At 43.7% G+C, this 111,514-nt stretch overlaps 7 protein-coding genes and 1 pseudogene across 15 annotated transcripts; 3 read left to right on the top strand and 5 right to left on the bottom strand.

The window, feature by feature from the left end:
* Positions 7,092-10,335, top strand: LOC8064032 (transcription factor bHLH130). 4 transcript variants are annotated; one of them, XM_021465192.1, is made up of 6 exons: positions 7,092-7,592; positions 7,703-8,239; positions 8,445-8,989; positions 9,146-9,211; positions 9,378-9,446; positions 9,838-10,313. In XM_021465192.1, exons 2-6 carry the CDS (start codon positions 7,735-7,737, stop codon positions 9,901-9,903), a joined length of 1,251 nt encoding a protein of 416 aa, XP_021320867.1. In that variant the 5' UTR covers positions 7,092-7,592; positions 7,703-7,734; the 3' UTR covers positions 9,904-10,313. The 4 variants fall into 4 exon arrangements, with proteins under 4 accessions (XP_021320867.1, XP_002445905.2, XP_021320866.1 ...); XM_021465191.1 differs by having other exon boundaries at positions 7,093-7,453; positions 7,706-8,239; XM_021465190.1 differs by having other exon boundaries at positions 7,093-7,453.
* Positions 17,465-20,781, bottom strand: LOC8064031 (IRK-interacting protein). Its single transcript, XM_002444732.2, has 2 exons — positions 20,283-20,781; positions 17,465-19,290 (listed from the first exon to the last, which is right to left on the bottom strand). The coding sequence occupies exons 1-2, from the start codon at positions 20,583-20,585 to the stop codon at positions 17,764-17,766; spliced, it is 1,830 nt and encodes a 609-aa protein (XP_002444777.1). The 5' UTR covers positions 20,586-20,781; the 3' UTR covers positions 17,465-17,763.
* On the bottom strand, positions 30,268-34,867 carry LOC8055179 (lysine-specific demethylase JMJ30). Of its 2 annotated transcripts, XM_021465763.1 has the most exons (7): positions 34,321-34,867; positions 33,220-33,429; positions 32,225-32,353; positions 31,989-32,135; positions 31,304-31,396; positions 30,669-30,788; positions 30,268-30,600 (listed from the first exon to the last, which is right to left on the bottom strand). In XM_021465763.1, the coding sequence occupies exons 1-7, from the start codon at positions 34,744-34,746 to the stop codon at positions 30,409-30,411; spliced, it is 1,317 nt and encodes a 438-aa protein (XP_021321438.1). In that variant the 5' UTR covers positions 34,747-34,867; the 3' UTR covers positions 30,268-30,408. The 2 variants fall into 2 exon arrangements, with proteins under 2 accessions (XP_021321438.1, XP_021321439.1); XM_021465764.1 differs by lacking the exon at positions 30,669-30,788.
* LOC8064030 (ETHYLENE INSENSITIVE 3-like 3 protein) lies at positions 40,033-43,650 on the top strand. Of its 5 annotated transcripts, none has more exons than XM_021464585.1 (3): positions 40,033-40,210; positions 40,839-42,789; positions 42,936-43,650. In XM_021464585.1, the coding sequence occupies exon 2, from the start codon at positions 40,928-40,930 to the stop codon at positions 42,782-42,784; it is 1,857 nt and encodes a 618-aa protein (XP_021320260.1). In that variant the 5' UTR covers positions 40,033-40,210; positions 40,839-40,927; the 3' UTR covers positions 42,785-42,789; positions 42,936-43,650. The 5 variants fall into 5 exon arrangements, with proteins under 5 accessions (XP_021320260.1, XP_021320257.1, XP_002445904.1 ...); XM_021464582.1 differs by having other exon boundaries at positions 40,809-42,789; XM_002445859.2 differs by having other exon boundaries at positions 40,806-42,789.
* LOC8064028 lies at positions 43,891-54,823 on the bottom strand (annotated as a pseudogene).
* LOC8055178 (ABC transporter C family member 10) lies at positions 58,767-69,078 on the bottom strand. Its single transcript, XM_002444727.2, has 13 exons — positions 68,653-69,078; positions 66,475-66,542; positions 64,291-66,323; positions 63,699-64,019; positions 63,533-63,619; positions 62,772-63,368; positions 62,333-62,497; positions 61,919-62,213; positions 61,214-61,428; positions 60,813-61,118; positions 60,386-60,449; positions 59,646-59,885; positions 58,767-59,418 (listed from the first exon to the last, which is right to left on the bottom strand). Exons 2-13 carry the CDS (start codon positions 66,488-66,490, stop codon positions 59,309-59,311), a joined length of 4,449 nt encoding a protein of 1,482 aa, XP_002444772.2. The 5' UTR covers positions 66,491-66,542; positions 68,653-69,078; the 3' UTR covers positions 58,767-59,308.
* On the top strand, positions 91,013-108,581 carry LOC8055177 (probable lipoxygenase 8, chloroplastic). Its single transcript, XM_002445858.2, has 5 exons — positions 91,013-91,643; positions 104,666-105,006; positions 106,074-106,641; positions 106,789-106,874; positions 106,977-108,581. Exons 1-5 carry the CDS (start codon positions 91,484-91,486, stop codon positions 108,417-108,419), a joined length of 2,598 nt encoding a protein of 865 aa, XP_002445903.2. The 5' UTR covers positions 91,013-91,483; the 3' UTR covers positions 108,420-108,581.
* Positions 94,564-96,408, bottom strand: LOC110437189. The gene is made up of 3 exons (XM_021465536.1): positions 95,473-96,408; positions 95,181-95,393; positions 94,564-95,030 (listed from the first exon to the last, which is right to left on the bottom strand). Exons 1-3 carry the CDS (start codon positions 95,812-95,814, stop codon positions 94,959-94,961), a joined length of 627 nt encoding a protein of 208 aa, XP_021321211.1. The 5' UTR covers positions 95,815-96,408; the 3' UTR covers positions 94,564-94,958.

The raw sequence follows: 111,514 nt of genomic DNA, 5'->3' as shown, positions 1-111,514 counted from the left end.
CGGTAAAAAGAGTAGATTGGTGTCCTTTGGGACATCGTACTCTAAAGCTAAAGCCTCTGCTGTTGGTAATGCCTCTGTTGTCATTGAGACAAGTGCAGGCCATCCCACCTCATCTGCAAGAGCAACCATCAATGTTGCAGGCGGCCGTGCGACTGCAGAGATTAAATCTACTTCAACTGCACGAGGAGGACAGAAAAAATCAGGATAGTATCCTAGATTATCTAAGATCATGTAGTGACTTTCAGTTTGTAATGGCTGTTGTTTAAGTATGAGACCTATTTTACTATCTGGTACTTTGAACATGAGACATGTAGTGACTTTGGGAAAAGGTAATGGCTTTTATTTGATCGTGATATATTTATTTTGTCATATGCTAATTTGTAATGGTTGTAACCATGCGTGAGTGAAGGCCTGCAGCCTAGGGGGCCTATTTTTAACGTGTTTCTGCCGACGTTAGATGTTTTGACGAGATGTTTTGACAGTCTTCTGCCGACGTTTGCTAGAAGGATGTAACTGAACCCAAATTGGATAGTTGGAGGACTAAACTGGCCCAAACAAAAGTACAGGGACGAACTTGACCCTTTGCCAAGCGTTGAGGGACGATTTTGGCTATTTCGCCATTCTAAAACGAGAAATACATACGGTACAGGCAAACAGCCAGAGCCAGTTGTAATGAAGACATGTTGCGTTGAGTTCATCAGGTCTTGTCTGTCGCCGGAGCCGATTCGGGCCAAGAGGACGGAGAGCAGCCCCTAACGCTTTGGTTGGATTGGATCCCATCCATTCCAAAAAAAAACAAGAAATGGGCGGCACCTGCGGCTGTCCTCCACATCTGATGCATCTCACATCTCAGGTACTCAGGTTTGTCTGGTGGTGTTGGGAGATGCATGCGAAGTACTCCTACTCTGTAACCGTGCGTGCCCGGACGTCGTCGGACGTGTGAGTACGTCTGGACGCCAGTCTGTCTCGAAGCCCTTTGCCCCCCCGCGTATTGTAGGGATTATAGAGCGGAAAATGTGTCCTCGGCTCATCATCGCGCCCCTGTCCATCGATCCCCAACACAACCCAACCCATTCCTCCACCGCATCTTGTTTAAAAGAGTATGAAACACTTCAACTGCAATGTTAGAAAAATATATAAAACAACTATGAAGTGCAACATCGGATTATAAAAATACTACAACAGCACAAAAACATGCACTACAACGTCAAAAAATATACACCGCAACATCAAAGAAAATATGTGTATTGCAACATCAAAAAATATGTACTACAATATCGAAAAAAAATGTACTACAACATAAAATTATGTGTTGCAACATTGAAAAATTGCAACTGGAACATTTTAAGAAGTAGTACTGCAACATTGCAAAAACATATATTACATCAACCCAAAAATCATATTGCAACATTTGAAAACATACGTTGCAATATCACATCAACCCTATTGCAACATGGGACAAACAATAAAAAAAAGTCGTACAAAAACACATAGCGCCTGGTCCATAACCTATGAGCTCATCAGAAGGGAGGAGGGAATAGGAGCCCAGAGCTCGCTGGACCCCTAGGCAATGCTGCATCCCTCAGATCCCGAGAAAGAGAAGGAGGAGGCTCAGATACAGAAAAGGAGGATAAATGCTTAGATCCGGAGGACGAGAAGGAGGAAAGCTCAATCCAACGAAGGACTGACCTACCTCGTCGGAGGCGCCGCAGAGGTCATCGTCTCCGGTGCAAGACTGGGGGGAGGAATGGAGGGATGGGGCACAGGCGACAAGACAGGAGCGAGTTGTTGCCTGGGTGTGGCGTCCGTCCTAGGTGTAAAAGTAGCTGCGGAGGCACGCGCGATGGTGCAGCAGCGAGTAGGCGCGGCGGAGAGCGAGGGCAAAGTGGGCGCGGGGGAGCAGGAGGGTCATGGGCGTGGAGGAGATCGAGTTCAGGCGGAGTGGGCAGTGGTGCGAGGGTGGGCGGAGGGGGAGGGGGTAGTTACAAGATCGGAATAAGATGCATGCGGCGGATATCATTACCATTGTTTTTTTTTTTGGGTTTGATCGAGATGCGATCACAGTCCATTAGTGTAGAAATGGAGAAGTAAATCGTCTGACGTTGTTTTTTTCAGTTATTTCATTTGTATTTTTTAATGAATGAATAGTGTTTTTTCCTCCCACAACCAAATCAGTGGCGACGGTCCGGTCACGGAAGGCCCGTGCGTTGCCGATGGATGTGAGCCTGATGCGAAGCAAAGGCGCGTGGCGTGGCTCTATGTGTACGCCTGCTTTGCTTTGCTTGGTCCCCCGTGACCTACACCTACTACTACTACCACCGGTATGGCAGGCAGGCAGGCAGGCGTGGATTGGACTCGAGGCCGCGCGCGAGGGCGACCGGTCGCGTTGGGGACCGCCGCGCCCTGGCCCCTGGCCGGGCCTGGTGCGCGTTCGCGTGCAGCTGGGTGCCGTGTCCGTGTGGGTGTGGCGCGCGGGCGTGACGGGACGTGCGTGCGTGGGCACGCAGACGCAGCGGCCGGACCCTGGCGGGACCGTGGATGGAAATGGAATGAAGAATCCGCGGCACGGAAGGGGGACTCGGCTCGGCCGGATTCCTCGACCGACATGGCAATAAGTGGCTCGGTTTGGGCTTTCCAGTTTTTTGGGGAAAAAAAAACCTAAAATAAAAGGCATGGCAAAAGCGTACCAAGCCTGGCTCCGGTCCCATCACTCGTGTTATCGTCGTCAACAGTGACAACGTTAGTTTGCAAGCATTAAACAACCACTTGGGTCGCGGTTGTTATTAGCCATAGTCCGTCAACCCTCTGAGCTGCACCTGCACGCACACGGCCGGACGACTTGGTTTATTTAGTTTATATTTATATCTACATATTTACAACAACACACGAGCACGCGTCGTCTCTCCTCGCGCTGGCATTTTAAAACCCCGTACCAACCCTGCAATCCGGGAGGAGCCAGCTGCATGATGTGTCCTGCATGCATGCACACCGATGCCGCGCGCCATTGACCAGCCACTTGCACCACCGCATCCTATATACTACTACTACTACTACAAGGAGCCCTAGCTACACACGTACTATTATGCTAAGCTAGCAGTACTAATCATTTGCACAAGGCTTAGTTATATAGTTTGTTACACTTTTTTTGTTCACGATCAGACTAACTTAACTCCTTAGCTAGGGTTCGTTATTTTAAGCCGGGATATCGGTTGGAAAAGTGGCCCCTATACGGTGGCCGGTTGATTGGCGCCACGCCCAAAGCGGACTGTGGACGTCGTCGTCGTCGGCACGGCCGTTACGCCCTGTCGTCGACGCCCTAATCGACCGACGTCACTGCTTCTCAGCTCCCGTCTTCCCCTCGGGCGGTTATTGGTTTCGTGCGCGCCCGACGACGACGCGACGTCGCGGCGCGGCCGATGACGCACGCCCGCCGGTGACGCGACGCAACACGACGACACCCCCGAGACCACCGCCGGCGTGCACGCGGGGGGCGGGTGGCTGCTGGTCATAGTCTAGCTCTACCTTGCGCCGCGCGCTCGCGCTTGGCGAGGCAGGCACGCACGCCGGCCGCCGCGGCTTCGATCGGTCCCGTTACGTCGACGGGTCCTCGCCGGGGAATGAAGGCGGGGCACTGGTCGGCACGTACGGTGGCGGCACGCCGACCTGCCGCTCCGGCGACGACGGAGGCATGACGCCATGCATGCATCGCACGACGGCGTACGTACTACAGAGTTGTCCAAGTCCAACTGCGCCGCACCAGAGGTGAGGAAAAGAAAATTGCTAGCAGAGCGAGACTTTTCGTTGCTTTGTTCCTCTCCCCTTTTTTATAATGGAAAAAAGGTCGAGACTTTTCGATGCGCACTGTGATCCATTGATGATCAGCTCGGTCGGCACGACCTGGGAACGGAGAAGCGACAACCCAGGCCTTGTCCACGCATCACATCAAATATTATAGCATATGCATCAAGTATTAAATATAGAAGAAAACAAAAACTAATTGCACAGTTTGTCTGTAATTTACGAGACGAATTTTTTAAATCTAGTTAGTTTATGATTGAACAATATTTATCACAAACAAACGAAAATACTACAATACTAAAAATCAAAAAAATTTTAGAAACTAAACAAGGCCCCCATCCATCATCCAATTAAAAAAGAGCGTGGAGTGGAGCCAAACTGACACACTCGGGCCTTTCTAGTTTCAAGATCCAAAATATTTTATAATTATCTGTCACATCGAATCTTGTGATATAAAATATTAAATTTAAGAAAATAACTAATTATATGATCTATTTATAATTTACAAGATAAATCTTTTAAATTTAATTAGTCTATATTTAAATAATAATTATTAAATACAAACAAAAGTTTTATATACTAAAATCCAAAAAGGTTTTTATGTAAAGAAGGCCTCGCTCGCAGGCAAGGCACGCAGAGAGAAAAAGGCGAGAGAGACGCGTCATGCGTGCACAGCCTCTCGTTTCCGGCCCTGCACTGCACTGCACCAACAGGAAAGCAGACCCGGCGGCGGCAGCAGCAGCAACAATTCCGCAAAGGCATCGGCGGATCGACGGATGGATGGATCACTGGCGGCAGTGAGGCCTCTGGCTGGTTCTGGTCGCTCAGCATCAGCAAGGGCGAATCCCATCCGTGCCCCCCACCACACCACCCGACCTAGCGATGTCAACGGGGAATTCCCCGTCGGAGGTTACTGCCCCAAACCTGTCCCCGCGGGGGCAAATTCTCCCCCATCCCCGTCCCCGTGAAGGGTCACGGGGAGAACTTCTGCCCCATCCCCGTCCCCGCTCGGGGATTAAATCCCCGCGGGGATCCCCGTCTCCGCGTCAATTATATAAACAACAACAAATCACTTACATAAACAGCGGCAAATATCCAATAATTCACATGCAAATATCAGCCATTTGTCCATAATTGACTACTGCATAGTTCATAACAACACAGAAACAATTACATTGTTCATACATTCACCACAAGTGATTCATCAACTAGAAATAGCAACTAAGAATCCAAACATCGAGCATATGTTTATTATTATCGGGTCTCCACGGGGAACGGGGACGGGGGAGGCACACCAGACCCGCCCCCGCGAAACCCGACGGGGACAGATTTTGCCCCATTTAGCTCCCCGTGGGGAGAGATTTTGCCCCAAACCCATCACCAAATAGGGGAATTCCCCGCGGGGAATCGGGAATCGGTTCCCCATTGACATTTTGAACCCGACCCGACCCGTATCCATCCCTTTTCCCCTTTACCCCCCGCTTCCGGATAGCGAGCGTCAAGCATTGTGCACGAGAAAAAGAAAAAAAAAAACCTTTGCTTGCTGCCGAAAACAGACTGCCGCCGCGTTGCTTAAAATGGGTCACGGGCACGCAACTTGCTTGGTCCTCCCATAATGTCGTCCTATTATCCTCACTGCTCACTGCTCACAGCCAGCCAACAAACATACTACTCAGGTGACAAATGTGGTGGGGAGGAGGGAGGGGGATGGCGGGGCCCACGAGATTAGGCTTGCTTTGAAGCCATACACTGATGACACTTCTTTTTCTTGTTGCAAAGTCATTCCCGCTAAAAAGGCCTTCTTAGCCAAGCTTCCCACAACCCCCTTTTTATTTCCTTTTTGCTTTTATTTTTTTAAAATTTTTTTTTTGCTTCGTAGGAGTGGTATGCCTTTTCTTCAGCCAAGGGCTTGTTGGTGGAACCGTTCTTTTATGATTTTTCTTTAATGTGTGTGTGTGTGCTATATTTAACTATAAATGGATTAGAAAACAGCATAGGCTCCATAGACACCGTGCCATATCATTCACCTTGTAGACTCTTTGCAAGGGGAAAAAAAACTACTTTGAATGGTTCCATGGTATCTCTTTTTTCCCTATATTTACCTCTAGCTAAGTACTCCGCTACTAGGATTGTAAAATAGAGCCTATTGTCAACCATCACCCACCGTTCATGTTGAAGCCTGCCTACCGCTAGGATAAACCAAAATGTAAGGTTTATTTATCCTTTTTCTTTGGAGTGTACTAGTTAACCCATTGGTCACGTGATTAAGTGCGACACTCGCATTTATATCTTTTATCATATTTATTACTCAATTAGTTCAAAGAGAATGTAAATAGCATTTCTGAAGATTTAGTCATTCTATCGGCACTCCGATTTTTGAACATGTTTATTAGGTATAGAAGTGTACTTCATGAATAATCTCATTATATTTATTACTCATCAGCAATAACTAGTGTTTTGCTTTTTCTGTCTCTAAACAAATCAATTCTTAGATTTGTCTTAGATTGAAATTTTTTTTTATGTTCTGTCAAATTTATGAAAAAATAGATATATTTACGATCACGCTATGCAAATATAGTTTATGGTATATCCGATGAATTTTAGTCTTTTTTTATAAATTTGTTCAAACTAAAAAGATGGATTTAATATAATTTTAGGAACTGATTTATTTGGTAACAAAACAGTACATATTTTTAGTTATACTTACTTAAGATTAATTCACTCTTTGGAAAACACGTTTTACTTGAAGACAGTGGCGGACAGGATGCGCATGTTTTTTTCTTTTTGGCAACAGACAGGATGCACACGTTATATGCGCCCCCGTAGCGAGGCCTTGTTTAGTTCACCTAAAAACAAAAAGCCTTTCAAGGTTTTTGTCATATCAAATCTTACGGCATATGTATGAAGTATTAAATATAGATAAAAACAAAAACTGATTATATAATTTGTTTGTAAATCACGAGATGAATTTTTTAAGTTTAATTATTCTATAATTAAATAATATTTGTCAAATAAAAACGAAATTGCTACAGTAACAAAATTCAAAAAAAATTAAATCTAAACAAGATCCGAAAACGGATAGTAATTTATTTGTTTCCTTCCTTTTTTTAACAAAAGACAGGACAGTAACACAGTAATTTCCACAAGCCCAATCATTTCCCAACCAATGGCTGACATGTGACACGGGACCGGCGTATAAACGCCGTGGAGCTATCTCAACGCAGTGTAGACCTTTTTTTTATTTACGGCGAGGACCGAGAGGGGCAAATCCGTCAGCTCGGGTTGGCCCCGTGCGCGCGGGCGGCCACATCGCATCGCATCGCATCGCCTCCCCTCCCCCACCTCTTCCGGTTAACGAGCAGTCGAGCAGAGCAGATCACCCAGAGCGAGCTGCGCGCAGATTGGAGACGAGGGGCGCGCTATTTATCGAGCGCAGCACCCACGGGAGCCACGCCGGCCGCCCTCTACCTCGTCCCCGTCCCCGTGCCGCCGTCGCTCCCCAGCCCCCACGCCGCCGCTCCCTCCTCGTCTCCGCCTGCCTCGATCGCCTCGTCTCGTACTAGGGAGGGTGGATCGGCGCGGACCACTACCTGCGGTGCCTCCTCGAATCCCCGCCGACAGCTTCCGCGGTGGATCCCCTCTGAGCTCAAATTAGGTATGTTCATGCCGTCTCCATGACCGACTACTGAGGAGCTTCTTTTTTTCTTGTGCGAATTTTTCTAGCTGATGAAGACGAGCAACAACAAGTGATGCTTGCTTCAAAAAAAAAAGACAGACACTACTGCCTCCATGTTGTTCGTTTCTAACAATTTTAATCTCTTCTTGGATGAACAGAGCAGGTGGCCTGAAATTAGTAATCCTTATCCTTCTTCTATTTTTCTTTTTATTTTGTTCTCGTGTGCAGCAGGATCTGAGCAGAAACCGCCGGGCGAGCTGATGTACGGCTCGCCGGTGTCCAAGGACCTGAACCTCCCGGTACAGCCGCCGATGACCTCGTCCGGGCTGCTACGCTACAGATCGGCGCCCAGCACGGTGCTCGGCGACCTCTGCGAGGACCTGCTCCCTCCGGCTCCGGGCGCCGGCCCCCCGCGCGATGGCGCCGACAACGTCATCTCCAGGTTCCTGGCCGACCACCACCACCACATCCGGGACGACAAGCCGTCGCCGCCGCCGCCGCCGGCGGCGGCGCCTGCCCACTTCCCGAGTGCGGCCGACATGGCCTCCCAGCAGCACCAGCATCAGCAAATGATGTTCCACTCCCAGTCCCAGCAGCAGCATATGGTGGACGCTAATAAGCCCGGCGGGCTCTACCGCACCGTCAGCTCGGGCATGGAAGACGCCGCCGGGACCGGCGCCGGCGTCGGCGTGGGCGCGGCCAGCAACCTGATTCGGCAGAGCAGCTCCCCCGCGGGGTTCCTGGATCATTTCAGCATGGACAACGGTTGGTTGGTCTCTCTCTCTCGCTCGCTCTCCTTAATCCGGCCTCCATTTGGAACTCCCTCGGTTGCCATTCCCTGCTTGCATCGCGGCAGGGGCAGCAATTATTGCAGTTCTTGCTTGGGGAGTTTCGCTTCCCCCGAAACATTTCTATTTCCGGAAGTAACTGACACGGAGGGCCACCACCCCTCCGATTCTTCTTCATCCAGGGTACGGCGCGATGCTGAGGGCGAGCATGGGCATGGGCTTCCGGGACGGCAGCGGCGGCGTTGGCGGGGCAGGTGGCGCGGCGACGGACTCCCTCGCGGGCGGCGGCGGCGGTGGCGGTAGCGGTAGCGGCAGGCTCAAGGGGCAGCTGAGCTTCTCGTCGCGGCAGGGGTCGCTGATGTCTCAGATCTCGGAGATGGACAGCGAGGAGATCGGAGGGAGCAGCCCCGAGGCTGCTGCGGGCGGCAGGGGCGGGTACATCCCGGGGTATCCGATGAGCTCCGCCGGGTGGGACGACTCGTCGTCGGCGCTCATGTCCGACAGCCTGTCCGGGATGAAACGCCCGCGGGACTCGTCGGAGCCTGGCGGCCAGCAGCAGCAGCAGCAGCAGAACGGTGGTGGAGGGCTGGCGCACCAGTTCAGCCTGCCCAAGACGTCGTCGGAGATGGCGGCCATCGAGAAGTTCCTCCAGTTCCAGGACGCCGTGCCCTGCAAGATCCGCGCCAAGCGCGGGTGCGCCACGCACCCGCGCAGCATCGCCGAGCGGGTGAGCCAGCTGCTGCACCCAATCCCAATCCCAATCCCAATCCCAACCTCGTACTACTACTAGTAGTATTTTCTTAAGAAATCATCTAGCCTGCGGTTGAGCGCGATTCGCTGATGCCTTGCCCTCCATCCATGTTTTGACCGACCGGCCATTCAGGTGAGGAGGACAAAGATCAGCGAGCGAATCAGGAAGCTGCAGGAGCTCGTGCCCAACATGGACAAGGTACTAGCTGCTACTGCCTCCCCTGCCCTGCCCCCGCTATGCTTTGCTCTGCACCCACCAGGCGATAGAACAGTGTTCTTCTCTTTGCAAATTCTGCCTGCCGGCTGCCGCCATGCGAGGACCACTCCAGGCTACTGACCTTTTTCTCGCTTCCCGTTCCTTGCAGCAAACCAACACCTCCGACATGCTGGACTTGGCCGTCGACTACATCAAGGATCTCCAGAAGCAGGTCAAGGTACGAGCAAGCGAGCCAACTAACCAACAACTCTGATTTCCTCCTCCAAAACCCAAATCCAAATCTCCTCCACAACTTTACCGGCCGGCAGACCTGTCGGCTGTCGCCGTAGCTAGGCAGCCTTGGTCTAGCTAGTTGCAAGGTCAGCCAGTGACGTCCAAATCACGGAGGCTGATCGATCTGATCTCTTTTCCCGGTGGCCGACGGCGAGGGTCACCTACGATTACAACCATCTGTCGTTGACTTTTCACCTAGCACGACTACTAGTACTTTTCACCTACAATTACAACCATCTTATCCGGAACACACGCTGCCTGCAAACACAGCGTGGAACGAGCTTTTACTGCCATCTGTATGTTAATCCGTAATCTGATCGATGCATGAATTGCAGGCGTTGAACGAGAGCCGCGCCAGCTGCACCTGCCCGGCGAGCAAGCACCAGCAGTTCTCCGGCTGAAGCACTTGCCGGCGGTTCGATCTCCGGCTGGGTACTACTACGTACACACACCACACCGTCCAGCAAAAGACCACAAGACCTGGAGACACGGAGGAACAGGAACACCATCGTCGTCTGGGACGGTTGTGTTAACCGTAGCTGCTTCCCTGTCTCCGTTCGCTGCGCTTGCGTGGTCTGGTCGAGTAGAGGCAGCTCAAGTTTGCTGAAGAGGAGCATGTACAGTGCCGGAGGCTGGACTGGAGCAGTGGCATCATCAAGTATTCAGGCGACTTGGAGGAGGGAGTGAGACATGGGAGGAGGAAGAAACAATTGTATAGTACTGCTTCGTTTTTTTGCTTTGCTGTAACACTTTTGCTACATATATTTGTACCATCCCTGCATGCCCATGTCCATTGTTACATTTATTATTACATAGGAAAACTTTACGACTACTGTGCTTTTGTGTTTTTACCAGCAGCAGTGGCCGTAAGACGATTAAGGCCCTGTTTGGATCCCTCCAATTTTTAAGAATCTAGTTTTACAAAATTGGGTGGGATTCAGGCTAGTTGTCTAGTTTCTTCTGTCAGTTTTGTCAAATTTTTGCCAGTTTTTTATGATCCTGTGAGCAATAAATGAAGTCAGATTCTGAAAAACTAGAGGATTCAACCCCCCCCCCACCCCCACTAGTTTTTGCTAAGAATCTAGATTTGAGAAACTAAAGGGAAAAGTTGGTTTTTATGAATCTAAAACTCATCAAAATGGGCCCTAATTCAACTCAGCGGAGTTGTGCTACATCCCCTAAAAGTCCATATAGGTAATCTCATATTATTACTGGTGTGGCTGCTGCTTCTCTCCCAACGGATTACTAATATATTTAGGCGTTTCATCTCAAAATCAAAGGTATTAAAGCCCTTGATTTTGACATGAAACAACGAAGGCACTATAGTGTTGACATGAAACGAACATGCTCTAAAATGGATAGTGGAGGGGTGGATCACCTATATTTGAAGGAGAGGCGGTGGATTTTACTAACAATTTAAAGGTATTGCAGATGGTATGAATCATCTGTTTGAACAACGTATTGCATAATTAATAGTATTGAGAATGAGATAAGTAATGTGTTGAAGCTGCTCGAAGGTCATTATCCTACTTTTGAAGGTTGATGAAAAAAAAACCTAGAGCACCTAATAAAAGATTCTCAAATCTCCCCTCAAACCCTTATTATTGGCGCTTACTTTTCAATTTCAACCATTTCTCTTCCTGCACCCATTCAGAACTGTGCGCGCCCTGAGCAGTCGCGCCATTGGGCATGCCAACATGGCTCACGTGAGGGGAGGGTAATGGCAATGGAGGAGGAGGAGGAGATGGAGGGTGTTGTTGGGAATGCAAGATGGTAGAGGAAAAAGAAAAATAAATAATATGTCTGACAAATTTGTCAATGAAAACAGGGACTTTAATTTATAGGTTGATGCTAAGAAAAAGGTTTGAGTTAAAAGTAAAAACCGAAACCATTTTAACACACCGTCATCCGCACCAACCACCTCACCCGCGAATTATAAATACTGCATTGCATTGGCTTTGCTCCTTGGTTCACGGCCACGCTAGCTGTGAATCTGATGGACGGACCATGCATACTTGAACGCATACATACATGACACATGCAGGATTGGTGAGAGACTTTCTATACATACCATCACGACCAAAGTTTGTTTCCGTTTTATATATCAATCAAAAAAAAAGCAGTTCGTTTTCGTCTCAAATTAAGAAAAACAAAGCAGTTTGTTTTCGTCCTCGCTCTACGAGCTTTGATGTGCTCACAGGTCGCCAATTCTCGTGTCACGTTGCATCGGTTGTCAAACGCACGGGAAGAGAACGAGCTCAGATAATCGAAAAATTAGTCTCGGTTTCTCCTAAAAAAAATAGTCTCGGTGCAGAGACCGGCGTGACAGAGAACGCAGGCGATGGTTCTTTCGGCGGGAGTGCCTAATTTTGCTACTGTACCCAACTTTCCATCGTAAGCGGTTTCGTGTGTCATCTTTTTCAAAACTGGACGACCGATGGATAGAGTAGTCGAGTTCATCGACTTTTTGCTCGCGTCGTCGATACTTCGTCGCTCTTGTCGATTTTTTTTCAGAAGTTTTTACCGTATTTTTATTAGACGGGGACTTGTCTCCAGCCGATCGAAGCAAGCTTAAAGTCAACACAAGCCATGTGCAAACAGGTCAAAACAGCCGATCGTAAGCTCAAAATGCCGTCGGTCGTCTCTCCGCTCCTGCTGTACAACTGTACAAGCACTAACAGTCTAGCACCAGCATGGAAGAAGTGAATATGACACGACCACATGAAGAAGTACCTATAAATACTGGCCAATCTCAATCTAATTTTCATTAGAGTTTTATGAACATTTAAAATATGTATATTAATGAAGTGAGAGATGATAAGAATTTTATAAGAGCAAAGAGAGTTTTATCCCTATAAAACTCTTCTGTTTTCAAAATCTAATGTGTTGGAAATTGGGGCACGCTGATCTAAGATAAGAGATCAGAGATCAGTTGATGAAGCCGGCAAACATAATCCACACGGCATGATGATTAGCCAGTCCAAAAGACAAGGACAAAGCCATGAAATTATGGTCCGGGGGAAAGTTGGAGGAGGACAGTCATGGCCTCGTTGTTTGTTTGTTTGTTTGTTTTCTTCATCCGGCGACGCGGAGGCGATCGAGTTCATTCCAAGGCATGCACCCAGCAGCAGAAGAAAGTTCTTCGTTGAACGGTGCAGCTATATATGATCCCGTATTTTCCCGTGCGTGACGTGAACGGTCACTGTCCACCTCCAGCCATGGCACTCTCCTGTTGTGCTGTCAATGTCATGTGGAAGCAGCGGAGGGCGAGGCAGCGTGGGAACTCCGAGCATTTGGGGGTTGGCCGACGACGGCCTCTCGTTGTCTCTCTGCTGATCCTTTTCTGGCATTCAGTTTTTGCTGCTGACGACGGGGCAGTGTGGGGTGGGGACTGGGGAGACGAGACGAGACCGCGAGAGGGACACCCGGGCCGGGCGTCGTCAATTCGCGACAGCGGCCGCCGGCCTTGTCCGCCCCGCTCGTGCCTCCATCGCACCGCACGCGCCGTCGTCGCCACGTCGGCTCTCACGGGAGACCTGTCACCGCTCCCCCGTTTCGTTTTCGCAATTTTTTTAAACCTAGTTACACTTTATGATTAGACAATATTTATCAAATAAAAATAAAAATACCACGGTGTCAAAATTCAAAAAAAAAATTTAAATCTAAACAAGACCTTATTTCTAGCATATGCATATACGGACCCCTTGGGATTTGTAGATTTGGTTGGAGGATGAGATGAGATCCGCCTTTACCGAGTAGTACACTTTCTTGACGCACACGCGAGTACCAGCCAGGATGGAGATCGTGCGCGTGCCGCTGCCGCGTGGTCCCCAGCGCTCTCTCCAAACGGACGGAGCGGGCCTTGGAGGCTGTCGTGTGGGCTTGCGCTGTCGCGGCGCGCGGCCACAGAGCGCCCGCGTCCGCCGTGTTCTCTCTCCTTTTGCATTCGTGTCGGCTCCCAGCGGCAGCGCTAGGACGGCTCCGGCGTCCGCCGGTCCGCGCGACGCGTCCCCACCGGCCAGTGTCACAGTGTGAGTGGAGAGTTTCCTAAACTATCGTGTCATATAAAATAAAATGAAACTGGGATGAAACACTCACTCTCAATGGAGAGTTTTATTTCATAGTTTCATAGACAGTTAATTACAAGACTCATGCAGAGTTGGTAATCGTAATAAGAGAATTTCATCTAGATGAAACTCATTTTTCTCTCTCTTAAATACACTGTCATGTCATCAAAACAATCTATGTGGCAATCTATTTAATGCAAATGAAACTCACATAAAACTCCCATTAAGACTGACTTTAGGGACAAGTAGGAGAGAACATCAATGAGTTACTATTAGGTCACTCTCAATGCATAGTTTCATGGTACAGTTATCAAAACTAAAAACTAGGTAACCGAGCCATATGAGTTTCATGGGACGAAACTCCTCTTTCATCTGATGAAACTCCTTCATTTAATGACCCTGCTAAGACAATAATTTTGCTTATGTGGCACCCCATTTAACGTGCATGACACTCCCATGAAACATGTATTGAGACTCGCCTTAGTATCTATTTTAGGAGAAGCTAATAAACCTTAATGAGCTAATAAATCTTAATGAGCCTTGTCTATCTAATAACCGAGTGTTGGATACTCGATTTTTTTTTATAATATAAAAAAAAGAGAGAACCGAGGAGGGACCAGCGAGGTCGTCGTCGTCGTTGTCAACGCATGCAGCTAGCGAGCGAGATGGTGTGCATGGCACTATGCCAGACCAGCCGAGGACTGGACGAGGACAGACAGCCAGCCGTCTGGGTGCTCGGTCGACACGGAGCAAAAGCGATCGAGGGCGGCGAGCAAAAGCGCCGGCGCGGCGCGCGCGGGTGGTGGTACACCGTACCGTGCATGTCAGGGACGAGATGGGGATCCGCCGGATCCCATCATCCATCTGCCGGCGATGGGACGCGAGAAGCTAGTAGTATTGGGCACGCACATGAATGCATGGCCCGCGGCACTGCGAAGCGCACCATGAGCCACATGCATGTGGCTTTGCTGCGGGCGGCGCACCACCCAGAAGGCCAGAACCAACGTGGTGCTGGTGCTGCTGGTGCAGCAGGGCGGGGGCGGGGCGCGCACTCCATCGCTGCAGCCTGCATAGTTTTGCTCGTGCCTATGCAGTACAGTACGTTCTCGCGGGGCTGTGTGAAAAAGCAGTGCACTATCAATTTGGAGATTTAGGCCTTGTTTATATTTAATTTTTTTAAAATCCAAATACTGTAGAACTGCCAATTTATTTTTAATAATTATCATTCGATTATAGACTAATCGAATTTGTCAAAAGATTCGCGAGAAGATGGATGGACAAGAACATGATGTGAGCCAGAGATACGTACTCTGTAGTACCTTTATCTGTTCGTGTTGCCATCCCAGTTTCGTGAAGGTTCCGGTGCAACGCATCCAGACGGCATGGCATGGCACGACAAAGTCAGAGGCTGCGTACGTATACTACAGGCCACCCTAGCTCGGCGGTCGACGGCGGCGGCGCTGCTGGTTCGAAAGAGTTAAAAGGTTTTCTTTACTTCCACCTCAAATTCCAAAACTTTTTAAAATTCTTCGTCACATCGAATCTTTAGACACATACATGGAGTATTAAATATAGACAAAAATAAAAACTAATCGTTCGTTTAGATCAAAATTTACGAGACGAATCTTTATTCTAGTTAGTTTATGATTGAACAATAACTAGTACAAATAAACAAAAATACTACGGTATGACGAAAATTTTCACTTGAGAAATTAAACACGGCCTAAAGCCAAGGCATCCCCCGGCGGATACCGCAGTTTGTGGTGTCAACTCTAGCTGCTCGTCGGCCGACGTCAACGCCGCCCGGGCGACCTTGGCCTTGTTTAGTTCAACCTAAAAATTAAAAAGTTTCGAATATTTCGGTACATGTATGAATCATTAAATATAGATAAAAATAAAAACTAATTGTATAGTTTACCTGTAAATCGGGAGATGAATCTTTTTAATTATAGTTAGTCCATAATTAGACAATATTTACCACAAACAAACGAACGTACTAACGAAATCCAAAATCTTTTCGCATCAAGTTTACACAGAGACCGGCTCGGTCTGGCCGCTATCTGCTCTTCCGTACGTGCGTTGAAAACCGTGGAGGAGGAGGTGAACATTTCCGTTTTCAGACGGGCGGCAGGTCGGCGGCCGGGGTCGCGCAGCCGTCGTCGTCGTCGTCATCTACGCATGGTACGGTGCAGACTGCCGAGAGAAAAGAGACGCGTGCATGCATGGTGGTGGTTTGTTCTCTGTCCAAAGAAACGCACCATCAGCCACACAGTGCGCTTGAGCTTGAGATTGCCGCAACTTTTCCTCCTGCACTGATCCGCATCGCACCCGATCCAGATCCAGATCCAACGACGTCGTCGTGGTGCGTGGCAGCTCGTGCCGCCGTGAAACTTGTCCGCCGGGCGGCGGCCGGCGGGCCACCGCACCGCTCACCGCTCAGCGCAAGCACAGGCCTGTACGGCAAAGTGCGGCCGTAACAGGCTGCAGAGCGCGAGGGATGTGTGGCGTACACTATGGACGCACGCGCAGGTACGGAGCCGATGTGGCCATGCAGTGCATGGCTAACGGGGTGTCTGGCTCTACGTTTTTCAGCTCCTCTTCAGTCAAACGGTTTCAGTTCTACGCACTCATTCGAAGAGAAAGGATAGAGTTGTGAGAGCACCTAAAGAAGTACTCTACAAACTCCAGTTTTTTGTGGAGCTGCTCTATGATGTAGTTTGTGAAGCAGAGTTTGTAGAGCAGTCACAACACCCCTAAAACTCCAACGGCCGCAATGTGACGGGGTGACTGAAGATTGGTCTAGCAATTTATTAACAAACTGTGTAATTAGTTTTTAGTTTTATCTATATTTAATGCTCTATGTATTTGTCTTAAGATTCTATGTAACGAAAAATCTTTAAAAATTTTAGGTTTTTTGAGTGAACTAAATAAGAATGAAAAAAAATGAAAAAGTGAAAAGCGCATGCATGCGTGCATGATGCATGCCAATGTAGTGGAGTTGCCAATGAGTTCGCCTTTGGTTCCATCGTCCACTCCAGTCCACTGTCCACTCCACTCCACTCCACTCCAGGCAACACATCGCAATGAGTTCGGTGTGGCCTGTGGGAGATCGCTGCCTGGGCCAGGGTCAAACAGCGCAGGCCGGCCGCCGGGCGAAGCGAAGGGGTTGCTGCTGCGCTGCTGCTGGGCTTCGTGAAAGACTGACAGTATGGGCTGCGGGATCCTGGGCCTTGCTGCTACGGGAGGCCTCCGCAGTAGGAGGAGAGCCTGTGGGCCGGACGTTTTCGCTAACTGTGGGCTACCTTAGTCATTGAACCCCATTTGGGCCTTCTAAAAAACATTGGAACGCCAGATTTTTTTTTTGTATTTCTGAATTTTTCTTCCTCTGAAATTAAATGAAATTACAGCGTTTTAAATGCGCGTTACACCTGTATGTCACCTTGCACTGCCCAGATGCTTCTTTATCTGAAGAGGAAACCCGTTGCCACCATGGCTCCCTCGCGCTCTCGCTATGCTCAGTCTACTTTGGAGCTGAATTTGTAACACAATAATTTTCAGCGGAGAACGGAGAATTGAGGCTGAGCCGTTCGGTTTTGCTTTTAACCTCTTCTGTCAGTGTCAGCTAGTCTCTGCTTTCGCTCTGTTTGTTCCACATACAGACCAGATGTCTTGGTGTTCATCTCGATTACTCGCTGTTCACATTAGGCTTGCTTCTGGTCGTCATCTCAAAAGAGGAGCATCACCGTACAGAAATTCTTCTAATGTTTGTTGAGATAATGAAAACACTGTTGCGTGTTTCCCGCATTTTGGCTGAAGTTGAAATAACAGACAGCTCTGTACATCTTTGAATTGGTTGATACAGGGTAATACTATCCATTTATCTAAAAATGCCAAATGGAGAAAACTGTTAAGCAAAATCCCCCTTTTTCACCTTCGAAAAGTTGGGAGGAATCTGTTAAATTAAAAATCTTGAATACATCTTTCTTACAGACCATGGCTCTCTTACGGCGCAAGTATGTTACAAATATACTGACTGACAGGCACGTCAACGGTCAAAATGACATTCTGGCATCCCAGTATATAGCACTTTGCAACCTATAGCAGAACAAATACTACTGCATCACACTAACAATCAGTCAAAAGTACACTAGAAGCACCTCCAATCAGCAACAGATATACATATATGCTCCGGATCTAGCTGTTGTACCTGCAGAGCACCCTGCATTTGAGCAGCCTGTCCTGGACATAGAACCCAGGCAGCACCATGAGTTTCACCTGCGACGACGACGGCAGCGGATGGTTCTGCGACCGCTGCTTGTCGAACAGCACATCCTCCATGTACGTCTGATCGAACGCCCTGTTCTCCTCAACCCGCAGGATCGTCAGCGGCGGGCTGAAGGAGAAGGCCAGCAGGTGGAGCAGCCAGATGCACTTGGATGCCACAAAGAAGCACTGCAGCAGCTGCTCAGCCCATGGCCACGACCAGTTAAGGGTGGACACGATGCAGCTCATCTTCTGGTCGCAGAAGCGGCTGAAATCCTCGCAGTGGTACTTGGTGCCCTTCTTCAGGACCTCGTTCCAGCTCAGGTTGCGCAGCGCGACGAACGACGCGAAGCTCTCCTGCCGGTCCTGCTTAGGGTCGAGGCACTTGGGCGACCCGTTCTTCTGGAACGTGCAGTTCTCGAAGTCTTGGTACATTGCTTGGTTCATCAGAGCTTCGAGGTGGTACAGCACTAGTTTCGGGTGCTTGTCACTGAGCGTGATTTGATATGGCTGTAGGAGTAAATTTAGTTTATCTGATAGTCCGTTGTCAGCATCTTCAACTTGCTGTATCAATACCTTGCAGAACTGTTTTATGGAAAGACGGGCCTCGGATACTATCTGCAAAAACCCTTCCACCATAACCTCATGACTGACGGGCAAGGAATTGTCTCTGCTCCCGCTAACTGACCTAGTCGATCTCTTTGAGTGACATTGCATGTTCTTTGCGCTCGTCGCTTGCTTTAGAGCCTTCTTTAATTCCGAACAGTATGCTTCCAGGCTCACTAGCTTGGTAGTCAGTTCTCCTAGTGATAGTTTCATCTCAGATACTTCTTGCAGGGCAGCGTCCCTGTGCTCATTGGCCTCAACAACCTCTTTCTTCAGGGACTCCAGTGAGAACACACCCCAGTCCTTCAGAAGCTGTGACATGTTCTCACATTCGATGGTGTTCGGCGACATGTCTGATTTCGGTTTCCTCTTTGACTTTGGTAAGAGCCAGGAGAGAATATGTGGCCCTTTGTGCCTTGTCCGGGAGAAGGCAGCAGGGTGGTAGTTTGACAGGGGCGCGGTGCTATTGAGGTTCTTCAAGGACTTGGCATCAGCTTCAGTGTCCCGACTGATAGTTGCAGGCTTGCAGGTATTACACGTTGTGACGGCCTTAAATTCAGTTAAGTCTGTCAACCTGCTGGCTGACCTAATCAAACTGTCAGCAGAGAGGGTGGGTTGAAGGAGTAACAGATGGTTTCTGCATGCCTTTCTGTTCCGCAGGTGCTCATTTGATGAAGAAAAATGTAGCTCGCTGTTTGACGAAGAGAAGGTGTTGTGATTGTCGAAATCCGAGAATGCCACCTCGTCTTCTAGGCCATCATGGTCCAAACCGATGCCACTCCAGTTCTCGGATAGACTCCTGTTATCTTGCCGAATGTAGTTCATTCCACCCAAGGGCTCTTCATCATAAGTCTGGGAATTCATCAAAGCAAGCAGCAAAGTTTATGCTACAGTTACAGTACGAAATGGAATCGAAAGTACAGCAGCATGAAGCAAAACAAGCACTATCCATAGAAAAATGTTGTACCAGCAAGCAACACATTAACGCAACCATTTAGTGTTTCATAATTTCAGTGTAGACATGATACTACTATACTGATCAATTGACTCTTCATGTTCGCGAGTGTCAGTACTCTACTTTATGCTGGCATCCCCAGCCAGTTCTGGGCCCTTGTGGCCATAATCTCTTGTAATGCACTTTATTGAAAGCAGGGTTCCACCTATATCTTTTTTAAAAAAAATCAATTGATTATGTACATCGATTTGGAGTCCATGAGACCCTGAATTTTTATATATTGAGGTAATGATGTTCCACCATGCAGCAAAACAACCTTTTCAGACAACCTGACAGCTTAAATAAAGTTCAGTCCAATGCTGAGGAAATGGCTCATTATATTCCGCCAAAGCGTATGAGTAGAATGCTTTTAGATGTTGACAGAAAACAAATGAAGTAGCAAAAATCATTCCTCGACAGCTGTACGGACAAAAATGAGAAAAGATTTATCTTCACGAATCCTTTTTTCTGTATCTTAGTTGGGAGTCACTGAAAACATCTAGACAGCAGATCCACCAGGATGCTTCTGTGAAATGAAATGCAATCAAGTAACCGCTTTACTGTTCTCGGCTTCTAGCATGACTCCAACCAAACTCCATCGATTGAACTGTAATTTACGCCTAGAAATCCAAGTTAACCTCTTAAAAGAACATTGTCGCAACAAGAAGAACAATCTAATAGCCACAAATTTTGCGAAAACATCAGCATGGGAAGGCAGGGCATGCGAATCCAGCAGCAAAGGAGGCACCTTCCAGGTTTTCACACACAAACACACCCCTGGAACCAAATAAACAAACAACAAACGTGGCTGCAACTGCAACAAGTTTGAGAGGCTCGGCGGTCCGCTTACCGGGGCAAACACGGGGTAGTCCTCGGCGGCGGCGGGCAGGAGGACCGGCCTGGTGAGCGCCGGCGACGCGGCCGGCGGCAGGCGGATGACGGCGGGGCTGCGGCTGGCACTGGCGTAGGTGCCAGCATTGGAGGCGCCGCCGCCGCCGCCTTGGAGGAGCGCGGCGTGGAGCGCGCGCAGCTCGGCGGCCTTGGCGACAGCGGCCTGGATGTCCAGGCGCGAGGTCGGGAGCGCCGGCGGGAGGTAGGCGGCGGAGGAGGAGGAGGCGGAGGCGGAGGCGGTGGCGGTGGCGTCCGCAGCCATGGCGCCGGCGCGGGTCAAAGGCCGCGCCTTTGGCTGGTGGCTTGGGCTGCGCTGCAGTTACTGCGGCTGGCCGGAGGCGTGGAGTGGAGGCGTGGGCGGGGGAGTTCTCGTCATTGGGGCCTGGGGGGTGGGGGCTGGAAATTAAAGCAGTGGAGTCTGAGACACTGGATGCCGTGCCGCAGGCTGAGGGGGGAAGAAAGGAATAATGGCGTGTTCCTCCTGGTTGGTTGCCTGTTTTGTTTTAAACCTTGTGTTTTATAATTATAATTGCAGAGAGACTTGTAGGAAATGAAATCTTATGCTCGCTCACCGTCTGCAGGTTGCGAGGGGAGGGGATGATCGTATCAGCGACCTTATTCTACCGGCTATCGGTTAGATAGCGAGAGGATCAGCTCATTCGGTTGGTCAGTTGCAAGTCAAACGGCAAGTGCGTTGTCGTCAAAAAAGAAAAAAAAAAAACGTCAAGTGCGTGCATATCCTGGCAATCTAGGCGCCGGTTAGATTTGCTTGGCTAGCGGGGCTCCATTCATTCGTACTTATTTGCCGATTCTATTTGTCATCTAATAATATTTTTCTTTCAAAAAAATAGTAAATAATATTTTTAGTAATAGCTTTATAGACAAGCACAAACGGGCTCAGTGATCCGGCAGCATGTATGTATACTTCTACACCATCAAATGGATAAACTCGAGCATTCTTCTCTCTTTTATAGATTGTGTGTAGTACTAACGTAGTATCGCATTTCTCTGCTTTTGTTTTATCCGTGTGATTCGGGCTGCTAATGATAATGAAGAAGGCCACAGGCCAGCAGCGGATTTGAAGATCTGTAGCTTTGTACGTATAGGATGGAGCACATGGTATCAATGGAAGAGTGCATCTTAAGGCAGGCATCATCAAAACCCCTTCCAGTCTGTCAATGGCACGCTATTATTCTTTTAGAGCAAATATAAGAAGCTGATGTAAAGGGGTAATAGAAAATGTTACATCAGATTTGTGCTAACATAGACTCTACAAGAGAGCAAGGAAGCCGCACACATGTCAAACATCTAATGTCAAGCTCCAACAAATTTTGCGAGGGAATAAGATGGACCAGGCAAGTGGGCTTTAGATAAGCTAGAGATGATATGATAATGGTATATACCCCCTCTGTTTGTGAATAAATCAATTTCTGTAGTCGGTTTAAATCAAATCATTTTTATGTTTGACCGAACTTATAGAGAAGAGTATTAATAGTAGTTATAATATCTAAATATGTATATTATGGTGTATCTAAGTACACTAATTTGGTGTCATAATTGTTGGCACTCTTTTTATATAAATTTGGTCGAGGTTAAATGTACTTAATTGAAAAGAATGAACTATATATAGATATTGTTTTAATCAGGAGTTTAGGACACAGAGAGTACATGCAACCATCATCAATTTTCTTTTATAATTAACTAGTAGTATTTGTTATTAAAAAGGGTTCCACGTACGAACGAATGCGCGCGGCATCAAAGGATTGTCCTGTTGCTGCACCAGTTATTACTGGTGCGTGCGCCCCCACCACCGTACCTCCGGTTGATCGATCTCCTTCAGTACCCGTGTGTTTGGTTGGGGTTGGGTGGGTTGGGTTGGATCCAACTCAGTTTTTGAGGACGGAGCCAATCTAAAAGAGTGTTTGGTTGCACTTCGATTTTGGGACAGACCCAACCCATTTCAGTGTTTGGTTGAAGGATTAGGGACGGAGCGGCTCCGTTCAGTGTTTGGTTGAAGGAATTCAGTGTTTGGTGAACATCAACCCGGCTGGAGCGGCTCCGTCCGCCAGATTTTGACGGACGAGTCCAACCCGCATCTGAGAAGAATATTCCACTCTGGAGCCAACCCAACCCTCCCATCCTCCAACCAAACAGCCACGGAAACGTGTTCGCTCCGACCCGGCTCACCCCGCTCTCCAACCAAACACGCGGTACGTTACGTGATGCAGTCCCCATGGCCATGCCCGTTCGGCGGTGTGGCGAACGCGCCCAATGCACTGCAGCGTCGTGTACGTGCAGGGCCAAGCTATATGATATGATTGGGTCGCTGAAGGAAAACACTGCACGTACGCCCCCACTGTCTCGTTCTCGTCGTCTGTCATCGACACCGCCAGCACCCAACCGTGGCAATTGCAGAAGCTAGCTGTGTGGCTGTATATATGTAGGGTCGTCGTCGGTGGCCCGGCTTTGGAAGAAGGCAATCCAACAATCCACGTTAGTTACGATCCAGCTGATGATGGAAGCGTCTTGCATATATACTAGTTGCATCGCATGCCACGAATAATGAAGAAGCTATTAAGGCCTTGTTTAGTTCCCAAAAAATTTTACAAAATTTTTCAGATTCCCTGTCACATCGAATCTTTAGACACATGCATGAAGTATTAAATATAGACAAAAATAAAAACTAATTGTACAGTTTGGTCGAAATTGACGAAACGAATCTTTTGAGCCTAGTTAGTCCATGATTGTACAATATTTGTCAAATACAAACGAAAAAGCTACAGTGTCGATTTTGTAAAATATTTTGGAACTAAACAAGGCCTAAGCTGAGCTTATCCTAATCCAATCATGTACGGCATGTGTGTGGAATAGTAGTAGAACCAGAAAGGCAGGCAGCAACTTGGATCTCTTCTCTCCAGCGACGACGTTTGTGTTGTGCGGGGGGGGGGCCGGGCACGTACTGTAGCCTTTTTGTGCCTGGCTACTGTTTGTTCACAAGGCATTTGTACGTATAATATGAAACCGATCGACATGTACCTTCGTTGTCTTGTTGTTCTCGTGTACTTGTACTTCCCAGTATAAAACTAGTGCAACTAAGGCCTTGTTTAGTTCGCAAAATTTTAGTTTTTTTTGCTACTGTAGTACTTTCGTTTTTATTTGACAAACATTGCCTAATCACGGATTAACTAGACTCAAAAGATTCATCTCACAAATTTCAGATAAACTGTGTAATTAGTTTTTATTTTTATCTTTATTTAATGTTCCATGTATGCGACCAAAGATTCGATGCGACGGGAATCTTGGAAATTTTTACGTATACGTCTCGTGGCGTACACGTACGTCGCATCTGGCGGCGCCGTCCTGTCCTGTTACGTGCTGTGCTGGGTGTGTCTCTGACTACTGTGTGCACGACGTACTGATGGTATGGTGTATAAATACTGTTAGCTCCAGTGCACGGCCAGAGCACAGGTCCGAACCCGCAAGATGGTTCTTCTTTTTTTTCCCTCTCCTATGAAAACAAGCTCTTCATAGAGCCTGTTTAGATTCGCAATGAAAATTTTTTGGATGTCACATCGAATGTGTTGCAAGAATGTCGGGAGGGGTTTTTAGAAACTAATAAAAAAACAAATTACATAGCTCGCCAGAAAACTGCAAGACAAATTTATTAAGCATAATTAATCTGTCATTAGCATATGTAGGTTACTGTAGCACTTAAGGCTAATCATGGAGTAACTAGGCTTAAAAGATTCGTCTCGCGATTCTCAGCTAAACTGTGTAATTAGTTTATTTTTTTATCTACATTTAATGTTCCATGCATGTGTCCAAAGATTCGATGGGATGGATGAAAATTTTTTGGGAGGGGAACTAAACAGGGCCTATGTACTCTCCGTACTCAATACTATCACTACTACCCCCAACGTGGCAGGGGATGTCTGCCTGCCTGAATGCCTGATGATGCCGCCAGTAGCACGCCTGGCTAGCTAGGGGATTGTACTGTGTACCTGTCAGCACAATGTACCGAGAACAGCTTTGCTTGCGTTATCACTGTGAGACGACAAGCAGGGTCATCTCATCTCATCTCATCTGATGATATTCTGAGAGCTGCTAGGCGTGTGTGAGCGTGTGTTGCTTTTGTCGGAGCTAGCTCGTGGCTGGATGGCTGGTGGTGGGCATTTTGAGCGAGAAAGGTACTGCAGCGGCCATGCATGTTGGACTGACGCGGAACCACACCACTCCGTACCATGCTGCCATGCATGTTGCTTCGGGCGCATGCACAACGATAGCACATGCTTTGTTGTGCTGTGCCTGCATGCTGGTCTTTCTTCGGTTTCTGTCTCTCGCTCGCCTCGGAGGACTCGTTTAGGCCTTGTGATAAAAAAACTTTTTGATTTCAATACCGTAACACTTTCATTTTTATTTGATAAATATTATTCAATCATTGAGTAACTAGGCTTAAAAAAATTGTCTCGTGATTTACATATAAACTGTGCAATTAGTTATCTTTTTTTATCTATATTTAATGTTTCATACATGTGCTACAAGATTCGATATGATGAGAAATCTTGTAAAGTTTTAGGTTTTTGGGTTCATCTAAACAAGGCCTTAGTCTGTGAAAAGAACATTAGACATGTGTCAGAAGCATGTCGGGAGGATACTAATCATAAAAATAAATTATATAGCTCGCTTGAAATTTACAAGATGAAATTATTAAGCCTAAATAATTCGTTATTAGCATATCTAAGTTACTGATTTACAACTAAACTGTATAATTAGTTTTATTCTAGATTTGATGTTCCGTATATGTGTGTCTGAAGATTTGACGGGATAGCTAAGAATTTATGGGCGTTATTTCATTTCGATGATAAGGCAGATATGGAAAAGTATTATTTATTATTTTGTTGTGAGATAAAAAAAAATTTATTATAAGTCAAGCGAACAGGTGACACAGTCCTGGTAGGTGTAGCGAACGCGCGCGCACTGCTGCCGTGGTACTAAACTAGCGCAAGTATATGTCTCGTGCGTCGTACATGCATGCTGCGTCGGCCGGGCGCGGGCACACACGGCACGGGGTTGGTAACAGCGTGCTGTAGTGTCTGCCTGTGTGTGGTGTGGTGTGGTGGATACTCCTACCCTGCTACACGACGACCAGAGCAGGTGCAGGGTGCAGCCTTGCAGGTCCTAAACCCGGCCAGTAACTCGGCCGTCAGATGGTTCCTAATCAGGGTTCTACTTCAGCTTCGAAAAAAGCTCTTGTACTACTTTACTACTACTACCCCCAACGTGACAGGGGATGTTTGCCTGCCTGCGTGCGTGATTGATGGTGATCACGTAATTAAGTAGCACCGTTTGTTTAATAATAATGGAATAGGCCATCTAATCTAATGTAAACGCCACCCAATCCAATGACACCGCCCAGTAACAGTAACAGTGTAGCAGACGATAGCTAGGGGACTGTACCGTACCTGTCAGCAGCACAACGTACGCTTTTCATTCGCTATGGTCAATATAATTTAGAAATGGGAGCAACATTTGCTTATAAAACGCCCACTCAGACGAGCAGGGGCCTGATCTCATCCGAGAGCTCTTGTCGGAGCTGGTGGCCAGATCGATGGTGGTGGCATACTGGCATTCAGCGAGAAAGGTAGCGGGGCCATGCCCATGCATGACGCGCTTTCTTGCTTGTTTGGACTGACGCGCGGCACCACTCCGACCGACCGACCGCCAATAATATTTGCTTGGGGCGCATACATGCACAGCCACAGCGATAACACACATACTATGGTCTTGTTTAGGCCTTGTTTACTTTCCAGAAAATTTTGTAAAATTTTTCACATTCTCCGTCACATCGAATCTTTAGACGCATATATAGAGTATTAAATATAGACGAAAATAAAAACCAATTGCACAGTTTGGTCGAAATTGACGAGACGAATCTTTTGAGGCTAGTTAGTGCATGATTAGACAATATTTGTCAAATACAAACGAAAATCCTACGGTGCCTGTTTTGCAAAAAAATTTAGAACTAAACAAGGCCTTAGATCACCCAGAAATCCAAAAAGTTTTGAAGATTCCCCATCACATCGAATCTTGCGGCACATGCATGAAGCATTAAATATAAACGAAAACAAAAACTAATTATACAGTTTGTCTGTAAATCGCGGGACGAATATTTTGATCCTAGTTAATTCATGATTGGATAATATTTATCAAATAAAAATGAAAATGCTACAGTAGCGAAATCCAAAAATTTTTTCGGAACTAAACAAGGCCTATGGTGTGATGTGGAGCGACCTAGCTAGCTGTGCTGTGCCTGCTGGTGCTGGCCTTTCTTCGGTTTCCAGTCGCTGGTGGAAATCGGAGAAGAGAAACAGAAGGCACCTGTGGTGGTCTCGTGGACATGAAAGCAAAAGCACCTCTGCGCCGATGATGATGAGCTGCGCCTGCGTGCGTGCCATCGTCCCCCTCTTTCTCTGGGCTTGACAAGTGAGGCCTTGTTTAGTTCCTGTAGTATTTTCGTTTGTTTGTGGTAAATAATGTCCAATCATAGATTAACTAGAGTTAAAAGATTCGTCTCGTGATTTACAGTCAAACTGTGTGATTAGTTTTTGTTTTCATCTATATTTAATGCATGAACCGTAAGATTCGATATGATATGGAATCTTGAAAACTTTTTACGAGGCCGCGGCCCGCGAGCTGACGTGCCGGCCATGTGCGTGTGCTGTGGGCGTACCCGGCCGGCCGACCGTCATCATCATCGTTGCTCTTCGCATGCAGCTGAAAATGGTTGCCGGCGCAAGTGCCGAGAACGAGGCCGGATACGGGCGGCCACCGCGAGGAATCTACTCTACTCTACTCTACTCTACTCTACTCTACTCCCTCCAGATACTACTACTACTACTACGCCTCTGCCTGTGCCTGGGCCTCGTCGGTTTCGGTTGCGCGCGCACCGCGACGCACGCGGCGGCAGGCAGCCTTTTTCTTTCGCCGGGACCGAAAACACGCACGGGCACGGCGACGGGGCCGCCCGCCCGGGGACCGCGGGCGAGTCGGGGCAAACGGGCAAGCCAAAGCAATGGGCAGCAGCTGGCAGGAACCGCGGCCGCGTAAAGGCGCCCGGTGCGGCGCTGGCCTGGCCGGGCCCCGGGACGGCGACCCACCAGCGACGACCGGGACGACCGCTAGCTGCTGCTGCACCTAGGGCGGGCCGCCTGATCATCGACCCCAGTGGCAGTGGCAGAAGCAGTCGCAGTGGCGCAGTAGCCTACCGCCATGGAGGAGGAGCCAAGGAAGCGGAGGGCACTAGTGCAGTGCAGTGCAGTGCAGCACACCTACCGGACCGGGTTGACAACTTGAGAGATGAGATGAGATGAGATGCCAAAGCCAAATGCAGGCAGCCGAGCCAGCGTTGCCTGCCGCTCTGCCTGCGGCAACCCGGTCTGCAGCAGGGGGCTGGCTGCATTTGCATCGGTGGTGGGCTGCGCTCTGCCTGCGGGCTGCAGCATGTTGCGCCGCTCAGGATAACTGGGCTCGGCCCTTCCCGTACGCTGGGCCGCTCTTCATTCTATATATCCTCACCACGCGTTTCAGAGAGGAACTAGTTTATTTGACCTCCCTCAAAAAATCGCATAAGTGTTTCTAAAAAAACAATCGCATAAGATTGATTTATCTTACTTAGAAATTCAGTTTTCTAGACTCCTTTCAAATACTGAAACTGTCGGATTTGTCTCCTAGATAGATTGGTTTTGGTAGTTGTTTTAGCTGATGCGGTGCCATATCAGCTGTCCTATATGGCACGACAATGAAGGTACATCTAACTTTTACGATAGTTCAACAAGATCAATGAGATTTTGTAGAAATATTTTTTTCAAACTGTTTTGTCCCGTAGAATCCCTTACTTATAGCTTTTTGAATGTTTCAATCAGCTATATTACACGACAAAAGGAGTAGAAAAATGTAATCTACATGTTTCCTACAAAAAAGGTAGAAATCATGTTGTCTGCTTAATAATCCATAAAATTTATAAAGTGTTACTTTGTTCCACACCCATGTAAAAAGGTAGTATATCAATGTTCTCATCTCGTTCAATTAGACCGGAATGATTAATGTGCATAAAAAATCGACTTGTCATTCACCTTCTGAGCCATGTTTATGCCTCTTGAATGTGCGAGGAATTTTGTTTCTTGTTGCAATACACTTCATCCGTTTTAAATTATAAGTTATTTTTTAACTTTTTTTTTGGTAAACTTAATTTTCTACTATCTAGATAGAACGTATGTCTAGATACATGGCAAATTAGATGTATCAAAAAAGTTAAAGCGACTTATAATTTAGAATGGAGGAGGTATTTGCTAATCTAATACTAAAACAAGAAATATTCTTTTCGAAAAATTTCATTTGTCATTCTAATCTTGCTTGTTAAAAACTACTCCGTACATGGTTCTTGATAATAATAATATTTAAGTAACTGTTGGAGTCTCAACCAGCGATTGGAGTCCATGTGACGAGGACATACAACATTTGGATTACCTTGGTTGGAACACTTTTAAATTTCATTTTGAATTAAAAATTATTTTTTAGCATGTGTTTTGTTAAAAAAAAACTTTGGTTTTACTTAAGCAGGTATATATATTGATGAATTTCATGGAAAAAATACTACTTTACATACCATGAATTTAGTTTTTTTTTTGGAGTCTATTTTAATGTTAAGCATTTTTGGTTGTTTGGAGTCTATTGTAAGGCTAAAACAGCTTAACCTAAGGCTGAGATAAAGCGTCACGAGAATAATTTTCTAATTGAAAACAAGAGGCATACTCCCTCCATCCACAAATAAATACACGTCTCGCTTCGCAAGAAGTCAAACATTTTTAAGTTTGACTAAAAATATTCAAACAATATCAATATTTGTATCTGCAAATAAGTATATTATGAAAGTATATTTCATGTTCAACCTAATGATACATATTACATATGATAAATATTAGTATATTTTTATAATATATTTGGTTAAACTTAAAAAAATTTGACTTCTCGAGAAACGAGACATTTATTTGTGGAGAGAGGGAATATCATGGCATGACTTTTATAGCATGACTAAAAAGTCTACTTTTGAAAATTTATTAGTTTGATACATGCTTTTTGTAAAAGCTTGTTTTTTTAGGTTATTCAAATAAAAAAAATTGGTTTCCTCTGTCCTGTATAAGGCCGCCCCCGCCTCGGTGCTTCTGAAAGCACGGAGTGTTCGTGCAATCGTGCGAACTGCGATCTGCTTTTGTTAGATTAGAGCTATCGCGGCATGTCTTCATCTAGTTATCGGGTAAAGGCAATCTGAGGCCTTGATTAGTTCCGATTTTTTTATTTGGATAATATAGCATTTTCGTTTTATTTCGTAAATATTGTTTAATCATGGACTAACTAGGCTCAAAAAATTTATCGCGTGATTTATAGGCAAGCTGTGTAATTAGTTTTTATTTTTGTCTATATTTAATACTCATGCATGTGTCGTAAGATTCGATGTGACAGAAAATCTTGAAAAATCGAATCTTAAAAAGTTTTTGGTTTTTGGGTGAACTAAACAAGGCCTGAGAGTTATTTTCATCTGAAAGGCTGAAGGAGCAGACATCAGATGTATTCAGAATAATTGAGCAAAAGTTACCAAACCAGCATTATTCTGGCTGGCTTATCTCACAGGGGGTAAAGCCAATCATAACATGCTGGCTCTCAAGTTACTTTTAGACATGTTCCCTATTTCTCAAGTACAGAAATGACAGATTAAGCACTAATAGTGAACCCTTTGACTAAGAAAAAAAAGAAAAATATCAATCAGTGAACACAGCTAGGCCATACGGTAGAATCAGTTCACAGTAAAACGAACACGCTAGTACCTGATAGTGACTTAGTATGTTTGAAGTCAACAGTTTAAATCATTGCCGTGAAAACAAATGTGCAAACCCAATGATGATAGAAACATGGGCTCAACAAACACAACAGCAGACCATGAAACATGGGCGCAATAAAGTTTTATTAGGTCTCTACCAATCTGATGATAGAAACATCATGGATGATCAAAATTGTCAAAACAATAGCAATTATGAACTTCCTGAAGGAAGATCTGACGTTCGCCACCAAAAGCTAACAGAAAAGCTAATAGAAAGAGATCTCACGTAATGCCACCATTTTGGGGGAATGTAAAGCAGGTCACCTTCCTCCAATATGCAATCCATGAATTCAAGAGCTGCAGTCTTCGGGTGCTCTTTTTCATCAATGTTGTCAAGATCTACCTGTTAAGACATATTAGAGCAACAAAATCACATGCAGCTCAATTTTGTTTGCAACAGAACTCAATAACCTTATTGGCGGTGCAGAGCTTCAGGATCACAACGCTATGAATGGATTTGGATTGTAACGAAGCAAAGTTGAACATGAGGGTTCCAATAAAGATAGGTTGCCAGGGCGTCCAGAAGAAAATCTAAAACCATCAAATAGTCATATTGCAGTTGCCATATATTCACTCTATTCCCGGAATTTTTTTTTAAAGACTCACTCTATTTTCAGAATCTCATTGTCACGTAGCATGTTTGGAACTGCTTCAGGCAACAATATGATTCTAAATAACAAAGTGAAGTGCTAGTAGTTTTTTGGGTATCCAATCAAGTTTTTACAGTCATGTTTTTAGCAGAAAGAATGATTCTATATATATAGTGCTTGTTTAAAACAGGTTACTTACCTGACTTTGCTTGTCATAGTTATTTGTTACAAGAATGATTAGAAAAAATAGCTCATTTACAGAATCTCAACATCAAGGTTGAGATTATTATGTAAGGTAATATATTTGGTACAGGTTCAGAAATATTTAAAATAAGGCAACAAAATAGTTATGGACAGTTCCACAAGGTAAGGTGACAGCTTTAAGGTTTCCAATCAAATTTTTACACTCATGTCACTTATGCATGTGGGCATCATTGATCTAAACAGACTACTCACCTGACTAGTATTGCTTAGCATGCTTTCTGGGTTAGGGTATAGGCCCACGGATATAGAGGCAGGATAGAGTCTAACATACTTCCTTCCCAAAACCTGCCAAGGAGTAACAACCAGATACATCAACTAATTGAGAAAGTAACTAATTTCCACATATTCAAACAGCACAGGAGTTTGTCTTTTTGAATAAATTAGTTTTTCAAAGTCAAACTGAGAATTAAATGGCATTTTCCCTCAGTTACAGGGATTTGTGGACTGAAAGTAACTTGCCTTCGATAAAAGGAAACAAACACAAGATGTCCTCCTAGTAAAATTATAGGAAGACTTCAAACATGTTTTTCTGCGGCCTGTTGTTTGTATAGGAAGCTTGCTGATTTTAATTTCAAGCATAGAAGTAAGAACAATAGTTTCTGTAAGACTTCACTAGAAAGCCTGCTGAAAGCAGAAAAAAATGCCAAGCAATGAAGCAACACGGTTGCTAGAATTGTGGCCAGAGAAACAAACCATCATATCACAATAGCAATAATAAAAAGAAAATAGTGGTAGGACATGAGTACTGATGCAATAAATAAAATGGCCAACTTCTTAAACATGGCGCATTCAATTATCCATGGTAACCAACACACATAACTCAAGAATATAGACATGAACAAACAGGGTTTTAACATAGATATTGTTTGTGTCATACCTGAGCAAAAAGGTGGTTGTGATGTGGGTCATGATGCAATGGAGTTATTGTCCCATGAGGACCGAACCAAGCATTAAGTGACTGGAGTTTGCCACCGCCAGCTAAACAGTACTCAGGAACAGAAATGTCTTCGTGGAGCTCCTTTATCTGTCAAATGTTACAAATCAAATCCAAATGTTAGGTAAACTGCTAAGTCAGTAGATGCATGGGTTTGGTTGGTACACAAATTTTCTCACCTGGTCAAACAATTGATGCTGCGCTAAACAAGCCAAGTTTGCAGAATCACTTGACCACATCCTCTCAAGAAATTGAGAAAATGTGATAAGCTCCTGTTTCAACTCAGTACATGCATAATTTTTTCCAACCTGTGGCACCATTTGTTATGAGTGCACTTGGACCATGTATCACCAAATGTTGAAGTACCTCGAAGTATTTCTGACAGTATATTCAACCAGAAAGCAGACCTAACTTAACCAAAAAGAAGCTACAGCCCAGGCTCTAAAGAGAAGCAGCAATTTCTTATGGACAGGATTTGTTATCCATGGATAACAAAGGCCACACATTTTTTTTAAACTCTGCATGAATACTAGAATATTCTAATGCAGATGATCGGGTAAGGCAAATCTGGTAATCCAAAAGTTAGGCAACTTTTAATGATGAGCCATTGAAGAATTTGGTTCTAAACTTGTCTTTTATTAATACTTTCAAAATAGATGGTAAAGGAAATTCTGTAAGCAGAAGCATGGTGTTAGAAGTTATGATTAACATATGAAAAATAAAAGGGGCCACCAGTTACAAAAAAACATTTTGCTCACACCATCAATTATGACAGCATAATAATGGAGCGCATAATGCAGATAGCCAGATGTAATAATTTGATTTTCCAAATGTAATAAATTTTAGATCTAGTTTGAAGAGTTCAGGATCTTTAGTGTCCTAGCAACTGAAACTAATCTATGTTGCGCACCTCAAATTTACATCTTCAGTAGTCAACTTAGGTACCATAGTAATACAAAGGATAATTATGGAACAGGCGAGACTCTTCAATATTTCCGTTATTCCTTAAATCAGCCCAACTTAACTCCTGAAAAATAAGCTTGAGTACTTAATGGCAACTGGACAAATTATTGAATCGATGCACTTGTTGGATGAAGTGTTACTATGTTTTTCCCCCAAATAAAAGCATAATTTATTTGCAATTTTACATGTGAGTTCTAGTGCAAGTAGTCACCTGAACAGGAATAGTCCGATCTCCAGCTATACTCTGTAGGTACTTTATGTCCTTCCACTTTGTCCTTGCAGGCCAATGCTCAATGCATCCACTGAGTATAACAGGGGACTCACATAAAAAGTAATCACGTATAAATGCCTCCAATGAAATGCATGATCGCCTCTCAATTTGCTTACAAGATAGGGAATTCACTGGCAGAAGTTTCAGTACCTACCATTAAAAGCGGAAAATTGATAAATTAGTAATGTAGTGCAAATATGACAAATTAAATTCAACTTTTGTACACTACGTCACTACCTTGGTTAAACTTAGTCATGCAAATGAGAAATTTAGTGAATAATTTTCCTAGAAAAGAATCAGCGCACATGGCAAACCATGACTTTGAGTAATGGTAACTTAGGATGGAACACCAAAAATATGCAAAATCAGGCACTAAAGTAGTTAAACAAAATCAGATAATCTGTAGAAGATGCTCCATTTTGTACCTTGAACCCCAATCTAGTATACCCTACTTGAATTTCAGATTGTGAACAACTAAACCTGAAAAAAAATCTAGTACATCCTACTTGAATTTCAGATTCCAAATAACAACTAAACTCGAATTGATCAGAAGTCAAAGTTTCTCTACCAAGTGACCGCCAAATGCAGGAAACTAAGCCAGCATTCCTACTGGAACTCGAATATTCCGCACCTCTGAAACAAATAGTCTGTTTAGTTCAACTGAGGCACCTGTAAGACCGATCAAAGTTAGTATGGACCTAGGAAGGTATGATGGCGCAGCATTAGGGACCTGATGTACTCCCCTCTTCAAACATAAAAACCAACTAGGATGGAGGATGCTCATCATTGAGATACGCGTGATAGAGTCACCCTCCGTGCTTCTCATATATGCTGGTCAAGCGGCTAACTTAAAATGAGATGAGAAATACTGCATGATGAAACTACTAAACAACTTCGTACAGAAACAGAACAATCCAAACCAATAACGCCGTTGGTGAAACCTGAAATGACTGTACGAAGCACTACATTTGCACAACGCAATCGACAGAAGCGGATGCGAGATCGTAGCACAGCGACGGGCCACGATATAGGAGTACTCACATCGGCAAGGTCTCGGCCCCGCGCGATCCCTTCCTCCCACCTCTGCACATCCCCATCGGCGACCGGGACCGCGGCCGCCTCGCCGCGGCCGAGCCCCGCGATGGCGTCGTCGAGCTCGGCGCGTAGGAGGCCCCCACCCATGATGAGCCCCATGTCGAGCGCCCGGAGCGCGGCGCTGCGGTCGCCGGCGGCGGCGCGGAGGCCGGCGACGTGGAGGCAGGCGAGCGCGTAGGCGTCCCGCCACGCGGCGGCGCCGGCCTCGGCACGGGGCGCCGAGTGCAGCTGCTCCCACGCCATCTCCCGCGCCGCCTCGGCCGCGCGGAGGTCCCCCGCGGCCGCCTTCTCCGCCGAGGCCACGAACGCGAACCCGCCCTCCTCCGTTATCTGCCGCAGCAGCGCCGCCCGCTTCTCCCCGCCGGTGGCCATTGCTCCTCGATCGGCCGCTCTTTGCCGCAGAGGAATTGAATTGAAAAGCGCGGCCCAAAAGCGGCGGGCGCACAGCGCGGCAGGCACCCGACGTCCCGACCCGAGCAAGCGAGTGAGACTGTGAGAGAGGCGCAGGCGGCCGGCCCCGTGCTCGAGAGATATTTACGGCGGGTGTCCTCGCTGCAGCCTGCAGGTGAGATATTTTTTGCGCGAGATATTTTGGGTGCCAACTGCCAAGTGCCAACGGCTACGAAGCGAGAGTCGGGTGGGCCCGTGCGAAGAAAGATGGTTCTCGTACCTTCCGGAAAGTTCAGAAGCAGAGTGATCACGTGGAAGACCAGAAAAGAGACAACAGAGCAAGATATTTCCCGGGGCTGGAGGAGGAGGAGCTTCTCCGGCAGAGTGTTGCTTAATAAAGTAGCAAATTGTTCGTTAACACTTGTCCTTCGTGTCGCTCTTATGCTCGGTGTCATTTTCAGTTGCACGGTGGTAGCCATTTGGGCGAGCAGCTTTAGTGCTTTTTTTTTTTCAGTGTAGTATGAATTCAAGAAAATACGATCATTTATAAAAAATTATGACTTGGCTCTTGTTTGTTTGGCTGATAAGACATAGCATAATTTATTGTGTGAGAAAAAAATATTGCTGAACGTTTGGCAGATTCCGTTGATAAACTTAAACGAACTGACTTTAGACTTTCTCAACTTGCCTATTTTTTTTAATTTATTATAAAAGTCAATGGTATTGTCCTTTTCGGTGCTGGTAGGTGATGTATCCATTCATATGCGCAGGATGTTTTGTGCTGATTTTGTGTATGTGCATGTATGATTATCTATATTTGTAACTTCACCGTAAGCAGTATATATGGTCTATTGAGCTTTGCAAAGTTCACCATCATTGTTTAGTGCAGTGCTAAGTATAATGGAGAAGTACTCGAGAATGCTTTATGCAACTCACTAATGGAGCAATGATGATCAGGCCGTCGGAGAGGTACTTTCATGATGGCTGCATAAGCCCACATCCGACCAATGTTAGGTTTGATATACTCATATGTCAAAATCATCTAATGCATGAGCTTCTAGGCTAGAGTTTTTATGGGCCGTTGTGGGAGAAAAATTAGTAGTAGTCGTCACTTGCTCCATGGTAATAAAAAGATATGTACCAACAGTGACTTCAATTTCTTTTCTCCTATAATATCAATTTGACTATTTGATTAAGACCATCTTTGTAACTTGTAAGAGAACGGCAGCACCGTAAAAGACTAAAAGGTAGCAATAACAAGTGACGTTGATGATTGCTTTATGCAACCTTTACCACTTTACCAGTGGAGACCGGGAGATATTTTGGTGACGGTGACATAAAAGCCTCTACGTGTACTCAACGTGGACAGCTATGAGTGTGGCGCGTAGAACCTCCACGTCACACATATCTCCACCTGTCGAGTGGTGTGTCGAGTTTCCACGCCACGTCACTAGCGCCACGGTGTCCAGGAATTCCCGACAGTCCACATCACACAGCAGTGGGAAACTCAACTCTCTCTTTTTTTCCACACAATTTTCCTGTCCCTTTTATTTTGCAAAAAAAGGGAGAGAAATGCTCAAAGAAATACCATGTTTAAAGAAGCAAGACTAGCAGACATATATACTCGCCCTCTGAAAGTACAGCATCTTATCTTCGGGACCTTTTTGAATTGTCGTTTGCAGCGACTATTTGCCGACAACTGATGCAATCCTCTGCTTGACACAGATATTAATATATCATCGTCGTTTTCGCCTGCTGATTGCGCACCGGCCATCCATTACTCTGCTTTTGACAGGACAAGTGGCGCGGTTTTTTTTTAGATCTCTTTTTTTTCTAGCCTTTGTTCGAGCAAGATCGGGTCAAAATGAATTTGATAAGGATACGTCCATGATGTCTAAATATTTGTCTAATCTTTTACGATACAAATAAACTTAAATTCCTTTTAATTTCCCAAATGACCAATTTTAGTTACGGGCCATATTTTAGAGGAATTACAATCTACTTAATGGATTATGCTGAATTTAATATTCCACTATTTTTTCAAGTTCACAAATAAGCCTATCTCAAATTTATAGAATGAGACATAAAAATTGATTCTATAGATCATCATGCCATATTTCTACTCTCTAACTTATATCATATTCTTCAAATCGCTTCCTTATAGTAGAAACAAACGTATAAGTATCTTCCTTGTATGACTAATAATACTATACACAGCTATATTAGCTTAATTAGCCTATGTCTAAATTTTAATTATTAGAAGAAATTTCAATTCCAAGGATCGACAAGAATCTTCAGCAACAAAATCCCTTCCGAGGGTAACGTGAGCAGCAGCAAGGTAACCTCACAAGATGCTAATAAAATATCCAGAGACAATGGTGCAACACCAACCGGGCTTTGTAGTTGTACCGCTGTACGTACTACGTAGTGGTTCTGTACTTTCTGTTTCGTACCTGGGCCAACCGGGCTTTGTACCGCTGTACGTAGTGGTTCTGTTTCGTACCTGGGCCAGCTCATCCTAATGCAACCAACACGGCCCAAAACTCTAGGAAGCGGATCCAGCCCGTAAACGTTCATATGGGCCGGCCTTAACAGTTACATTTCGGCCCAAAAACAAGCGGCGTCGTCTTCCTGCTGGGTCCCTGTAGCAGATACATCGAACCTGGACGCTTCTTCACTCGACGACAGGTCACTCGGAAGGGTGTCCAGGTTCAACGAACCTGTGCCGCTTATGCAGATGCGAGGATTGGGCAGTACTCTATCGAAACTGGGTGGAGACTGAGAATCGGCAGTGCATCATCGTCGTAATGGCAAGCGATAACCACGAGAATCTTTTATTTTCACAGCCAAAATCCGGTCAATCAGTGGCCTCGAAAAACGCGAGGAATGCCGCCGTCATGCCATGCGTGAGATCGGCCGTCGGCGAGCAGATTTCTGATTTCCCCAAACAAAATGCCAGCTCTTTTCCCACGTCACGACACAAACAAGAACAGCTTGCTTTCCCCGCGTTTGAGCTGTCCTTGCACCGAGGGTTCAAAAAATCACAAGAAATTGACCCCCCCCCCCCCCCGAACTCTTCCGATAATTTTGATTAGAATTTGTTTAATTTCTTCATAACATTTGCAAGAAGTCAGCCTCTGGTTCGCTGCACGTACAGCTTTCTTGGATTGGATCATCCATGAATCACGAGAACTCAGCGGACGGTCGATTTCTCGCTTTTGAAGGATAGAGATGCCTGTGGCCAGGATAAATTTGGCCCGAAGAGAGCAATTTTCTTCGCTGCAGAAATCAAACAATTCTTTTCTACTTTTAAAAAAAATTCAGCTGTTACTATAAAGGCCTGTTTAGATTGGAGATGAAATTTTTTTGGGTGTCACATCGGATATGTCGGAAGAATGTCGGGATGAGTTTTTAGAAAGTAATAAAAAAATAAATTACATAGCTCGTCAGAAAACTGCAAGACAAATCTATTAAGTATAATTAATATGACATTAGCACATGTGAGTTACTGTAGCACTTAAGGCTAATCATGGAGTAAGGGCACTCGCAATGCAAGACTCTATCATAGAGTCCAAGACAATTAATTACATAGTATTTATGGTATTTTGCTGATGTGGCAGCATATTTATTGAAGAAAGAGGTAGAAAAAATAAGACTCCAAGTCTTATTTAGACTCTAAGTCCACATTGTTCGAGGTAATAAATAACTTTAGACTCTATAATAGAGTCTGCATTGTGAGTGCCCTAAGAGCATCTCCAACCATTATGCAAATGGACTTGGCATTTACCAAAATGCATAAAACTCCAAAAGAAACCCCTCCAATCGTTATGCATTTGGACTTTGCATTTTACATAGCTATGCATTTGGAGGGGGAAACTTGGCATATATGCCAAAGGAGTCCGGCTATGCAAATAGAGATCATGGGATTCTCGGTTCCACCTCGCGGGTTTTTTTCTTCCCTTCGCGCCGCCACCACTTCGCGCGATAGGAGAAGCATCGCGCGTCCTCCTTCGCCAGCTTCGCGCGCGCGTTTGGACGAAGCAGCGCACAATAGGACGACGCAGCGCGTGATAAGACGACTCTACGATGGCGGCGGCCTGCCTTGACGACGAACTGATGGCGGCGACCGGAAACTGATAGGGAACAGGACCTGATGGAGATCGGTACTGGAGCCAAGGGGCGAACCTGTACGACGACGAATTGATGGCCAACATACGACGAACTGGTACGGTGAACGGGAACTAATGGAACGGGAGATCGGTACTGCGAACGGGAACGACGAACTACGCAGCTCACGATCGGTACTGCGCGGCTGTTTGGCGCGGGAATTGGTGAACGGGAGACGATGGCGGGCTGTTTGGCGCGGGATCGATTGGCCGCACGGGAAGGAGTGCCGCGAAACAAAATTTCCGAGAAAAAAAAGATGATGGACTTGGCATTTTGCATAACGGTTGGAGATCACCCGATTTTAGCCTTGCCATTTTCATTTGGAGGTTTGCAATTTGCCTAAAATGCATAACTTCAAATGCATAATGGTTGGATATGCTCTAACTAGGCTTAAAAGATTCGTCTCGTGATTTTTAAACAAACTGTGTAATTAGTTTATTTTTTTATGTACATTTAATGTTTCATGCATGTGTTCAAAGATTCGATAGGATGGATGAAAAAATTTTGGGTGAAAATCTAAACAGGGCCTAAACTAGGCCTTGTTTAGTTCCGAAAAGTTTTCGAAACGGTAGCACTCTCGTTTGTTTGTGGTAAATATTATCCAATCATAGACTAACTAAGGTCAAAAGATTCGTCTCGCGATTTACAGTCAAACTGTGTGATTAGTTTTTATTTTCATCTATATTTATTACTTCATGCATGTGCCGCAAGATTCGATGTGACAGAGAATCTTGAAAACTTTTTAGATTTCGGGGTGAACTAGGAAACTAGGAGCACTAGTATAAAAATAACAGCATCACGGCTGACCCAGTTCAGTAGTTCGGGATCTTCCGTGGAAGATGCGGTGTGGCCCACCTCACACGCGACGGGCGCAGACGGACATCGTGCCACATCGCATCCCAGCACCAACTGTCTTTCTGTTTCTCTGTTTTTTTTACTACATGCAAATGCATGTCGTATGTTGCTGCATTTCTTTCTTTCTATATATATAACATATATATATATATATATGTATGTATTTTTTATAAAAATAAATCTAAAAGGAAATAAAATTCGGCTGGTCACGTCACGAATGCGGGTTGCCTTTTTGGCTTGCACGCTCTCCCTCGCGCTCCCTCGTGCGTGTTGTTCCCACCGCCGCCGCTATCCCCTGCTCCTTCCAATTTTCCTCCCAAATAAAAACCAGCCGCAGCGGAGCCGGCGAGACGCGAACCCGGCCGCGAAATTCTCCTCGCGGATTCCGCCCCCTGCCGCCGCCGCGTCCGTCCCCCTCGACAAGGTACGAATCGACCGACGGCTTCGTTGGAGCAGCTCCTGTTGTCGGCTGCGATTGATTCTCGTGGAGTGCTTTGGCGGTTTCGACCGGTGGTGATTGGTAAATCGTGCCTGTCCTCCTCTCTATGCGTCGGCTAGGGTTCGTTCGGGATTCGGATTGCTCTGTCGACCGAGGTACTCCAGGGATCATCGAGTGGTTGGGGATGGTTGGTGGCTGGTGCGGTCGTTGGATTGGTTTTTGGGTTCAAGTTCCTTTTGTTTCGGCCAATGGTCGTGTTTTGTAGAACAATATCGATTTATTTTTTTTTCTAGCTGTCATGCATGTAGTTTTGGCTCGAGCAGTGCTATGGATGTCTTTGGACTGCGAGTCTGCGAGGCTTGCTCCGAGTCCCCATTGGACTGACTGAATCGGATTAGTTAATTTTTCATTTTTGCCTACTGTGTGTGTAGTGATCGATCATTGCAGTGTGCTAAAATGTTCTGATTGCCAGAAAACATATTGCTGTTTGGTTTCATTCGTAAGATTATTCCTTAGTGACTTGCATTGTAGTATATATTTTTTCTTTAAAAGGTTCTGACCACATGCATATACTGTGCAGCAGGTTGCTGCGATCGATTCCTCATTCGAATAGTTGATGAGCGAGAATACAAAGCAACTGAGCGCTGGAAGTTTGATGGTGTGATGCAACTTGGTTAAGGAAGCTGACTGCTTGAAGTGATCATGACGGACCATCTTGCTATTATCGCGTCCGAGCTAGGGGACGCAACGGATTTTGAGGTTGATGGCATTGACAACCTCAGCGAGAATGATGTCAGTGATGAGGAGATTGATGCTGATGAGCTTGCCCGGCGAATGTGGAAAGACAAGGTCAAGCTCAAGAGGATCAGGGAGAGGCAGCAGAAGCTCGCTTTGCAGCGGTTGGAGCTGGAGAAGTCCAAGACAAAGAAGATTTCAGATCAAGCTCTCCGGAAGAAGATGACGAGGGCTCAGGATGGGATCTTGAAGTACATGCTCAAGCTGATGGAAGTGTGCAATGCGCGGGGGTTCGTGTACGGCATCATTCCTGAGAAAGGGAAGCCTGTCAGTGGTGCATCGGATAACATCAGGGAATGGTGGAAGGAGAAGGTGAAGTTTGATAAGAATGGGCCAGCGGCGATTGTAAAATATGAGGTTGAGCACTCGATGCTGAGTAATCCTAAGAGCAGTGGAGCCATGAACCAGCATAGCTTGATGGATCTCCAAGACGGCACTCTGGGTTCATTGCTTTCAGCGTTGATGCAACACTGCAGCCCACAGCAGCGAAGCTATCCATTGGATAAGGGTGTCCCGCCCCCTTGGTGGCCATCAGGGAATGAGCCATGGTGGCCTGCGTTGGGCCTTCCAAAGGGAGAAGCGCCTCCGTACAGGAAACCACATGATCTGAAGAAGGTTTGGAAAGTTGGTGTTCTGACGGGTGTGATCAAGCACATGGCCCCAAACTTTGATAAGATCAGAAATCGTGTAAGGAAATCAAAGTGTCTGCAGGACAAAATGACTGCAAAAGAGAGCCTCATTTGGCTTGGTGTTTTGCAACGCGAGGAGAAGTCTATTCACAGTTTTGGCAGTGCTTTACTACCGATTACCCAGCATAGTACTTCAGAGGACAGAACTGAGGGCATATATAGCAGCAGTGATGAGTATGATGTCGACCGCCTGGAGCAGCCTCCTCGTTCTACATCATCCAAAGATGATGAGGGAGATGCTCAGCCTGTTTTGCAGATTAGAGGGGAGCAGATCTCAACTAGAGTGCCTAAGAGAAAGCGTCATGATAAACCCTCCAACCAACTAGCTATTAGCAAGGAAGAAACGACAAAACCTAAACCTCGACAGCGGAATCGCCCCTCAGCTCGTTCTCCAGTTGCTGAGGTTGAGGTTGAAGTGACACAAAGAAATGACAATCCGCCAGATGTATCGTGCAATGCAGCTGATGGTATGAACCTTATTGATCCAATTGATGTGGTGGGCATGACTAACCAGCCAACGAGCTCTAGCCATGCCCCCCCTACAATTGGAGCTTTGCAGCAGCACGGAGATTGTCAAGGGAATTTTCTATCTCCTGGTGCTGTGATCAACAACTACAACAGCAACCAGGCTGCAAGTGCTGCTCAATCAAGCACTTATCTGGGCGACCATCCCCTGGCTTGTGAAGGCAGCGATATTGCCAATTCATGGTCTGGACACTCGTTTCGGCAGGATATTGGTATTGGGCCTATTGGTTTTAATCCTTCACAAGCTGTTCATCAGGATTTGGCAATGCAGCAGCCACTACCACTGCCTATGGATCACCAAGCGCCTATCATTGGAACAGGAGCTCTCGCCACGAATGACTCTTACAGTCTCCCGACGGCAGGCAGTGGGAATTCTGGGACAATAGTTGGTGAGACCCACCAGCAGTTCATGGACGACCCTTTCTTCGGCGAGGCTGGAGACAGCACTTTTGGTGGCCTTCCTTTCAGCCTCGTTCCTTTCAGTAGTCCGATGCTCAACTTTGATGACTTGGTGGACGACGATGACTTGATGCCGTACCTGGGCACATGACACAGGTAGTTTGTCTTTCAATTGCCACTTCTTTGGTTACCTACAACCTCTCTTATATGAATTTGGCAAGTAAAATGGTAGCATTTTCTTTTGCTTCGTGACATATACCTGTGTCTGAAATTACTTACCTGGCCGGTTCTTATGTTTGCAGTGTCCAATTCATACCTGGTAACTATGGCGTGGATAGGTGGTTCATGCTCGTGCAGCCAGTTACTGGGAGAGTTGGGTGACATGCTGATGGAGCAGTGGAATGTTGATGCAGCTGCAGCTCGTGACCCATTTGTGGCGCCGTCCTGAGAAGGTCATTGCTTTGTAATATAACATCAATAATGTAGTTTAGGGTGCTCTCTTGACTGTACTGGATGTCAAATGCTATACTGTCGTAAGCCGTGAACTTGTAGCCTGTAGAGCAAGTTAGGATTTGGTGGCATCATGCTGCTGGCGGAGAATTTCCGCAGCCGTTTAAAGGATTTTATTTTATTTATTTATTGCCGTGTACAGTTTTTTGGGGATTTGCAGTAGCTTTTTGTCCTGCTCGTCTTTGTTTTTCTGCGTGGGGCATGCATTTGTAATCTTGCGGGAATGGCAGGGGTGAGCAGAGGCCATGGCAGACGCCTGCACTTGGGGCGAAATGCCAAGGCTCCTGGGGCTGATCGGAGGTAGCACTAGTACCCTTCCTCTGTAATCTTCCATAACCCTTTATTCCCCTGTAACGGCAGGCGAGCTCCTATCCGAGTTGTTGCCGGCGCTGGCTAAACTGCTCCAGGGTTGTAACCGCTTCCCTCTTTGTTTTGCCACACTTGGGTTGGCAAGTTATCAAACTTCCTTGTTCTAGCAAAATGTTCAGGGTAAAATCTTCTCTTTTAGGATCCTTTGGAATGTGAGGAAAAAAAATCCATTTTCCTGTGCTTTTCATTGAAAACGAATGAATTTCTGAGAATTTTCCATACAGTTGATGCGTTCCAAAGGGCCCCTTAGATTCTGCGGCGCAAGACTTGTACAGCTGCTCGAGGTGCGGTATACCGATTACGAATGCAATCGAAGCAGATACTTACAGTTTTTAAATGAAATAAATATTTCCATATGAGAGCTATTGTTCAACAGAATTGCAGTAAAATGCGATTTCAGCTGATGAATATACATTAAACATGAACAAGAGGGTGCTGAAAAGCAATTATTTCTCCCAAACATCATATGTACTTAAGTAGTAGGAGTGTTGGTATACACCACAAAACTTGAATGGAATAGCCTAAGCATTTTTATGAACATTCAGTATCACGGTTGCAGACTAGTTACTTTTTAAAAATGAACACAGTTGCAGACTTGATGCGCATGCCTCCCATTTATCCTTTTATTAGCTCACTATTCGAGCAAAGAAATATTTCTTTTTTTGAGGAACATGTTTCCTTCTGTTCAGCGCCTGACGGGCAGCAATGACCCGAAACAGAAGCTGTCAAGAAGTTGCTTAAAAGGTGAGGTAAAAACTTGATAACAAGCACTTCCTGATAATGCCTGACGCCTTTTCTTTGGACTTCAGATAGAAGAGTTCGGATGTGCTCGCACAGGTTTTTGTATCTCCTTTTAAGAGACTGCAGTGAGTGAACATGTAAACTGTCATAATTTCTCCTAAATATTTCCATTCGATGTGTATGACCAGTACTCTTTGACGAGGTCACGGAAGAGAGATCCTTCAGTTTCCATGAGCTTCGTAGGCTTGTCATACTCCACTGCTTTCCCTGGAAGTAAGCTGAACCCATTAGCATGGACTTTGCATGTAAATGCTGAAATACTATATTGAGACAAACTTTCACAATCTAAATAGTTTAATTCTGATTTATTTTTAAAGCAGGCATGCAAAGATCACTACTATAATCCCTAGGTTTTGCAGATCTTGTCGTGTTGATTCATATCCAATAACTTTGGAAACGGCTGTATCTATAGCAAGTTCATGAAGAAAACATACCGTCACTCATTGCAAGTACCATACTGCAGTCCATAACAGTGGGTATACGGTGTGCGACAGTGATCACAGTGCAATCTCTGAAATCTGTCCTGATTGTTTTCTGAAGGATAGCATCAGTAGCATTGTCTATAGATGCCGTGGCCTCATCGAGAACTAAGATACGACATCTCCTTAGAAGTGCACGTCCCAAACAGAAGAGCTGCCTTTGACCCATGCTCCAGTTCGAACCATCCTCCACAACTATACAACAAACTCTCAGTCAGTACAGAGAATAAGACAAACACATATGTAATGCTATCTAAGAATTATTATATTCATTGTATGTCTGCGAATGGAAAACACATCTTTTTATAGAAGTCAAATAAACGATTTTTCTTTAAAAGAGAAGATACTTATTTTGCTTGGACCTCATTTACAAGGGCATTTGATTTTACTTTTCTATCTCCACTTAATCAAAGACATGCCAAGGCACAGTCGCGATTTTTTCCCCCTGCAGATTTTGCTCGTGCAATATAGACGAAAACAGGAGGTTCAGCGCAGATCATAAACAGTACTCGTTAGCATGTATTTTCACCCCCTTATATGAATTCTGGATAGTTTGGCAAATTTAGTGTCACTGCATTTTTTTTGTTTGACAATGATCCATCCTGAATTCCTTAATTTGCTATGGGTCGAAACAAAGTATAGATGTAGCAAGGAATCCTACCAAGTGAGTCCAATCCCTGTTCCTTCTCCTGGACAGCTTCAAGAAGCTGGCATTTGGAAACACCGGAATGACTGCGTTTTCAATGGGGTTGTTCCAAACGTCAGCACTGCCCTTAGTTGAGCTAGGGATGACGTCCACTGGTGGTGTTTGGCAGGAGCTAAGGGTTTGTCCTTGCTCACTGCTAGGGGCCTTTAGTCTCTTAGCCCACTCGGTCGTTCTTCTCTCAGTTTCTGTGAGGTAGCCTTAGAAATCAGGGAAGTTTTGGTGGTGTGTGTGTGAGTGTGTTTGGGTCTATGTAGGACTCCTTTTTCTTCTACTAATACAATGATATGCAGCTCTCCTGCGTATTCGAGAAAAAAAAAAAGAAGCTGGCATTTGTCAAGAACCTGCATAAGAATAGAAATGAATCACTTTAAGTGATTGCTTTGAAGTTTGAGCTGGTATATATGCCATTCAAATGGGAGATGATTGCAGCAGGTTGCGTAAAAAAGCGGAGAGGGAGAGGGGGAGAGGGCTTGCTTGCTTGCGACCAATATTCTCACGGTTCAGTTTACTCATCAGGTCATTCAAACTATGCTCTAAAATTTCTAAATTACTGGGCACTATACTACACTTATTGTGCCGAATCTTCCCAGTAAGAGGAAGGGGCCTCATTATTTCAACTTAACAACAGGTTCATTCAAAATAACATTCTTTTCCTGATAAACTAATACAATAGGGCTAGAAACAACATGAATAGCTGTGCATATTATAAGACATCGTACCTCCCATATTAGTTGATCCGAAAATTGCCCAAGAGGATCTAGATTATATCTTATGGTTCCCTGAAAGAGTGTTGGATCTTGCGGAATGATACCCAAACGTGAACGCAGGTCATGTAAGCCAATTGTGATGATATCTACAGAGTCTATAATTATTTTCCCTCCAGTTGGCTCAACAAGACGAAACAATGCACCAATTAAAGTTGTCTTTCCACTTCCTGTCCGGCCAACTATACCGATCTTATCTCCACCTTCGAAAGTGCATGTGATTCCATGTAGTACAAGAGGAGCATCTTGCCTGTATCTGATCTGTTGAGTGAAAATCATTCATGTTAATTTTCTAGAGCCTAGAATACAAAAAGGTTTCATTCATTCATTGTAAGGCATACATGTAAATGTTTATATATGATTACCTTCAAATCTCTAAGGTCCACCCTACCAACCTGGGGCCAGTTTGGTGATGGTCGATTTTCTTCAATAATCTCTGCTGCTTCACTTGGTATGAGCATGTACTGGTTCACCCTTTCCACAGAGATTATTTGATTTGCTAGCTGGCACTGGTTTTGGATAGAGAAAACAAAGGAATTATTTAGGGATAGACCATAAGACAACGCCATTCCTACAAAGCCTGCACATGTACAAAATGGAGTGATTAGTGTTTCTGATGACACTACTGAAATATTCCTAACATGAACGATACAGAATGCATGTACTTTTGGTTTTAAGTAGTCATGAATTAATCTTGGTGTTTCCATTCTGCACCCCTGGGTTCAAAGTTCAGCACCACTAAAATAATTTATTGCACAGAACTTCCTGGCTCTTTTTTCAGGAAAGAAACTTTACCCAACGAATGCATAGATGTGGTCAACTGGCGATACATGCAAATTGCAACTTCTATAAATTCTCACCAGAGCTAAAAGTTCCTGGAGGAAGAAGAGCCATAATAAGGGCAGAAAAAGAAAGAACTGCAGCACTCATTGTCTCCAGACGTTGAATCAGCCATTCAGTCGCTGCAAAATTATAGAAATATGAACCAGCATTCTTGTCAACAAGTTCCAAATTTTTCTCAAAGAAACGATCTTCTTCCTCAAAAGCCCTTATTGTTATAGCCCCTGCAACTGACTCGCCCAAGTGATTAACCAGAGCTGATTTGGTAATGCCATTGATCCTCATTAATTCCTTAGCTGAGGCTAAATAGTACCTCTGCATGAACAAGCATATTAGATTTCAGTCAGTGGTAATTAAGAACGTAAGACATGTTATTTCACTTATTGGAAGAAAATAGCAGCAAAGCACATTAAATGGCATATGATATATATATAACAACAAAACTAAAGCCAACGGAATCTCACAAAATTACCTGCAACCTGATTGCCAAAATAATCATCGGCACAGAGACAAAAAGAACTTGCCACGTAACAACAGCCAATACCCCCAGATTGCTATATGCATTTATGATGGCACCAGCGGCAAACATGAATCCAAATGGAACATCAAGGTCAACAATACTCAAATCTGAAGATACCTGCATAAAAAATTTGCAAGTTCATCCATCAATAGGAAATATCCAAATGTAAAATAGAACTTTGGTTTGGTCTATCATATTTTATCTGTGTAGTAGTTTAAATATTCGCTTTGATTGCTGGGAGGGGAGAGATGTTCACACTACAACTAATATGTAGGAGGTGCAACCTCACTACCCAATATATCTCAGGGAGATGAACAATTTGTTTAAGTTTCCTTACCCGGCTAAGTATCCTTCCAAGAGGGGTAGAATCAAAAAAGGACATTGGTGCATGGAACAATGAGTTGAGTAACTGGGAAAATAAAGACCTTGATGTCTGGACCCCAAGAAAAACAAGTGCTAACGATCTAAATAGCAAGAAGAACACCGTGAAGATTCCAATTGCAATGTAAACAGAAATCAACTTAAGTCTACTAACATCAAGATTCTGGACATTAGCAGCCATCCATGAATTCTGTGATATTTGGCCACATAAGAAAATTATATGGCCAAGAATACCCAGAGAGGCATTGAAGAAGCCTTTATTCTGACGCAAATAAAGGATATAAGGCCTGAGACCAGTATCCCCCATTTCTCTTTCCTCTGTCTTGATCAGCTGATCTGCTGGTGATGGCTTCAAAGACTCTTTGCATTCGCTTCCATGTCTAGACAATATGGTACTATTCCTATAGACAAATAACTAAGAGAGACACTACTTAACACTAATGGGCTTAAGGCCCAACTAGGACACTTGCGCCCTACGGCCCCCCTCTTTATGCCCATGACAGAATATCAATCGATCCCTTGATCAATATTTCATTTGCTCTGTGGGGGCCGACTCTGTTAAGATCTGAAACACCAATAGTGTCTTTGTGGACATTTACAAGTAACTGAAATTCTTGACAATATGCCAATAGATCTTGATAAGGCGCGGAACGAATAATTTCGCCATCTGACATTAACTGGTAAAAAATAACACTTGTTTCAGATGGCATAAACAAACAAATACGGTCACTAAAATAACTATAAACATGGAGGGATCGGTATATTTGCATTGCAATTTTTTCTCGAAGTGTTTCTTACTTTTTTTTGTTCTGAAATTAGCAACTTATGATGCTTAATATACAACTTTTTTGATTTCCTATAGCAATTTAATTTTTAACAGAATATTATTTGATCAGCGAGAAAAGTTGAAACACTAAAAACGGCACAGGTATGAAAAGTTAGAGAGAGATTATTAGGATAAAGTATGAAAACATACCAGAACAGAATCAAATACATGCAAAAAATCGACTTGGTGGGTCACCAAAAGTACAGTTTTATCTGACAGAGCTCCCATAAGAAATTCCTGTAAAAAAAAAATCTAAACAGCCTAATAGCCTATGATCAATATTGCAATTCACAATTGTTATTTGTCACTTACATTAAAAAGACTTGTTGCTGTGTGGGCATCAACAGCACTGAAAGGGTCATCAAGAAGATAAATGTCTGTATTTTGGTATAACGCACGAGCAAGCTGAACACGCTGCTTCTGACCACCGCTAAGATTTACACCTCTCTCCCCGATTTGAGTATGGTCTCCATATGGCAACATTTCAAGGTCTTTTACTAAAGAACACCTATCAAGTGTTTCTTGGTATCTTTGCCTGTCCATCAAAGACCCAAAGAGAATGTTGTCTTGCACGGTTCCTGATTGGATCCATGCATTTTGAGAAACATATCCTATTTTCCCACAAACTTGGATCTGAAAAATTTAATTCGGAGGAACCAATTAACATGCTTACTTTTCTTAATTTTCCGATATCATCAAACAAATTAACTATAACAACTCTTTCGAGCATCAGATATTGTTTGTTGCATGTTGTATTTGAGAAAGAAACTAGAAACTGAGGTTCTGAAGTGCACATAGCAGTATTGTACTGCTTCACAACATGGCAATTATGCACTTGCAACTGAGTGTTAAGATTATGAAGTTCAAAAGTTTTCCCCAACAAAAAAAAGCTATATAAATGTTAAGTAAAAATGCATACCATGCCTTCAGTTTTAGGAACCTCTCCAAGAATTGCAGCCAAAAGTGTTGACTTTCCTGATCCTACCTCGCCACAGATTGCAACCTTCTCTCCAGATTTGACAACCAAATGTATATTCTTCAGAGTTGGTTTTGATGGGTTCTCATCCCATGAGAAACTGCAAGAGTTCATCACTATAGGATATTCCTCGGCAACACAGTATTTCTTCCTAACCTGTCCATTCAGCTCAGGCGCATCAAGAAACTTTGTTATCCTAGTGAAAGCGACTTTAGCTTGTATAACGACTCCAATTACATCTGGCATCTGCCTAATTGGATCTTGAACAAGGCGCAGAGTGGCCACAAATGTGAATACGTTGCTTGCATCAAGAGGAATTTTCAAAAGATAGCATGTTAGGAAGGTTGCAGACGAAACCAAAACAGGTGATATCCAGAACAGGAGACCGTTGTAAGATTTCCTAAGCAGGAATGCTGACAACCACTTGATTTCAATCTCCCTTAACCCCTCAATGACCTTCCTGAAATGAGTCTCCCATGCATAAAGTTTCATGTGAATTAAGGACTCTGACATCGCCTTTAGTCTCACATCTTGTGCTTCCATGAGTTTACTCTGAAATTTGTGTTGTGACTTGGCCAGTGGAGCATTGCAAATTACAGTGATAACGATGACAACAAGCGATGTAATCATAGCAAGACCAACTGCATTATACAGAATCCAAAGAGCAATGCAAAGTTGGATACTTGTCGTCCATGTCTGATGGAACCAGTATGGGAACTCACCAATCCGGTAGGCATCAACAGTGACGTAGTTTATGATCTCTCCGGAAGAATGCTTCAGTTTTGAAGAGCTTGACAGCTTCTGCTGTTTCTTATAGATGGCAGCCGATAGGAATGACCTCACTTGGAGTCCTAACCTCCGAGTGCGGAAATACCACTGCCTCTGTGACAAAGATTCACAACATTTAGTAACAAACAACGCTGCAGCTAAAATATAGCCTTCGTATTTAAAGGACCCTTTTCCAAGTGAAACATTGATGAATGCTTTCAAAAGCACTGGACCTAAAGATAATGTAAGCACTTTGAGCAATGCAAAGCCTGAGACCAAGATTGCACTTTTGTGACAAGAAATGATAGTCCAAAAGACTGACGGATTGCCATGTGCCTGCAACTGCTTCTTCCTGTTCAGATTCTCCAAAAACATCAAGTACTGGCTATATGCTTGGTCTGAGGGACCTAAAAATGGCATGTCTTTCTCCTCAAGAGGCTTCTCATAACCCATCTTCATCATAGTATTTAGCCACCAAAACGTCATCACGCTGAAAATTCCGGCTTTAGCAAATGGGGTTACATGACTCTGAGAATCAGCCGTATCGTCGTGGGTCTCTGTTTAGAGGCTTATATAAAGCATTTTCAACTCCTCCATTACCATCTTCCTTGACGTGCCAAATCTCATAAACAAGGAACAGTAGTGCACCTGGTAGGGATAGAACATCTAAACAAGCCTTTATGGTCAGTACCTTGTCTGCAACAATGTAAACAACCGAGGTACAACAAACGAATGCAGCATATGTGGTCAGCAGAACTGACCAAACCCGGAAAAATGTTGCTCCAAGGAACTGTGCTCTGATGCTGAAAGCAAAGCTGATAAGGGACAAACTGAATCCCTGAGACAAGTTCACCAACCACCGATGTGGAAGGTAAACAGAAGCATGCTGGCTGAAGTTTGTCCCCAGCATCCACAATGCAAGGCCAAGATAAATGAGACCCAAGCAGCCATTGAACACTACTGCAACCAACTGCATTTGCGAACTGAGTGCAACAAGCTGCCATGAAAATGGTCTGCTCTTTGGAATCCTGACGAGCAGCTGGAGTGCGAGAATGACGATGATCAGAGCAGCAATGCCAGTTGCCACAACATGATTCGTGCACGTGGAGGAGTTGAGTATTTCCTTGCATCCACATGATGCTGAAGCTTCCTTGGAGCAAAATGGGCTCCCGCACATGACCGCCATCCATGAACCTAGCAGACAATAAATTTTAAAGCATGCAATCCCCTCATCAGAATACTTATATTACAGAACTGATGTGCATTCCTGTCTTGTAGATGTTCTCATCAACGACCAGCAGAATAGCATTGCAGTAAGCTAGAGAGGCGAAAAGAGGACTAACTTGTGAGGGAAGCCATGTTTCCAATGTTTACTGCACTGGTGCGTGGGTCAGGTCCTCTTCAAGCCCATCTGTAACCATAAACACATGAATCTAGTCAGGATAAAGAAGAGATTAAAAAAATCAAATTCATGAAAGGTTTAGAAAATTGCAGGGTAGGGTTCGTGATCAACTAAACTGTGACCATGAGCAAACATGACAAAGACTAACCCAACAACTGCAAAAAAAATTTCTTGAATGGCCCTCCATTATCCAAAGAGGGGGAAACAAAAACAAAAACATTCCACCCTTTTCTATGTAACCGTTTCGCAGCATAAGTATGCTGCCTTGTAAGCTACATCCGACGAGCCATTTTGGGCTATAATAAAAATTTTCAGGTGGGGAACGCCTCCCCCCCGTCGACCGTCAAAAAAAAAAACAAAAACAAATGCAGCATGCATCTCTTCCTCAAAGAAGAAACACATCCATCCGTTTGATTCGATGAGATTAAATAGACTTTCTGTATTATTGTTGTTTCACTACTGGAATTGGAATTGAAGTCAACCTGAGATGACCAAGTGAATTTGAGCTACATATAAGGTTATAGAGGGCAGAGACAGTATTGTATAATTCATCTATCAAGATTTTTTATCTAAAAACAAAGGAGCATGTAGCATGTATGTATGATAGAAAAGTTTTTATATAATCAACACAAACCTTTAGGTTTCTTCTATTACTGTTGCTCACCTTTATTAAAATAAAATAACCCAACTGAAATCTATACAAAAATGACACAGGAAGCCCTTCTCCTTGAAGTGAATTAGTTTCAGGGTATTCAGGATAGCATCAAGGATATTCAGGATAGCATATTGTACATGAAGAAAGAATATGCAGCACATACAATTTCTTGCAAGTTTTCGTAGAGAAACATTCTTAAGTACTGCCTGGAAAATATAGGTGAAATAAGCTGTAACATGCATAGCAATTATAGTATAAATTTACAATTATAAACTAAAACCATGGCAAGTTCAAGAAACAGAGCAACCTAAATTATTGGCTCCATGCTTATGCTTTACTTTGGTAAATGCAACACTTTGGGTTAATATCATTTTGACAAAAGATTGGATCAATAAATTTAAAAATATAATGAGACTTGAAATTGCAGAACGGCAAAATTAAATAAAATGTACAAATTTGTACATTGCCCCATGTCAAGTCTTATCTTTTGTATCTCACATCCTTTTCATGCAGCAATGCAAGTTGGTGATACGCTAAAGGATGTTTGAGAAGGCCATGTTGTCACATGACTTCAGACCTGTAGATGAACTTTATGCTTTGAGGCTTCAAGCATGTGAGAAAGATGCATATTACCAAATGAATTTTCAAAGTTATTACACTTAGGTCAGAAGTTGTGCAACCATCTTTATTATATGGTAATATCCAGGGTCCGAGTTTTGCATTAGAAAGGAAGAGCCAAGCCTTGTAGGCATTTTGTCGAGTATGAGTTGGGCGCCATCGCAAGCACCAAGCAGCCGCTGGGGCGCTTCCTGTTGCTCTCTGTGGTGCGGGAGAGAGCACAGGGGCGCGAGGATGCCGCTCATCACCTCATTGCTCGCATTTTTCCCCCCTCGTGGCAGTGGCACTCGCCTTTTTCCTCACGATGGCGATGTGATGGCATCCTTGGGAGAGGGAGAGCTCGAGAACCTCCTCATCAGGGTCTCCACCACACATGCACGTAGGGACCAATCCAATGCAAGGTCCAACTGACCGAAGCAAAATCTGAGACTAATCTCCTCTACAAACCAAATCCACCACACAAGCGTGCAAGGAGAAGGCAGAAGTGCTAAAGGATGCTACTCACCTGAACTTGCACCGCACCGTTGGTCATGCCGACAAGATCCGCCGTCATCGTCTCGGCGGCGGTCGTCCGCAGCGACTGCGCTGGGGGGCCGCCACCGCCTGATGCGGTGGCGCCGCTGCCGCCGGGGCTGGGTGCGCAGCCGGCCTGAGCGGCGGCGCCGCCGCCACTCTCGTTGCCGTGAAACCACCGATCTCCCGCACGTGCCCAACGAGAGGTGGTCGTGGCCATTACGTGCGCCGACGCCGTGGAGCTCCGCGCTGATCGACGCGCCAGCAGAAGATGGAGGATAGCGCCGGCGGCGGCGCACGCCACTAGTGCTAGCTAGGCTGCTCTGCTACTGCTAGTGCTAGCTAGCTCTACTTGCGAAAGTCAGGAGAGGAGAGCACGGTGTCGTCGAAGACCCGAGCCGAGAACGACGGCTTGATCAAAAGCAGCATAGAATCCAACGGCCGAGCTTCGCTGGTGACATGGCCCAATACCATGCCATGCAAGAGTTTGTGAACTTTGGATTTGAAAGTAAGAAGAGAAAGAGATAGAGATGCCAGCAGCTTCAAAAATTTTCTTCTTGCCGTTTTGTACATCTTTTCTTTTTTTTTTCCTTTGGATCCCCTATTTTTAGGGTTATTTGGCACCGCTCTAGGGTTTTTGGTTGTTTTGAACTTCGGTAGCCTACCACAATCCTGTTGAGGCACTTCAGACGTGAAGCTCCTAAGAGGGGTGGTAAAGAGAGCTAGAGCTAAAAAAAGAAGCTTTCTCCTGCCTCCCTCTTGCTCCCGTAGGCCCAGTCCTCGTCGTGGTCAAATTTGCCCTGAGGCGCACCACATGAGCGCAGTCGATGAGGCATGAGGACGGGAAGAGGCACAGCGGCGACACGGGGGCACGGTGACATGGGGGAGGTGGAGGTAGCACGGCCGCACGGGCACTAAGGATAGGACGGAGGCAAGAAAAGGGTGGGACGGAGGTGCCGAAGCCTAACACTATGTTGCGGCGAGGCGGAAGAATGAAAGGATAAGAAGAGAGATGAAAAAATAAAGACAAAAGGATAATTAAGAAGATATAAGAAATAAAGAAAAAAAGAAGATAAACGTATTACAGTCGCTTTCTTTTTTTATATCTACAGCGAGATGAAGTTGTTAAACTAAACATTTTACCAAAACAGTTTTAGCTTCTAATAGAGTTGCTTCTAGAGCCAAAGGAAAAAAAACTACTCCACTAGCGACGTAAGTCTGTTCGTTTGAGTTTATCAGCCGAATCTGTTAGTCATTAGTCTATCAATATACCTACCACCCCTTCTTTCTTCGTTCAATCCCAACAAAGCGAATAAAAGATTTTTTTTAGGAAAAAAGCGAATAAAAGATTTGTGAACCACTATAGCAAAGCTCAAAAATGAATAAAATAGGAAGCACTGCATGAGGAGCAAAAGGTCGTTTCAAAAGAGAAGAAAAAATAGATATGCATGGGGAGGCCAGGAGAAACCATGTTGCCAAAATCATGGATTCTTCCATTCATAAAAGAATCTTAGATTCTAAATCGAATCAGATGCTTTTAAACTAGATTCACAAAAATCCATAATCACAATTAGTTAAGATTGTACGATCAGAGCACCTTAGTTAAGATCATAACAAATACGCATGCAAAATCCTACCCACAGATTTTAAACTACGGGAAAAAGAAAAAGAAACATGTTACCATCAGTTGCTAGCTGCTGGCTGTTGCCGTGTTGCTGCCACCGTACCGTTCAGCTGCCCGGCTTGCTGGTGTCTGGTGAGGAAGGAAGACGAGAAGGCAAACAGAAGGCCGGCGATGGCTGAGCGGAGAAGACGGCGAGTTGGAGAGGCTGGTTTTGGAGCTTGGAAGGCTATTATGGCGCGTGATGCACTTTGCTCGGGGCTAGCATTTAATTGATTTAATTTGGCAGGTGGATGTCTGACTGACTGGCTGCCTACAGAGTCGTCGATCACGCTGTGAAGCAGAGCTAGCTATGAATGGTTGAAGCAAATATGCTGATGACATGGACGTTTTTTGTGTGTGTGTTTTTTACGAGAACAGAACATGAATGGCTGCCCAGTTAAAGAGTGTGAAGCCGTCTATTTGATGCTGGTTCAGTGAAATCACCCGACGTGGACATGATTAATTGAGGAGAGAGGGAAAGGCGCGCCATCGCGTTGATATATAGAAGCCCCTTGACATACGGCCTGAGCTCGTCGTCATCCGTAGGACGCCAAGCTGCTATCCATCAGAGCTAGCAAGAAAGCGGTGGGTGATGACAAGCAATAATCAGAGCAATTATTCATGGTTAGACGTCACTTCACTATGGTTTATGTTTTCATCACCTGAGATTGGAGATACTCATGCATCCCTCCGTCCTGAAACCATACGATTAATTCTAATGCGGTGCTAAGTCAAACTTTATACGTATATATCATTATTAAGCGATGCCCTGGCTGTCCGCGAGGTGAGATTAATCCATCCCACGGTGAGGAAGAATGCTCCTTACGCTCCTCGGCCCCATAGCTAAGCTAGCTCTCTATCATTGTGTCGCTAGTTTAATCATATCGGTCCTACTGGAAACATAAAAGAAAAATTATTGAAACTTATTTTTGAGATGGAGAGAATATGTATTTCATCACGTATGATTATTGTTGGTTTAGATAGTTACCTATCTAAATCTGGCTCCACCATTTGAAACTTGTCAGAGGCTAGTTTGTCTACCTGGCCAAATGTTTGCTCTCCCAACTACTTATCTACGACCGCTATAGTCGGTGGAACAGAGGTCGTATGCGATGGTACCGTGGATTTTTTTTTTCATTCAACGCATTGACACACCAATGGTTCAAATCATAAGGCTACTCCCTTCGCCCGATAAAAAGAGTTGTTATGTGATCCGTGCTAGTCAAATTTAGGTTTGTGGAAAATATTGGCAATATGTTAAAGGATTTTGGGGACTTAGAGATCCTTAATCTTAGAGACCTTATCCTTTGTTTTGTTAGTCTCCTGGATCTAGTTCATGAGATATGAGGCAGATAGAAACAATCTATGCACACAACTTTTAGATCATAAATATAGAACAGCTAGCCCTAATATTCTGTAGTTCTACTCAAGATGTTTTACCTTTCTAGGACATCATGTAACCTGCCATCACTGCTAAAATGGGGTGTAGATGGAAGTTAGGAAATGACAAAAAAGTTAAGTTTTGGGAGGATGATTGGTTAGGATCTTTAAGTTTAGCTATCCAAGACTAGGATATTTATGTGTTGATTCAAGAACAAAATAAACTATCCATGAGCTTTGGGATAAGGGACTAGGACTAGTTGTTAGCTATGGCTAAAAATAGCCATCTAAAATTAACCAACTAGTTGTTAGTCCACACCTATTTGGATCTTGAACTAATTGTTAGGTTCAATAGTCTAGAACTAGTTGTTAGCCCCTAATAGTTGGGTTTTATGGACTAGTAAACTAATAACTAGTTGGGATGGCTAAACTTTAGCCCACCCATTGGTCCTTCTGTTTGGATCCTCAAGGGCTAAAGTTTAGCCAATTAGTTGTTAGTCCAAGGATCCAAACAGGGTAGCAGATGATAGGATTTTTCAACTGTGGCTATATTTTCTTAGATGAAGAGGATGCTTTAGACCTTGTTTGGTTCTCGAGTCCTTGGACTAAAGATTAGACCATGGGCTAAAGGTGTTAAAGTCTAACTTAAGATGACTATTTGGATCCAGGTGCTAAAAGGTGACTAAAAGGTGAAAGGGAGAGAAGAGAGTAAAGTCATGTGTTAGCACTTTTAGCCCTCTTTCACATATTAATGGGCTAATAGACTAATGGGGGCTGAAAGTGAGTCCTTTCCTTTTAGCCCACTTGTTTAGTTCCTCAAAGGCTAAAAGTGAAGGGATAATTTTTAGCCCAGTGGAACCAAACAGGCCCTAATAACATTTATTTCCCATAGTCTTTATATAAGGTCATTAACTATAGGAGGGTTATAACAGTTTATATTCATGTTGTGTGGAGCTTGAAAGTCCCTCCCAAAACTCTTTTCTTCTTGGCTTGTTTCTAAGAATTGCCTTTTTTGTTCTGAAGCTGAAACTATCCATCATCTATTTATTTTCTTCATGCTGCCTTTTTTTAGTGTGCTGAAACTCGTATGTACGCTATATGGATTACAAATGCAATTGAACAGATATTTACAGTTTTTTCAATGAAATAAATATTTATATAGGAGTATTATTGTATAACAGACTTGCAGTGAAATGTGATTTCATGCTACAGCGAAATACTTTCACTTCCACCCTTGATATGTTTATGTCACATAATATTTTCTCCAGAACCAAATAAATAAATAGTGATATTTTACTCAATTATTTGTGCCATTTAATAAACTAGAAGGATTTCCCACGCGTTGTCGCGGGTATGAAGAAAGAATATAAATAGGTTAGAGTGTTAATCACTAAGAATCGGGATATATATATATATATATATATATATATATATATATAGAACTATTACTTTGTAGCTGGCTACAAAATAACTTATTTTATAGCCACTTTGAGTTACGATAATTACTATATTAATTTACAAAATTATAGTAACTTCTTACTAAGTGGTTTACTATAACATTACGGTAAATATCCCCATGTGTTATAGTAACTCAACTATCGTAAATATGTATACATATTATCGTAAATTAATATATAAAATTATCGTAAATGGAGGTGGCTACAGAATAACATATTTTGTAGCTAGCTACAGAGTATACTCTCCCTATATATATATATATATATATATATATATATATGGTGTTGGTAATGTAGCAATATATATTAATAAATGATGTGGTTTGCTAATGTGAATAGCTTGAATGAAGACATAATAGCATGTGCTAGTTGAATGTTATAGTGGATGCTGATGTGGACACCTTGCATGGCAAAAGAAATAGCGTGAGGTTTATCTTTATAAGAGATATAGATCGTGACCTAAATAAGCCACAAGGATCTATAATCATCCAGCATGCACATGCAGTGAAAACAGAGTTACCACCAAATCGGTTCTCTCGATGAATATACATTAAACATGAACAAGAGGGTGCTGAAAAGCCATTATTTCCCCCCCAAACATCATATACTCGACTTAGTTTTGTAGGAATGTAAGTATACACCACAAAATTTCAATGGAATAGCCTAAGCATTTCTATGAACATGAAGTATCACCGTTGCAGACTTGATGTTAATACCTCCCATTTATTCTTTTATTTACCTCACTATTGGAGCAAAGAAATGCTGAAGATTTCCTCTGTTTTTTTTTTTTTGAGGGACAGGTTTCCTTCTATTCAGTGCCTGAAGGGAATCAATGACCCAAAACAGAAGTGATCAAAAAGTTGCTCAGAATGGGTGGTGAAAACTTGATAACGAGCATTTCCTGACAATGCCTGATTCCTTTTCTTAAGATTTCAGATAGAAGACTTCTTCAGTTGTGCGAGCCAAGATTTTTGTATCTCCTTTTAAGAGACTGAACATGTATTTCCAATTGATGAGTATGACCAGTACTCTTTGACGAGGTGAGTTCTAAATATTTCCATTCGATGTGTATGACCAGTACTCTTTGACGAGGTCACGGAAGAGAGATCCTTCCGTTTCCATGAGCTTTGTAGGTTTGTCATACTCCACTAGTTTCCCTGGAAGTTAGTTCAACCCATTAGCATGGACTTCACATGTAAATGCTGAAATACTATCTTGAGACAGAGTTTCACAATCTAAATAGTTTAATTCTGATTTATTTTTAAAGCAGGCATGCAAAGATCACTACAATAATCCCTAGGTTTTGCAGATCTTGTCGTGTTGATTCATAGCCAATAACTTTGGATACAGCTATATATATAGCAAGTTCATGAAGAAAACATACCGTCACTCATTGCAAGTACCATATTGCAGTCCATAACAGTGGGTATACGGTGTGCAACAGTGATAACAGTGCAATCTCTGAATTCTGCCCTGATTGTTTTCTGAAGGATAGCATCAGTAGCATTGTCTATAGATGCCGTGGCCTCATCGAGAACTAAGATACGACATCTTCTTAGAAGTGCACGTCCCAAACAGAAGAGCTGCCTTTGACCCATGCTCCAGTTCGAACCATCCTCCACAACTATACAGCAAAGTCTGAGTCAGCACAGAGAATAAGACAAACACATATGTAATGCTGTCCAAGAAATATTCATTGTGTCTCTGCGAATGGAAAACACATTTTTTATAGAAGTCAAATAAACGATTTATCCTTTAAAAAGAGAAGTTACTTATTTTAGTTGGACCTAATTTACAAGGGCATTTGATTTTACTTTTCTATCTCCACTTAATGAAAGACATATACCAAGGCACGGCCGTGATTTTCTTTTCGAGAGTTTTTGTTTTCCAAAACAAGCAGAGAAGATTTTTTCGAGCAATATAGAGGAAAAATACAAGAGGTTTAGTGCAGATCATAAATAGTACTCAATAGCATGTCTGAAATCCCTAGTCTGAATTCTGGATATTTTGGCAAATTTAGTGTCACGATGTTTTTTATTTTGGTTTGACAATGATCCATCCAGAATTCCATAATTTGCTATGTGTTCCGGAAAACAAAAGTATAGATGTAGCAAGGAATCCTACCAAGTGAGTCCAATCCCTGTTCCTTCTCCTGGACAGCTTCAAGAAGCTGACATTTGTCAAGAACCTGCATAAGAATAGAAAGTAATCGCTTTAAGTGATTGCTTTGAAGTTTGATCAGGTATATACATCATTCAAATGAGAGATAATTGCCCCGCAAGTTGGTGAAAAAAAAGGAGAGAGAGCCTGTTACCAATATTCTCATGATTCAGTTTCCCTAAACAGGTCATTCAAAATATGTTCTGAAATTTCTAACATTACTGGGCACTATATTACACTTATTGTGCTGAATCTTCCCAGTAAGAGGAAGGGGCCTCATTATTTCAACTTAACAACAGGTTCATTCAAAACAACATTCTTTTCCTGGTAATAATACAATAGGGCTAGAAACATCATGAATATATCCGTGCATATTATAAGACAATTGTACCTCCCATATTTGTTGATCCGAAAATTGCCCAAGAGGATCTAGATTATATCTTATGGTTCCCTGAAAGAGTGTCGGATCTTGCGGAATGATACCCAAACGTGAACGCAGGTCATGTAAGCCAATTGTAGTGATATCTACAGAGTCTATAATTATTTTCCCTCCAGTTGGCTCAACAAGACGAAACAATGCACCAATTAAAGTTGTCTTTCCACTTCCTGTCCGGCCAACTATACCGATCTTATCTCCACCTTCGAAAGTGCATGTGATTCCATGTAGTACAAGAGGAGCATCTTGCCTGTATCTGATCTGTTGAGTGAAAATCATTCATGTTCATTTCTAGAACCTAGAATACAAAAAGGGTTTCGTTGTAAGGCATACATGTAAATGTTATATAGATTTACCTTCAAATCTCTAAGATCCACCCTACCAACTTGCGGCCAGTTTGGTGATGGTCGATTTTCTTCAATAATCTCTGCTGCTTCACTTGGTATGTCCATGTACTGGTTCACCCTTTCCACAGAGATTATTTGATTTGATAGCTGGCACTGATTTTGGATAGAGAAAACAAATGAATTATTTAGGGATAGACCATAAGACAATGCCATTCCTATAAACCCTGCACATGCACAAAATGGAGTGATTAGTGTTTCTGATGACAATACTGAAATATGCATAACATGAACAATCCATGTAGTTTTGGTTTTAAAGAGTCATGAATTAATCTTGGTGTTTCCATTCTTACTCCTTGGGCTCAAAGTTCAGCAGTTCTTATACAAAATCATGTGATTAAGAAACATTCTGCATTATTCACCAAATATCCTGCCTAGCATTTTTGCAACAAATATAATTTTACTTGTAATTCATCATTATCAGGTATACATAGAAAGACCTTAACGTTTCATGGCTTTACTTCAGGAAGCTATGAAGACAAAGTAAAATTTTCCCCGCAGTACATTGCATAATTTATTGCGCATCAAATGCAACATGTGAACTGTCACAGAACTTCCTCGCTCTTTTTTTTCAGAAAAAAAAAACTTTACCCAATGTTTTGCATAGATGTGGTGAACTGGTGATACATGCAAATTGCAACTTCTATAAATTCTCACCAGAGCTAAAAGTTCCTGGAGGAAGAAGAGCCATAATAAAGGCAGAAAAAGAAAGAACTGCAGCACTCATTGTCTCCAGACGTTGAATCAGCCATTCAGTTGCTGCAAAATTATAGAAATATGAACCAGCATTCTTGTCAATAAGTTCCAAATTTTTTTCAAAGAAACGATCTTCTTCCTCAAAAGCCCTTATTGTTATTGCCCCTGCAACTGACTCGCCCAAGTGATTAGCCAGAGCTGATTTGGTAGTGCCATTGATCCTCATCAATTCCTTAGCTGAGGCTAAATAGTACCTCTGCATGACCAAGCATATTAGATTTCAGTCAGTCGTAATTAAGAACTTAAGACATGTTATTTCACTCCTTGGTAGAAAACAGCAGCAAAACTGTATCCAACCAAATCTCCCAAAATTACCTGCAACCTGAGTGCCAAAACCATCATCGGCACTATGACGAACAGAACTTGCCATGTAACAACAGCCAATACCCCCAGATTGCTATATGCGTTTAAGCTGGCACCAGCAGCAAACATCAATCCAAATGGAACATCAAGGTCAACAATACTCAAATCTGAAGATACCTGCATAAAAATTTCCAAGTTCATCCATCAATAGGAAATATCCAAATGTAAAATAGAACCTTTTTTTTACGAGATGTAAAATAGAACTTTGGTTGTTTCAAAAAAAAAGAAGTTTGGTTTACCATATTTTATCTATCTAGTAGTTTAAAGATTCGCTTTGATTGCTGGGAGAGTCGTTCACACTACAACTAATATGTAGGAGGTGCAAGTTGAAAACCAACCTCACTACCCAATATATCTCAGGGAGATGAACAATTTGTTTAGGTATCCTTACCCGGCTAAGTACCCTTCCAAGAGGGGTAGAATCAAAAAAGGACATTGGTGCACGGAACAATGAGTTGAGTAACTGGGAAAATAAAGATCTTGATGTCTGGACCCCAAGAACGACAAGTGCTAACGATCTAAATAGCAAGAAGAACACTGTGAAGATTCCAATTGCAATGTACACAGAAATCAACTTAAGTGTATTAACATCAGGATTCTGAACATTAGCAGCCATCCATGAATTCTGCGATATTTGGCCAGATAAGAAAATTATATGGCAAAGAACACCCAGAGAGGCATTGAAGAAGCCTTTATTCTGACGCAAGTAAAGGATATAAGGCTTGAGACCAGTGTCACCCATTTCTCTTTCCTCTGTCTTGATCAACTGATCTGCTGGTGATGGCTTCAAAGACTCTTTGTATAGGGTTCCACGAATATCAATCGATCCCTTGATCAATATTTCATTTCCTCTGTGGGGGCCGACTCTGTTAAGATCTGAAACACCGATAGTGTCTTTATGGGCATTTACAAGGTTCTGAAATTCTTGACAATATGCCAATAAATCTTGATAAGGTGCAGAACGAATAATTTTTCCATCTGACATTAACTGATGAAAAAGCAACACTTGTTTCAGATGGCATCAACAAACAAATACGGTCAATAAAATAAATATAAACATGGATATTGCTTGATCAGCGAGAAAGTTGAAACACTAAAAATGTCTTAGATATGAAAAGTAAAGAGAAATTAGGATAAAGTATGAAAACATACCAGAACAGAATCAAATACAGGCAAAAAATCGACTTGGTGGGTCACCAAAAGGACAGTCTTATCTGACAGAGCTCCCATGACATATTCCTGTAAAATAAATAAATAAATAAATGTTTATAAACAGTATGATCAGTATTGCAATTCATGATTGTTATTTGCCACTTACATTAAAAAGACTAGTTGCTGTGTGAGCATCAACAGCGCTGAAAGGGTCATCAAGAAGATAAATGTCTGCATTTTGGTATAATGCACGAGCAAGCTGAACACGCTGCTTCTGACCACCGCTAAGATTTACACCCCTCTCCCCGATTTGAGTATTATCTCCATATGGCAACATTTCAAGGTCTTTTACTAAAGAACACCTCTCAAGTGTTTCTTGGTATCTTTGCCTGTCCATCGAAGACCCAAAGAGAATATTGTCTTGCACGGTTCCTGATTGGATCCATGCATTTTGAGAAACATATGCTATTTTCCCACAAACTTGGATCTGAAAATTTTAATCCGGAGGAACCAATTAATGTTTAATTTTATTAATTTTCCAATATCATCAAGCAAATTAACTATAACAACTTTGTCAAGTATAAGATATTGTTGTTGCATGTTGTATTTCGAGAAAGAAACTAGAAACCGAGGTTCTGAAGTGCACATAGCAGTGTTGTACTGCTTAACTACATGGAAATTATTATGAAGTTACAAAAAAAACCCAATAAAAAAGATATATAGAAGTATCATAAATGTTAAGTTAATAAAATGCATACCATGCCTTCAGTTTTAGGAACCTCTCCAAGAACTGCAGCCAAAAGTGTTGACTTCCCCGATCCTACCTCGCCGCAGATTGCAACCTTCTCTCCAGCTTTGACTACCAAATTTATATTCTTCAGAGTTGGTTTTGATGGGTTCTCATCCCATGAGAAACTGCAAGAGTTCATCACTATAGGATATTCATTGCCCACACAGTATTTCTTCCTAACCTGTCCATTCAGCTCAGGCGCATCAAGAAACTTTGTTATCCTAGTGAAAGCAACTTTAGCTTGTATAACGACTCCAATTACATCTGGTATCTGCCTAATTGGATCTTGAACAAGGCGCAGAGTGGCCACAAATGTGAATACGTTGCTAGCATCAAGAGGAATTTTCAAAAGATAGCATGTAAAAAAGGTTGCAGACGAAACTAAAACAGGTGATGTCCAGAATAGGAAACTGTTGTACGATTTCCTAAGCTGGAATGCTGACAACCACTTGATTTCAGTTTCCCTTAACCCCTCAATGACCTTCTTGAAATGAGTCTCCCATGCATAAAGTTTCAAGACCTTCATGTGAATTAAGGACTCTGACATCGCCTTTAGTCTCACATCTTGTGCTTCCATAAGTTTACTCTGAAATTTGTGTTGCAACTTGGCTAGAGGAGCATTGCAAATTACAGTGAGAACGATGACAACCAGTGATGCAATCATAGCAAGACCGACTGCATTATACAGAATCACTAGAGCAATGCAGAGTTGGACACTTGTCGTCCATGTCTGATGGAACCAGTATGGGAACTCACCAATCCGGTAGGCATCAACAGTGACATAGTTTATGATCTCTCCAGAAGAATGCTTCAGTTTTGAAGAGCTCGACAGCTTCTGTTGTTTCTTATAGATGGCAGCCGATAGGAATGACCGCACTTGGAGTCCTAACCTCCGAGTACGGAAATACCACTGCCTTTGTGACAAAGATTCAAAGCATTTAGTAACAAACATTGTTGCAGCTAAAATATAGGCTTCATATTTAAAGGAGCCTTTCCCAAGTGAAACATTGATGAATGCTTTCAAAATCACTGGACCCGAAGACAATGTAACCACTTTGAGCAATGCAAAGAAACCTGAAACCAAGATTTCACTTTTGTGACAAGAAACGATAGTCCAAAAGACTGACGGATTTCCATATGCCTGCAACTGCTTCTTCCTGTTCAGATTCTCTAAAAACATCAAGTACTGGCTATATGCTCGATCCGAGGGACCTAAAAGTGGCATGTCTTTGTCCTCAAGAGGCTTCTCATAACCCACCTTCATCATAGGATTTAGCCACCAAAATGTCATCACGCTGAAAATCCCGGCTTTAGCAAACGGGGTTACATGACTCTCAGAACCAGCTGTATCTTCGTGAGTCTCAGTGTTCAGAGGCTTATATAAAGCACTTTCAACTCCTCCATTGCCATCTTCCCTGACGTGCCAAATCCCATAAACAAGGAGCAGTAGTGCACCTGGTAAGGATAGAACATCCAAACAAGCCTTCATGCCTAGAACCTTATCTGCAATCATGTAAACAACCGAGGTACAGCAAACGAATGCAGCATATGTGGTTAGCAGAACTGACCAAACCCGGAAAAATGCTGCTCCAAGGAACTGTGATCTGATGCTGAAAGCAAAGCTGATAAGGATCAAACTGACTCCCTGAGACAAGTTCACCAACCATCGATGTGGAAGGTAAACAGAGGCATGCTGGCTGAAGTTGGTCCCCAGCATCCACAATGCAAGGCCAAGATAAATGAGACCCAAGCAGCCATTGAACACTACAGCAGCCAACTGCAGTGGCGAAGTGAGTGCGACAAGCAGCTGCACATGTGGTCTGCTCTTTGCGATCCTGACGAAAAGATGGATTGCAAGAACGATGACGATCAGAGTAGCGATGCCAATCGCCAGGATATGATTCGTGCAAGTGGAGGAGTTGAGTATTTCCTCCCATCCACATGACGCTGAAGCTTCCTTGGAGCAAAATGGGCTCCCGCACATGCCCGCCATCCATGAACCTAGCAGAGAATAAATTCCAAAGCATGCAATCCCTTATCAGAATATATATACTTATCTTACAGAACTGACATGCATTCCAATCTTGTAGGAGTTCTCAACAACGGTCAAGACAATAATGATTCTATGAGAGAAGCGAAAAAGAGGACTAACTTGTGAGGGAAGCCATGTGTCCGATGTTTACTGCACTGATGCTTGGGTCAGGTCCTCCTCAAGCCCATCTGTTGAACAAAACACAGGAATGTATACAGGTCAAAGAAGATTAAAAAAAACAGATTCATGAAAAGGTTTAGAAAATTGCAGGGTAAAAGGTTCATGATCAACTAAACTGTGAACTCAAGCGAACATGACAGGGATTAATCCAATAACTGTAATTTTTTTTCTTCATTGTCCTCCATTATCCAAAGAGGGGAAAAACAAAAACAAAAACAAATGCACCATGCAGCTTTCATTATTTCCATTCGAAAAAGAAACACGCATCCAGCCGTGGAATCATCCCCGCAAGTAGTGAAATAAAAGATGAGAAATCTGATTCAAAGAAAAAGCCTATACCGCGACAAGAATAAATAAAGATGATGAAACGCGTGAAATTAAATCGCCCCGGCGGCCCCGGATAATCCAAACTCGAACCATGCGGGATCCCGGAGCATCTGGTGCTGGCGCGGGAGAAAACCCAAACTAGAGAGGGGGGCCCGGAGGGGGAGTCAGTCAACACAAGAATCCCCAAACCCTCGTGGTCCAGGCCTGCTAGGAGAAGAACTGAAGAAGCAAACAAAAATAGCGTCAGCAGGAGAAGCAGGAACCTTTCCAATCCCAGTGGCGTTTATCCCATGGGCCAAAGCACTGAACAACTCGCAGAAGGTGACTGTTATCTCCCACTCAGGCAATCACCTTCGAGTGTTGCCAAAGTTGTTACAATCGAGAATTCGGGATGCAGGTATAATCGTTTGTATCAGGATCCTGGCAAACTTACAAAATATATATTTTATACAAGATTTGTGATACGTAGTAAAAAGATTTAAAGCTATAATATTGATTTTTAATTAATTTCTTTAACTTTTTATATTTATTAGGTGTAATTTCTGTTATTATTTGCAACTCCACTTAATTTTAAATAGAAAATTTTATCATGTCTGAATCAATTTAACAAAATTACTTATACCAATTATTATTATATAGTATTTCCCCCGCTTTAAATTATAAGATATTTAGAAATAACAAAACGCCTTATAATTTAGGACACGGAAAAAAAGTATATACGATCATAGCATCGAAATGAAGATACCACTCCCTCCAACTCATAATACTTGATCTTTTAAACTTTTTATTACACCTTTTTTAAATTATTAGTTGTCATTCTCGCCTTAAATGCATATTGCTCTTTTACAAATACATCTCTATCTCTAACTCCTGCATTATTTTTTGTCACTCCTCAATTTCTGTATCCAGAACTAAAACACCATCTATTGTGGGATGGATGGAGTATAAAACACATCATTTTGACTTAGTACGATCATATATTGAGATATCAATAGGGCCTCCATGTCCGATTCTGTGTAAGGTGTTCCTTTATTAGGGAACCGGAATATGATCCTCACATACACATAATTAAACCTTGTGCTAAATATGTATATTAGCACTTTTGCGAAGCATTGTTGGCACCTTACGTGATATTCATTTGTTTAAAATTATTTATACATAAGTACTCAAACGTTATACCATAATAGTTGCTATTAATTAAATTTAGAGCCGTCGTATATTGTGATGTACTGATGCGTGGACAGGCCACATGTAAGTATACAAGCTCAATGTTGTCTTAGACGTCGGCTCGCCGCGCTTTTGTTTAGCCGTACTTTTTCTGTCAGCCAGCAGTATTTTTTTCTCACAAAAAATCAACCAACAATAACTTCAGATTTTTTTATTCCAGCTTCCCTCTGCTTTTACTTTTGCCTTTTGATCCCCTGTATTTTATTTAGCTCCTACTGATTCTTCTGTCTCACGATATAATAAAAATAACTACGGCAGGTTACTGCCGCTTGTATGAAAAAGAAAAAGAAGCCTAATCCTCCCGGTAAGGAGAACAAGATTTTTGAACCATTGTAGCAAAGCTCAAAACAAAAACGAATAAAATAGGGAGCACGGTATGCATTAAGGACGTCAAAATCGGGGAGATTCTAAATCCAATCGGAGGATTTTAGATATAAGATCGTAAAATGATGTAGTCATAAGAGATGATATATAAACATATAATTATTCGCTGATCTATTGTGAGAGAATAATATAAGATGGTAAAGACGTAAACTTTAACAAGTATAAAAAAAACCATGTTACCGTCAGTTGCTAGCTTGTGATGGCTAACAGAAGGCTGCCTGTCTGGCTGGCTCTGGTGTTCTTGGAGCTGATCGAGTGAGGTTCTGCAGTGTGCACAAAGAAATGGTCAGCCGCTCCGGCGGCCTCGCTCGAGCCTTGGCTATGCCTTAGCCGCCGCCGCCGCCGCCTGACATACGGGAAGCTCGGCTGGCCGGCAGGCCGAGATAATGAATCCACGGAGCGACGGCCGCCGACGGTGGGCTGGGACGATGGCTGAGACTGAGAGCCTGAGAGAGAAGACGACGACGTTGGTTTGGGGACTTGGGAAAGGTTGTAGGGCGTGATGCACTTTGCTGGATCGATCGGGGCTTTTAATTCCGGCAGGTGGGAGGAATGACTGGCTGCCTGCCTACAGAGTCGTGATGCAGTGATGCCTCCAAGCTGTGACGGTTGATACAAATACGCTGACATCGGCAGGTGGATGGCTCTTTTTTTTTTTTATCGTGGCAGGTGGATGGCTCTGGCTGCGTGGCTATTATCTAGCTACAGAGAGTCGTGACGCAGTGATGCTTGCACGCTGTGGAGAGATGCGGTTGAGACAATCTGTTCGGTTCAACTTATCTGAGCACGGTGGTTTTCGCTAATCTCTCTTCTTTTCATTGGCTAAGATTTGTCCTCAGCTAACGACTTCAACAGCCATTGAGGCCGCCTTAATTAAAAAATAAGTTACAGTGAATTTATTAAATCTAATTAACCTGTCAGTAGAACATGGGTGTACTATAGCACTTTGGTTGTCAAATCATGTAATAATTAGACTTCAAAGATTCTTCTTGTAAAGTAGTCGCAATCTTTGTAATTAGTTATTTTTGTTAGTCTATATTTAATAGTATATGTCTAAATATTTGATAGAATAGTATGTAAATTTTTAAGAGAGGAACTAAACAAAACCTTAATACTTAGCCTTTTTAGGGCACGCGCATCTAAGGCATACACCTGCATTAAGCCCCATACCAAGGCCTTGTTTAGTTTCAAAAAAATTTTGCGAAATTTTTCAGATTCTCCGTCACATCAAATCTTTAGACGCGTGCATGAAGTATTAAATATAGACGAAAATAAAAACTAATTGCACAGTTTGATCGAAATTGACGAGACGAATCTTTTGAATCTAGTTAGTCCATGATTGAATAATATTTGTCAAATACAAACAAAAATGATACTATTCCTATTTTGCAAAATTTTTTGCAACTGAACAAGGCCCAAAGTAAGATTCCCGTCTGGTGAAAAAACCAAGACCACCACTTATTTGTCCATCCTTGCTCTTCTCCTCGTATTGAAAAAAAGTGCATGCATGAGTTTTCTTCTCTCTCGTCTCTCAAGATACTTGCATTCCTTTAGCATCTCTCTTCGCTTGAGTTTATCTATCGAACCTACCAGTCATTCTGCAGTGTTTTTTTCTGACAACAAATCGGTGAATGTACTTTCAGTTATGACTTTTTAGCCAAGCAAACAGGGTGGTTCATCTGCAAGCTACATAACCATCTGCAAAGACCATCAAACTATAGCGTGTTTGGTTCCTGGCCAAACTACGACATGCACATGTGTGGTGGCACCACACTTGTGGCAAGCAAATTCATCGCCACAAAACTGTAGCGAAAATATGAACTGCACAAGTTGTGGATGCCTAAGGGAACTCCCAATGCAAAAATCAGTAGTAGTTTCTACGTTACAGGGTGTTGTGTCAAGAAACTACTCCTCTACAATACAACTTCCCGGTCTTTGGATTGGTTCAATCATTCACCCCCTCATTTCCCTGAATCCTCTGCTCCCGGCCAAGCTATGATCCGTGCGGGCACGAGCTGATGTGCGTCGGCGGCCATGGTGAACGGTGGTGGAACGGATGAGGTCAACAACAACCAGATATTGTCCAAGTTCAACATGTTCATCGAGGTGGTTCCTGCTCGTGCAGCTATTCGTGGAGGAGATCAACAACAACTAGGCACTATCCAAGAAGGAGGCCGCGTTCGCGAACGTTGACATGGGCAAGGAGACTGTTGTGGCGGACGATAGCGAGGATGGGGACATTGTCAAGGTGAACGCGTTCATGGACGGTGGCGAGGACATGGATGACATCAAGGTGTTGTCATCTCACTCCTAGGCACAGAGTTCCGTCGGGCAGGTTCCACGTGACTTGCACCGAGTGACTACGAGCTCCGCAAGCAGCGACACCGGATAGCTGCGCACGAACTAGGCGAACGTGGTGAGGCAGGGCAGACGCGGCAACAATCTCCATCAGGCAGGTTCGACACAAGATTCGCCAGGCGGTCATGACCTCCGCAGGCGGCGGCGATGGGCAGCCGCACACAAGCTAAGATGGACGCGGCTACGAGCTCTGCCGGGCAGGATCCACATGAACACCATGGTAAGGCAGCGGGCCTGAGCGCAGTCGGGCGCATGCGTAGGGGCGCGGCTCGACCACTTCCGCGAAGGCACCACCGATGACGGCGAGGCGGCAAGCCCAAGCGCAACAATGCGGCGCGGTTTGCCGAGGCGCAGGAGGAGATGAAGCTGCGCTCGTGATTTCACAAGCCCTCGCACGGTTGCGATGGAAAGGAAAGGGAATGTGCATGGGGTTGATGGAAACTATCAGAGTCTTCCTCAACACGAACAAGGCTGGTTTCTCACGCATCAATGCGAGGATGGACGTCGTTTGTATCTAAGACTCCATTTCTTGAATTTGCTCTCTCTTTCCTCAATAAATATAGTGTCACGCGAGCAAAGTTCAATAAATAAAGAGATAATAAATGACTATAGAAACCATTGCAGTGTCTACATCGGGAGTGCTCTAACTTTAATCACTAACCAAGTATTACTTGGAGTACTTGACGACTATGTGGCAACCCTGGATGTGGCTTGGCGTGTGATGGTGGGAACCAAACACCCCATGTATGCCATGGAATCTTGATCTACAGTTAGAGGATGACAGGACAGCACACCAACGTGGAGAATTGAGGAAGCCCTTAGGCCTTCCACAATGTTATGCTTGAGTGGTGCCAAAAGAGGAGAGAGAGCATTCAAGAGTCACTCCACAGGCGGTGCCAATTTGAAGCTCTACCAAAAAAATAGGAGCGAAGAACATAGTTGCGCAGGTGCTCCAAATAATAAAGAACCAGTATTGTATTGTTGTGTAAGACCACACCCAACACTTTAGTCAGACTGCTGATAGAAGATAGATCGGACGATACTTTTTCTAGCATCACTTACAGACTGCAGTCCTAACCCCAATCAAGCATCATTAGGACTGTCATATGTGAACAGTACTAAACACCACTCACACTGTGGAGAACCTTAGGGCTTCTCTCATGGTTTTCAAATGGCACGTCTATGAAGAATTTTATGGACTATTAAAAAAAGAGAAAAATAGCTAGCAACTTCCCGCTATTTATTATGATCTCGTAAAAACAAGTCTCTTACCGCTCACGTAAACGTTTCATTACCGTATTAGTTTTTTATTATTATTTTAATATAATAACTTTTATTTCTAAGTGTCGTATAGCTTGCAAGTTACCTTGAGGACGCCGTTACATGATCGAGCTGTAAAGGTGACGTGCCTGGGCCCTGTCGTCTAGTGTAGAACTAGCACTTTCGGCTAGTAGACTGCCAAGTCTGAGAAAAAGCTGATTGAAAGATTTGTTTTTCTTTACTGTTAGGACTTGTTTAGCTAAAAGTATTTGTAAAAATTTTCAAATTTTCTATCATATATCGAATCTTGTGACATATACATAAATATTAAATTTAGATAAAAAATAATTAATTATATAATTTATCTGTAATTTATAAGGTGAATCTTTTGAACCTAGTTAATCTATATGATTAGTTAATATTTGTTAAATATAAATGAAAGTGTTACAGTGTATATTTTGCAAAAAAAAAAGAAAATTGAAATAAACAAGACCTTAGCATGCAGCGTGAGGACGAGATGGAGCAAAGTGATCTGATGCTGAATAAATAGCTAGGCGTTGGAGTAGTTAGCATCACGTGACGTGCTCACCCGTGTCCGTGGGGCTTCCAATCTTTCTCATCAAACTCAAAACAAACACTAGTTACAACGAAAGGATGCCGGGTCGCCTCCGTCACTGCTCACGTCGCCAGCCCGCCCGTGGCCTCATGGTCATGGCTGCCTGCCTGCCTTTCGTGGCTGCCACTCGATCGACTCGATGCCTCCCCCATGCACAGCCAAAGGCACAGGTAGAGAGAGGTCTGATTCTGATCAAGCTAGCTGCTAGCTGCTTGCAATTCCACGTGCGCCGTGTCGAATATCTCTCCCGGTCCTTCGCACGCACACGGACGACACGGACAAGACGACGACGACGACGACGGTGTGGCTGACCGGTAGGCCTGTGGCTGTGCTGCTGTGATCCAACAACTTTATTAATTTTGTCCCTTAGGTTCCAAAATATTTTGCAAAATCGACACTGTAGCTCTTTCGTTTGTATTTGACAAATATTGTCCAATCATAGACTAACTAGGCTCAAAAGATTCGTCTCGTCAATTTCGACCAAACTGTGCAATTAGTTTTTATTTTTGTCTATATTTAATACTTCATACATGTGTCTAAAGATTCGATGTGACGAGGAATCTGAAAAATTTTGCAAAATTTTTTGAAAACTAAACAAGACCTTAGCTTGTCAACCATTATTAATTGTTCCGTCTTGTAGTACCGGCCGGCCAGGCGATGGAGACCCACGCACCGCCGTGTGCCTGTTTGGTTACAAGTTCGGGCAGACGCCGCGTGGCCCACAACTTCTCCAAGTAGGGCCTTGTTTAGTTCACCTTGAAAATCAAAAAGTTTTCAAAATTTCTCGTCACATCGAATCTTGTGGTGCATGTATGAAACATTAAATATAAACAAAAGCAAAAGCTAATTGCGCAGTTTAGCTGTAAAATCACGAGACGAATCTTTTGATTCTAGTTAGTATATGATTGGATAATATTTGTCACAAACAAACGAAATGCTATAATACTGAAAACTTTTCACTTTTCAGAATTAAACAAGGCCGTACCCTCACAACCGAACTGGCGAGGCACGCAGGCCGCATATGTGTGGTGCGTTAATCAATAATATTTTTTTCTATAATGTATGAGCCAAGGTCTTGTTTAGTTTCTGAAAAAATTTTGCAAATTTTTTCAGATTCTCCGTCACATCAAATCTGTATTAAATATAGATGAAAATTAAAACTAATTGCACAGTTTAGTCGGAATTGACGAGACGAATCTTTTGAGCCTAGTTAGTCCATAATTGGACAATATTTATCAAATACAAACGAAAGTGCTACTATTCCTATTTTGTAAATTTTTTTGAATTAAACAAGGCCCAAACGAATGAGGTAGGTCGTCGTGGTGAGAGCGAGCTGCAGGCGCCCATGGCCAGTCACTCATCACCATCCGGCCGGATCGGGCGGAGAGACGCGGACGTACTACTACTACTGTACTAGAGCGACGCAGAAACAACAACCGCCACAGTTAGTTCTTGTTTAGTTCGCAAAATTTTTCAAGATTTCCCGTCACATCGAATCTTACGGCACATGCATGGAGCATTAAATATACATGAAAACAAAAACTATTTGCACAGTTTATCTGTAAACCGCAAGATGAATCTTTTGAGCCTAGTTACTCTATAATTGGACAATGTTTGTCAAATAAAAACGAAAATGCTACAGTACTGTTTTTCACCGGTTTTTGCGAACTGAACAAGGCCTTATTACGAGGAATTAATAATACGAGCGGCGTGCGGGCGGGCGCAGCGCAGGGGAACAAAACCATACTATCACTGTCGGCACCACACACGGATTTGCCGGATCCAACGGACGGGCCGGCCGGCCGGCAAACGAGCGAGAATTCAAGCACGGAATTGCGACGGCAAATAAATAAACCACCACCACCACCACCACACCGCGTACGCGATGCACGCACACGGCACGCATATATGCATGACGCAGTCTAGTGTACAGTAGTTGGCAGCAATTTATATATATTCGTCGCTTGTTTGTTAGTACTGATAAGCGTCACCTCGCTAAGATCATGTTTTCATCACCTCAGATTCTGCTGCTACTAGTATATACTCACTCGTCCCGTGCTGTCCTCAAGCAATAATTAATGATGCAAATGCAATTCTAGTGCAGTGCAAAAGTTGTCCGGTTGTTGTCCACATGATTAATCCATCCCAAGTCAATTTTTCCAAACAATTGGAGATGCTCTTAGTAATAGTACTCCTTGCGCTTGATCAGTCCCATAGCACTCTCCAAAATTAATTTTGCTGAAACTTCGACGATATTTAAATAGATAACCAACGACGCTTGGAAAGTTGGAATTGCATTTCATATATTGTTGCACATATCTTAGATTCTAACTTTGTATTCTCGTTGGAATATAGATGCTTGTATTTCTAACTTTTGTAATCACAATTTACATATAGTATGGGATCGTTACATATAGTATGGAAAGTTGGAATTGCATTTCTGATGTATATATGTCACGGCTGTAGCATGAAGGACGTGTCCAAGGACTGAAAACGTATTTCGCCATTCATGTAATAGCTAGACAATGACATGTGGGCCCTGCGTGGCCAGCTACCTAAGTCATATATTCTGAACACTCGTTGGAAGAGGACATACATAATTTGATTACAAGGCAAAGAACTCGAGCCAGAGGTTCCTCTGCTCGGTCGACCGAATCCCCCTGCGTACTTCCTGTCTCTCTCACGTCGTCGGCGATCGTCGGCGGCCACGGGTCTTACAGGTGGTAATAATAATAAACTGCTAGTTACTAGTATAACGTCAAGCTCCACTTAATTAAGCCTGTTCGTTTGAGTTTATCTATCTATCCTCCATTCAACAATTTGTTTCTATAATAAATTAGCAAATAGTACTTTTAGCCATGATTTTTCATCAAATGAACAAACTTGAACAGAGCATCTGCTGTTATACAGTGCTACCACGTACTAGTAGTCCGTGTTTCCCCCTTCTCTTTGCACCACTAAACATGTCGGTGGTGGCCGCGAGCTGATGATGAGAAACCAAATATAAATGCGTGAGTAGTTCTAACCACCTAACATAGGTTGTTTAAACTTATCAGCCGTACTTTTCAAATCACAGAACAAATTAGCATCAGGCATAAAAATGATCTAGGCGCCAGGGTACGGTAAAGAGTTAGTAGTCCTCCTTGCGCTTTTGTCAGTTCCATATATATGCCTCATCTCTCCAAATTTGTGTCATCACAACGGGTTTTAATTATGTTGACCCTACTAAAAAAAATCTAAGTTTTTTTTTCTCGAATACGTAAAAGATCACTGTAAGAGAGAAGAGTTCAAACAAACATATAATATGATGATATTTAAGTAGATAATTATTATATAATGCAGTGCAGGGGCGGGCCTAGGCCTAGGGCCAGCAGGGCCATGGCCCTAGTCGTGGCCCAAAAATTTCAGAAGCAACTCTTCATTTTTACCTAAGAAAGAAGCCCATTAAAGAGAAAACTAGAGCAGACCAAGACTACAGAAGAGAAAGCGCTGCACTCGTCCACCGATCCTTGCGCGGACGTGCCCACGCCGCCGCAAGCAGCACGCCTCGCGCCCGCGCCCGCGCCTGTTGCCTCAGCTCCGCCGCTCCGGCCTCCGTGCCCTGGCCACCAGGATGGTTGGCCGCCCCTGCGTCTGCCTGCCGTGTCCCCTGCTCGGCTGCTCGCTCCTCGATCGGACGACCGCCCAGCTGCCAGCGCCTAGATACGCTCGGAGTCAGAGGCCAGACTAGGGGCACAGAGCGGCAGCCAGTATAGAGCCCCAGCCCCTAAACACGTCCGCCTGCCACCCAGGAGCCGAGAGCACCCTGTCCAGAAGCCGTGATTCAACGTGAATTGGAGCTGTGAAGGTACGTAGGGGCTGTTTGGTTGCTAGCCACAATTTGTCATACTTTACCTTAGGCAAGTTTGCCCAAGTTGGCAAGTGTTTGGTTCACAACTAAGCTTAGACATGATTCTTTTAGGCTCCACATGTCATAGAGTTAAAAAGTGTGGCAAGATTCCTTTAGGCATGGCAAAGTGTGGCAACCAATTTGCTAGCCACACTTTTTGTGGCTTGCCACACTTACCTAAAGTTAGTTGTGGTAGATTGTGGCTAGCAACCAAACATCCCCGTATTCCTTCAATTTTAGTAGTTTAGTACTTTTCTTGTTTTGCGTTGATTTCAACTGCTAATTATGAACTTTTGATTCCAATTAAATGAAGAGGACAAGGACTATTGTATCGTATTTCTCTTGAGTTGGTAAACTAGAACAATGAATCATCCATCCTCCATTGTCAGATCTAGATCCAGAGCAAGAGCAAGCAGAGGAAGCATCCATCATCCTCGGGCGTCATCTCACTGTGCAGGAGCTATTATATCGTACTATTAATTATAGTTCAAGAATTTGTCTGAATTTGCCAATTTTGCTTGAGACTTTTTATTTTCTATAAAATACATGTGTGCATATATATGATCCTATAAACTATACTATAGGTTATAGCGTTTGGATTTTACCATTTTAGCCACTAGGATTTGGCCATTAGGATTTGGCCCTAGTCTTAGCCAAATCCTGGATCCGCCACTGATGCAGTGTTAACATTTATGACTCAAAGATTTATTCGATGATCACGCCATTTCTTCCCACGATGCGTCTTGGAAAGTTGGAATTGCAACTTTGTTAGATACATCTTAGGTTCGGCCTTTTTACTTTAGTTGGATTATTATAGATGCTCGTTATTCTAACTTGCACGAGTATATATAGTTTGTCTATGTCACATATGTCATATGTGGTAGGGATAGGCGTAAGTAAGAGCATAGTGGAAAGAAATAACGGTTAAAAAAATACTCCTTCCGTTCAAAATGAATTAATTTCTAAAATCTATATCACTCAAATGTTTTTAAGTTTAACTAATTTTTATAGAAAAGTATAACAAAAAATATAATATAAAATAAGTATATTTTAAAAATATATTCTTTAAAAAAACTAATAGTATTAATTTCCTACCATAAATTTTAACCTTTTTAAAAAAATCGATCAAAGTTTGAAAAGCTTGACTTATAATAATTCTAGGAATTAATTCTTTTAGGTACATAGGGAGTACACTTTTGACTTCAATACTAGATGTAAATATATAAATAGATTAAAAACATACTATGTAAACGTGCTAGATCAGTTCCAATCGTCCCTATAGGGAATTCAAGGTGAATAAAGCTAAAACTGAAAGCAATAAATCGAGATGCATAGATCATCACTGTTACGTCTTTCTCATGATAGTAGCATAATGATAAGCTCGCAGTTAGTAGTATAACGTCAGGCTCCACCTACTAAACTTGAGGAGAGCATCTGCTATACTAGTGCTACTAGTACTACGTACTATTTTTCGAAAAGTTCTTTTATTTGATTACAGTAGCATTTTAATTTTATTTGACAATTAGTATATACTAATTAGGTTTAAAAATTTATCTCGCGATTTATAGACAAATTATATAATTAGTTTTTATTTTTATCTATATTTAGTACTTCATACATATATTCAATGTGATTGATCAAAAGTTTTTAGATTTAGAATGGGAACTAAACAAAACCTTCCCCTTCTCTCTAGTCTGCTTAGATTAGAGATGAAATTTTTTTAGGTGTCACATCGGATGTGTCGGAAGGATATCGGAAGAGTTTTAGAAACTAATAAAAAAAACAAATTACATGCAAGACAAATCTATTAAGTATAATTAATCTGTCATTAGTGCATGCGGGTTACTGTAGCACTTAAGGCTAATAATGGACTAACTAGGCTTAAAAGATTCGTCTCGTGATTTTCCACCAAACTATATAATTAGTTTATCTTTTTTATCTATATTTAATATTTTATGTATGTGTTCAAAGATTCGATGGAATAAATAAAAAAATTTTGGGCAGGGCCTACACGAGTACCCCACCAAACATGCTTGTCGGTGGCCGCGAGCACATGATCAGAAACCAAATTCTTGAGTTCACCTACCAACAAAAAATATTCAATCTTACGGTACATGCATGAAGCATTAAATATAAATGAAAATAAAATTTAATTGTACAGTTTGTCTGTAAATCACAAGATGAATCTTTTGAACCTAGTTAGTCAATAATTACACAATAATTACCACATAAAAACAAAAGTGCTACAGTACCTAAAACAAAAAAAAACTAAACAATGCCGACAAGCAGACTAGTGCCTTGTTTAGATGCAAAAGGTTTTCGAATTTTGACACTGTAGCATTTTTGTTTGTATTCGTTAAACAGTGTTTAATAATGCACTAACTAAGCTCAAAAGATTCGTCTCATAATTTATAGGTAAATTGTACAATATGTTATTTTGTTTATCTATATTTAATATTCTATGCATGTACCGCAATTCGATTTGACAAAGAATCTTGTAGACTATTGGAATTTTGAAGGGATCTAAATAGGCCCTTAGTTCCCAAAAAAATTTACAAAAAATTTCAGATTCCTCGTCACATCAAATCTTACGGCAGCATGTATGGAGTATTAAATATAGATAAAAGTTTTTGAAGTTAGTTAGTTTATGATTGGATAATATTTACCAAATAAAAACTAAATGCTATAGTACCCGAAACCAAAATTTTTTGAAAACTGAACAAGGCCTTGTGGGTCAGCATCGGTAGATGGGCCGTCAAGCCTCATCAACTTTGTTCTGCTTCAAAACTAGTTTTCTGCACAGGCAAGCAACCTATAGCCGCACGATTTCGTGGGCCTAGGGTCACGAACCCACGATTGTTGACTCAATCCATACACGCCGCTGCTGAATGCTTCCATCTTGATGGGCCAGGTCCAGAGATAGCCCAACTGCTACAACTCCAGGCCATTTCCAGCCCAGATCATTCAAACAAGACAATATGAGTTGGAATTCTTTCCTCATGGCGCGCCACTTAGGGCCTGTTTAGATCTATTTTTTTTTTAGATTTGGACACTTTCGTTTGTATTTGACAAATATTATCCAACCATGATCTAACTAGGCTCAAAAGATTCGTCTCATGAATTACAGAAAAATTATGCAATTAGTTATTTTATCTATATTTAATGCTCCATGCATGTGCCACAAGATTCGATGTGATGGAGAATCTTATAATTTTTTGAAATTTTGAAGACATCTAACAGGGCCTTAGTACGTCTTGCTCGGTTTCCTCTATGGACCTCAAACGTATTTCCTCCCTGTCCCTTCACACACACACAACCCTAATAAGCTTGGTCCATCAGCATGAACATTGTTTCATTGTTTGCGTTTTACCTCGACACACATGCATGTACTCCCCCCAAGCAACACATTCTCGAAAAGACCAGCAATTTAGTTGTGTCTATTGAGTAATGAAATCCCTGATTCAAAAAACACACATTGTCGAAAACTTGAAACCTCTTGGACAATCATTTATATAGCAGAATAAATAAAGACACAAATTCAGTCTCTCGAGCTTAAAAGTTAACTATGCTAAATCTATGATAGTACACCAGTTAATGTATGTGAGGAGGCAAATACTTTTGGTTCTTCCATCAGCTCTCTTGGTTTTCCCTTAAGTCACACAAAGCCCACAATGGCTGACTTTTGGCCTCTGGTATCTAAGTGTGAAACAAGGTTGATGAGCATATCATCTTTCTTAAGTCAAGGTGGTATACTTCAAATGACTAATGTTGTTCTCAGTGCTTTGCCTACTTTCACAATGGGCATCTATCTTTTGCCCAAGACTATGGTTAAGCCTATTCAGATGTTTAGGAAACATTGTTTATGGAGGGGCTCTGATATTAATTGTAAACAACCACCAAAAGTAGCATGGAAGCTTGTTTGGAATTCAAACGAGAATGGTGGCCTAGGCGTTCAAAATCTTTACACAGAGAATGAAAGTTTGTTGCTTAAGTATCTTCATAAGTTTTTTAACAAGTCTGATATCTCTCAGGTTCAACTGTTTTGGAATTCTCACTACACTAATGGTAATATTCCAATAAACAATAGGAAGGGGTCTTTTTGGTGGAAAGATGTTCTTAAATTCCTTGGTTCTTTTCTTTAAGAGTATGGCTTTAGCTTCAATTGGTGATGGTTCCACCTGTCTTTTTTGTCAGATGTTGGAATGGTACCCTAGCTTCTCAATGCACAATGGCCTGAACTTTTCTCCTTTGCCAACGAGGAACACATTTACGTTCCGCAATTTCTGTATGCATAAGACAAGTCTGAATTTTTTCATGTCCCTCTTTTAGTTGAAGCCCACATGCTGAATACCAATTACTGGTTTCTGAATTGGAATATATTCAACTTATTCAAGGCAAGGACACATGGGCCAGGCTATATCTAGGGATCCTCTAATTTTGCATCAAGTAAAGCCTACTCACACTTGTTAGGATCTATCCCGGTGTCACCTATATATAATTGGCTCTAGAATTCAAATTATCAACCAAAGAGGAAGGTGTTCTTTAGTTAGCTTTAAAGGACCGTCTTAGTACTTGGGAGCTTCTGAAATGGAAGACCATGGCATTACAAAGTTATAATTGCCTTCTTTGTCATCTAGACACACAGGAATCCTTGCATCACCTCTTTATGCATTGTCCTTTTGCCATGTCATGCTGGAATACGCTGAGGTTAGTACATCTAATCCAAGGAAACATCTTGGACACAATTCCGTTGTTCAAGATTCAAATTCATGTCTTTTTTTAGGGAATAATCATTTCAATGAGCCTATCTGGTCTACTCGAAGTGAGTCGTGTTGTTTGTTTGACTGATAATTAAGTCACTGTTGGTTGATTTGTTTTGAGAGAACAATATTGTTGAATGGTTGACAGATTCTGCTGATAAACTCAAGCGAACAGACTGTAATCTTCAGTACATCATTTTGTGAAATCGTGCAAAATAGTCTTCGTACAGGAGCTAGCTCGGGTTAAGCACTAGTACACAGAGGTACTATACAGGCGGTTCGCAACCCCTTTCTACAGGTGGTTTGGTGAACCGCCTGCGCTGGTGGGCTGTGGACTGAGAATCGCCTACGCTAAAAATTGCCCGTCTCCGTCGCGTAAAATCGCGGCCGGTGGGATTCAAACTCGAGACCTCACCCTCGCGTAGTCTCCTCTACCACTCCACTCATCACTCACTTATCTCTATATTAGAGTTTAGTTCCCTGCATATTATCCTAAGCCGAGCATACATTGATTATTTGAGGCACTAAATAGATTCAAATGAAAAGGTTGTCAACTACAAAGTTTGATGTAACACCCTAAAATTTACTCCTTTTGAAATATAGATAAAGTTATTTAATATTTTTGTGCTCATGAAAATTTAGGAAAAATAATATTTTTTTATTAAAATTTATCATAAGGCTTAGCAATATTATTATGCATACATGCTGGTGCATATATTTTGATGTGATGCTTGTTGCTCCTTTGTGTGTTGAGACTAAGCAAAGTTTTTAAAATTGCGTTTAGTAGATCGATCTTCCTTGTTGACCAGTACGTCTTTATCTTTATCAACCAAATTTATTGTTTCTCAGCTCAAGTTTTTACTAGGAGCTTCCTAAAGTCTTTTCTTTGTCACTCAAAGCACTTCTTTTAGTTCCTCGTCCATCAAGCAATCTCTACAAACTGTTTAGGAATTTTTCCATCTTCTGTTCTCACTTTTCTCTGAGCATGATCTAATTTTTAGATGCTCCAAACAATCTTATCTTGAGCTCCAAAAACTTTATTCAGGTTCCCCATGTTCTATAATATCTCTGAGAATTTTTCCTGAATTTTTGGAGCTTTCGGAGTATTTTTCGTGGCTTAACTACTAATTCTAAACTTTTCTATCCACAAAAATAATTAATTCCGAAAATAATAAACCTCTTCCTATTTGTTTGCAACGTCAAAGCCCATAATAAATCTCAAAGACCATGTATTTATTTACTGATGGGCTTTAATAATTAATTAGACCTATTAGTAAAGATGAAGGTTGCAAATAAATTAGTACCATATCGCTAGTTGACGTGAAGGTGGAGAGTTTCTCTCACTATATATATATGTACCAACCTCTTAGGCAAAGCACACCAAAAACTACCATATGGAAGCCTCTAATTTGAGAATTCCTAAGTTAGAAAAATAAAAGTATATTTTCTCTTTCTTTCTCTACAACGGGATCTCCATCAGCCAGGGTTACGTCGCCCAAGCTCTAGCTGCCGCTGCCGATGCTTGGTTCGCTGCCGTGCTGCTTCGTCCACAACTCGACATGCCATGCCGCGTGCCTTGCTTCTCGTACGGAGGAGCACGACGATATGAAACAGCACTGGTACGGTCACCGTTTTTTTTCTGTATCTATACCGTCTTCGGTCGTGTACCAGTTTTAGTTCATCGATCTGTTTCCAGCTAGGAACTTCCGCAAAGCTAGTAGTTGCCGGTCACGAAGGGATAAGCTAGCAGACTATCTTGTGTTCATCTACATCTTCTATACACATCCAACCACTGCGCCCTAGTTCGCTAGCATGAAGTATATATCTCAGCTGTGATCGTCCTGACCTCGGGAGATAGCTGGTGAAGCATACGACTAAAGTGCACCATGATTAACAAAAGGTTAGCGGCCGGATCAGTTCCTTCTCACATTATTCTATTGACTAAATCATGTGCTGATGTCATACTAACATCACTTTGGTGCAATATCCGATTCCCTGCAATAAAAATAATAAATAGGAGTGCTTACACGTAACAAGCTTAATTCATACAGGCATGATTAAAAGTGTGTATTATTTTATTGATTCAAGATAATGCTAATGTCATGTATATGTCATTCATGCACAATAAATCACTATTGTCTATTTATTCCTCAATTCAAGAAAATCTATCTTTTATATATCCTGAAGATATTCCCTAGTAACTATGAAGACTGTCTAATGAATTTCGTGGTTTAAATCCTAACTTGAATAATAATTATGCAATTGGATTTATAGATAAAATATAATTAGTTTACCTTGGTTTCTAATTCAAAATACAAATTGACTTAACATGATATTTCTCTAGAATATTCTATACCGTATATAATTAAAAATAAAAAGCTTCTAAAGTAAATCCTTTGAAGTTGTTTCTATTTTGGCGTAGCTCCGATTAGCGTGTTTTTCATGTATGTGTATTCGTAGCAATACGTAGATTAATTTTCAAACCTTTTCACTGATTGGTGTACTGTTCTAATTGTAGCTCTGTTTGCTCCATGTATGTTTGGTCCCAATTGTGTATGTTGATGATTGGTGACTGAGAATAGATGGTGAATAATCTGTGGTGATCAAGAGCGCTACAACAAGCAAGATCAGTACTTGGACAATTAGCAAGATCAACAAGAGCATTTGGATTAAGGCAAGTATAGCATTTGGATTTTAATTCTGTGACCATGATCCTGTGACTAGATTAATGTTAAGTAATAAATGATAAAAATGACTTTTTAGCCACTTGATGATTTATCTGTAAGTGATAACCGGGACAACAGTGCAACCATGAGGGCTATAATGGCTCTGGCTTTAGCTCAGTATGGAGACCTTTTCTAGCTTGTTAGAGGTTACCCGAAAGGGCGGAGGGGCTGAACCGACACGGGTATAGTGCGAGCCCCTGTCCCTATGTGTATAGGCTGCGCGTCATTGTGCCATTCGGAAGGGGGGTATCTATATCTGCTCGCGAAGGAAACCTTGCGGCCCTAACATGTTAGACGAACTTTTGAAAGGCTTCATAGTGATCCCTGCCGACCTTCCTTGGTAGTGGGTTAAGAGGTCGACGGGCCTCGGACGAAAGGGTAAATCATGACTCATGGGTAAAGATGTACAACCTCTGCAGAGTGTTAAATCATGACTCATGGGTAAAGATGTACAACCTCTGCAGAGTGTTAAAACTAGTATACTGGCCGTGCTCACGGTCAAGAGCGGCCTTGGGGATTCTTGCATCGACGATGATGATTCTTGTGTGTTAAATATGCTCATTATTTATTATTTAATGCTCTACATTATTTATGTCACATTTGATCATGAGATTGTGGGATATATACAATCTAGTTGCTATACTTGTGGAGTTCGACATGGACTCACTCTTGCTATTTCCCCACACCCCTCAGGAGAAGTTTTGGGCTTGTGATCAACCAGTCAGTTGGATCCTGTAGAGTGAAGTTAATATCCGAAGTTTGGAGTTGTCTATCCGCTGTTTGCTATCAGGTTATCTCTTTTATACTAAGTACATTATCTATTTACACATTGTCTTTTGATATTACACCTTATTTATAGCTATATGTGAGATTTGACAGCTATGACTCACATATGGTGCATATCTGGTTTTGTCCTTAAAATCGGGTATTACATTTGATAACTTTTCAAGATCTACAACTTTTATATTGATAGTTTCTCCATTTGAGGTCATTTACAAAATTTAAATTTTAAATTTGTGAGATGCAAACGTAATTTTCGATGACAAAATGATCTCAAATAAAGGAATTATCAACTACAAAGTTTCATAACTTTTCAAGATCTACAACTTTAATTTTAGAAGTTTTTTAAAACGAGGTCATTTAAAAGGCTTAAAAAATTCAATGTCAAATTATTTCTACAGGCGATTTTCCTAACAAAACCGCCAATCGCCTGTAGAAATACATGATTTCTACATGCGGTTTTCTTAAGGAACCGCCTGTAGAAACCATGTATTTCTACAGGCGGTTTTGTTAGAAAAATCGATAGTAAAAATTGATTTTTACAGATGGTTTTTTAGTCGGACCCGCTGATTTCTTTTCACGGGCGTTTTTAATTGAAATTGTCTCTTTTTTGTACTAGTGAAGTTTAGAGCTAAGAGTCACTTAAAATATCTGTTACAATTATGACTCGACAACTTTGTGTAATCTTGTTTATTTTCTATTCCTCCTTCATTTTTTGATTTGTACTACTCAGACTTTGTACTATATAAGTTTTTTTTAATAAAAGTCTAGTAGGGGCAACTTCTCTTGTTTTCCTTTTTTAAAAAAGGAAGTATCTCGCTCGGCCTGTAGTTCTGCCCACTTTGAGCCTCCAAACGCGCATAAATAGGTCGTGTTTGGAATTTGGATTGGGCCCAATGTAACGGACCTGATGCATGCATTCCTCTTGCTCACAGTAGTCACAGACATGGTCAGCTTCCTCTCTCTCTCTCACACACACACAAAAAAAACACGGTCAGCACGGTTCACACACGCATGCGGCGAGACACAGTCTTCCCTTGGTGGATCCACGAGAAGTTACCGCGCGTACGTCCTGGCTTTGCCGTTGTCACGAACAATGAACGCGTTCTTCCCACTCTCTGTTTGGTTGACGAGGTAGGAAAAATCCCAGCTCTCTGTAGCCTTCGATGTATACATACAAAAACAAATAAAGAAAAAAAAACAAGCTGATAACTACTGTAGCTGTCGTTGTACAGGCCGCCAGGACTACGGTCGTCTACAGACGATCGAAAGGCGCGTGTGAAAATTAATTACAGTATTTTTGACGGCTGTGGCGCTGTGTGTCGACCGGATCGGACCGGCGACGTGGCGGACCGCGACGTCGTCGCGATCGCCCTTCCAACGAAACCTACGCGCGAGCAGGAGGTTTTACTTTTACCTCGGCCTTGTTTAGTTCCGAAAAGTGAAAAGTTTTCGGTACTGTAGCACTTTCGTTTGTTTGTGACAAATATTATCTAATTATAGACTAACTAGGATCAAAAGATTCATCTTGTGATTTACAGCTAAACTGTGTAATTAGTTTTTATTTTCGTCTATATTTAATGTTTTATGCATGTGCCACAAGATTCGATGTAACGGAGAATCTTGAAAACTTTTTTGTTTTCAAGGTGAACTAAACAAGACCCTCGTCGTGCGTGGTCAGACGACGTACCGGGGCCGGCCGGCCGGGCCGCCGGGCGGCGGCTAGCTAGCGCACTGTTGACCATTCGACGACGACAACGTTGTTGCACTTCCACCAGTTGACGCGTAGGTGGCGGCGCTGGATGTGCATGCATGCACATTCAGCACACCGCCATGTAGGCGTGTACTGTTCGATCAGGTGCAAGTTGGCCAGACATACTTGTACTCTAGTTAACCCTGTTGTTCGCACATGAGCACGTCATATTGTGTACCTTCAGCGATGAACGTGATATACAAGATATGTCGTTAGAAGAGCTTTGCTGGGAGCACGGTACGCAAGACACGTCGACAGTGACGAAGCTAGAGCGAATAAAAGGGTGGTGCATTTCTCTTATAAAAACATAAACTCTAGCTATAATCACAGTGAAAAATTGATTTACTTAATGGTGTTTAATTTTTTTGTGGGTGCATGTGAACCCACTGCCTTGTATGTGGCTTCGCCACTGCACGTCGGTGAGATCTCAGGGCGTGTGGTTGTGGTAGCTATGAACTGCCCTAACCGCCTTGACCAATCTAAGGTTTCGCCATTGTTGAAGCAATGAACATCTTCGACAACAAAGAATAAGACGAAATAGTAGATTGGAAAATAAGACAAAAGATAAAATATAGATGTATTTTGAAAGGTTCGATTGTAGGTGATTCAATCGGCCGTCACTCTTTATGTTTATAGGACGGCTGGTCTTTTCGTATGTAGCACGACTCTAGAATACAAATAGAAATATATCTAATTTGATTGGAACTTATACAAGAGAAGAATATATCTTCCTCATGTCTGAGTCTCCCACACACACCCTGCTGCAAACGTGGCCAAGCAGATACGTGACCAGGCCAAATTGTTAGATTATTATTAATCTTCAATTTTCTGACCTATCCATGTACGCTTCTTCCTTTAATTAGTTGTACACCATCATCTCGTGCACGTGTGAGACTTCCCTTCTCTTGCAACATTTCCCTTATTCACGTGCAAACGACCACATAGCATTAGACCTTCGGATACGTATCTACATGTTTCTCCTATGTGCAGGCTTGTACATAAACTCTTTCCTGCATGTAGTAGCTGTAACTGAAGTAACCCGCTTCCATGTTTGTTGCTTTATGCATGCTCTGAAGAAAATCATAAGCATGTCAGGCTAGGTAGTGATCAATATTTCAATATGCCAAGTAGCAAAACAATTAATCCAACTCCATGCTCATCACTTGCTCATATAGACATCTCCAACAGAACTAGAACTGCATGCTCGCAATGCAACCCGCCAGCCAGTCGCCACCCAGCAGTCGCATGCAGCCACGTTCAGATGAATTAATCCAAGTCCAAGATCTAGTTTGCATGCGCGCGCTGTTCACAGTACAATATATAATTTGGCACAAGTGGCAGGTACTCAAAGATGAGTATATTATATATATACACTAGTACGTGGTAACGTATGTACTATTGTGTATATCAGTATATATATGCCTAAATTTTATACAGTACCGCCTACAACTTGACTGAGGCGGCTACGCGGCACGGCAGACACTAAGTACGACGTAAACGTGTCGAATTCATCGTCAGCTAGCGTCAGTTTGTTCTTCGCAAATACTCTCTCTCCTTGCTTTTTTTAACCGCCGTTCTCATTTCCCGAAACATTAAACATTCTTAACTTTAACCAAATACTACCTCCATCTACAAAAGAATATAAATTCTCATATTTTAAGGAATCAAACAGTTTAAACTTTGAATGAAATTGTATAAAAATATTCTAATACTCATGAAACAAAATAAGTACCATTAGATTAGTTATAGAACATATTTCCATAATAAATTTATTTTGAGATATAAATAATGTTGTTTACTATAAATTTAGTCAAATTTAAACTGGTTTAACCGACACGTTTTTCATAATTGTATTCTTTTGGGGACAGAGGGATGGTATACAAGAAAGAGAAAAAAATAGGTCTATGTACTCTCAAAATGTTATTTTTGATTCCCTAAACTTTGATTTTGGGTCTTGTCTGGCTCCAAACAAACTTTAACTCTATTTCTCAGTGAACAATACTTTCAGCCATATCTTTTCAGCCAAGTGAACATAATGTGTCCCAAGCATCAGTGGCGGAGGACTCGGTAGGGCTAGGTGTGGCAGCTGCCCTACCTTAAATAGTTAAATTTGTTTCACTCTTCTTTATCCTAGTCACATCACATGTTTTTTCTTAATGTATGTGCTATTAATCATGCTCTATAAACTGTAGGCCACACCTCGGTTGTTCTTGCCAAGCATGCATCGTCATATACGTACCCTAGTCAGTAGACACAATAATGAGACCTCGTTGCAACCTCGGAGGACTGGTAGCTGGTAAGGTTGCAACACAGCCTATATATATACGGCTCTAACCATGCGTACGTACGCGTGACTCAGTTGCATGCAACCGATCAGAATTCTCGACTCTCTCGTCGGTTGAGCCATGCATGCATGGCGTGGCGACCGTGTGCGGGACTCGGTCGGTCGCAACAACCGGTCAAGTCGATTGTGTGTCACGTACGGCGTACTACCAGATGCATGGATGGATCGGGGATCGGACGCCACATTCTTTATATACTAGTATATACTATATATATAATTTTTTTCTGGAAGCACATAGTTAATACATCTGGAAGACTGCATTATTATGTTTTCTTTGCTTGTAGATTGTAGTATAAACATACCATACACGGGCGTAACGACGCGGTCTAAAAAAAACATACCATACACGTATGTATACCATACCGGACCGCGTTGGATATGATTTTGACTGAGGCTATATACACCTGTATACACGTATGTATGTACCTGTCAGCGTGTAATGTAAGCCAAAGAAAGATGAATTAGTTCCTAATAGTTCTACCGGTACGGTAGTAGTCAGATCAGATAAGTATATAGATACTAGCGTGGTAACGTAGAATTGAGCTAGGCTGCGCGGTACGTAGAATTGAGCTAGGCTGCGCGGGACCGTAGAATACTATATGTATGTGCTCTCTTCGCCGTCAGTGATACAAACAAAGGTCAACTTTTTGAAACGAATGAGTAGCAGTACTGCACAGTAGTGAAGATGCGCGCGCGGGAACCGTGCATGAAACATGTGAATTCACGCAGAACGTACTCCATATATGTGCGCCACACAAGTTTTTATAATAATAGAGTATTACATATACTTGTCAAGAGATCTCTGCTCATTTAGTAAGTCGTTGCAAGTTTTTTTTTTTGACAAAAGGTTGCAAGTTAGTAGCACTAGTATTACTTAGACCTTGTTCAGTTCCCAAAATTGTTTTTGGACACCGTAGCATTTTCGTTTTTATTTAACAAATATTATCTAATTATAGACTAACTAAGCTCAAAAGATTCATCTCGCGATTTACAAGTAAACTGTGTAATTAGTTTTTGTTTTCATCTATATTTAATGCTTCATGCATTTGTCGAAAGATTCGATGTGACGGGGAATCTTGAATTTTTTTGAAACTACACAACGCCTTAAGACACCGTCCCTGCGAAAATGTCATGTTATATATATATATATATGGGGTTTTGGGCCCTCCAATTTTTTAAAGAAATGGATTTGCCGTACAACAACACATTAGAAAGAAGAAAACAAAACAATAGCCCCTCGTTGCAAATTCTAGGCAGTCAAACTAGCTCATCATCTACTTTTAATTTGATCTAGCTAGCTGTTAGAAAAGAATATATATATTATCATCCATAAGATTATTTATAATTTTTTAAAATAAACAAGTTTGACTCGGGACAAAAACTAAATTTAAGTGACCGGCCTATATAATTTACAAGGAACGACACAGTAAAAAAGAACACAATAAAACTAGAGAAAAAAAACACAATTCTCCATAGTTTCGAGGTGCAGTGATGAGTTATATTATCACTATTTTTGTACTAGCTTCACAAGTCAAGGTATGTATATGTAATACTTTTGAACTCTTAACTTTTCGTATGATATCAATATCCTTATTAAAGCAACTTCAATAAAGATATGTACTAGATGCAAAATACTAGATGAGCAGTTACTCTCCTGATGACTCCTCAACGCCCACTCATATGAGGAGGATTTCAATTTTCACAACAATACATTTGACAAATTCTTGGTTAAACATATACTAGTACATTTTGACTTTTATCTAGCTAAAACACGCGTTGCCTTACATCAATGGTTCAACCGACCGTTCTACTGTAAACTACTAAGTTTATAAGTTTAATCAAACCTTGATAAAAACTAAACTTTCCACATGTTGAATGGATTGATTCTCAAAGTCAGACTCATCAGAACAACAACAAGAAGCAAACCCTGTTTATACGCACCTAATAAATGATCTATATCCGTGCCACAACTTTTCCTACAATCCTAAGGCAAAACGACGTTCTCGTCAGCGATATCCCACAGCACAGCTTTCAACAAAATCGACGACCCCCTCGTCTCCACCGGGAGCGAAGCTGCCCACGTACGTCCTCCCGCCCATCCAGCTCTCACATGCATATATGGCGGCCACCCACACGCCATTAAAGAGCTCTAAGCTAGAAGAAGCACACACGCAAGCCCAAAGCTTCACCCTTCGATTCTCGATCCCTTGAATTCGCGTCTCGCCGCGTATTATATAAACACCCTTGCAGCTGCACCATGGCTCTGCATCTCAAGCTATATAGGAGTACGCAGCAACGCCCATAGCTGTTTCAGCAGCTGTAGCAGCAGAGCACCACCAGCACGAGGTCCAGCTGGGTCTCTCTTCTTCCCCCTTGCCTCCTCGCCGGTGATCCAGCTCCGCCGGTCGCGGAACAGTGGGAACAAGAGGAAGACGACCATAGGGTGCGTGGCGTCGTCGTCGTCATCAGCGCAGTCGGAGGCGCTGAGCAGCAGCAGTAGCGCGAGCGCTGCAGCGTCGTCGGCCATGGCGGCGGCATCGGTGCGCGTGACGGCGGTGGCGACGATCAAGGTCACCGTGGGTGGGTTCCTGAACAGCTTGAGGCCGTCCAGGGCCATCGACGACGTCAAGGACCTCATCGGGAGGTCGCTCTACCTCGAGCTCGTCAGCTCCCAGCTCGACGCAAGTACGCGAGCACACACTACTCTCTCTATTATCTCGCTCGATCGCTCTCTATTACAGTTGCTACTATACTACGATCCTACTACTTTTTTTTTTTTTGCATATAATTACATGTTCCATCTCGATCGTTTTAAAATGAAAATGAAATCAGTTGACAGCCAATCATAAGCGAGCATCACAACTAACAATAAATAAACAATCTAAGATTAACTGGGAATAATTAATATTTAATTTCTCAAAGCTGCCTTTTTTTTACATACGTATATATAGGACGAATCTAGCTAGCAAGAGAAGACTTAGGCAAATAATAATTAAAGAATAAAGACCCCTAATTAATGAACGTGTTAATTAGTTCTTCCTTCTAGCTAGTAGTGTATGCATAAATAAAACAATATTCATTGACGCGTTACATGGTACTGCACCTACTTGTTGTAAACCTCATATCTAGCTTGTTTGTTTGAATCTATCAGTTAAATCTATCAATCATTTAGTAGTGTTTTTCTCTCATAAAAAATCAGCGAACAGTATATACGTTTTACTATGGCTTATTAGATAAATGAACATAGTGTGTCGTCAATCAAAGATAGAGTTGACACACATCACCGCATGTCACTATATATTTTTGCAACATGTCTGTCATTTCATTTTCACTTCTGGAAAGTTTTGATGACAAAAGGGAAACTTGATGAGGAAAAAAAAAGAGAACCACTGGCTTGTTTGTTGGAAAGTTTTTTGAGGAAACAGGACCCCTACTAAAATTTATTAAAAAGGAAAGAAGAGAGAACATGAGAAGTACATAGAAAAAGAGACAAACAGCTAACAGCTAACAAAAAGATGCTTGTTGGAAAGTTAATTACCCAGCATTGGTTAGCAAGTGCGTAATACATTTTGAACGGGTCCAATGCATATGCACGCGAGTGCTAGCTTTGGGAAAACCTTGGCGCTGCTCCGACGAAAATGGAGCATCTCCCATTGCCTGGAACCGCACTGCTTTATTTATGCATCCTGCTCCTGAATCGATGGAGGGACGCGAACGTACAACCGAACACAGTAGAACAGTGACATCCACCGGTGTCTGAAATTCTGAATCATATATGGCGGCCAAAGCTCGTTGCAGGATGTGGCAGATCAGATACCACACAGCATATACCTCGTGTATCGTGTATAGTAGCACGTTTGCAGCGCGTCGCTTTCGGTCGAACAGTACGAGGGTTCAACAGGGAAGTTCAAACTTTTTTATACGTAGTACTGCACAAGTTGACCTACTTGTATAGCGACGTAGAAGTACTAGTGCATTTCAGTCCTTTGCTGAAACTTGGTCTTGGCCTGTTTGGTTACATGTGATAAAGTTTACCCTCTATAACATCGAATGTTTAGATACATGTATAAAGTACTAAAACTATTTACAAAATTAAAAATATAGTTAGAGAGTATTTACGAGACGAATTTTTTAAGCATATGACTAGACACTAATTACCAAATAAAACAAAAATATTATCTGTTAAACTTTAACAACTCTCTAACCAAACATCCCTTATTTACTATTTATGTTTGGCCGCCCATACAGTCATATAGCGGGCTTGCCAAGTCGCTTTGACTTTTTCATGCGTACATTATTTTACTATGTATTTACTATCTAAATATATAATAAATTCTATGTAAAAAAAATCAAAGTGACTTGTTTTGAAACACAGAGAATATTGAGATGATCATATGAGTCGTTCAAGTTGAAAGTTTTTTTTCATCACACCATAAATAGGCAGACACTTAAGTTTGCAAAACAACCCATCTCCCTTTCTCTCTCTCTCTCAGACAGCGAGAGATCGACACCTGGAAAAAAGACTAGCTAGCTATCTAGCAGGATGAATGACTTTATTTGGCTATAGAAAAACTCAGCCACTGGTTTACTTGTTTTCTCCCTAATTAAGCACATCACCTCCTCTCTCAACTAAGGATAACAAGGGTGGCCCTCTATGGACATCCGCGGTTCTTAGGAAAAAAATTATTTATTCATCAGTTCTTTAGTTATACTAGAGAAAAACCGCGACTATCGCACGGTTGTTCCCATCCTTACTCTCAACCGAGTCACACAGCAAGAGCTGGAACCAATGCCGCCGCGATATTTCGGTTGCATATTTGATCGCGAACGTCCCAGCGAATGGTGCTCTCGCTCTCAGGGCTAGCTCTAGCTGCAATTCACCGTCATTTTGCTTTGCCTTTGGTGGAGACGTTGCTACCATGCATTATTTGTCCATTGGAGACGTCGTCGCATGCACGTCACACCACGCTACTATTAGCTAGTACAGTACGTACGTACTGTACGTCTGATCGCGATCCTAGCGCCAGGACGCCAGCACACGAATTATATTCGAACGTATTCATCACACATCGTCGATATCTACGGTCAGTCGTCGATATCCGCCACGTCTCTCACTACCGGACTCAGCTACTTTGCCTAGTGCCGAAGACACACGGCAAAGGCAATAAAACACTCGGCAAAGGCTTTGCCGAGTGTAACACTCGGCAAAGTCAAGACGGCAAAATAAATGTCGGCAAAGAAAACATTGCCGAGTGTTTTCCGTCGAACGCTCGGCAAAATATTTTCCGAGTGCTGTTGTGACCCTCGGCAAAAAAAAGCGACACGAACGGAGACCAAACGGCTAACGGAGACTTTACCGAGTGCTAACACGTCGAGACACTCGGCAAAGAAATTTATTTTTTTTTTCAGAAATTCTTTGCTGAGTGTCCTTCTTTCAGGCACTAGGCAAAGAAAATAATTCTTTTTTTTCTAGAAATTCTTTGCCGAGTGTCCTTCTTTCAGGCACTAGGCAAAGAAAATAATTCTTTTTTTTTGCAGAAATTCTTTGCCGAGTGTATTTTCTCTTGCACTAGGCAAAGCCTATATCTTTGCCGAGTGTCTTTGCTCTTGCACTAGGCAAAGTCTACATCTTTGCCGAGTGTCTTTGCTCCTGCACTAGGCAAAGCCTACATCTTTACCGAGTTTCTTGGTTGCTGCACTCGGCAAAGCAACTTTCCAGATCCATTTTTCTTTATTTTTTGCATTCCAATGAATCAAAATAATTTGTACATCACACATATATAACAGATATCACAGATATCACACATATATCACATATATCACATTTATCACACATCACATATAAGCAAAAGTGCAATAATAAGTGTATCACCAAGTGAACGAAACAATCCAAGTGCATCACCAAGTTAACCAAATATTCTAAGTCCAAGCACAAGTGAACCAGTAATGTAAATCTAAGTCTCCAAGTACATAAACACCAACACAATAAGCATGAACCATTCACTGCCAAGCTGGCCACCCCGGCTGATGTGGTGGCTGATGAGGCATATTATTTGAAGCCGCTGATTGATTCTGCAAAAAAAGAGAAGGTTACTTGTCTGTGTGAGATTGTATGGTTTTTGTATTGTATTCTAAATTGCATAGCTAATCTAGGAATTATTTGGATAGCTAATCTAGACCATACAAGCAAAGCAAAGGCAAAAGTATTAAATATTTACTCACGGGAGTTCCTTCAGGAGGAGGCAATGGAGCAAGTAGCTCAGGTGGAGGAGATTGACCCATACTCGCGCCAAGATTTTGCATCCACTGAAACATCAACTCCATCCTCTGTCGATCGGCCTCCATCCTCTGTCGCTCAGCCACCATCCTCTGCTGCTCCTGCTCCATCCTAACCTCCATCTCCTCCCGTCGCCTCTTCTCTTCTTCCAACTGGGCCTAAATATTTTACCCCAATATTACAATGCAAAGCAAAGGTATGTAAAAATCAATAAACGATGAATAAAACAGAAATAACCTGGATTGTCTCCATCCGGTGCTGTGCAGTGCCTGGTCGTGGGCATATAGGCGGGCATGAGCTCGTGCTCCTTGCTCGAATCTGAGCTAAAGTGGGAGTAGTAGCCGTGTCGAGCGTGCTGTCGGCAATCCAGTACCGTCCATGCTTCTTGCCTCCTCCCACCCTCATGATGACTTCTGGATCAAGCTCGGCGGTGGTCGGATCGTACTCTGGCCCATGGACCGACCTTGCCATCTCAGTGTACTGACTGAGGCGGTTGTGGACAGTCTCATTGGTGTATGCTGAGGGCGGGTCCTCCGGGTTGTAGTCGACGTCAGACGTCGCCTTGCCCTTGTGGGCCATAGCCCATGCCTTGAACTGGGAGCAAGGCTGGCCATCATGTGCGGCCGACTGTGAAAAGAACAACAAGATGATTATAAGTTATGCATAATTGAGCGTTAGAATGAATAAATGAATTGTTATACCCATCTAGCTGCGTATTGGTCGAGGCTGAGGTTGCCCTGATGGTGTCGTGCACCCGGCATCATCAAACGCCGCTCCCGACAAGCGTTGTGCATCTCTGCCCACTCAGCCCCACACCACTTGTCCACCATCTGTTTCCAGCACTCGGGATGGCTATTGCACCACCACGGAATCATCTACACATCATCAAGTTTGCGACAAAAAGAAAAATTAAGCGTACTTAATCTTAGAAGAAATCAGTATTAATGTTCTTTATTTACCTGCAAGTATTGGTCTCGGGTCAGGCTAATGTTTCTTGCTTCAGCTTTGGTGGTCTTCACTCCAAGGACCTGCGCGTTGTATGTTATGACGGCCTGGATGCGTGCCTCATAATGCATGTCCTTGATGAGTTTGGCACATGCTCTCATAGCCATATTATTCGCCTTGTGCTCAAATCCTGGCTCACATCTGAAGTAATCCTGCATAACCACAAATTGGTGCTCAAATCCTGGCTCACATCTAGAGAGTCGTGCGTCATTTTTGTGAGTAAACAATCTGATTGCTGCTGGTGAATACCACAAGCTAAAAAAACGAATACATACGTGCGGTACATGCGCTGTACGAGCACCGGCTGCTGTTGTAATAATAGAAACTAAAGTCAAAGTAATAATAGAAACTGAAGTCAAAGACTTACCCACAACTCGGCCGTCACCCGGTTGGCCTTGGTGCCGAAATTCCTACATAACCGATCTGATGAATCGGGGACACAGGCGTAGTGCTCAAACGTGTAGGCTGGCTCAACCTTTCCAGCAAACTCCACCATACCAGGGAAGTTTTTCTTGCACAGAAGACCGAGGATGCCATTGACATGGCGATTGTGCACACCTGGAGCCACAACCTCCCAACTCCTGCCCAAATCAGTAAGAAAAATGATTAATTTCTATTATGGTTTTCAACATAACACATTTAAAAATAGTGATAACATATACAGTCACTTACTTAGACCCAGTGGGTCGAATCATCGGGCGTCTCTCAGAAGGTATTGGTCGCCTCGGGAGGGTCGAGGGACCTCGCAAGTAGACACGTGATGAAGCAGAACCCCCTGACTCCTCCTCCTCCTCCTCCACCACCTCCTCCTCCTCCTCCTCACCCCTCTCCGCGAGCGCCCTGTCCTCGTGCCCCTCCTCTTCCTGCTCCTGCTCCTCCTCCTCCCCCCTCTCCTCGTGCCCCCTGTCCTCGTGCCCCTCCTCCTCCTCCTCCTCCTCCTCCTCCTCCTCCTCCCTCAGTCGCTGCCGCTGCCGCTCCTCCTCCCGCTCCCGCTCCCGCTCAAGGGTGCTCAAACTCCTGCTCCTCCTCGTCCCGCTACTCCTCCTCCTGCTCCCCGACTGCTCAGTTGCTGCAGGCGGTCTCTGGTACACCGACCTGACTTTCCTCATACCACCCACCATCTTGTTCAATAACCTGTAACTAAAAAGAGTAAACCAATAAGCACAGATAAACAAGACATACTTAGAAAGAGATGCAAAATAAACAAAACATAATTACAAAATGGCATAGTATTACATGTATTAGAAATAATCATCATGATCGGGATTAGCTGGATCATAAGTCTCATCATCACTATCAGCCATGTCAATATAGTCACCACTATCTGAAGGAGGAAGGTTGTTATCATTGTCATTGCCTAAATGTAATCGCTCAAGTAATTCTAAGTCCTTCACATTTTGAACGTCATCAAAAGCATCCTCTTGATCAACCCTTTCATTGTCTACTTCCATTCCGACCACTTCGGTTAAGTCTATCACAAAACTCCCTTCTAGCCCCTCTTCTTGAAAGAACTCTCCGTCATATGTATTTGTGTCAAAGTGGTAATCTTCATTGTTTGGGACAGGTAGTTTACCATGTGGTGATACCTTGTACACAACATCCCAACCCTTAAGATGGTCAGCGGTTTTGCACGGGTATGGTACATAATAGACTTGTGTGGCCTGTTGAGCCACAATATAGACATCATCTCCTGGTAAGACTGATGACTGTCGAATTTCAACTAGCCCAAGATTAGGGGTCCGTCTTGTTACTTCAGGATCAAACCAGTGGCATTTGAATATGACAGGATTAAGAGGTATACAGCCACCAAAGTTGAGTTCATATATTTCTTCAATTCTTCCATAATACTCAACCCCATCATTGCCAGTCGTACAAACTCCAGTATTTGTGGTTCTTCGATTGGGCCGACTCTGCTCGTGTCTAGTTGTGTGAAAGCGGTATCCATTGACGTCATAACTAGTAAATGACCTCACCCTATAGGCACAGCCATCGGCAACCTGTCTCAACTCGGCACTCATAGACGCATCGGTTTGGCCCTGCAAGCTCAAGCAGGATAGTTTGTTATATGATTTGCACGTACGAGCAACTTGTAATGACAAACTAAGAGTCGAGTAGTATATACCTTTTGTTTAAACCAAGAAATGAAATCAGGCCGACCATTTCCCGCACCCTGCCTAAGAAGGGTCTCAGATTCTTGCAAGGTAGGTTCCCTTGATCTACGCCAGAATTGTTGATGAAATTCCCTGCACCAACGAGGAAACAAGGGGGTTGGATGGGGAATAGTGACTACCTAAGAACAAGTTTGTTGACAACTTACCGAATGTATGGGTCCACTTCTGAAAGGTTGAGCAACACATATAGCATGATAATGCGCCACTCCTCATATTTCAAGGTCTTAGGGGTCGCATTACTTGCACTTCCGAGTTGACCTTGAAAAAGGCTAAGAGTCGATTCATTTTCATCAGCATTGTAGCGAGGGGGCGGATTGTGCACACTAGGAAGGTTGTCACCATAGTATGCTGTTGTGAAGTTTGACACCTCCTCCAGAATGTATGCCTCTGCAATGGAAGCCTCTATTTTGCATTTATTTTTACATTTAGTTCGATGAACCTTTAGACATCTCTCAATTGGATAACACCAACGGCCCTGCACGGGCCCCCCCATTCGTGCCTCATACGGGAGATGCAAAATCAAATGTTGCATCGGATTGAAGAAGCCAGGTGGAAAGATCTTCTCCAACTTGCAGAGCAACACAGGTGCCATTCTTTCCAAGTCTGCAATCACGGATCGAGGTAACTCCTTGGCACAAAGCTGGCGAAAGAAATTGCTTAACTCTGCCAGCACTAGCCAAACATGCTCAGGGACATAGCCTCGAACCATCACCGGAAGAAGCCGCTCAATCCATATATGGTAGTCATGACTTTTGAGCCCATTGATTCGCATAGTAGATAAGTTCACTCCCCTCCTTAGATTCGCCGTATACCCATCAGGGAACATTAATGTTTGGAACCACTCTAGTACTTCCCTCCTTTGTTTCCTTGTCAAGACGAAATCGGCCTTAGGCTTTCTCCATGTCTTGCCGCCTCTAGGAGGCTGCATTTCTTGCTTTGGTCTATCGCATAATGTTGCCAAATCCACTCTAGCCTTAACATTGTCCTTTGTCTTATCAGGAATGTCCATGATTGTTGCCCAAAGTGCCTCGGCAACATTCTTTTCTGTGTGCATTACATCAATGTTATGTGGGAGAAGAAGGTCAAAAAAATAGGGGAGCCTCAACAAGCCCGACTTATGAGTCCATGCATGTTGCTCCCCATATCCCACAAAACCACGTTCTTGGTTATTTACCTCGAGAGCATCTACCTGAGCACGGACCGCAGCACCGGTCAACATCGGTGGTGCAGGGTCTGTAACTATGACACCTTTGGTAAAGTTCTTGATGTCTCGTCTGAATGCATGGTCAAGAGGGAGGAATTGTCGATGTTTATCGAATGAGGAAAACTTGCCACCCTTCCTCAACCAAAAGAACTGCAGAGTTGTCTTGCATACTGGGCATGGGAACTTCCCGTGAACACACCAGCCACAGAATATCCCATACGCTAGAAAGTCATGTAGGGAGTAATGATACCAAACATGCATTTTGAAGTTTCTCTTTGTAGCTCGGTCATATGTCCAAACCCCTTCCTCCCAAGCACAGACCAATTCATCAATCACAGGCTCCATGAACACACCCATATTGTTCCCCGGGTGTTCAGGAATTATCAACGACAAGAATATGTTTTGTCGTTGAAAGACGACGCCAGGGGGAAGATTGAGAGGGATAACAAACACCGGCCAACAAGTGTATGGGGCCGCCATCATTCTATACGGATTGAACCCATCTGTTGCCAGAGCAACACGAACATTACGGGCCTCTTGAGCTTTCTCATGATGAATCCCATCAAAGTGGGTCCATGCTTCACCATCGGATGGATGTACCATCTTTTCAGGATTATATCGAAGACCATTTTTGTGCCATGTCATCTGTTTTGCAGTTTCCTCAGTCATGTATAGCCGTTGAATCCTCGGTATGAACGGAAGGTACCGTAGGATTTTCACGGGGATCGTAAGCTGTCTCTTCTGACCATCACCAGAGTCTACCTCCAGAAACCTAGAGGATCCACACTTTGAACAATACTTTGCTTCCGCGTGTTCTTTCCTAAATAAGATGCACCCCTTAGGACAAGCATGTATCTGCTCATATGGCATCTTAAGTGCACGAAGGACTTTCTGGGACTCGTACATGCTCTTTGGCAGAATATGACCTTCCGGAAGCATGCTGCCAAAAACTGTCAACATAGCATCAAAGGCATCTCGACTCATATTACACTGGGACTTCAAGGCCATTACACGTCCAATGCCATCCAGCTGAGAAACATTTGTCTGGCTATGAAGGGGTTTCTGTGCCGCAGACAACATGTCATAATACGCCTTTGCGGTTGCCTCTGGCTCCTCCTCCCTACATCCTTCAGCGAAGTGTGCTTCATGCCAATCATTTACCATGCCTCCTACCCCGCCATCAGCATCATACTGCTCGAGGCGTTGTCTCACAACCTCGTCTCTCATACGATCGGCTTCACCATGGTAGATCCATCGGGTATAGTTTGCCGTAAATCCATACTTGCAGAGATGTTTACCCATGTCCACCTTTGTTTGTCGTTTTATGTTTGCACATCTGCTGCAGGGACACCAAGTGGCACGAGCTCCTTTAGCCTTGTCAAATGCTAGTTCCAAGAAAGCATCGATCTTCTCAATCCATTCTAAAGAGAAATCAGTTGGACTTGAGCGGCCCGTGTACATCCACTCACGGTCATCCATTCTCTGACATATATATATCATAGAGTAATATAACCACCAATTGCATCTACACGATGTTACTACCATCTAATAGGTTAGGATAGGTCCTAATCCCACCTGAAGATGCGTAGATGGAGTTAGTTTCCATAGTCTACTCTGATCCGAGACACAATTTCGGCAGCACCTCCCCGCTGTTCTCCAAATACACGTCCCGGTAGGGAGATTGTGTATCCGGAGAACAACAGGGAGATGATGCCAAAACTCTACCTCGGATTAGAGCAGACTATGGAAACTAACCCCATCTACGCATCCTCGAGCTGTCCAAAGAAACATGGACAATTCGAAACATATACGGTTATAGATATGCATAGATATGCATATTAATAATCGTATCTCTTTCGAATGGGAAACACCTAGTTAGGTTACGTGAACTACAAACATGATACGAAGAGAGAGGTTTCACCTTAGGTGGTGGTGGAGTCAGGCTAGCGGGGCCGTGGTGGGTCGGTGCAGTGGTGAGGCGACGCGGTGCCGGTACACCCGCAGCAACAACCAAGAAAATTTGCCAATCTTTTACTTCGGAGAAGGCCAACTGATCTAGCTTCTTCCTGCAAACTACATATTTCCCAAAAGGTCAGTGAGTGTTCGACCATGACCAAGAAAATTTGCAGTTGCGGGTATAAAGCAAATAAAATCCAATTTCAGTCTATTGTCAGAAATTGCACGAATAACTACACCTACAAATTAGATAATTTCTGAATTGAAGAACCACAAACGTGCTATTTTCAGAACTTCTATTTTCTGAAATTGAACAAAACTGCAATCATACAATTTCAGTCTGCAGAAGCCACCAACGATAATAACCTATCTTAATCTGAACTTACATAATGCCGCAGGACCATATCACTACAAGCTACCTCATTTTGATTAATAAATCAAAGTCAGAACCAAAACAAGTATGCAGCTGGCACTGGCACAGATCGATCCCCCTTTCTCTGATGCAGTGCTGAGGCCGATCCAGCAAGTATGCAGCTCGTCCGCACTCGTTCCTCTTAGGAATCGATTTGGGCGGATTAGGGAACAACAAAATCGATTTGGGGGGAGAGGAGTCTAGGCTCAATCGAGAGATCCGGGCAAACCTTAGCACTTGGTGATTGGATCGCTGCTCGCGGTATTCACGCGGCCAACGAAGCGCGGCGTGCTGGGGACTGCTTGGAGACGCCGCTGGGCTGCTCGTCGAGGGAGCCGGGCTGCCGCCGGCGGGCGGGGGTGCGCCGTCGACCCGTGGTGGCGAGGCAGCGAGGCCGCGCGGCCAGGGGCGACACCGGTAGGCGGGCGCGAGGGAGCAGGCGCGCACGGTCGCGGGCGCCGCCCTGGGCTGGCTCGTCGAGGGAGCCGGGCTGCCGCCGGCAGGCGGTGGTGCGCCGTCGACCCGCTGTGGCGAGGCAGCGAGGCCGCGCGGCCAGGGGCGACACCGGTAGGCGGGCGCGAGGGAGCAGGCGCGCACGGTCGCGGGCGCCGCCGGCCGGCGGGCCGAGGGAGCGAGGGCCGGACGCGGGGCGAGCTTGCGAGCGGTGGCGCAGGCGGCCGCGCGGGCGAGCGGTGGCGCAGGCGGCCGTGCGAGCGTGCTGAAAGAATCGAGTAGCGTGCTGAAACGTCCGAGACAGAGAGGAGCGGCCTTAGTCCCGTGATCCATTGTTTGCCGAGTGCCCCAAGATCCGGCACTCGGCAAACACTTTTTTTTGGCTATGGCAATATTTTTTAAAGAATCTTTCAATACAGTTTTTTATTTTTTCCTACTTTTTTAATAAAAATAAAAAATAAATTTTCTGTACAGTAAATACAAATCTTTGCCGAGTGTCAGCTGGGCGGGCACTCGGCAAAGCCCATCTTTGCCTAGTGCTGCCAAGTAACACTCGGCAAAGAGCATTTCTTTTTTGTTATTTTCTTTTCTCAATTTTTTTTATTATTAGTTTCTTTGAATATTCTTTGAGAATACCTTGTCAAATTCACTCCATAATGAATATTTGATGCTTATATGAAGATTCGACCATTATTTCATGTGGTTTTAGTTCACAATAGTTTTCACAATACAAATTCTATAATTGTTGTTAATAAATTAAAATTAGTAAAAGGGACCAAAAGATATGAAAATTTTACACCAAACAATCTCTATTGTTTATTGCCTATATAAAATGTTTAGAAGTCAAACCCTAGCACGATAGTTAATTTAACTCCAAATCTTATCGGATCATTCTCAACTCTCTTAATCTTGTCCAAACATGTTTTAGTTTGTAAACATTATATGTGACAACTTGTGCAAAACTCTCCCAATTTTTTATCACAGTATCCACGCATGAAATCATGACACCTTGACAAATCTAATGATTTGTAGACTTTATTTGCTATTTTTAAAATTTTAAAACCATTCGGCCACATGTTATTGGTCATGTTTCATGAATAAAATGTTTAAAAATTTCTTTTTATTTTATAAGTATGGCCTAAAACTAGATCGAATAACACTAATATAATTTTTATACGTATTTTTTCAAGTATTTAAATCACTTGTAGTTCAAATTTCACTTAATTTAAAAAATTGCTTAAAACACAATTAATTAATTACATATAGCAAATAAAAACAAAAATATACCAAACTTTAACATGGTGTAGCCCATGTTCTACGGGGAGAGAAGAAAAAGTTTGAAGAGTTGGAAAGAAAAAAATTTTAAATCTTTGCCGAGTGTCTAAACCATGACACTAGGCAAAGAGCTCTTTGCCGAGAGTCAAAACTGTGACACTAGGCAAAGTGCTCTTTGCCGAGTGCTCTTAAGGGACACTCGGCAAAGATGTAACGGCGCTGGACCAGCAGATAACGGTGTTAACCCTTTGCCTAGTGTTTTCAATTTGCCTAGTGTTTTTCTATGGCACTAGGCGAAGAAGACCTCTTTGTCTAGTGCCCTGCGGATGGCACTAGGCAAAGGGCCTCTTTGCCTAGTGTCGGAATTTCGCCGAGTGTTTCAGGGCTTGCTCTCGGCAAAGGATCTCTTTGCCGAGTGCCCGATGTTTTGCTCTAGGCAAAGCTTTCGGCACTCGGTAAAGGCTGGGATTCCGGTAGTGTCTACTCTACTAGCCATGGAACTCGAAAGAAAATTGGTCTACTTTAGGTTGCTAGCTACTCCATCTAGATGTTGAGCCACTTTCCTAACTGCGTTTTCAATTAATTTGAGATGATGCCGTGTGTATTTTAGGGGCAAGGAAGTGATGTGGCATGCATACGCATACGTACGTGCATGCCTCGGTGCCAACCGAATCCTACATTAAATAGCGTTCATAATCGCCAGCTAGCTAGTGCGCATGGTTGCAAAATGTCAAAACAAATTAAATATCTATTAGCCTTTTCCGTGTTAATTAGTTCATCATCCACACCAAAGTAAGCAAGCAAACGTGCTCCTGCATGCTATATACGGAGTAGTACAATACTAGCAGCTGTAAATAAACTAAACTATATCATCTGCTGCTATCGTGAAACAAAGTAATAAGCTAGCAGTAATATTAACCGTTGCTTAATTTGTCTTGAAAATGATGGAAGCAGAGACGGGGCAGGAGAAACCAAGACTCCAGAGCTACGCCCACAAGGTGGCGGACAACGACGCCGGCGTGGTGACCTACGAGGCCGACTTCGACGTGCCGCCGGGCTTCGGCGAGGTCGGCGCCGTGCTGGTCACCAACGAGCACCACACCGAGATGTTCCTCGAGGACGTCAACCTCTACTCCTCCTCGGCGTCGGCTGGCTCCAACTCCGACTCCGACTCCGACGACGGCGACGACGGCGCCCGCGCCGCGCCGCTCCTGGCCATCCGGTGCAAGTCGTGGGTGGCGCCCAAGTCCGCCGACGCCAAGGGGAACAGGAAGCGCGTCTTCTTCGCTAACAAGGTAACAGTGATCGGGCTGGACTTAATTAATTACCAGAACTGTACTTTACTTGTACTCCAACGACTTAAATCACATGAGCTTGACAAGTTGCATCGGTTTATTTATTTGGCTATTCAGCCATGTGACCATGTCAAACCATCACGATCGTTCAAACTGTATATAGACCGTACGTCATCTGCATCGCAAGTCAAGCTTCTAAACAGTGCGTGCACGGTCTCTAGATCTCTCGTTTTATTTTTTATCAATAAAATTTGCACACGGTATCCATTCGTTAAGAAAAGACCACTAGTTTTTTAGAGTGGAGTATAAGCTAGCTAGTAGTCATTTAATCCGGGATTGAGGGGGTTCTATGTCAAATCGCATTTATTAGTACAGCGATCTAAATTCTAAAATGATGACTAGTTACTAGTCAGTCTATTCAGCAGGATTTGATAGCTACGCTCCAGGTCCTTCTTTGAGGGAGTAGTATGTAATTTAAGAATTCCATCATCAAGTTACAAAAACATACTACTATATCATTTTTCAGCAAGATTTGGTAAAAAAAAATTCAGTTCAAAGAAAGATTTTATCAATAACTTTGAAATCATTTCATTTGTAAACATATACTTATACTTCCTCCGTCTCGAAACAAGAATTGCTATAAGTTCATGTTGATCAAATTTTCTTAGGTTTCACTAGATTTGTAAAAAAATACCATTAAAATGGTACCTCTAAAAATACTCATTATAAAAATATATTTAGTAATTTATCTATAATATTAATTATATACAATAAATATTAATATTTGTTTTTGAGAAAATATTAATATTTTCTTATGGACCGAGTGAGGGGGAGTACGAACGCAATGGATGGGCCTACTAGCTTCTTTTTTAGAGGAGGATGGGCCAACTATCTGAAAACTTATCAACCGCTCATGGTCCAAAGCAACAGCAATGATATTGTAGATGGGCCGTACCAAGTACCACGGCCCAACGACATCGATGATTTTGCATTATGATAGATCAGATCGATCAGGATCAGCACTGAAAAGATTTCCTCCACTGAACTTCAAATTTCTTGGCGCGCAGCCTTACCTGCCGGGGCAGACGCCGGCGGGACTCCGGAGCTACCGGAACAAGGACCTGGAGCAGAAGCGCGGCGACGGGCGCGGCGAGAGGAAGTCCACCGACCGCATCTACGACTACGACACCTACAACGACCTGGGCGACCCCGACAGCGACGCCGGCAAGAAGGCGCGCCCCGTCCTCGGCGGCAGCGCGCAGTTCCCCTACCCGCGGCGGTGCCGCACGGGCCGGCCGATGTCGGCGACGGACCCAAAGACGGAGACGAGGAGCAGCGACAACTACGTGCCCAGGGACGAGGCGTTCTCGGAGGTGAAGAACCTGCAGTTCTCGGTGACCACGCTGCGGTCCGTGCTCCACGCCGCCGTGCCGGCCGTGCAGTCCACGCTCACCGACCCCAACCGCGGATTCCCGTCCTTCTTCGTCATCGACAAGCTGTTCGAGGACGGCGTCGAGCTTCCCAAGGCCGAGCAGCTGGGCTTCCTCCACAGCGTCGTGCCGCGGCTGCTCCAGATCCTCCGCGACGGCCCCGGCGACCATGTCCTCCTCTTCGACACGCCCGCCAATGTTCAGAGTACGCATACACATATCGCAGCTGTAGCCTTTTCAATTTGATTCACTCTGCACATAAGAATTCTATGTAAAATTCAGCAATTCACATTTGTTTGCAACAAACATGAAAATTCAAACTCATCGGTCACCAAATGCTTGTTGCACGCAGAGGACAAGTTTGCATGGCTGAGGGACGAGGAATTCGCGAGGGAGACGCTTGCCGGGATGAACCCGTACGCGATCGAGCTCGTCACAGTAAGTCTCGATGTCGATCTCCATGTCCAAGACAACTTTTTTATTTTGATGATGATCCTGTGTTTTGATGTCTGCACAATGCCGAAAATACGAATGTTGCAGGAGTTCCCTCTGAAGAGCAAGCTGGACCCGGCGGTGTACGGGCCGGCGGAGTCGGCGATCACGGCGGAGGTGCTGGAGCGGCAGATGGGTCGGGTGATGACGGTGGCGGAGGCGGTGTCGCAGAAGCGGCTCTTCATGCTGGACTACCACGACCTGTTCCTGCCGTACGTGCACAAGATCCGAGCGCAGGCGAACACCACCATGTACGGCTCGCGCACCGTCTTCTTCCTCTGCGACGACGGCACGCTGCGGCTGCTCGCCATCGAGCTGACGCGGCCGGCGTCGCCGACGCTGCCGCAGTGGCGCCGCGTCTTCACCTCGTCCACGGACACCACCGAGTCGTGGCTGTGGCGGATGGCCAAGTCGCACGTGCGCGCGCACGACTCGGGCCACCACGAGCTCGTCTCCCACTGGCTGCGCACGCACTGCGCCGTGGAGCCCTACATCATCGCGGCCAACCGGCAGCTGAGCGAGATGCACCCCGTGTACCAGCTGCTGCACCCGCACTTCCGCTACACCATGCGCATCAACGCGCTGGCGCGGTCGGCGCTCATCAACGCCGGCGGCATCATCGAGCTGTCCTTCTCGCCGCAGAGGTACGCCATGGAGCTCAGCTCCGTCGCGTACGACAAGCTCTGGCGCTTCGACACGGAGGCGCTCCCCGCCGACCTCGTCCGCAGGGGGATGGCCGTGGAGGACCCCAACGCGGAGCACGGGGTCAGGCTCACGGTCCCGGACTACCCGTTCGCCAACGACGGCCTGCTCGTCTGGGACGCCATCAAGGGCTGGGTGACGGCCTACGTCGCCCGGTTCTACCCGGACGCCGGCACCATCGCCGGCGACGCGGAGCTTCAGGCGTTCTGGACGGACGTGCGCACCGTGGGGCACGGCGACAAGAAGGACGCGCCGGGGTGGCCGGCGCTGGACTCGCCGGCGAGCCTGGCGCACACGCTGACCACCATCATCTGGGTCGCGTCGGCGCACCACGCCGCCGTCAACTTCGGGCAGTACGACTTCGCCGGATACTTCCCCAACCGGCCGTCCATCGCGCGCACCAACATGCCGGTGGAGGAGCCCGTGGACGCCGCGGCGCTCGCGGCGTTCCTGGACAACCCGGACCAGGCGCTCCGCGAGTGCTTCCCGTCGCAGGTGCAGGCGACGCTGGTGATGGCCGTGCTGGACTTGCTGTCCACGCACTCCCCCGACGAGGAGTACCTCGGCGGGATGGAGACCGCGCCGTGGAACGACGACGCCACGGTGCAGGCGGCGTACGGGAAGTTCAACGCGCGGCTCAAGGAGATCGAGGGCATCATCGACGGGAGGAACAAGGACCCGAGCCTCAAGAACCGGTGCGGCGCCGGCATTGTGCCGTACCAGCTCATGAAGCCCTTCTCTCAGCCCGGTGTCACAGGGATGGGCATCCCTAACAGCACCTCCATCTGATGGAATTCTTAGCCATTAATTACTCGTTGTAACAGTAATACCAGGGTGCAAACTTTACTTCTCGGTGCTGTGTGTATTTATTTATTTATTATCCTCTTTGTATTTACATTTGTACTAATATAAGTCGAAGCATTCATCTTTTAAATGTTTATTTACAACTGCTTATGTGATGCGTTTGCTGTACCACTAAAACCTTGTTCGTTTCTACACCAAACCAATTGGGTTAGAGAGGCTTGGAGGGGATTTAAAATCCCCATGAATTGCCTCCAACCCCGTTGGTTAGGCATACAAACGAACAAGGCCTGAAAGAACCTTTTTTTTCCATGTGGCCAGTGACTCGTGTTTGTTGGCGTTTAACCAATTGAATTGACTGAAAACATGTGTTACATTGCCGAATACCACAGTGGCCAACAAGGTTCTCTAGTATGTCTACAAACCCCTTAACAGAGTGGACTAAAGTGCAGCCAAACATGTTCTAAGATCTTGTTTGGTTAATCCTTCTCCAACGGGATTAGGAGAATTTTGAATTTTGTAGCTTCAACACCCTTGGATCCACTCAAATCCTCACCAAAACGAACAAGACCTAAAAGCATCACAATGGATACACCATGCTCTATGAACCATCCTCCACTACGGTTGTCTTTCTCGTGACCGACTTCTCCACTAGAACACGATCACTCTTATCCTAGTCACCCACATCTACTCCCACCAGCAAACGACATCATCACCCAGGTCACCTTATGATGTTGCCATATCCTCCTCTCCACACCTTAACTGAACCATTTTGGCCACGACATTGCACCTAAGCGCCACACGAACGGGCATCTCGAGTGGTGATGCAAGATGTGTTGTCGACAACTAAAAATAAGTGTAACATATACGGGTTACCGTAATCCATAAAAATTAAGTTGATTTGTAGGTTCACAAACAATTTGTTCTATATCCCCAACCTTAGGGCTTGCCATGGTCCCTGTCTTTTGTAGCTTGATGGGATGTGATTATGAGAGCCTCCCAACTCCACAATCCTAAACCAAAAATGGAAGAGGCGTGGGCAAAATGGACAAATCATCTCTCGTCTCTCTCTTATGTATCCAGAAATGAATATTTTATTAGATCTAGTGTCCACCAGCAATATTAAGGGCCTGTTTGGTAGGGCTCCTCTTCGGCTCCTGAAACGACCTAGATTCTTCCACAAAGGGAAAAATCCACAGATTCGAATTATAATGTGATAATTCAAAAATTGAACTATCGCATTATCATATATCAGCTGTTATCGTAGTCATACATCGTGAGAAACAAGATTACAACACATTTACTTTACAACTCTTGGTCAACAAGCCTATTACATCGTTTTTCTAGCGAGAACACACGCGAGTCTTTATCAGAGTCGATGTAGCGCGTCAGCGGTGAAGGCTCCTCCTTCACGGACAATCATCAGAGTCGGCGTAGTTTATCAGCGGGCGTAGCCTTCATCTCTGAACCAAACTTGAGCGCAGGAGCGAGACCACCTAATCCTTCTATTCTCCGTAGTTATCGTCATAGACCACGTTCAAAACCTGCTAAACAATTTTCAGTACGATTTGTACTGGCCACTGGCTCCCACCCTATGCTTTTGCGTAAGCTTTGTGGTAGGTGGAAATGCAAAGGGTATATCAAGAGGCCTATGTATAGCTGTAGTTTTTCCTATGCAAGTTCATCAATATTTTATAATAATAATTCATCAAGTTTTATTCCATCTCATCCACACATCCATCCATCCATCCATCCCATCACACACATCTCACCACACTCTCATTCTCTAGGCGGCAAGTACGACTCCCGCTCGTGCCTTGCCTCAACGGCCAACGCCGGATCCAACACAAACCCAGGGGAAGGTAGAAAGGACTCCTCTCACTAGTCAAGCGAAGCGGAACATAGAAAAGGTCCATAGCCGAGAAGACGGCATATGTATCGATCGATCAACCAAACTCTGCAGAGGTTTACACTAACCACAAGATCACCATCATCGACGAACCGGCTCGTCTAGGCTGATACCGGGCTGCCTTCCAACTAAATACGATGCCACCCTACCACTCAGGACTGGGGCCACACCGGAGTACCACCGGCATGCTGAGACTGTGAGGCGTAGTACCGGGCCCCCAAAGGTCACTACGCTGTCTTAGGAGGGTGTGGGTCCTCATGCCCGTACCTCCCTACACTATCCGCTATCAACCTAGTAGTAGTGGCACCGCACTAGCTGGTCGTACATCCGTCCCGCACCATAATAAGGCGAGTGGCGTGTAAGGCTTCCTACGAACCGGTTCTCAGAACATCTCAGTCCTTAGGGTAACCGAACAGGACATCTTCACGAGGGGCCAGCCGATGCCCCTCTCGACGGGACACCCGACTACCCCGTGCTAAACAGCACCTCCTATCTCGGTGCTTCGTCCCACGAAGACACTCCACTCCGGGACCTCTCCCTATCACATGTACCCGCCACAGGTACCTCTCGTGGAGAACGCCCAGGTAGCATTCCCCGGCAAGACTTGTCCCAAGACTCGTCGTAAATCCTGCTCGGTCGACTCGACCCTCACCACACACCCAAGACACACGCCAAGATCTCCCCAAATCCATTATCCATTCCTTATCCAGTTATCGGCACCACGTGCCTTATCCACTCACATCCAATCCTCCACAATGCATCACATCACAGATATAATGCGTAGTAGAAGCAGTAGCAAGTAGTATGCAAGCGTCTAACCTAACAGCGGGTGTGCGAGGGTTATAGGTTGCAACAAGGCAATGGCTCACAAGCATTTCTACCATGCAACCTATCTCAATTCATTTGCATAAAAGTAAAGCACTAGCATCTACAATATTGCATGTCTAATAGGATTCTACGAGGTTGGGTGGGACGTGGCACCTGTCGAGTGACATTCCCAAGATCCTCAGTTCACTTGTAGTTGTACTCATCCAAGGTCTTTCTCCTATCTGCATGTCCTTCCTTCGACTGGTTCCGATTCGATCAACGCTAACCGAAGCATCTACCTCGAAAGCGACAAACAAGGCGAAACAATCAACCCACTAGTCCTAGAGAGACTGCGAAAGAGGCGACA

The sequence above is a fragment of the Sorghum bicolor genome, chromosome 7, assembly GCF_000003195.3.
Source record: "Sorghum bicolor cultivar BTx623 chromosome 7, Sorghum_bicolor_NCBIv3, whole genome shotgun sequence".
Taxonomy (NCBI): Eukaryota; Viridiplantae; Streptophyta; class Magnoliopsida; order Poales; family Poaceae; genus Sorghum; species Sorghum bicolor.
Note: the sequence above shows the minus strand (reverse complement) of the source record. Positions and strands in the feature narration are given on the sequence as shown.

Coding starts and splice junctions, on each gene's coding strand:
- LOC8055178 (XM_002444727.2), bottom strand. Junction 63,369..63,532: donor CTGTATTTGATTCTGTTCTG/GTATGTTTTCAT, acceptor CTTTTTCATCAG/TTAATGTCAGATGGAAAAAT. Junction 61,119..61,213: donor TGGATCTTAGAGATTTGAAG/GTAAATCTATAT, acceptor TTCACTCAACAG/ATCAGATACAGGCAAGATGC.
- LOC8055179 (XM_021465763.1), bottom strand. CDS start 34,746: ATGGCCACCGGCGGGGAGAAGCGGGCGGCGCTGCTGCGGCAGATAACG. Junction 32,354..33,219: donor ATCGGACTATTCCTGTTCAG/GTGACTACTTGC, acceptor ATGGTGCCACAG/GTTGGAAAAAATTATGCATG. Junction 31,397..31,988: donor ACAACCACCTTTTTGCTCAG/GTATGACACAAA, acceptor ACTCCTTGGCAG/GTTTTGGGAAGGAAGTATGT.
- LOC8064032 (XM_002445860.2), top strand. CDS start 7,588: ATGTTGTTCGTTTCTAACAATTTTAATCTCTTCTTGGATGAACAGAGC. Junction 8,240..8,444: donor TCATTTCAGCATGGACAACG/GTTGGTTGGTCT, acceptor TTCTTCATCCAG/GGTACGGCGCGATGCTGAGG. Junction 9,447..9,837: donor ATCTCCAGAAGCAGGTCAAG/GTACGAGCAAGC, acceptor CATGAATTGCAG/GCGTTGAACGAGAGCCGCGC.
- LOC8064030 (XM_021464585.1), top strand. CDS start 40,928: ATGACGGACCATCTTGCTATTATCGCGTCCGAGCTAGGGGACGCAACG.
- LOC110437189 (XM_021465536.1), bottom strand. CDS start 95,814: ATGGCCCACAAGGGCAAGGCGACGTCTGACGTCGACTACAACCCGGAG. Junction 95,394..95,472: donor ACCGGATGGAGACAATCCAG/GTTATTTCTGTT, acceptor TAAAATATTTAG/GCCCAGTTGGAAGAAGAGAA. Junction 95,031..95,180: donor CTCCTCCTGAAGGAACTCCC/GTGAGTAAATAT, acceptor CTTTTTTTGCAG/AATCAATCAGCGGCTTCAAA.
- LOC8055177 (XM_002445858.2), top strand. CDS start 91,484: ATGGCGGCGGCATCGGTGCGCGTGACGGCGGTGGCGACGATCAAGGTC. Junction 91,644..104,665: donor CAGCTCCCAGCTCGACGCAA/GTACGCGAGCAC, acceptor TGATGGAAGCAG/AGACGGGGCAGGAGAAACCA. Junction 106,642..106,788: donor CACGCCCGCCAATGTTCAGA/GTACGCATACAC, acceptor TGTTGCACGCAG/AGGACAAGTTTGCATGGCTG.
- LOC8064031 (XM_002444732.2), bottom strand. CDS start 20,585: ATGGCTGCGGACGCCACCGCCACCGCCTCCGCCTCCGCCTCCTCCTCC. Junction 19,291..20,282: donor ACTACCCCGTGTTTGCCCCG/GTAAGCGGACCG, acceptor ATGAATTCCCAG/ACTTATGATGAAGAGCCCTT.